The sequence below is a fragment of the Lemur catta genome, chromosome 12, assembly GCF_020740605.2.
Source record: "Lemur catta isolate mLemCat1 chromosome 12, mLemCat1.pri, whole genome shotgun sequence".
Taxonomy (NCBI): domain Eukaryota; kingdom Metazoa; phylum Chordata; class Mammalia; order Primates; family Lemuridae; genus Lemur; species Lemur catta.
The window spans coordinates 20,816,689-20,960,867 of record NC_059139.1 but is presented as its reverse complement, the minus strand read 5'-3'; the positions used below and the strand labels follow the sequence as shown (position 1 = coordinate 20,960,867).

Below are 144,179 nucleotides of genomic sequence, written 5' to 3'. Positions count from 1 at the left end.
CTCTTCTCCCTTCTTGGGAAGAGAGAGAAATACTCTCAAGCTCTCTCAAAGGGAAAACCACACAGAATGAGAAGGACTAGCGTACTGTTACCACTTGGCACTCAAAGCATTCTGCTAAAAATTTTATGGCTATGTGGATGTTACCATTTATCGGGCCTAAATAGCTGCTGGTATGACATACTTGATTTAATATTTTATTTTAAGTATTTATCTTCTTCCACTTCTAGGAACATGTAGTAAAACAAAAATTTAGGGGTTTTGTTTTGTTTTGTTTTTTGCCCCCTTCAATCATCTACTAGAGGGATAGCAACATTCAACCCTGGAATATATGAAATTAAGATCCACTCAAGTTTTAATTGGCACTGCCTTTGAGATCATTCTTTCTCCTTTTATGAGTGAGCAAACTGAACACTGAAATGTTGAAGATCACACAATAGAATGACAGAATTGGATTTATTGCCTTTCCACCACACCATAATTTTTCTACACCCAGAGTTATTTTATGCCCAAATCAAGAAAAACATCATAAAATTCCAATAATGCAAAAGCCTATGGTTGAGCTTTAGGGAGTCCATGAACCCCCAAGAATTATCTGTAAAATATAATAATATACATGTAAATTTGTCTGCAAAAATATTCTCAAAAGTGTACCCAAAAAGTCTAAAACATACTGCAAACAATGCTTATTGTGGGGGAAAGGGTCTAATATTTCCAGCTGATCATTTTTCTCCTCCCCCCTACCACTTCTTGTCATGTAAATTTTCACTTGAGCTCTTTTCCGTTCTAGGAGCCTGCAAGAACCAAGATGTGAACTGGGCTATATATTTGACCACATTTAGCATGCAAAATTCAGACAATTTTTAATGATTGTGGAAAAATATCTTCATGTTCACATAAAACATGGAGTATCATAGATCGCAGGGGGGAAATGGGGAACCGCATCACTCTCTTGACCCCATTTTATGGGGATTTTGTGTCAACAGTAATTCCCTCCTATGAGAAGCAGATACAATTCACCATCTTCACTATTGTCCAAGCTGGAACTGACCACTAAACAGCCAGAGGTTTGTCACTCATACTCAGGAGAAGAAATTTTTTAGCCATTCAGGGAGCAAGGGAAAAATCCCTAAACAGTATTCAAGAAGCCGTGTGCTCTTATACAAAGACCACTAGGATTGTGTCAGGAAACCTGGTCCCAGTCTCAGCTCTGCCACTTACTGGCTGTATAACTTTAGACTTGTTATTTAACGTTCCTGAGTTTCAAGATTCTCATCTGCAAAATAACCACAAAAAATACTATTTGACTTGCTAATACAGTGTTGATTAATATGTCTGTTATAGATGAATTGTGTCCCACGCCCAAAATTCATATGTTGAAGCTGTAACTCCCAGTACCCCAGAATGTGATTATATTTGGAGACAGGAGCTTGAACAAAGTCATTAAGTTAAAATGAGGCCATTAGGATGGGCCTTAATCCATTCCGACTGGTGTCCTAATGAGAAGTTTCTATTGTTTAAGCCACCTAGTCTCCATTATTTTCTTGTGGTAGCCTTAGCAAACTAACACAATATCAAATCCCACTGTAAAAATTATTAATTACTAAAGATGTGTAAGAAATTGCTTTTGATAGCAAGGCAGATTTTTACCTACACTTGGAAAATGGTTTCGAGTTATTTTCAGTGGTCCCCAACCTTTCTGACATCAGGGACCAGTTTTATGAAAGACAATTTTTCCACGGACCTGAGGCAGGGGGGCGGGCAGGGGAGATGGCAAGTGATGGGAAGTGGCTGTAAATACAGATGAAATTTCACTCGCTCACCCACTGCTCACCTCCTACTGCAAAGCCCAGTTCCTAACAGGCCACAACCTAGTACCGGTCCATGGCCTCTGGCGTTGGGGACTGCAGATTTAGATCACTCTTTTTTTCTTCTGATTGATTCCTTCCAATATCCAGAAAGTAATTTGTTCATACTCTTCTGAAACTTAAACCCAGAATATAATAATTTACCAGCTAAATATCAGAACTGGAAGGTGTTTTTTAATCATTCTACTCCAACTCTATGAATTGGAGAAATTGAATCTCCAATTCATACAATTAGCCATTTCTGTAAAATAGTGGGCTGGGGGATAACCAAGTGCCTTTGTCATGGGAGCATTGTGGAGAAAAACATGGGTAATGCTGGTAAAGCCCTTAGCACAATGCCTCGTAGGTAGCAAGTGCTCAGTATATAACAGCTTCCTAAGATAACATTGAGAGAGGGCAAAATGCCTTGGTCTGGGTCACACTTCTAATTATTGCTAAATCTAGCTTTCCAACAATGTTTGGGGTATTGAAACTGTCAGATTTCCCCCAAATCCAAGCCTAGTAGATTTTCCCAATAATAAACTCAATCTGATTTAGAATAAACTCACTGGGAAGCCGATGAGTTTTTAAATATTTGATTTAATTTGTCAACAGGAACCACAAAGAATGTGGGCAGCTGAAGGTTGCAGACCCTCTCACAAGCCTTTCACTTGGTCCTTGGACTCAGTCAAAGCCAGACTAAACTACTGAGCCTACGAGTCAACAGCCCGCTCCCCGGGCCCCTCCTCCTTTCCTTCTGGGAAGAGAGCAAAGGCACGAAGGGCGTCCAGGGAAGGTGGGCTGCCCACCACCTCACTCCGTGGGACCATCACCAGAGATAACCTGATTAGTAGCCAGGGGCCAGTGTGAATTAGTCCTCTTGGTTCACCACCCCCCAGCCGGAGCCATTCCTAATTCTTAAAAAAGAAGAAAAATAGGCCCTTGATTTCCCCTTGGCCCTTGACCCTGGCTGTCTACATGGATCCTCCCCAGCTGTGTTGAATCACTCCTTTCTACCTTTCTATCTCTGTCCTCCCAACACTGCCTTTGCTAAGTAACACAGGCGGACACTCAGACTCGACACCTTTCCCGACTTGCAGTCTGGATCTCAGAGGAAGACTCTTTCATGTGAGGATTTGGAATCTATGGTAAAGATTGCATTAGGGACAGTTACCTGCCAGCTATTAACCATCGCCTCTGGTCTGACCTGAATTCACAGAGGGCATGGTCACCCGACAACTTAATCAATGAGCCCCTTTGGCTTTAGGGTAGCAGGGGCCAAGAGCTCCATCAAAGAAGCTTATGTGCTTTCAGCAACTCAGAAGATTCCAGTTGTTTTCAGCAGGCCTGAGAGGTTAAAATAAACAAATAAGAAAATGCCAGGTTGCCCTCTCATTTCTTCTCATACCCCATGCCAGCCAGGGCCAGGGCTGGACAGGCTGCCCCCAAAAAGGCTGCAGTGGTGCCCACAGATGCCAAGCCACGCGACCAGAGCTTTCCCTGCACTAAGTGTCTGCCTTTCTCTCCCCCCTGCACTCTCCCTTTCTAAAAATGCACAAAATGCCCATTGCTGTGTAATTACCAAATGAATAAAAGGCCCTCCAACCCCTCTCTCCTGGCACAGAGTTCATCCAGGCTGAGGCCTCGGTTGGCAGCCTTTGGGGACATTAACACTTTCAGCGGTGTTTAAAAACAAAGCCTGGCACAGAAAAGCCAAGCAATCGCTTGCGTTTGCAACTGTCATTGGTTGTGATTTTCCTGTCCTATGGCAGTGAGGCCTGGGACGTGAGATCTCCATGATGGCATCACAGGGTAAACACACGTCCTCCCTTTTACCCTCAGCCTTTAGGCCCTTGCAGGGCTCTTTAAAAAGCTCATAAACATGTTTGGCTGCCAGACAGCTCACAGAAGAGAGGCTGCTCACTAAGCCATTGTCCGACCTGAGGGTCCTACTTCACGGCAGCTTTGGCCCTGTACTTTGTGCCCTTTCAGATGCATAGATCTTCTGAACTGGAATGGAACTGACATTCCAGTTATTGGTTAGTTTTGAATGCCAGCATTCAGTCTTTAGACTGAATACAAGAGGGTTGTATGTCCTTCTTGCCTAAGATGAGAAGAAAAATTGTATAAAGCACTTGTGAATGTCTGTTGACCTTGAGCATTGATGTTGAACTTGTTGCATGTGTGCATTGAATTTGTTACATGAATGTACGAATGATGATGAAAGGTGGTCAAAGCCAGGGGCAATATTCAACTCAGCCTCTGCTGATACTGCTCTCAAAAGTCACCAGTGAGTTCCTAATTGCCAAATCCAGTGGCCACTTCGCAGTCCTCAAGCTCCTCGATGTCCTGGTAGTTTCAAAGAACATTGATCATCTGCCCCTCTTTCTCAAAGCTCTTTTCTGCAAAAGCATGTAAGACCCTGCACCACTGTGATTGTTTCTGATCTGTCTGACCACTCTTTCCCTGGTCTTCATCTTCTTTGGGCCCTGAAACCTGCATTTCCCCATCAGTATGGTCATGTCCTCAGCTGTCTTCTCTTCTTTCTCCAAGTCTCTCTTGGGGCACTCTATGCTCTACCCAAAAGTCAAAGGCTGCCACTATGTGAATGACTCCTGAGTAGACATCCCCGGCCCTGCCTCTACTCTCAAATCTTATTTCTTTTTCAGCTCAACCTAGATATCATACTGGTACCTCAAACTCAGCACAGACTAGAGTCTCACATGTGCACACCCCTCCCCCTCAGCCCCAGCTTCCAGACCTGCTGCTGCCCTTGCATTCCCTGTTGTGTATGGATCACCAGCTGCCATCTAACCAGCCAGTCTCAAAACCCCAGAATTATCTTCGATTTCCTTCTTCCACTTGCCCTTCATATGGAACAGTTAATCTACCTGGTGCCCTAAATGTCTCAGGTAATTTTTTCCTTCTCCGTTCCCTCTGCCACCATACTGGTCAAACTTCTTTGTTTATTATTCTCACCAAGAGTATTACTGGAATCTCTAAGAATTTTGTGGCTCCCTTCCCCTGTCTTGCACTCCGTCCTATGCATTACACTCAGATTAATCACCTCACAACAGAGTTTTTATTATATTACTCCTCACCACAAAAATCAATGGCCCCACTGCCTGTAAAATAAAGTCCAAACTCTTTAGCCTAAAATTAAAATCACTTCAGGATCTGGCCATGGGCCATCCTGTGTTCAGCCAAATGTGACTTTCCTATTCCCTATAAGTATTTGCCATTAACATTTATGTCTTTATTCATGCTGTTGCTGCTGTCTGGAATCTCCACCCATCTTTTTGTCTTCAAATTTACAGACTGCTTTTTTTTTTTTTTTTTTTTTGAGATAGAGTGTCGCTTTGTTGCCCTGGCTAGAGTGAGTGCCGTGGCGTCAGCCTAGCTCACAGCAACCTCAGACTCCTGGGCTTAAGCGATCCTACTGCCTCAGCCTCCCAAGTAGCTGGGACTACAGGTATGCGCCACCATGCCCGGCTAATTTTTTCTATATATATATTTTAGTTGGCCAGATAATTTCTTTCTATTTTTAGTAGAGACAGGGTCTCGCTCTTGCTCAAGCTGGTCTCGAACTCCTGAGCTTAAGCGATCCACCCGCCTCAGCCTCCCAGAGTGCTAGGATTACAGGCATAAGCCACAGCACCCGGCCCAAATTTACAGACTTTTTGAGACGTGGCATAAAAGCCCCCTTCTCCTGAAAGATTTTTCAGACATCTTCTTCCCTTAGCCCAGCACATCCCCGGGCCCAGTAATCACAGAGATGACTTTCCTGGATTCTCAATGGCTTATCTCTAGCTGTGTATGGATGGCATGTTTTACCAAAGATTCAAACACACATGCAAATGTAGTGTAATCTTCCTATCTACACTAAACACTGCTTTAGAGCAGGGTTCATATCTTATTCATTGTTATGAACTAAATGTTTGTGTCCCACTCCCAAATCCATATGTCAAAACCCTAACCTCGAATGTGATAGTTTTTATAATTAGGGACTTTGGGAGGTAATTGGGGTTAGACAAGGTCATCAGGTTGAGGCCCTCAGAGATGGGATTAGTGCCCTATAAGAAGAGATACCAATGAGCTTCTCACTCATGCTCACACTCTCTGTCTCTGTCTCTGTCTCATTCTCTTCCCAGCACATGCAAAGAAGATGCCATGTGAGCACAGAGCCCTTTGCAAGCCAGGAAAAGAGCCCTCACCAGAACGAGACCATGCAGGCACCCATAGAAGTAAATTTCTGTTGTTAAGCCAGCCTAAGCTGCCTAAGACACTCATTGTATGTTCCCATTGCTTAACACAGTGCCTGACAACATCATAAAAACTTCTAAATATTTGTCAGATAAATGAATAAATATACATGTGGAATATGTGTCAAAAATTGTCTCTGATCAAATAAATCCAGTGGGCTCTCTGATGACCAGCAGAGCCTGCCACTCTCGTTCCTCTGTACTCGGACTTCTCACCACTGCTCCAGCCACACCCCTGCCCTGGCTTCACTTCAGCCCAACCACTTCAAGCTCATCCCTCCTTCTAAGCCAGAGGTGGCCAACTGGCAGCCCAGAGGCCAGATGTTGCCTACAATCACTTGTTTGCCCAACATTATAATGTTTTTCAAATTTTGAGTTAGTTGCCAGTATTTAAAAATTGGGAGATTTCATGTGAATATATGAATTGGGGCCATGGTGGACCCTCAATGACAATAAGCTACCATTCATAGATGGGGCCTATATTCTTCAAGCCACAGCCCCAACTAGTGACTTTTGTGGCCCTTGTATAAGTATTTGAGTACAAGAGCCATGTCATATGTCTTTTCCCACTCTTTCAGCTCTGTAGCTAAATTCTATATCTCTAATTTTGCCCTTCTCATATCAGGAAGAGTGCACCAAGTACCAAAGCCCGAAATTGACTCCTCTCCCCTCTTTGTGTTTCCATAGCTCAGCAGAGTTAGCATAAGTCTCCAGGAAATTAGGGTATACCAACATTGTACTCTCCCACTTTTCTCATTTCTTCAAGTAAAAGAGTTCAGAGTGACGCTCCAGAAAAGTGGTCTATGATACTAATTCTCACAAGTGAGAACAAGTGTTCAAACCCAGGTCTTATGACTTCAGGTTTTGTTCTTTATCTTAATGATGAGTTCTTCCTTTACTGGTTTGTGCTATTGTCTTCTACAATTCAATCCACTTAATTTAGCAAATATTTAAGTACTGAAAAATGTTATAGGAACTCACTCTATCCTGGATCAGTAAACATCTTCAATCTAATTATTGAAAATTGTCACTCTTTAACTGGATACCTTGCCTGTTGACAGAGAACAGCCACTAAAGATAAATTTTCTCCTTCACGTAATACTTAATGAGTATCTACTTTATTTAAGCACCATGCTAGATCCTAGGAATACAACGGTAAACAAAACCAATATCTCCTTGCCCTCATGGGGCTTAAAATATATTTGTCCTTAAATGTATATTCTTTTTTTCTAACAAATTAAAATTCCTATAGGGCAGGACCTGAGTCTTAACTCTCTTTGAATGATACAATGGAATGAATTCAATAGGTACTCAATTTTTGTTATTGGTAACAAATGTTCAGTTCCTTCCAGGTGGAAGCTGTGCTTGTCTCTGCCTTCTCTCCTGTGCTTCAAAGCTTCTCTCTGCCTCCTGACAGCTGGTTCTTATGGAACCATATTTCATAATCCTAAGAGCAAGAATACATCAAGGCAGTTCATAGGCATGTAACCTGGACAGTCACACAGGGCCCTGTACTTGATTTAATGCTCTGCTATTACCATCCTGAAATTCTTAATTATTTTTGAACAAGGAGCCCCACAACTTTTGTAGTTGTTCTGAGAACAGAGTTGGGCGTGGCAGCTGATATAACTTTAATGACAGCACTATGAGTTTATCATTAGGCTCATCTGTGGTAGGTCTTTAGTACTATTCAAATGCAGAAAAACAGTAGGGACATAGTTTGAAATCTGTCTCCGTATTTGAAGTTATCTGTATTCCATGGTGCCTCACAGAGTGCCCGGTTGTAAGACACAAAAGAAATAACGATGATGCTAAGATGACAATGTCCTGTTTATTAACCTAGACTCCTGGCATCTCGAGGTTCAGTTTGCAGTGGTTCTTAGAGTGACACCCCTGGGCCAGCAGCATCCACATCACCTGGGAACTTATTAGAAATGCAAATCCCTGGTCCCTACCCCAGACTTACTGAATTAGAAACTCCAAAGGTGGGGCCCAGTATCTGTGTTTTAACAAGCACTTCCAATGATTCTAGTATGTGCCAAACATTGGCCACTGCTGGGCTATGGCATTGTCAGCCCCTTAGAGCAGGGTCCATGTCTCCATGTCACTCTCAACCATCTAGTTTTTCTCAGCCAGGTGTGGATTCTTTAATACTGACCCATTGCAGGACAGCTGGGGCATACCAAGGCTTAAAGAACTTTTTTTGATGAGTTTGTATAAATAGAGGAGAAGAGAACAGAACTGGTTTTTTCTTGGGCAACATATTTGTTTATCTTGCTCCTTTGAACTCAGAGCCAATAATGTGGAAGGTTTTGGTGGCTAAAGCTTGACATCTAAGTGAAATAGAAAAACCTTCTTTTAATTGCTCCCTTGCACATACACATTTTGGGGATAATATCATACAGTCCTATTGCTGAGAGTGACCTTAAATAATAAGGCTCCAGCCCCACATTTTACAAATGAGAAAAAAAAGGCCAAGAGAGATGAGCTGACTTACCTGACATCGCCCAGTCTTCCCTCGGCAGAGTAAGGTCTGTTAAGGTGAAAGTCGGAATCACTTGCTGATAGCTTTTTGCCTTTTATGACTGGGCAGCCATGAATGAGATAAGGGGGAAGCAGTCACTCTATTTGAAGCTGTATCAATTGCTTTGCCATTGCGCAATTCATTCATTTACTCGCCATCTTCTCTTGGGTGGTTTGATTTCAGAACACATGTATTTTTAGAGACAGCCTTCATGTTCTCCTCCTCTTTCCAATGTTTTATTTTTCCTTTGCAGCTGGACATCTCGCCCCAGGAAGACAAGGTGGTGGCCAAGCTGTGTAGCTGATGGCCAACTCTCACTCCTTGGGAGGAAGATGAGTCCTGCTTCGAGGTGGCCGTGCTCAGCTCCAAGCTGCTTATCTCCACACCTGGTTCTCGTTTGTAACACCAAAAGCATTTCATGCTCATTAAGCATCATCTGTTCTCAATTTTTAAACCACAAGTTTGGCTTGGTTTGTTTTTAATAAGTGGTTACAACAGAGTCCACCTTTTCAGTGTGATGATGTCTCTTAAACCCAGCTATTGGCATCTTTTAGATTTGGATTAATATGGCTATTATAGGAGGTTAAAAACATGAAAAACATAAATCCTGCAATTTCTTACTTTCTCCTGCCTAAGATACAAAACAGATTTATTTCCAAAACATGTATTTCAAGAAAAGAATGATCATGTTTAAAGGAATTGTGTAACAGTCTTTATCTTTGCATAGCAGTCTGTGTCTCCATTTTTCTTCTCCAATTATTCAAACTTAGTTTGGGGGGATAAAGTCAATAGAGCCCTTCATCATCGCTCAAGTTCTATTTCTTGGTATTTTGCAACTGGTATCGCTTGGTTTTTTTGACAGCCAATAGTTCTTTCTGTGGTATTTTGTCACTGCACTTGGCCAGGAAAGTTAAGACATTCATCTTCTTTTAAGATGAGAGAGTCAGGAGTCTGTTAGTTCCAAGTTAAATATAATTGTAAAGTCACAAGTTTTAAAAAAGATATGTAACTGATAGTTAAATTTTAACAGGATTTTCCAGGTTCCTTTATAATGCATTTTTAAATGCCTATTGCCTGGTATTAAACACACATAACCATTCATGTATTGGGCAGGGATATTTTAATCCTGGTGCTGGGCAGGGATATTTTAATTTTAGCATGTTAAATTCTTTGATGTTGGGTTAGTGTCACAGGTTTGGGCCGGCATGGCATAAGTCTGCAGCCATCTCAACTCTCTTCCTTTAAATTAAAGGCCAACCTGAACTGGTGAAAATGTTTACTTTTTCTTCTAAAATAAGTGTAATGGATGTTTCCAAGTTCTACCTTCAGGAGAAACAGCCCTCCTATGAATGCCCAGTAACAGTCTAAACCTTCTTCCTGTGTGATTTCAAAAGCTAAGTCCTTCTCACAAGTATTTCTAAGGAGATGTCCTAGAACATGCTTGTATGTTTCACAGATATGCCCTATCATAGTCTTTAGTCTTTACTCCACCCTATTGTTCCGATTTAATTGTCTGTCCTCATTAGCTCTGAGCTACATGAGGTCAGAGCCCTTTCTACCTCTTCTCCAGATGTCCTCAATACCTAGAACTGTGCCTTGCATGTACTAGATGCTGAATTAATCTCTTGGGTGTGGACTGAATGAGTGAACAGAGGACTAAATAAATGAGTAAATACATTGGAAACATACCTATCATGATGATCCATCCTTAAAGTTCAAAACTTAGATTTTGTATAAGCATGAGAGAAAAGTAAGGAAATTACAAGAATACTAACTCAAGTCTCTATATTATTCCTAGGGACTGTCTCAAAATTAATATTTCTATTCAGTAATTATTAATCAAGCTTCTTTATTAGATTATACTCTCCAGTCATCATTGCTGTGATTCTTATGGATTAGGGATATTTTTATTTAATGTTTATGTGATATTTTCATCACAAATGATCTAATATAGATCAAAATAGAAATTGTGTTTCTCATTCCCAATACATGTGTGCAAATTAGTGAAAAGATATAAGAAATATACAAATGTTTAATAGCATGTTTACATTTTTGTTCCCTTTGGAAATCCGGGTTAATGGCTAACAGAAATCACAAAGAAATTATTTTTTTATATCTGTCCATTCTTTTACATTTCAAAATTCCAAATCAGCAAGTCAAAAAAACCAAAGAAAGATTATTAATATAAATAATCATACTTTGTGATAGACTGTTCTCTCAGTGCTGTCAATAAATTACCCTACAGTAAGAGTCAAACTCCTGAACATTTGAATAAAATGTTTCTAGCACTCTCTCCTTCTACCTTGGGTCATTGGCATTGAACACCAACGGTCTAGGATCATGGGAAACCTCCTTACATTCTCTCCACCACAGCCTTTATATGCTATCAAATTTTTAGAGTATGTTAAGGTTGTTCCCTATTTAGTAGTTAGATAATATTTTGTAAACATATTATGTGCATTTAAGATAATTTAAGATATGTAATTAAGTTAGCAATTCTATATGCAACTATCAGATCAAGTTGATGCAAATACTCTTTACCCTTACTCACCTTGTTTGTTCAGTCTGTGAGTTTGTGAGGTTTCATAGTGGTGTCTACTAATTGCAAATTTACGAAGTTCTTATTGTAGTCTTTTTTCTCTTGATAAATATTTTGAAGTTATGTGGTCAGGTACATAATTTAGGATGATTATATCTTCATGGTGGATTATTCCTTTTATCTGGAATCTTTCTCTTTTAATACTCTACTTATTCTCTAGTGCCTGGTGTTAATATTACTACACTAGATTTTTTTAAATTCCTGAGTATAATTCAATTTTAGTTGTTTTACATCAAAGATATATTTGCATTTAATTTAAAGAATCAAATATTTCCATAAGACTGATGGAAATTTGCAGTTCTTCCCCTAACTTTCCTGCTATGCCCATACAATTTTACAATTCCAAGAGGCAACCACTTTTATATACTTATTATTCAATGAATGGCATGTTCATAATGCTGTCCTTTTATTTTCCAATTTCAGTTTTAAATATGAAAATATTTCCGTTCTCACACACACACACACAAACACACCCCTCATCTCCATTAACTTGGATACACCCTTACTTCTTCTTTCAATATAGATAAATCATAATATTGGTTAAATCAATATTTAATGTTTACATTATTCTGACTACGTAAATGCCACTCAAATCTGAGATTATATATTATGCTGTAATGCCCTTTCCTTATTTGTATTGCTTTTGATTTTTCCTGGAGCTAATAATTATTTTGTGCTTTCATGGTTATTTTTCCATCTACTTGTTATTTATCACCAATGTCTTCTCGAATTTGGTCAATTTCCTCTGAATACATTTAGCCCTTTATTTGGTTTTTCTTCTTGAAAAACTATTTCCAGAGCCTCTGACATGCTCCAGTATGGATTTTTTGCACATTAAACCTATCGAAAGGCCATCCTCATAAAATGACTTCTTAGTGATACACCAGGATAATCCTTGAGATCACCTTTGCTTTTCTCTCGTGGAGGATTCCTATTTCCTGCATCACATTCTTCCTCTTTCTTAGTTACTCCCACATTATAGTGGAGCATGTCATCTTATATCGTCTTACAAAAGGTGCCTAAGTAGTAAATTTTTTGAATTCTTCAGAGCCTGAAAAAGTTGAAGGGCGCAGTATAAGGCAATGTGTTCGTGAGAATGCTGGACTCGAGAGAGAAGCCTGCTCTCTGGACTGCAGTCACCATCTCTGTGATCTTGGGAAAGCCACAGCACTCTCTGAGCCTCAGTTTCTCTTTCTGAAATGCATAATATTCCAAGCTGTGCCTGCTCAGAGGTATGGCTAGGGGTGTGTATGGAAAGAGGCTTTATATGGTGAAAGAATTGTCTAATGACCATGTGCTGCAGCCAATTCATACTGGTGTGCAAGAGCCAATTGTTAAACCATTGGTAGCTTGAAGTTGGCCAGAGTGAAAGTATTTACACCACAGAAATGGGCAAATGCTACCAGGACTCTTTTTTCTTTTTTGAGGAGAGCCAGTTTATGAGCATACCAATTACAAACGGAAGTGATTATTACAACTGTTGTTGTTGCTGTGCCCTCCTTGGTGTTCCCATGGCCTAATGTATGGCTCAGTTGTAGCACTGATCACGTGTGATACTATTATACAATAAGTCATGAATTTCGTGAGCTGTGAGACCATGTCTTATTCATAGCGATATATCTTCCCTGCACCCTACTTCCCCCAGAACCTAGTACATTAACTGGCACTTAATTGATACTTAATTCCAAATTTGTTGAATGAATAAAAAAATTGTTGTTTATTTGTTTTTATGAGTTGAGGACAGCCATAGAGAGAGGGGAGGTGAGGGAAGGGGTTAGAAAAGGTGTAACACATGGAACACCTTTTGAGAGGGGTGTCCTGTTAGGCATATTAGAAATTACCCCGGGGATGACACATTACTCGTGGTCAAGAGGCTGAGCTGTTGATTTAAAAGATTCTTAGAATATTCTGTTCAGTACCCCAGTAATAGTTTTCTATTATGCAGGCACCATTCTAGATGCTGTGCAGAAATTATCCCATATTATTCCCGTGACAACTTATGATGTAGGTGTTACTGTCCCCATTTCACAGATGAGAAAAAGATGTCAGAGTAAAGAAATGTGCCCTTCATCGCACAGGCTGAGGTTCCCATCTAATGAATGCCTTCGCTTAATCATATCCCTGCACTGAAAAGTAGCAAACCACAATATCTATGGGCATACAGGTAAAAATAATAATAATTGAGTGAGACAGGTCCACTTAAAGTAAGAAGGAGGAGTGAGGATTGTAGCAAACTCAAGCCCAGACCCTGTCTAAAGGGAAAGCTTTGTGACCTCAAGAAATGTGCTCTATTAAGGCTAGAACTTGGATTTTTTTCAAAAGAACCTGGGAATCTGGAATTTTATCTCCTGAATTTCATACATTGGTAACTAGTTCTAATTAAAAACAAAAAAAGACTCTTGAGAGTAAACATCTGTAAATGGGCTATCAGTTTGCAAACTTTGATATACTACGTTCCCCCAAAATAAATTTCGAGCAACTAGGGGGCAGCATAAGGGTGCGAAGTGCCCTTGGAGGAGGAGATGGACAAAACAAAAGACAGGTTTAGTCCAGTTCACGGTTTTTCCCAAGCGCAGATGCAGGGAGCCAGAGGTCCCGCTAACGCGTTGCAGAGCAAGGGCCAGCAGAGGCGGGAGGAGGACGAGATAAGCCTCCGCCGTTGGTGCACATTCCGTCTGCTCCAGGCATCCCCCGGGATGGCACATTCCTCGTGGTCAAGAGGCCGAGCTGTTGATTTAAAAGATTCTTAGAATATTCTGTTCAATACCCCAGTGGGTTTTTCTTGCTTTGGAAACAGTGTATTGAGGCCATGCCTGGGACTGTGGGACCTCCGTAAAAGTGAGTGGGGAAAATGTTATGACTCCAGGCCCCGCAGTAGAGTTTCTTGGGGCCTGGCAAGTCCCTTCAGGTCCCTTGTCCATTGATTTCTTCTTCCCTCCCCAGAGAACAGTGCTGGTCACCCTGCTAATCACAAGCTAATTGCTCATTCTTTCCCAGAAATTTTAGCTTCTGCAGAACACGGGAAGATTGATTCATGCTATTTAGTGAATCTGCAGTTCTTTTCCAATGAAGTTTTTAAATAGTTGCAAAGTTCTTTACAATTACCTCTTGAAGATATAAATAGCTAAACTATAAGCCCATTCTTCATGGAATGCAACTGACTCCCTGAGATTAATTAGGGAATTTAGATTTAGGACCTACCAGAGATGATGAGAACTCAAAGAGAAGGTTTCCACAAGTCCAGGTATAAGGTGAGGGGCACCTGATTCAGAGATGTGACCGTGAAGTGTGAAAAGGAACTTTCAGCCTGAATGTGACAGACAGTTTATCTCAATGGGGGACCAGTTACCGAAGCCCACCCGGACAGGCATGGGTGTTTTGAAAAAGCTTCTCTGCTATTTCTGATGGCCTTTCCCACCCCACCCCCCAAAAGCCCAATGAGAACCTCTGTGGTAAAAGAGAGATGAAAAAGCCACGCTGGAATAGCAGGCTGTGGATTGGCCAAGAGGGGCACAATGCAAATTCCTCCTACGAAAGATGTGAAAAGGTCCTTACTGTTCGCTGCAGCCTCGCTGTGACTCAGTTATGTTCTAATAGCCCCTGGGGAGTTGACAAATAGATGCAGTGCTTTCCAGAGCAAAGCTCCTATTGTTTCCCTACAGCACAAGGGTCTTCAGAGATGGTGCCCCGGGGCTCTAATCCTAATTTCTTTTTAACATTCACAACTCAATAGTGCTTGCAGATAAAGAACCCAGAGATATTGTGCTACTTTCTCAATAAAAGGAAGAATTGAGGCTCTGCTGAGTTCCGCTGCCGAACCCAGCACAGCATAATACATTCCATTATGCTTTTATTCCCTCCACTGCAGGCATCTGATATGGGAATAGTCTATCCATGCACACGCTCACCTCCCACCTCCCACCTTCCTGCTTTGGTGCATTCCAGACAGTAGCCAGCCGATCCCTGCCAGGTCCCTCCCCACTGGACACAGCAGCAGCGTCTCACTCATGCATTCCCCTGCTCTCTGCCTTGGCCACATGCTCTCGCTCAGTCCTCACACCAATCTGGAGGAGGCAAAGGCTGTCCTTATTCTACAGATAAGAAGATTAAGACTGAGAAGTTTCAGTAATTTGTCCAAGATTCCAGAGCCAGTTGCAAATTCAAGTCAAGTTGGACTTCAAAATAGCCCATTGGATATCCTAAAAGCCAGATTTGACTGCTACCCAGTGTATGCATGTAACAAAATTGCACTTGTACCCCATAAACTTGTACAAATTTATTAAGTCTGGCTGAAGTTTGTAATAAATGCTTTAAAATAGATTTTAAAAAAAACTTTCCCATCAACTTCCCCTAGGTGACCCACACAGCCAACCTTCCCTCCTTTTCTGCATCCCTAGTTCACTGCCAAGTGCACTCTCTTTTTAACACAAAGTCACTCTTTCTCTAACTCTCTTTGCTTCTTCTTGCTCAGTTACCTGATAAATACCACTTTCCTATTTATTCTCACGGACTAGGATTTATGAGAACTGGGTCCAATTCTGTTTCAGCACCATTTGTGTGACCTCAGGCAACAAAATAGTTCTATAATTCTATGAAAAAGATGCAGTTTCTTTCCTCACGAGGAACCTAGGACCATGGACTCGTATGTGTCTCAGCCTCTGCCCCCATAAAGCAGCTTACACCTTATTCAGGGTGACTAGGTGCACACACACAAAACAGAGCAAGTCAATGCAAACTATAATCAAATTCTAAAAATTGTCTGGTATCTAAAAATGCTGTAGAAATTCAGAAAACGTGTGTCCCTGTGGAGTAATGTAGTTGGCAATGACAATAAAGGAAGAGAGATGCAAGGTAAGTCTAAGAGCACAGGTAGGTGTCTTAGCAAACTCAGGCTGCTGTAACCAAATACCACAGACTATAATAGAAATTTATTTTCTCACAATTTTGGAGGCTGGAAGACTCAGGTCAAGGTGCAGGCCAAGTTAGTTCCTGGCAAGGACTCTCCTCCTGGCTCACAGAGGGCCACCTTCCTGCTCTGTGTTCTTGTGGCCTTTCCTTGGTGCCTACACATACAGAGAAAGAGAGAGAGAAAGTCTTCTGGTGTCTCTTCTTAAAAGGACACTAATACTGTGAGATCAGGGCCCCACTCTTAGGACTGCATTTAACCTTAATGACTTCCTTAGCAGCCCATCTCCAAATACAGTCACACTGGGGCTGCAGCCATGAATTTTTGGGGGACACAAACATTCAGCTCGTAACAGTTGCATGTGAATAAAGAATGTGAAAGAAAGTCTTTCAGACCAAAGACAGCATGAGAGAAAATGAGGAGGTAGGAAAAGGGCATATGTATATTTATGTGTGTGTGTAGTGCGCACACTCACACAGGCACACACGGGAAGGCATCAATTATACCTGAACAGATATTGATTGAGCACCTACTCTGAGCCAGTCACTGTTCCAGGCCCATGGACCCATCATTGAACAAAACAGACAGCCCACCCTGGTGGAGTTAACTTTCCAGCAGGCAGAGGCACACAAAAGCAGAATGGGTAATTGTGCAGTAAATGTCATCAGATGTGTAAAAGCGATGAGCACGGTGGAAATGACAAGAAAGTAGAGCAGGCTATGAGGGCCAGGGGTAGGAGTGATTCAGGGCACAGGCTGGGGGGTTTAATTAGGGTAGCCAACATGGGCCTCACGAGGAGAGAACGGAGCCAAGCCTTGAGGGAGTGGCTGAGGTGGGCAAGTTGGGGAAAGCATCCCAGGCACAGGGAAGGCATAGGACACAGGAAGACTCTTGACTTTCAAGAAAGAATAAAGAGGGCAATGTGGCCGGAGAGGAATGAGGGAGGACAGGAGCTGCAGGAAAGGTCAGAGTGTACATCCAAAGCCACTCTAATAAGGATGTGGCAGGTCCCCTACATGCATTGAGAGCTAGAGGGGACAGGGATTGAACAAAGGAGTGACCTGATCCAACCTCTGCAGGCTGGCTGGGGCTGACGTGTGCATGGTGAGGAGCCAGGAGGCCAGTACGTATTGAGACAGGATGGTGGTTCAGACCAAGGCGGTGGCGGGGGAAGCAGGGCAGGGGTGCGGGGTGCGATTCTAGATATATGTTGATAGTAGAGCCAAGAGAATTTACTGCAGACTAAGAAAGGGTAGGAGGAGTCAAGAATGGCCCTGAGCATCACCTGTGCACGTTACACTGACTAGGTCCTTTCACTGCAGTTAGGGCGTCTCTGTCTCCCTGCCCCACCCCTGCTGTTGCTTAGAGGTGAGGAACGCAGGAGTCTCTCACTGAGTGGCCCAAAGTCTCTGTCTCTATGTGGCTAAAGGATTCAGAACGGAAATTGTTTCTGTGTGTCATACGTAGTATAATGTCATTTTTAAGTTGGTTTAGTGCTATCTGTACTGTTAAATCTGGGCATTCCCTGATCACCTTTTGAAAAATTGCAACCCTACTGTCCCTATTTCCCTGTCTTGGTTTATTTTTTTCCCAAGAAATTCCAATATCTAATATGATATATATTGGATTTATATGTCTTGTTTATTGTATGTAGAATAATATAAGCAGCAGTTTTTCTCAGTTTGTTCACCACTGTATCTCTACTGCCTAGAAGAATGCAGTAGGTGTGCAGTAGGTATGTATTAGCTGAATGTGTGAAAGAATGGGAGGAGGAAAGGAGGGAAGGCGGGAGGAAGGGGGGAAGGGAAAGGGCTAGAGAAAAGAAAAGAGAGAAAGAGAAAGATAGATAGGAAGTTAAAACTCTCCAGCTTTTACTCCAGAAGACTTGAAATCTTGCCAATTTCCACTGAATGGGAGACAAAAGCTAAGGTAGGAGTTAGAGAAGCTATAATATAGGGGTTTTTTAATGAATATTGAGCGAATAAATCTAGTGACACCATTCTTTCAAATAATGTCGAACTGTATGTACCAGCAGTATTTAGAGGCTCGTAACACTGAAGCTCCTCACAGAAGAAAACGTGCTACATTTTTGTGTATAAACTGAAGGATTGAAATTTGGGGGCACAAGGTCAGGACTGAGCAAGCCGGCCTTTCCACCCCCTGGTCCCCATGAATCCAAAGGCCGTACAGTCAGCAGGCATGGAAGTGGTTCTTGTTAGTGAATCGCTAACACCACTCGCTGTAGCTCTTCCCAGAATTGGAAAGGGGTTGGATTGAATGAAGACTAATCCTCAGAAACAAGGAGTGAATATTTCCAGTGTCACCATATGTAATACACATATTTCAGTTTGCAGTTTGCAATGCGTGTTTCATGTGTTTAGCACCCAGGGAGCTAGGTAGAGCTCCTTTCCCTAGGTAAGAGGCAGATCACTTAAATTCGAGTTTTTCATGGTCCCTGAGCTAGGTGTCTTCCACTTGCCACTCCAGATCCTTTCTCCTCTCTTCTCCTTCTCCTTGTTCTTTATCCTCCTCTGTGCCTAAGAAGCTGATTCCACTGCAGCAAGGATTCCCTGGCCTTCTGGCTTTCCACTGGGCTCACCCATGGAAGACACAGTGGAGAGTCAACCTGGGCATTAATTTCCCCTGCTCCCTTCCTACCAGATCTCCAGGCCCCTGGGCAGGCCACAGCTCCTTTCTGGCAGCACTTCTTGGTTCCAGACATGGCTCCCTTCTCTTGGCCCCTTCAGGCCTGGAGATGACAACATGTCAATGATAGCCACAAATATTGCACTATTGGTTTCGCTGAACCCAGCCTTCACTTTGTACGTAGCCCCTTTATTAAACTTTCTTCAAGTCACCTGGCTTGAGTGTACCACCTATTTCCTGCCAGGATCCGACAATACTCACACTTATAAGTAAGGGGAAGAACAGGACTCAAACCCACATCTGTTAACTTCAAGTCCAGGTCTCTTCCCCTGTTTAACAGTCAAGGCTATCAGATGACAAAGCTATACACCTTCTAGAGGAAACCTGATTGTCCTCTTCATTTTTTTAACAATGCCAAACACCTCTCCCACTTTGAATGCCGTATTCAACCTCCCACCAACATTTATTGAGAGCATACTCTGTGCTAGGCACTTTACTGGGTGCTGAAAATACAAAGATGAATAAGTCACAGTCCCCATCTTCAAGTTGCTCAGATCAGATGAAGGCAGATATCCCACATGGGACCGGTGGAAGCTAATTCTAAGATGGACATCAGTATGCAGGAGATTTATTAGGGAGCTCTTGAAATCAGTACTGTGGAAAGGCAGAAAGGACGCAGGATTGGCCACAGGGAGAAGTTGAGCTGCAATGCAGTCTCAACGGACACCTCAGCCAACCTGCAGAGAACTCTGAAGCTCAGGTGACTTTCACACTTGAACCCACCTGGATTTATGGGCTAACACTTTACGTCTCTGTCTTGGTGAGTCATCAGATACTGACCATCCCAGAAAGGGGATGTGACTTTGCTCAGTCAGCCCTTTCAACAAAGGCAATCCCTTGAAGGGAGCTGACAGCAATAGCTCTCTCCAGTAGCACTTCCAGCATGTACAGGAATATGTTCTTCATTCCTGAGGAGGATCAGTGTCCCTTGCAGTAGGTGAAGGAGGAGAGGCAGATAATTATACAACAATGTCATTAGGTCAGCCATGGAGATAAGCACAGGGTGTTATGGGTGCCCGGAAAGGGAACCTAATCCAGTCTTGGAAGTCTTGAAGAAACTCCCTGGACAAGGTGATGCTTGACTTGAATCTTAAAGGCTAAAGAAGACATTAGCCAGACAGACAGGAGTGGCTTGCAAGGGCACTGCAGGCATTATGGACAAAAGCAGAGACTGAATACGGCATTGTGCATCCAAAAGAAGAAAGGGTGCTGGGGCATGAGGTTTGAGGCTGGAAAGTAAAGAAATTAAGCTGGAAAAGTAAGTAAGACCACAGCAGGGAGACTTTGACTGCTGTGCCAAAGAACAGGGGCTTTAGACTTTGGGCAAAAGGAAGCCACTAGGGAGAGAGAGAAAGCCCTCCCCCAGGACACAGCCCCCGCCAACCCCGTGCGGGGCCATGTGTATACCATGAGCACATGCAGCTTTTTCCCTTTTGCTTTGCTCCCTCTTCTCTGCCTTAGAAGAGATCCTCACTGAGAAGGTGTCTGCTCACTAAATCGTCCATCGCCAGAGGCAGATCTAGTTTCCACCCCCGGGCAGAGGCAGGATGAGGCCCATACGCAGACTTGAGGAAGCTCAGAGGAATTGATCATCCCCGAGGGGCCATCATTCCATTTTGTTCAGTTTCACAGGTATAAATCAGCACCCCCACCCAAGATGACTTCAGAAAGGATTCCTGATTCTCATTCTTTCTCTCCGCCACTACACTAGCCAAGCCCAACAAGTCCTACTCTTCTCTGTACCATGCACCGCAGTAAGACAGTTTAATCTGCCTCTGAGGAGTCAAGGGCTGTTAGGACTCTTTAGAAGCAACTGTCAAACCAAGCGCACTGGTGTAAAAGCCCAGTCCTGTGCTATGATGAAATTAATCACAGCAGTGAAGGAGACGTCCAAACATATTCACACCTGATGCGAATTTCATTCCTCGATGTATTCCTGCCGTGTCAGCTTGGCCGGGGAAGAGCATCACTCTGGACAACCACGTTTTCTCACAAGCGGAGAAATACTAAGATGTTTGGCTGTGACCTTTAGTTCTGGTTAACAGGCTTGATTACCGTTGAATTGTACAGAATTTGTTGTTCAAAACATGATTTTTTCCAAGGTAGACAAAGGCTCCAAGTCAGTTGGCTCAATTTAGATAATTAAAGTGTTAAATATATGACATTGAGAAAGAAGAGGCTGCCCAACTGGATCCTTCCACCTTCCCGAGATGTGTCTTTGGGCTCTCCTCACCGGCCGCAGAAAGGTAGAGATAAAATTCCATGCAGAACACTCTGCTCTCTTCCAGGCAGTAAAATGAGAACACCAAGGGAAAGGAAAGTGGCTTTGGCCAGGGAGGAGCCCTGCCAGGGTCAGAGTTGAAAAAAAAAAAAACTCAATTTGTCCAAGCTGTTGCTGTAGATTTAAAATATATAGCCATGCAGTACTTTTGGCTGATTTCCCAGGGGTATATATGCTCCAAATTCCTAGCTCATCTATCAAGAGCTGTAAGTTGTTTAATGTTGCTTAAGACACTTTGGGTGTTGCCAATATATCCTTTCCTTCAGGGAGCATTTTTCCCCTTGAATGTTTTCATCTTCGCTTGTTTGAGGCAGAGGCCTTAAAAACACATCAAGCGCTTTGCTCGGGGTATCACCACACCCCGACAGTCCCTCTTCATTCTGCACCTCAGGATATATTAAAATGGGTCCTTTCACTCATTCTTTCATCCACTAAGCCTTGAAGGATTATATCTGTTCCACACATCAAGCTTAGAGGGCTTAGGCAAATGAGAGCGATCAACAAGTCAACACAAAACCATAATCCAAGCTGATTATTGCTGAGAGATTTGGAAGAAAGCGCTTTTGGAATACTTTCCAGCAATCTTGTCCTCAACAAAATTATGGGCTCATTTCAGAGATTTTGCTTTCTTCGGGTCTTCACTATACCAAATAGAAATCTCTCCTTTAGTTCAGTTCTTTCCAGAAGAGCACTATTCTTTATTCTTCCTAACGGATGGGCCCAGAAAATCTGTTTTACATAATGCTACTAATTCTTTATTATAGTTGTATCACAGTCCCCATATCATAAATATCATGAGGTGATTTCTCGAAAGTACCAAGCCATTCCAAATAGTAGCTAAGAGGCACCTGGGCTTTTGTACGATGGATTCATTCGAGAGGAGGATGACTTCCTCTTGCAGAATTTTATGCAGAACATTGGAGATGTGAACTCAGTCTTCAGTCTCCTAAACAGAGAGTTCTTGAAAAACAGGAAGGAGTGGCAGCTTAATGTTCTTTCAGTTAAATCATCTAAAAGCATAAACACAGGAATTCCACTTCCTTACCAATTTATCTCTAACGCCTCTGATGGATAAAAGAGGTGATCTCACGTTGTTGATTTGGATGGGCAGCAAGGCATTATGTAGAATATGTTAGAGGAAAGAAAAGTAAGGCTAATTCTTTAGAACAATTATGGAGAAGCTGCCAACAGAGCTGGCATTTCTTTATAAACAGTTGGCTTGGCACAGCCCAGAGATTAATTGACTGAAAGGAGGAATAGCCTCATCGGCTTTCACCTTGACGTCATGGAACTACCATTGCATGCTCTTCCCTCCGTCAAACAAAGCCACTCAGAGCCCTCAGCAAGTCCATTTCCCTATTCCTGTCACCAAAACCCCTCACACATTTAAATGTCAGTGCCTCTGTAAAGAGACCCCGGCCCTGCAGACCAGGAAGAGGGAGAGCAAACAGAGGCTTATCTGCATGAGCAGAGGAACAAACTGCTCTGGTCTGAAGCTGAGCTGCAGCTGAGCAAGGCCCCACGAGGATACCGCCTGGCCAGAGGCCATGTGCGGCCCTCCGCGGAGGCCGGGCGCCCTGAAAGAGTTCATTCACTCCACATGGGTGAGCAATTTCCTCCCAAGTGGCTACTCACCAATGGCAGACCCAATTACAGACAAGATTGATGGGTCTGCCTGGCGTGCTGAACCTACCTTGGCTTTTTTTTTCCTTTGAATAAATAATACTCACACACAAGAAACTCTGGTACAAATAATAGGAGGATTTCTTTAAACAGAGTTTAAAAGGAAACAAAGAGGAAAGCCATGAGAAATATTGCAGAAAGTGACTCAGGAAGCACTGACTTCCATACCTCCCCCCCCCCCCCCCCCCCCGACACACACACACCCCAAAGGGCAATAATTCTCAGGGCCAAGAGTTGAAGACACTTTCTTACTAGTGTGGGAAAAGGCCATAGCTCTGCCCACAGGAACTCCATGGGCCTTGTGCACGTTCTCCCCCTTCCTGCCTGGATTCCTGTGGCCAAGAGGATGACTTTGCGTTTGTCCCATTTTATCTAGAGTAACTTATTGGTAAAGCTGTACTGGACCCCAAGGCCTCTGAATTTCACCTACTAGCATATTTCTTCCAGAGCCAACTACATATTTATGGGGCTCAGTACAAAATAAAAATGTGGGCCCCTTGTTCACAATAGCAGGCAAAAAGAATGTTTTTTCTTCCGTGGTCTCACTTTTGGCCTGTCAGGGTGGTTTTTTATTTTCCATTTAATGTTGCACTTTCTTGGATGCAACAGAGAACATCAGAGCAAATGGTGGAGATCCTCATGGCTGTCCAATGTCTCACCCTGCAATGTAGGAGCACATGCACTTGGCCTCAAACCTCCCCCCACCCATGCCCATGCCCCCAGCAGGGACAGAGGACAGCAGCAATAACTGGACCATCTCATAGGACAGAGACAGAGACACATCCAGTGGAGGCAGCAGAAGTGAATCTAGACTCCAAATGCCCCATGCACACTCCGTGGTCCCATCAGATGTCACCCACAAAGCACAAATTCAAACAGAAAACTATAAGAGAGTTTCAGGGAAGTAACCACAGAGCATTAAACCCCAAATAGGGTACCCCTTTCTGAGTATGGCACCCCATGCAATTGCACTGGGGGTTTACGCATGAAGCCAGCCCTGTTTTCTTCTGATATAGGAAATATTATGTAAGCATAAAAATTACAAGAGTTTCCCCCCAAACATACAGATTTAGATAAACAGATGGATACGGGCAAATACAAGCATTTACATTTGTACGTAACTGACTCTTCCCTTATTGTTTTCTTAGACTAGTTGCTCAGCTGCAGGATTACTGAGACAAAGATATGCACATCGTTGGGACTCTTGATGGATACTGACAGATTGTTGAAGGGTGCGGTGACTTGCAGTGCTGCCAACAAGTCCCAGCAGGACAGATTGACTATATCCCCTTAGGCACTAGATGGTACTATGTGCTGGCAAATAGTTTTGTTCATTTAATGTGAAAAAAAGTTAATATAACAAATTTTATTTTAATTTAGGTTAAAATATTATTTTATGTACTTTTTGTATGTTTGAAATATTTTGCAAAATTTTTTTTTAAATGTCACCTTTTGTGTTGATCTTAATGTAACAGTCTGCATCCAGCAGAAAAGGAGAGAAGAGGGAAGGAGAGAAGAAAAAAAGAAAAAGAAAGGAAAAATTAAATTTTGGTGGGAAAGTATCTTACCTTAAAGTTATTAATGTGGCAGTTGGATCTCACAATTGTCATTGTAACTGGACAGGCACATCTGGTCCCACAGCATGTTATCAGTATTTGTCATAGGCCTTTATGATTTGCTGCACTGAACCATGGTTACTTGTATGAATGTTTTATTCCCCATCTTTTCACCCCTACATAAATTGTAAGCTGCTTGGATTTTAGTCAGCTTTGCACATTCCACAATGTTTAGCATGGGATAGGAATAATCATCACCAGGCTTTCTGAAAGCATCAGGAAAATTCAAATGGCTTATTCATGTTGAGGTCCCTCATTCTGTCCTCTAACCCTCATGTGTAGCTATTACTAGATTGATGATTTCCAGGTAGAATTATATAGTAACCTTGGGTTAAAAGATAAATGAATCCAGAAGAGTTTGTATTACATATATGTAGGTATAAATATAGACAATAGATTGATACAGAATGACATTGGGTTAAACTGCAATATCTGCTCTATTCAGAGTACGCGGTAGTTGTGTTTTTACTTAAATTATTTCCCAATTAATACCTAAATTCAGGAAATTTAGGGTGAATGGAACAATACTTTCTAACTTTGCAGATATATATATTAAAAGTGTACAACACATTATACATTAGACATTTACAAATATTTTGAAATAACTAACACTGAAATTGAACATATATATTTTCAAATATTTTTAAACTGAATGCAATACAGTTCCCTTTTCCATGAACCACAGTGAAACCAATCATCATAAATATAGATGACTTAATACAAAACACTCTCCAAATGGAGAAACATATTTTGAAGACATTCACCAGATAATGCAGTTACTAGATACGAATGTGCTGGCTATTTAAATAACTCCTGACATATATTATATAGATAATAGACATAGATCATATATTTCCATAGATATAGATATATGGGGAGATATGCAGATACATAGATAATGGATAAGTCAAAGAATTGTCATCTCTGTATTATCTGCCATTATATAAAAAATACTAGCATAAAAATAGTTTATCAAGCATTTACCATATGATAAATATTCTGGATTATTTTATTTCATTCTCACAACAATCCTAAGGAAATAGAGGCTGCTGTTGTCCACGATTTTACAGAGGAAGGGACAGAGGCTCGGCCAGGTGCAGGAAGCTAGTAAGCAGTGCAACCCTGTGAACCCCAAGCAAGAGAGTGCAGTTTTAGCCCCTGCAGTGTTCTGCCTCCCACGGTGTTATTAGAGGACTCATTGTCCTAAAGCTTGAGCCCGGTCACCAGTTGCTTCTTGCCTAGGAAGCCGACTCGTAGGGCTGCCAGATTTAGCCAATAAAAATACAGGATGCCCAATTAAGACTGAATTTCAGATAAGCAGCAAGTCTTTTTTAGTATAAGTATGTCCCAATATTGAATGGGACATACTTATATTAAAAATTATTGTTCTATTCATCTTAAATTCAAATTTAACAGGGTGTCCTATATTTTATCTGGCAACTCTACCAGCTTACCATACCTCAGTCACTCTGAGTGACTGTCAGTTTCTGAAATGATAGCAATGTGGCTTTTTGAGAAAGATAGAGCAGTAATTCTAGGTTGAAGCTGGCGTCAGAAACAAGGACAGACCCTGTTTCCATAGACAAAATCTCCACTTAATAGCAGCCAAAGTGAACATCCCTCTTAAGCCTGCAGGTTGAACCAAACAGCCCCGTTAACACCACCCCCCACCCCACCCCCACCACTTTCCTAGGCTCTGTAAGCCTTAATCAATATTTGCAGAATGAGCACCCTCTGACCTTCAGCTTCTCACCTTCTAAATAATGATAATATTTCACTGAGTTGTTTTGAAGTTCAAGCGAGGTTATGTATGTCAACATTTACTGTAAATGCTGTTTTCCATCTTGTGTTTTTAGACATACGAAATTAAGAAGTTACGTCATTTTTTTCCCAAGAACCAAGAATAAATGTTGTTAATCCAGCCACTTTCAGTGAACATATAAATCAGGAAGTCTAATATTTAAACAGATTAACATGAAAACTAATATACTTGAAAGTGTATTTTTTTTAAAGAATGATTTAAATTTTGAAATCAGCTGTAAAACTCACTTAGCATCTTTTCAGGCAGTTATATACATATAAAAATAGCCCTTTATGCATGTTACATGCATTCTTTACTTTCATTATTATGTGATGTCAATGTTTTAAAAATGATACGGGTATATCAAAAGCAAGTAATATTATTAAAGATCATCCTTTTTTTTTAACTTAAAAGCTACCAACAACAATTACATAGGACAAAGATTATATAAAAACAGGTAGTAGCTAAGAGTAGTATGGAAAAAGTAAGTATGTTATAGGCATACAGAGTGATAATGAAACATTAATTTTTGAAAGTATTTTAATTTATCAACATTTTTCAGATATTTCCTCAAGTTTTTTGGAAAAAGGAAGTCTTATTTTTGTTGTTGTTTTTAGAAATATTCCCTGCCCCATAAATGGAAATTTCAGACTTTTCGCTGTTTAGAGGGAACCTTTCTCCTTTAAAAAAAAAGAAAGAAAGAAAGAAAAGAAAACACCTCTAAGGAAAAGTTAATTGAACAGAAATCTCAAATACTCAAGTTGAATTGATCAGCTAAAGAATTTTTTTCCCCAAAATTCCTTTATAGACTTGCAGCCCTCAGACTGACCAGGGCCAGAGTACTTGAAATATAACTCTATTGCTGAAAACTTCTGAAAGCATTTGAAGAAATTCCAAGGGGTCTGAAGAGAAATGATGGAGTATAGAACAGAGACAAATAGTTAAAGCTGATGGAACAGAGTGTAATCCTGTGGCTTCAGAAAGCACGCAGTCAAGGAGGTGGGGGTTGTAAGGAAAAGGACATAGACTTACAAGTCAGGAAAGTCTGAATTCTTGTCCTGGCTCTACTGCCAACTTGCTGTGTGATACTGATTAAATCACTCGACTCCTCTGAATCTCTGTTCCTTCACCTTCAGAATGGAGACAATACCTCACAGGGATATTGTGAGCAGTAAATGAGATAATGTGGTCAAAATACATTTACTTAAAGTTAATAAATGGTTGTTATAAACAATATTCTTACAATTTTATAAGGGACTAGAACTTAGGGGCTAGATGCTCAGGAAAGAGGGGAGTCAGACAGGAGATGCCATAGGCAGAACTCAAGAACTTTCTATAGTGGAGTTCATTTGGGTGCAGGGAGAAGAAACTGGGGAGGGAAAGGTTGGTTTGGAGTCCAAAAAAAGAACTGTAGTTTCAGAAAGTTCTGATGCTGACTGGGACATAGATCTGGAAATTACCATAAAGGCTTCCACTGTCTGTGGACTCATCGCAAACATCACTGTATATGTAGCTCATCTTACAAAGTCACTCCACACAGTAACAGCGCCCTCGTTTGTGTTGTGCCTGAGTTTGTTGTATGGAGATGATGCAAGTTGGGAGCAATGACTCAGGAGAGTGTAAAAGAATGGTCATGGGTTTAGAGGAGAAATCTATGACTGGATGTGACAGAGAATGGTTTCCCAAGTGTCAACCAAACCAGATAGATGTGTTCTGACTGGATGACTTCATGTTTTGCAATGGTTCCAAATTGGAAACTGTTGGCAAACAGTCAGAAGGGAAATCAAGTCAAATCAAATCAAATTATGAGTATCATCTCACCTCTTCCCTCTGCCGCTTTGCAGACGAGATCAGCCAGCTTGAGGAATGAATAAGGTACCAAGCATTGCACCGCCCAGGTTCCAGTGGATGCATATGAGGTCCTCTGGGAGATTTTCTTGAAGCCTGCTCCCCTACTTGGCTTAAGGTGAAAGATTAGTATTCCCTGTGCCCACCCCCAGGACAGGGGTTAGCCCTACCATGCTAAAAGTGTTCTTCAGAGATGTGTTCCCCCTGGTCTTGTCAACTTCTTCATGAATTCTTAGCATTTTCTAATATAACCTCTTTTATGAGCTAATAATATCAGACACAGTCCTGGATCACTAGCTGCAAATTCTTTGTAAATGGTCCCATAGCCTGTCTAGAAAGTAGCTGCTGGCACCTATTGTTTTGTTCTTGGCTTTATGGGACTCTAGAAAAACTGAGACATCAAGAAAAATCTCAATTAATATCCCATTTCATTAGCATATTGATAGAAAAATCTCAAGGAATATATACAAAAGTATAATATATACGGTCATTTTCAACAAAGTGTGGTGATCAAAAGGGACTTTGATTTTCTACGTGACAAAATTCTACTAAATTCAAATTTATATGTTTATTTCTTTTCATCTGGAAAAAAAAAAATCGTAAGTATGGATGTTCCCAGGATCCTAGGTCAAGGTATTTACAGGGAATGTTGACTTGAATATGAAGTCCAATGAGAGATGACTCTGGCTTCAAGGCATGGTGACTCCGTAGGTTCAAAAGATGGTGTCAGCTCCCTGCTCCTCTCTCCCTCCAACACTTGGCATTGCTTTTCTCTGAGTTGGCTTTATTCCTAGCCAGAATGATTCCACTATGGAAGCAAATGCACCTCCTGAAATTTCAAGTTCATTTGGTTTCTTGATGTTCACAAAGTCGATAATAGGGAGAGTCTCTGCTTGACAGTTCATATTGCTCTCCTCCACCCCTAAAGATCCTCAGTGGCCCGGCTAGGACCTTTGGAGCAATCACTGTGTCCAGGGAGCGGAACCCTGTGATTGGTCAGTCTAGTTAAGTGGCTACCAAGTGGCAGGTGAGATAAAATCCAGTTGAGGGTTCACACCATCTAAAACACATGTAAAGGAGAAGAGGTAGGTGATTTAAGGTAGACAGAGAAAAGAAGGGAAGGAAGCAGGGGAGGGGAAGGAAGGAAGGAAAGGAGGGATAAGGAAGAAAGGAAGGTGGGAAAAGGAAGGAAGGAAGGGAGGCAAGGAGTTGTCCCCTACATCAGACACTCAGCATTTATAGAAAACATTTACAGATTGTCTACTACATGCATGGTACTGAAGACCCTTGGAAATCTAGAATTTAACATTGAAAATTTTAGCTGCAAAGAACTTCATAGATCTGACATGATGGTGTATAATAAATTCTATGGTGATAATGTTTCCTACACCAGTGGTTCCCAAACTTTAGTGTGCATTGGAATCACTTGGAGAGCTTGTTAAGGCACAGTAAGTCTGGGGTGGGGCCAAAGGATGTACATTTCTAGTAAGTTCTCAAGTGTTGCTGATGCTGTGAGGACCAGAGTTCGAGAACCACTGCCCCACAACAAAAGGTTTCATGAAGACAAATTAGATAATATATGTAAAGCACCTACTACTAATTTGAGTCTCTGGTTTAGCAAGAGTGATAAACTTTTTGGATGAACAAATCAGTTTGACTTCTGTATCTCAGTGGTGTTCTTGAGTTTAGAAGCACCCTAAAGTCTACTGATGTATTCTTCACAATTATCAAGAGTTTGGTGTCCAAAGATGTTTAACCAATGGTCCACCCTGAAGAACAAGGAGACTCAATGTCAGATGAGTTCTCTGACCAAAGCTAAAGCCTGACACAAATGGCCCATCCCGACCTGTCCTCACAACTGCCCCATCCTGTGCAAAACAATGCAAGGCATGGCCAGGTCAAGGACACCAAGAGAAAGCAGCCAGAAAAACAGGCAGAAAAGACAGCAAGAGCTTTGAACTCAAAATGCTTTCATCTCCAAAACAACGTGTTCTTTCTCTCTGGTTCACTCGGTTTTTCTAACGGAAGTGAAATTCTTCTTTGGTGTCCAAGAAAGATTTATGACTAAAAAAGAACAGATTTTATCTGGCAGTGGGTGCGTGCAGGGTTTGTCCTTCCATACTAGCCCCAATTGCTCTTTACTTTGCAGACACTAATATTAGACCCCATTAATCATTGCATATTCCTTTTATTAGGTGAGGAGCTACATTCTTGAAACCACCCTCAAGAAAACAATCCTTCACTTCCAGACCACCCTGAGTTGTAGACTTGGGGTTTCGGCAGCGGTGGCACTGTCGGGCCATGTGGCAGACTTTTGGGCAGCCCGTAGACAGCTGCTCTTCAGCCTCAGCCCTTTGGAAGTGGTTCGGGAACTTCCTCTTTTCTTGTTCACTTGGCCCAAGGTTGCTCCTTCTACAAACATCATGAAGGTGTCAGTACCACCAGAATATTAAACTTTATTGCCTCTTCCCCTATGGGCAAAGCTGCCTGTGATGAGGGCAAGGCTGCCGGAATACGATGTATTCAACAGACTCCATTTCAAGGCCCTAATTCAGACAGGTTAGAGCCATCTGAGTTCTATGCAAAATCTGAAATACGAAGTTGTTAGACCATATCCAATGTTGTTAGTTCTAAGTGAATATGCCTTGACTCTAATAGTCTTGTCTAAGTTAATTATTGGCAAGTTAGTAGCCAATTTGCCATAGAAACATTGTGGTCAGATTCTAAGCCAATCCCCAGATGCTTCCTTAACTCATCTGATGCCTGAACAGACTACCTCACTACTGGCACCATGAAATCATGTCACCACCTACAACTGTGCTTTCAGAATACAAACATCCCAACTTTCAACTTGGGACTCGAGGATGTGGTCCACAGAACTCCCAGCAGTGAGGTGGGGACTCCAGAAAGCAGAAAGGAGCTCTCAGGGGGGAGATTTGGGGTGACGGCAGCAACAGAAGTGAACATGAGCAAGCAGTAACAGCTGTCCATGTTTGACGTGGTGGTCGCTGGTCCCAGTGCCTGCTGAGTGACAACAGTGAAGGAAACAGGGAGTGAGGAAGCAGGAGGAGGAAAAGGTGGCCCCTCACAAGAGTGATGCCAGCAGGGAGGTAAGCCTTTGTCTTGGCCTCCAGGTCACAAGAAGAAAATAGTTAAGAGTCCTGAATGCATAAGTGGGCCATTTGGTGACCACAGTGGAATAAAAAAATATGTTTCCAAGATCCCTAGGGATCCGCCTCGCCAAACAAATAAAATGATTTATAATTAGCACATCAATTTGAAACCTAAATGCTCCCAATATGCTTTAAAATTATTTATTTTTTTAAGTCTTTCAGCACCTACTTTTCTTCCACCCCCAGACCCCATTATCAGAGCTCAGCCAGCAACTATATACTGAGTGCACACTCTGTGCCAAGACCAGTCTCATGTATCTACTATTAGTTTACACAACCTGCAAAGCATGTGCTGTGTATACAGGAAATAAATGCACTTACTTGGTTCTTCCTCACATAATGCCTTCTGGGCCCCTCTTTCGCTCCTCATTTGCTCTTTCTGTTACCTTTCTAAGATCACCCTACCTGACCAGTCCTCCAAGGGGGCGCTCCAGGCACTGCTCATCCTAAAATCCCACTCCTGGTCATAACCCCAGGGCCCAGACAGGGCTAAGACCTCCCCTGCCCCTAGAACAAGGAAGCAGACACTCCTGCCCGTAGCCAGGCTAGGAAGCAGGACAAGTGAAATGGCCTCTACTCCTGTCTGGGCTCTAGTTGGAATTGTCTATTTTTCTTTCTTTCCTTCCTTCCTTCCTTTCTTTTCCTTCTTTCCATTTTTTCATTATATCCATTCCTATTCCTTCTCTTTAATTCTTCTTTCCTTCCCACATTTCTCTGCAGTGAGGAGCGTGGGGGAGACGTGACGTGTATCCATGCCCGGCACACACAGATGCACACGTTAGGCTGAAAATAATGAAAACTGAAATCTAAAATTACATTTCCAAAAGAATTCTACTTGGGAAGGACTCTTCACAGGCATTCATGGAAGGCTCCAGCCTCTTAAGCTTCGTTTACATTTTATAGCTTTTACTGAATTTTCTTCAACTGTCTCACCAAACATACTTCTCTGGTCCATAAACTGTTTCCAGTGAAACCTGGATCATACTTGTTGTGATTCCTGTAACTGCGAGAATCCAAGACAGGCCATTCATTTCTAGGCAAAGTGCTCTGTTGAAAGATCACGTTTGCCATTTCTCTGTCAGTGTCGCCAGCAGCACCGCACTCCCTCCTGATAATCACGGTGGTCTGGATCTTCCTGAAACAGCAGTGACTGGGACCCTGCTTGCTGCTTTTAATTTCGTTGCTTCTTTATAGACCCTTATTTATTTATTGAACTATGAACAAGTCAACTTGAACTGCCCGGGGCCCAACATGAGAGAAATGTTGATAACATTTGGTATTCCCAGCCTTCCCCACTGACTCCTTCATAAGTAAAAATCTTTCATACCAAAATTTACATAGCAGATAAGGCTTAGAAGTGACTTCTTCCAGTATATTGTATTTTAGCTGGGGCTAAAGTAATGTGGACTTTCAGGAAGGGAACATTGAGGGTTATGTTTTGAAGCTCTGGAAACATTATATTATTAAGGTAGCCACTGACTACCGTGGGTCTGAGGGCTCCGAGAAATTAAAGGCACTGGCCCACTGCCTCCTGGAGTTTCACTTCTAAAATGCTCAGGATGTAATCAGAAGGCAGTGGGGCCCAGACAGACCATCTAAGGCAGGAGCCTGACCAGTAGGAGAGGCACCAACCAGCTCTGCCTTCACCTCCCTGAACACGGAGCACACACAAAGGCCTCTTTAAGCCACCTGGGAGAACAGTCTTGCTTCTAGGCATCTAGCCAAGGCAAAGAACGTTTTGTTAATCATTACTCATTATCAATTTGGCCAAAGAATTGTTGTGAGTTTTGGCATGGTTTTGTTTTGTTTTATTTTTACATCTGGGTGGCACAGACTCAGGGCAAATTTCATCACATAAACAATCAGTTTACAATTCTGGGTGGCTTCCCTGGGGCAGAAACTCTCAAACCTGTCCTCAACTTCCAGTGGGATCTAGTTCATCTTCGTCCTCTTGGCTTGGTGAGATGGAATTCTCCATGCCTCTTTTTTCTGGCGTATGGTGTTTCTCTGGGACTACCAATTTCATATGCTTTTGCCAGAAAATGGAATAATCAGTAACAACACTCCTGAGCATTCTTCAGTTCCCATCACCTGGTGCCTGGACTCAAGGGCTCAGCTTGTCTTTGGGAACAGGATAATGCTTTGCAATACTGCTAGTGGCTCTTGTTTCTCTTCCTCAAAATAGTTCTTCAAACAGTGACCTTATTTTTTTTTAATTATTTTTTTTATTTCAGAATATTACAAGGGTACAAACCCAAAGGTGACCTTATTTAATTTAAACAAAGCACGTTGGTTATTCTGCCTTCAGCAATGGAAATGTCTAGCAGGAAATCCACAATTGCTATTGGGGATAGCAGATATGCATTATTAATTATTAATTACTCTAACCCTCAAAGGTGCTTAGAAACCCTAAGTCAAGTTTTTATCTCCCATAACAGTCCCTGGGAAAAATTGTTTGCTTAGGTAGGTAGGAAACAATTGTTAGTACTTCATTTTGTTTAATTTCCTGAGAGGACCTGAAAGAACACCCTTCTACTCTTTTATGTGGGACATAGAAGAAAATCAAAATATTCTCCTTAGAACCCACCACAGGGCAAGCTGGACTAGCCAAGACTCTCCAGATTCTAGGAAAAAGCCAACTCATTCAGGTCAAAATCAAATTATACTTTTTTCTAGAGAGCAAATTCAAGACAATTTTTCAAACTTTTTTTTTTTTTTGGACTACAACCCACAGCTAAAAACATACTTTACATCACGCCCCGGGGCACACTAGTCCACACATACACACACACACACACACACACACACACACACACACACGGACTTACCTGAAATATGTTTTAGGAAACATAACTTACCCTTACTATACGCTATAAACTCTAAAATTTTTGTCTGTTCTATTCCATCCTATTCAATTCTATTCCATTCTATAAAAAATGCCAGTTGTGACCCACAAAATTGATTTCTTAAACCATGACCCACCATGTAAAAAACACTCTTGGGGGTGTGGGCTAGAGAAGTCAATCTTTCTCACAAATTCTCCAAATTCTCCCTCTTCTACTGAAGACGGATGTCATTGCTTTGGTCAAAAATGCTCTTATTAAAATGGGAATGAACCCTGAATGGGTAACAGATTACACTTGGTCCATCACTTACACCTTTATGAAATTGAGTATATTTCATTGCATCTCACATCACGAACATCACATCACAGTAGAGAAAGGGGGCCAGTTGGATGAGAAAAGGGGTGGAAGTGAGAAGGCACGCGTCCAAGGCTCCTGTGGAAGAGGTTAGGGTGCCTCCGAGATCCTGTCCTTTGCCCCTCCCCATATACAGGTAGAGAGAACCCAGGCTGAAGGCCCCCTTAGCCCACCCAGGGTTCCCTGGCTGCCCCCTCCATTCCTGCACATATCTGGGCAGGAATAGGAATTTCAGTGTGGAGATGGAAGGGACAAAGCTATGGTACCATGAGGCCTGCAGGAGTGCAACCAGGAGAAGGAAGTGTCACCTCTTTCCTTTTGCTGCACTCTTTCTCCCTCTGAGAATGCTCTTCTCATTCCTTTTCACCTTGTTCACCTTTTCCAAGAAGTTCCCAGCTCTGCCAACCCTTCATGGAGTTCTGGCTGCACTTTCTGCCAATACCACCATCCTTTCAAAGCAACCTGCACCTACGTCCATCAGAGCACTGCACACAAAACACCATTGCTGGTTGATCAGCTGCCTCAGGTGTCAGATTGTCAGCTCCTTGAGAGTCTCCTGGTCATTTCCAGCACCGAGCAGTGACCACAGCCCCTCACTCACACATATATGCTTCATTCACGTAGCAAATATTAATATAGTGCTGGTCTGTATCAGGCACTGTGCCAGGTGTAGGGAGGACTGTGATGAACTGCTCTTATAGAGCTTGTCTGTTAATGTTGTCTATTTGTTAATGAATAAATATTTGCTGAATAATGAAGGGATTAAGGAGTGAGTAACTGAATCCTATGCTGCCATATCTGCTATGTCACTGCGTCATCATACAGGCCCACCAATCTCCAGACGGCTTTAATTGTGAGAGTCCTTATATTGAATCAGAGGCTGTTGCCCTGCAGCTTCTATGTATTAGTCCACAAAGAATACAAGCAGGGCTGACAGCTATTATGTCCCCAGGCCTCCTCTCCTGTCTAAATGTCCCTGGGTCTTTCGGGAGTTCCTCAAAGTAGCAGCATCAGCAATAACATAGAATGGTTCAAATTGCCCCGCCAGTCTAGATGCTTTCCTCGCAGCACCCTCCATTTGGTCTATAATCTCCTCTAAACATGACCCTAAAAATAAAAACACAGCCCCAAGTGCACTATCTTCTGCACCCCAAACCCTTAACATCCATGGATGCAGCCTCCCCCTATATCAGCATCTCTGGAAACATTCTGTCACTGGCTTAATATTAACATTGACCATGCACTTATACTTGGACTTTATGGAGTTATTTATCCAGAAACCCCTTTGATTTCTTGGAAACTTCAAATACCCCTCTTTCTTCCTCCCTCCCCATGAACACATTTAAATGGCTATTTTGAGAACTGCTGTGTTTGACTCTCCCTGGCTACAGGAAAAAAGCCCTTACCAGGTTTCCTATCAGAATTCATCCTCAGAATTATTTTTCTGGCTGCATCTAAAACAGCCAGCCCCTCTCAAGTCCAGTAGCAAAAGTTAGAAGAGGTGAGACTTACAAACATTGAAGGGCCATAATCCTGCTCTGTGCAGAAGGATGGTCTGCCGTGAAAGAGAATAAAACCCAGAAGAGAGAATGCCACCCAAAGAGAGGCCAGTCAAGACTGGAAATGGAGAGAGCCCCAGGGCTCTTGTGTCCCTTGCCAGTTTATCCCTAAAACCCAGCATCTTCCCTTCCCCGCCCTTCCCTCAGTTTGGTCGTTCTCAGATTCTGCGAGCCAATAAATTCCTTTTGCCCTTTTGCCTAATCCCAGTTGAGTTTCAGTAAGTTGCAACCAAAAAAATTCTGACTAATACAACCCCTAATTTTTTCTTCCTAAGTGCTGCTGTGCTGTTCCTAAACCAAATATTAGCATCCTGTACTTACATGTGTTTGAACTCAAAGGCAGGATCTTACTTTTACTGCTGTGGAATATCATCTTGTTTTATGTGATTCATAATTCTAGTGTGGCTGGTCACAAACTTGCACACACTACTGCCGGTTGTGCTAAGAAAATGTGGCTTTTGTCAATATTTGGTAACAGAGTTAGTCACCCTCATAAGTCCTTGCTGGATAACAAGAAAAAAACCAAGTGTTCCAGTAACAGCATCTCATTTAAAAAAAAAAAAAGACTTTAAAGCTGGAAGAAATGGACTCAGTTTCTTGGGAGTAAATTGTCAAGCTTTTGAAGCACTCCAGCCCCTGTCAATGGCTAAAAGAGGGAATCATGAGACCTCGTGACACTGGAAAGGGGGCTCTGAGTCCAGACAACATCCTCTGGCCACCATGGGTCTACACCACGGAGCAACTTGTCTGGTCTCATCCCTGAGGTGTAGCTGGCCCCATCTGAGCCTTGGGCCATTGTACTGGTGTCCTCAGCTAGAGTCAGTGGCCCTGGCCAGTTGCCTCTGGTCACAAACTCACCATTTGCTGTTGGCAAATAAAAGCAAATCTGGATTTAGTAAGGAGAGACTTTATTAAAGGATTATTGCAAAAGAGGGGAAAGGACTATTGCAGTGGGGAGGTGTACTACGGTCATAGGAAGATCACTGTGACCACATGCTCTGCAAGCATCTCAAGAGTCACACAAAAAAGGATTTTCCTTAGTAGAGAGGAGTAAACAAGGCTAACATGAGGAGGGAGTGGGGAAAGGGTGGTGTGATCGAATAGAAGAGCAGAGGATATTTTATCCTGGTGCCAGCCTGTTCTGAGAAAGGGCTGTCTGCTGCTTCAGGCTGCATGCCTGAAGTTCAGAGACTGGGAGAAGGAAACAATCCTAACCAGAGCGTGATTAAGAAGTACCTTGTTTTGATCGATCAGTGGGCACAGGCAGTTTGGCTAATCACTTATGAGGCAAAGGAGTAGGGATTTGGAGGGTCTGTGTGTGGTGTTGTCACAGGAAATAGGCAGCGTCAGTGAGTCTCATCTAAGTCACAGGGGAAGAATGGTTCTTTGCAGTGAGCCCTTTGCCAGAACACCTGACAGTGAGGGGATTTCTCAACCTTTGCTTGTTTTCCAGGATCACAGGGCTCAGGTAAGTTTCAACATTGTCATCATGTACCTTTGTTTTGATTCCAAGGTCTCTCAGAATGACCCTACTGCCTCCCTGGGTCATGTGAGAATTTCTGGGTTCCAAACAACACAAACAGATCATAGGCAGCTGGGAGTGGCACCTTAGGTCCATCTCACATCCCACCTCCCTGTCAGTGATACATCGTGGCAGAAACTATGGCTTCCCAGCCAATGATGAGGCCAATCCCAAAAGTTTGCAGTTTACCTCAGGCTACACCTAAGCAAACCAGACAATCATTCCCACTGTGACTGGGTTTCCATATATCTATCTAATAATTCTGCAGCCCTTGAACTTTTGACCAAAGAAGCTCCCCTAAGCAGCCGATCTTCATACCCTGCTCCGTCTCCTTTCCCCTCCCCACAGTCCAGTGGGATTTCAAGGGGTAAATTTTCCTTCACTCCTTAATGGCAGAGGCTTCTATGACATCATACCTAAACTCCCTCTTCCCTGTTACTTAGATTAAAACACAGTGATCAACAATGTTGAGAGCTGAAGAGGTTTAGAAAATCAATTCTTTCTCACTAAAGCCTGTCTTTCAAAATTTTGTTAGTCTGTAAACTCCAAACTTCCATTTTGAAATGTAAAAGCTGAGCATTGCCTTTGTCTTTGCATTTCTACTGCAATCATCCTAGCTCCTTCCAAGACAAAAGATGCCTCTGGCTGAATAGAAGAAGGTTACACATGGGGAAGTTCAAATACAAAAATCATTTCAATATATGTCAAAAATATTATCCCCATTACACTAGCCGGGAAATAAAACTGGAATCTAATTGTGTCATCTGAATTATTTGCTAACACTCTGATTCACCTATAAATTTAAACAACTTGCCTCTTATATCTTCATGGAGTCATTGATAAAAAGGATACAAGCCTCAGCACTTTGAGAGGCCAAGACAGGAGGATCATCTGAGGCCAGGAGTTCAAGACCAGCTGGGGCAACACAGTGAGATCCCATCTCTACAAAAAGCTTAGCTGAGTGTGGTGATGCAAGCCTGCGGTCTCAGCTACTCAGGAGGCTGAGACGGGAGAATTGCTTGAGCCCAAGAGTTCAAGACTGCAGTGAGCTATGAACATGCCACTGCACTCCAGCCTGGGTGACACAATGAGACCCTGCCTTAAAAAAAAAAAAAAGATAAAATTATTGAATGACATAGAGGATAGAGTTCTGAGAAACACCACTAGAAATATATTGGTAAATTAACAGTGACCAACAGTGAAAACATTGCTTGACCAGAACTTATTTCTATGTTAGCCCAAGTAAATCTCTTGTTTGGGTCGTGGTGGACAGACCCTAAGGTGACCACTGATGATTCTCATCTTCTGGTGTTTGTGCCTTCATATAATCTTCTCCCCTTGAGTTTGGGTGCTACTTGTGACTTGCTTCTAAGTGATAGAATGTGACAAAGGTGATGCAGTATCTCTCCCATGATTATGTTAAGGTATACGAGACTCCATCTTGCTAGAGACTTTCTCCTTTGCTGGCTTTGAAGGAGTAAGTGGAAACATTAGGAGGTACACATGACAAGGAGGTGAGGATGACTTCTAGGAGATGAAGACAGCCTCTAGTCAACATCCAGAAAGAAGCTGGGGACCTCAGTTTTATAGCCACAAGGAAAGAAATTCTGCCAACAACGTGAGGGAGCTTGGAAGTGAATACTTCTCCAGTTAGGCCTCCAGATGAGAACACGGTCTGGATGATACTTTGAATATTGCAGCCTGAATCCAGAGAATACAGCTAAGCCTTGATCAGAGTCCTGACTAATAGAAATTGAGATAGTAAATACAAGTTGTTTTAAGAGGCCATGTGTGTGACAGTTTGTTACACAGCATACAACGTTCATACAGAGTCATATAGGGAGGGAACAAACTGATCAGACAATGTGCCTTTGTTCTTATCCCTGCTTGAGATTATGTTGCCTCTTTTGGCAGGTGATGGAATCAATACTCAGAAGAGCTGGCAACTAAGGCAATTCCCTTCCCTTCTCTGTGCCTAAGTTTTCTCATCTGTAAAATGAGGACATTGTACTTGGGGGACTCTAAGGGATCTTTCAGCTAAAAGAGTTTATGTCCTATGATCCAAAAAGAGAAAGGGATCCTTGAAACTCATTTGAATTTAGGTGAAGCAAAAAGGAATGAAGTTTGGAAATAATGCAACAGAAATGAGTAAGTATTAAAGACTAAAAGAAAATTCGACTCTTATGTAGATATAGGGGGAGCCGGTATTCTGATAGCCCCTTAGAAGCTGATGAAATGAAATGACCCAGAACAGCCACAGACATGACGCTGACAAACCCAGCCAAGTGGGCAGTGAGTCCTTCGGCACCCGCCAGCTTGTTTTTATGAATGTTATTCGGAAGACATCTATTGTTTAAAAAAAAAAAAAGGCTCAAGTTTTTCTAATGCAAGAGAAAAAGAACTTATCCTCAGCCTAACTCTGAGAAACACAGCATGGAAATCCTCTTCATCCTCTCCACTCCTAATAACAGACACTGCTCAGTTATTAGACCACTGTCTTGACTTCTGGTTACTTGGGAGAGTGGAGCCAATGTTCTTAGAAGTAAACCATAGCAACAAACTCATGTGAAATAGTTTCGTGGGTCTCCATCTTCTAATGCTACATAAAGAAAGGCTTTGAATAGTGCTGGATTCTGGAAAGAACCATGTTGAGTGTTTTCTAAGATTTCAAAGTCAATGGAGGATATAACTGAGAACATAAATTCTAAAACCATCGTAAGCTGAATGTTGAAAAAAGAGAAGCAAGTGTTCTTTCCAGTGTGAAAAAAAAAAACCCTGCTCATTAGAGCCTTAGAATGAATCTACTCTTACAAGCCTAATCCATGAATAAACTAAGAAATAGAACTTTGCTGAAAAATTCCTCATGGATTTACAAGTTGCTATAACTCCCCAAGGAGTGGGGTTTGAGCTATAAAGTTGCCTGAGGTACACAGGTCTGTACAGTGTAGTGAAAATTTGGGAACTGACATCTTTCCACAACAAAGACTCTACTGATACTAAAAACTGACCAATCTGGCTTTCTGTCCCGTGTTAAATAGTACTTAGTGTGGGTTTAAGAGTAACTTAATGGTTGCTGGCTTAAGAAAGAGGGAATTTTCAGGGACTTTTGGATATGTGAAAATAGAAAAGCCAATCTAAATTTCTTAAAATCCTGGGACTTAAAATCATTTAATTTTTTTCCTAATCCTAAATTGATGATTATAAATAGTCTAATAATGTTCAAATTCTCAATTACTTAGGGACATACTGGTAAAACTAGAAAATATGTGCATATATATCTTTATCCCTCTTGTCAAAAGAAATAACAATATTAAATAGCCAAGCAAATAGAAGGTTCCAATAAATGTAGGTTTTATTTTACCTTTCATTCTATGCTTTAGTCAGTTGGTCCATAGGAATAGTGAAACAATTATTTGCCAACTCTTGGATTTTGTAATTAATTCAGCTGAATGTTAAATATGTTGTTTTGAATGAATATCAGTTAAAAAACAGTCACAAAACTAGACTATAGTAGGACCAAGGTGATAATATTGACTATCTTAAAGATTATACCATATACCAACTTCTTATGCTAAATTCATTTTTGAAGCCTTCATTGGCCAATCGCTACATTCCTTTCTTCTTCAGCTGAAGGATACAATTTGGTTGTACAGATGCTCCTCTAGTTATAATGGAATTATGTCCTGATAAACCCACCATAAATTGAAAATATTAAAAGTCAAAATGTACTTAATATACCTAACCTACTGTATATCATCATAGCCTAACTTAGCCCACCTTAAACATGCTCAGAACACTTACATTAGCCTACAATTGGGTAAAATCATCTAACATAAAGGCTATTGTATAATAAAGTGTTGACTACCTCGTGTAATTAATTCAATACTGTACTGAAAGTGAAAAACAGAATGGTTGTGGGCCCTCCAAGAACAATGTCTACTAGATCATATCACTTTTGAAAAATCATAAGTCAAACCACCAGGCGTGGTAGTTCACACCTGTAATCCAAGTGCTTCGGGAGGCCGAGGCAGGAGGATGGCTTAAAGCCAGGAAGTCAAGACTATCCTGGGCAACATAGTGAGACCTTATGTCTACCAAAAAGAATTTTTTAATTAGCTGGGCATAGTGGCGTGCATCTGTACTCCTAGCTACTCAGGAGGCAGAGCCTGGAGGACTGCTTGAGCCCAAGAGTTTGAGGTTGCAGTAAGCTATGATTGCACCACCGCACTCCAGTCCAAGCAACAAAGCAAGACCCTGTCGCCAAAAAAAAAAAAAAGAAAGAAAAATTGTAAGCCTGATCATTGTAAGTCAGGGACATCTATACTATAGGAGATAAGAAAATGATCAACTTTGGGGGCATAAAAACACCTGGTCAGATAAGGACTATTTTATCTTTTGTATGCTCTAATCATTAGATTGAATCAGAAATGTGTAAGTCTGGTAGGAAAATCTTATAACCTTAAACAGAGAGCTGGATATTCATCAGATAGAGGATTTCAGGGTCATGTTCTGTGACCCTTAGATCTCTTCAGAGTAGGCTTTTTACTTACTTTTGAGTTCAATCAGATTTTCTAGTTCACATTCAAGAATTAACAAAAGAAAATATTTATCAATTTCACTAAGTATTTTTAATTACTTACCACTCATTCACCAAAGAATGTATTGATTTCCAACTACATGCAAAAACACCTTGCCAATTAAGGACAGTAGTTTGGAAAGAGAGGAAGGGAAATAAACAAGACATAATTCCTAGCCTCTAAGAACACATAATCTAGCAGGAAAAATGAGATCCACCACCACAGTACAAGGTAGAATATGCCATAAGAGAAGTGTACATAATATGGGATGTGAGTTCAAAGGCAGAAGGGATTCTTTATGATTGATAACAGTCAAGAAAAGATTCAGTGGTATTTATCATCACTGTCTTAATATGGAGCAATCAGAATTAGCTTAGAATCAAATATCTCAGAATTAGGAGGCTTCTGAGAAATCATCAAGTCAATCCTTTACCCTGTGGGTTCTAAAGTGGAAATCCATGAACTTGCTTTAGGGCGTTCAGACCCTCTACATTGTTTCCCATCCTCTGTCTCATTTGGAGATTCATTTTGTTCTATCCTGCCATTAAATAGTGAAGTTCCTCAAGGATTAATCCCAGGCCCATCTATCCACATCCATGAATGACTTCAATAACTATCGATGACACATGATTTTCTCTCTCCAGCCTAGATCTCGCTTCTAATTCCAGACCCAGGTATTTCACTGACTACTTGGTATGTCCACTAAAAGAGACATAAAGGCAGCTTATACTCAACATGTCCAAAATCTACCTCATAATCTGCCTCCTCATCCTGGTCCTCTTTTATAGGCCCCTTGCATCTATCCTTAAATCCCTACCGGCAAATCTCCACATAGTGGAGCAACTTTCCTTAATCCACATCTGACCATGCTACACTTTTTCAAAAACACTTTAGCAGCTCTCCAGTGTTTGTCAGTTAAAGACTAAACTCTGCACATGGCTACATGGTTTCGGATGCTTTGGGCTGCAAATAACAGAGAACTCCTCACTCAACTAGCTTACATAATGATGACGTCACTTAACAAGAAGTCCTTAAAAATGGTGCCTCACCAGGATACACAGTTTTAAGAACTTCTATCCTGCTGACGTGACCAAAAACTGTCATGATCCCACACGAACTTATCTGTAAAACACCACAGCCAATGAGTTTCAAGGTCAGAAGCATTCAGTTGTATTGGACTGAAATGTTTAATTGTGTTTGGTCAAACATATGTTGGCACACTGATAGCCTTTGGGCTAGCTCCCAACAAAATAAACTATTCATCAATCATGAGTCATACATTCTCTTCTTGCTATGTACTTTGCTGTATTGAATGGGTGCAGGGCTATGACTCAAGAGATAATAACGAAATAAAAGGGAATGTAAGAAGTATGATTTTTGTATTTTAGAGCCATGCATTAGAGGAGAGACACACTGGGCAGTAAGGCAACATGAGATACCCAAAGGTGTATCTCTCTTTCCCTCCTTGAGAATGGCATGATACTGACAGCAACACATGGCTGCCAAGCTAAATACAGCAGGTTCTGATTCAGTATCAACTGCAAATAAAATCTGACGAATAAGAAAGTCGTTTAGGGTGAAAATGATATATTGCTTGTGGTCGTTCCTCAAAGGGAACCCAAGTGACCTTTGTGACCTCAAAGAGCAGCCAGCCACTTCAGCTTGAAGAAAGACCAAACTGAAATCAAGAGGGAGTAGACCCCTGTAGTTCTAGTGTAGTCCAAGCATATAAAAGGTGTGACACAATGACCACATGATGGGCTCACACGAAAAGAAGCAGAAGCCATCATGAAGTGGTCTTTCCATCACCAGGAGACTACACAGAAGGTTTGCAAGGAGAGCTCTATAAAGTTTTTGGAATGAAATCATGTGGAATTTGGTGGCAAATGTTTGCTGAGTGACAATTTTGGATGGAAACCAAACACGAATTTTCTGGATGTTTTCCACTCTTGGTCAGAAAACTCTTAATTTGTCAAAACTGCCTTGCATTTTGAAAATCACTTAAATCCCCATCTGCCTTTGAAAGCTGAACTGAGATACCCAAGGTTGACTGATCAAATATTTTCAAAACATCCATAATTCCAGGGATCTTATAGAGAAGTATAAGAAAGACACTGCCACCTCACACCCATTCAGATGGCTATGATCAAAATAATAACAATAGAAACTAACAAGTGTGAAGAAATTGGAACCCTTGTGCACTATTGGTGGGATTATAAAATGTTGCAACCACTACAGAAAACAGTATGAAAGTTCCTCAAAAAATTAAAATTGGAACTATCATGACCCAGCAATCTCACTTCTGGATATATATCCGAAAGAATTGAAAGCAGGGTCTCCAAGAGGTATTTACACACCCATGTTCATAGCAGCATCATTCACAGTAGTCAAGAAGTAAAAGCTACTCAAATGTCCATCAATAGATGAATGGATAAACAAATGTTGTGTATACATACAATGGAATATTATTCAGCCTTAAAAAGGAAGGAAATCCTGTCACATGCTACAAAATGGATAAATCTTGAGGACATTACGCTAAGTGAAATAAGCCAGGCACAAAAGTACAAATACCAAATGGTTCCACTCCTATGAGGTATCTAAAGTAGTCAAATTCATAGAAGCAGAAAGTAGAATGGTGGTTACCAGGGGCTTCAGGGTGAGAAAAAGGGAAGTTGTTTAACGGGTATAGAGTTTCAGATTTGCAAGATGAAAGAGTTCTGGAGATGTGTTTCACAACAATGTGAATATACTTAACACTGCTGAACTGTACACTTAAAAATGGTTAAAATGGTAAATTTTATGTTAGGTGTTTTTACCGTAATAAAAAAGAGATAGAGAAAAAAAAGAAAGACATTGCCAATGACTTTGCTGGCAATTAACTTCAGGAGATACTGGGTGGGAGACTTCCTCACAAGCAATAGAAAAGTAGGGGGGGGAAGGAATACAGAGTTTAAAGAAGTCTCTACTATCTGTTGCTCCAAGTAACTTGAGAACAATTGGGGCTGCAGAGTATAAACGAAGACAGAGCTAAACTAATAACCTCGGAATGTAAGAGGGATTGAGTAGGTTCATGCAATATCTCCTTTCTGCTAATTTCAGGTCTCCTCAATTCTGAATGTCTTGGTAGATCCACATTTTTGGATAGCAGAGACTCACTCTCTCCTCCTCAGAATATACACTATCTGAACCAGGGGTGGGGACCCTGTGGCCTCAGAGCCACATGTGGCCTTCTGGACCCTTGAGTGTGGCCTTTTTTAGCAAATCCAAATTTCACAGAACAAAGTCAGAGTTTTCATGTGATTTGTCCCAGTCTGTCTTGGAGAGAAGACTAAGAGAAAGTGCTACATCCCAGGAACTAAAGCATAAGAGTAGGTTGGGCCTGGGGGGCAACCTGGCCATCAGGTGGGCCGTTTAAAGATGGATGTGCATGGTTCTTCAGGCTGAAACAAGGCAATGGTTCAAAACAGTCAGGCTATGAGAAACCACATGATAACAAAGATCTGAAAACAAGGTGAGTCAGTGCGTCAGAGCCTAAGAAACAGAGACCAGCAGTGTGGAGCACAGGCCCAGGTGGGACATGTGACTGACAGAGGTTTCAGGTGGTCCTTATCAGTCAGGTGGTCTAGGCAGCAGACCCAGGACTCCTGCAGTAAAATGTTACCTGATGCCCCTGTCAAAAAGTTCCTCCCAAGAGTAATACAGACTACCCCATACAAAAACCCACCTCACTCACAGACCCTAATGTGGGACTGGGCCCATGCCTGACACTTCCTACTACCAGTAAGAAAGGGCATCCATTGTCAATCTCTTTCAGATTACACCAGATTGCAAAAGATTCATTTCTGGCAGGATGGCGGATATGATTACCTGGAAACTTCCCACTGCAGAACAGCTAGATATACTGAAAAAATGTAACAAACATTCTTTTAAATGTATAGTTAAACTCAACAAAAAATTAAGAGAAAGCACCAGGGATCCAAAATGCAGAAGGAACTGAATGAACACCAGAGTGGTAAGAGCAGGAACCAGAGGTTCATTTCTCAGGTGCTAGGGGGATGGGGAAGTTGCCAGTGTGCAGAAATAGGTACTTGGGTTTTAACAGCCTGGTGGGAACAGAGAATGAACATTTCAGAGAAAATCTGCCATAACTAGGTATCTTTCTTGGGTGACCCCAGGGGACATCTAGCCTCCTGCTCAGATCCAGCCCCACATCTTTCTTCCATTGTCTGATCCTGCAGAAGAACATGATGAACTTAGCTCAGTGCTTCTCCTGGATACATTTAGCTCTACAAGAAAGCAGAGAACTTTGAAGCCACTTAACCACAATAACAAATCTTGGAGAATCTCAGGGTCCTCCAGCTTTGGCAGCATTTATTCACCTACAAGTCTTCAGCTACTCATCTACTCACCCAGATTCATGAAGTTTAGAATCACATCTTCTGCTCTCTCTGCCTGCCCCATACCAAGTCTTCTCGATTCTAGAATCTATAGACCAGAAGATGTTGAGCCCAAAACCTAGCTTGCCTTAAAAGGAACAGTCAAGTTTAGAAATTTCTTTCAGAAAGGTTAAACGTTCTTCCTTTTGCAAGGAAGCAGTTTGCCTTTTTAAAAAAAGCCAAATATGATGTCTTTCCTTTGACAAGTCTCCACAGTGACAACTTTGGTCCTGGCCACCTCAAGTCTAGGCCAGCACCTGAGAGAAGAATCAGGGGTCTCAGAAACGGCACCAAACTATAAGGTCAAGGAACCAGTAGGCACCTGGAAGAAAAAAAGGAGCACATGGTGACAGTAAAAACAGAGCTCCTTATCGGTGGTGTTTGTTCTCCTCAAACAAGGAATTCCATGTTTTCCCGAGAGCTAAATCTGAGGAGGTCAGTTAGCCCCAAGATGACTCACTGAAACGCACCCAGAGTAGCTGTATGTTCACAGGGAGACCCCCATTGGCATCACAGGCTGTAAATTATGGTCATTCCTAAGAGGTAACAAGAGAGGTTCTGTCAGCTGTGCAATTACTTTGTTTTGGCAGGACACTTTGGAGTCAAGAAAACATTGGCTGGAGTTCAAGGCCAAGATTTTGGATCAGCTGTCACCATAATTTTTCAGAAATGTGATGACTATTCCTCAAGAAATAGTTTCCTAAGTAGGCTGTAGGAATGTCTCCTGTACATGTTCACAAGGGATTTAAAGAATGAAGCCCTTAGGGGACCTACCAGTACAGCTGAGTTACCCTGGGCTTTTCAAGCAAAGGGCAAGAAGTCCAGTCACATTAGGAACCCTCCTGACCAACTGCAGTGAAGGAATTAGGGTGGCTTTCAGTGAGAAAGGACATGCCTGAACTCTGTATCTGCTGCACGATATATGAGCACAATAATATAAAATCTGTCTAGGTTACCTAGATAGACCTGCTTTCTTCTGTATTGCCAGTTCCATGCTAAACTAAACAGTGTGAGCTTCCTACACTGCCCAGTATCCTGTTTGGATGCAATGACAGTGAAGAGGAGAATCATGTGAACATCTGAATGACTCCCTGGTCCTCTAGAAAGCCACAGAAGTCATGGATGTGATAAGGATCTCAGAACAGAATCCTCAAACTGGCATCCTGCCTGAAAGCCAAGTGCATTCTTGGCTTCACGCAGGAAAGGATTCAAGAGCAAGACAACAGAGTAAAGAAAAGCAAGTTTACTGAAGTAACAAAGAAACAAAAGGAACCCTTGCTCAATAGACAGGGCAGCAACTATCTCTCAGAGTAGCAGAGAGTAGCACTTCGTCATTTTCTGGGGTCTTATTTTATACCTTGTATCTAATTTTATGTTAAGCAGAGGGAGGATTATTCATAAGATTTCTGGGAAAGGGGTCGGAGTTCCCAGAACCAAGGGTCCCTCCCCCTTTTAAACCATACAGGGTAAATTCCGGGAGTTGCTATGGGATTTGTAAACTGTCATGGCACTGGTGGGAGTTTCTTTTAGCATGCTAATACGTTATAAAGAGCGTACTGAGCAGTGAGAATAACCTGAGGTCTTTTTTTGTGGCCATCTTTGTTCTAGCTGGTTTTGTCCGACTTCTCCACTGCCTCCTGTTTTATCAGAGACCTTGGTTTGGGTCTTATGACTCTTCATCAAACAGGGCCTGCTGGTTCCCTATCTCAGATGTACTCACTTTCTCCTTCTTGCCTATTCCTGGTCCTTTATTTATATATCAAAAAGCATCACCCATCCTTTAAAAGTTCAGGGGATCATTGCAGTTTGAGTATCCAAGTCTATGTCCTGGCTTGGAAAACATTCTCTGCTCTTTTTAATTTAGCATAATATTCCTTCTAGACATTCTATTATTAGCTGTATAATAATAACTATAATAATATAAGTAAAAACTGTATAATAACTGAATAATAACTGTAGCTGTCAAGTGAAACATTTACAATGTACCTGAGTTCCTAAGATAGAAGATGATGAAATTTGGGGGGTGGGAGGTTGGGTGTGAAACAGAGAGTGCACTGAGTCAGAAATGTCCTCGTGGAAGCACAGATAGGATGTCTGTGGAGACATTGAGCCCATTGGCCAGCAAGGGAGGAAGAGAAATGTTAGCACTTTGCGGGTAGCAGCAGAGCCATGCAGAAGACAGCCTGAAAAGATGAAACGAGCCATTCATTTATTATCAATTATAGTCATCTTAGTAATTTTACAGAAATAAAATTAAGTATATTAAAAACACTGCTCTATAAGAGATTTTAAAAAGATAGCAGCTGGTCTCTGAGGGCTTATATAGTTAAGACAATTTCTAAAATGGAGGCTGATGCTGAATCCTTCATTCTATTTAAGAAATTATATTCATTACTCTTGGGGAAGCCTGTAAAATTTTCTTTGCTTTGATATGAATGTGCTTAAATTGATTCTACATTATAAATGTAATATTTAAAATGTCACAAGAGGTACTATTCTGCAGATGGATATGGACTGAAGTCTTATTTGAAAGGCTTAGTGTGTCTCAGTTTTTAGAAGGCCTACTGTATTTCCATTGTTTTGAATTAAATTTTTATTTTCTATATATTTTTATTATGTTCCCAACTTTACCGTGGCTGAAGCTGCATGGGTATGTGGTGTGGGGATGGGAGCAGTAAATTTCGGAGGCGGTAAGAAGCCTGGAAGATTCAACAGCAAAGCTGCCAGTTTTCAAATTCCTAACTATTCTCTTCCTTTTGTGTCATCCTCCCCTTCCCATCTACCCACCAAATTGCAATGCACAACCTCACTAAAATACTGAGGGTTTCTGGTGAGACACTTTGGGACTATCCGCTGAGTCCATAAAAGCATTTTTGTATTTTACGGATTTCTGTCACAGGAGTCACAATCTCTGATCTCTTGGCAGACCTCCAGAACAGCACCTTCCCCAGGGCCATTATGAAGCTGGGAAGTGCATCCTAAAATTCAAGGTTCTTTTCAGGGTCAGAGGTGTCCTTCAGTCTCTAGCATAAAAAGAACACTGCATAGGTTTTGTTAAGCCCTGGGCTCTAATTTTGGGTTTATTTAAATAAAATCTAAGAATAGCTTTGAACCAAAGGTTACTTAAATGAGAAGATATATAATCTTGGATAGGTAGAAATGAAAACAAAATGCAACAAGTATCCTTACTGATATAAAGGGATTTAGAGTCAGGGGCTTTTCTTTTTCTCTCTCTTTTTTTTTTTTTCTTAAGTCAAAACGGCTAAGTTTAGAAAAGGCTTACAGTAAGAAAAAAATGTTCCACGTCATAGTTTGGAAGGATCCACTACGTAAAAGCCTCTAACGTGTTGTCACATTATTATCACGATCATTATTGTTATTATCATAATCTTATCAGTAGTGATCTGTTTCACTATAGAAACTGCTTGTAAGTGTAGCTGTAAATTCAACATTGGGGCCTGGTTTTATGAAACAGCTCTGAAAACTTTTCAAGGAAAGAGCAGTGGTCTGAGATGTTTGTTTTGCCAACGGTTTTGGTTTGAGGATGGCCTGTTAATCACTCAACTACAGTCAGAATGTGAGAGATCTTTCAAAGGAGGACAGAGATACACTATTAGGAACCTGAGCTGGGACACAGGTTTTGTGTGGCCCTTAAAAGAATCAGACAGCAGGGATTTAGTGAACAGATTTCTGTTAAGTCACTGGGATACAAAAAGAAGGGACAGGAGAGTCCTGGTTCCCAGAAGACAAGATATATTCTCATGTTACAATGAATAAACAAGCGGACATGATGTAATTCCATCAGGCAACAACAGACTAAAAGAATGTTTCTAGGTTCATGGATTTCATGAATTTCAACCATGTCAAAAAGAATGTTTTAAGTTTGCCAACTTTTTAAAAATTTTGTCAAGGAAAAATAGAAAAAAACCACTATTATCACTACCGTTTTTTAACAGAAAAGGCATTTTCACAACTTATACACAAAATCATAAAGTTATAATGTCAGAAAAAAGATTTAACTATTGCCTTAAATATTGATATTTCATATTTGATATTTAAATATTGAATCAGTTTATGTTTATGAACATTTCCCTATACCACCCTAATTTTTCTTATTGCAGCACAGACTGTTAAAACTCCCTGCATTGACACCAGTCTACAGATGGGTATTTGGGAAGCCCTGAATTGCAGTGCTAAATTCTGCTGCAAAGGTGCTCTTTTCCTTATCATCATGATTGATGTATGATAAGGCAGTGGGGACACAGAATTAAAGGTGGCAGGGCCTCCGAGGGTCCTCCAGGCACACGTAGGGCACAGTGACTGTGACGCTGCCTACATCAGAACAGAGGAGCACTTGGTGCTAGAGCCAGACTTCCTGCTATAGTGCCCTGGCTCTGTCGTTTCCGGACTGGGTGACAGGGCAAGTTGTTTAACCATTCTATGTCTCAGAGTTGACCACAGTGCCTGCCTCATGGAGCCGTGGTGAGGAGTGTGTGAGACATAGGGCTTAGACCAGCTCGTGGCAGAGTCCATGCCACACATGTGGGCTCTAATCATTGCTCTGTGCCAAGAGCCTCACACCCACAACCTGGCGTATGCCCCAGCATCCTCGTCTATGGAATGAGGTTAAGAATTAGAAAGGACTCACACCAGGGCCTCAGTTATGGCCCAGTCTTGACACCAGGAGCCCAAGAATTTGAGGCACTAAGGGTTACCTCGTGAAAATATTAACAGCCCCCACTGGTGCATGTCAGTCACCGCTTGAAACTCTACAAAGGAGTTCTTATCCTCTGATTGTACAAACGAGGAAACTAAGGCTCAGAATGATCCCATGGTTTGCAGAGACCACACAGCTAATAAATAGAAAAGCAGGGATTTAAGCTGTACAGTCCTTCTTGTGAGAGGCCATTTAAGAATAACACAGTTTTAAGAAAATCTGATTTCATAATGTTTCATAAAGCAGAAATATTATGAAGTGAGTATGAGCATTATAGAAACGCTATGGAGTTTCTTTGAATAATTCCTCTGGTGCAGGAAATATTTTGTTTTGGGATCACTTAGTACTTGATAAAGAAGCCAAACAGATAGAGACAGACAAATCTGTGGTGTCAGGGAATTCTTTGAAGACTAGCCACTTGGAAGTTATAATATTAAAAGGATAAATAATGTGGCAATAGGAGAGATAGTACAAAACTCACCAACTAGCTGTACACATAGAGTTTGCAAAGCCCTAAAATAAATTAGTGCAGAGAGATGGGTATAAGATCAGGAGTGTAAGGATTCTGGCAAATCAGAGAGCATTTGCCCCATCCAAAGGGATTCAAATTGCACTTTTTTTTTTTCTGCATACTAGCTGCCCAAACAAAACTCATCTGCAGACCACCCATTCATAACCCCTGAGACACAAAATAAGGGAGAGCTCATTTGAGGTTAGGGTGAACAGGGAAGCTTCCTGAGGAGACAGGATTTGAACTGCAGCTGAAGGATGGACTCGATTAGAAAGCAAAGGGTTTTTCAGGCAGGAGGAACAGTGGGAATAAAAAGTTCCAGGCAGGAAAATGCAGGGAATGTTTTGGGGGTAACAAATCAATGTACGTAAAATTCATCACAATTTAACTTAATCAAAGGAATAGTGAATAATAAAGCAATACAGCAAGACTGAGGGTTCGGGCTGTGGTCACCAGGTGTGGAGTATGGAATCTGACCTGGGAGGAAGGGCAGCCATTAAAGGTGTTTGAACAAGAGAGTAACATGGTCAAATCAATGTTTTAGTAAGGCTGAGAGGGCAATTGTGTGAAAAATGAGTGAAAGAGCTTAGAAATAAGAAGCATTAGGATGCTGCTCCTTGCTTATTTGGGGGTAACATGAAGACGACCTTGTTTAGTGGCAGAGAAAATGGAAAGCGGAGAGCGGTGGGAGTCTGACTGGGCGTGGAAGGTAATGGAAAGGAAGCGAAGTTTACTCACATAAGACTAAAAATGACGCTATGTGCCGGATTAAGCAGTTTGGCACAGCCACTTTCCACAGCCAGCAGCCTGACTTTAAACCCCGGCTCTTGTACCTGTGAAACTTTGGGCAAATGACTTAACCTCGGTGCCTCGGTTTACGCATTTCTAAGGTGAAGCAGATAACCACAGGCCTTCCTCATAAGGGCTCAGTGCGGGTTAAATCAGTGCACACATTTAAGGTGCTCAGCCCCACCCTGGCTTGTGGAAAGCTCTCAGTAAATGGCTAGCATCATCAAATGGACAATGACGTGCACTCCGCCCATTCTTATTTCCCTTCTAAATAAAATGCTGACAACAGTCATAAAGTAGTATATGGTTAAGATACCAGGTGGGGCTGGGGGCGGTGGCTCACACTTGTAATCCTAGCACTCTGGGAGGCCGAGGCGGGTGGATCGCTCGAGGTCAGGAGTTCGAGACCAACAAGAGCGAGATCCCGTCTCTACTAAAAATAGAAAGAAATTATCTGGCCAACTAAAAATCTATATAGAAAAAAATTAGCCGGGCATGGTGGCGCATGCCTGTAGTCCCAGCTACTCGGGAGGCTGAGGCAGTAGGATCGCTTAAGCCCAGGAGTTTGAGGTTGCTGTGAGCTAGGCTGATGACACGGCACTCACTCTAGCCCAGGCAACAACATGAGACTCTGTCTCAAAGAAAAAAAAAAATAAAAAAAGATACCAGGTGGCAAGTTCTATTGGGATTCAGTCTTTTGCTGGATGTTTGCTGAAAGCATAAAATACCTTTGACGTTTTTGCTAGGGGTCAGATTTCTTCATGCACAGGTGGTCCTTCTGAAGCATGCCACAGAGCCAGTTGTGAACAGACGTTCTCTGAAAACGAATCCGGAGAAAAGAGACTATTTCATTGAACAGAAATCAGGGAGAAACAGCCCTCAGCTTAAGACAAACGGACCACAGTTTGTTTCAGAGAACAAACCGAAGGCTTTGGTTTTACAGCATAAGTTCCCACCCAGGGTTCCCAATCAGGTCTGTTTATGCAAATGAAGGATTGAAATTTGCTTAGTTCTGATTGGCCGATAGAGCTAAGCTCTGATTGGTTGAGGTAGATGAGCTCTGATTGGTCGTCTTTGTCTATGCTGGGAAATCCCCCACCCGCCAACACCGTTAAGAAGTTGCTATTGTTGAGCCTGGGACAAAATGCCAGCATTCTCCGGGGAGCTCTGGGGCGTAGGGCAGCCGAAGAGGACACATGAGGGTCCTCTGTGTCCTGAGGGAGCGGGTACTGCTCTAACCAGTCACAGCAGCTAAGGGATGAATTCCAGGGGCAGTCCTTAGGGCCCTGTCAGCTGGGGGAGAAGGCAGGAGGCAGAAGGCAGGTATGGCAGGTTTGGCCGGCTGGTCTAGCGTTGGCACCTCCGCTCTGAGGAGGAAGCACAGATTTGAACGAAACTGCTCAGGCCCTCTGAAAGCTTCAGAGACAGTGTGGCCATCACTGTCCCCTTCTGAACCGTTTGGAGGCGGAGGGGAACAGTGTACAGAAAAAGGACCTTTTGTCTCTCATCTCATCCTCCACAAGGTCGAGGCCACTTGTCATCAAGACAAATTGAAAAGAAATTTGGTGTGCATGACTTTCAACAGTAAAGACGCCTCTTGTCTTGAAGTCCCCCAAAATTATGATTTTGTCTCCCTATCCAAGGAAACAGGAGAGTATAATAATAATTCCATTGAATGTTCCATTATGTGCCAGGCAGGATTCTCTCACAGCAGCCCAGTGAGGTTGGGACTAGTATTACCCCTATTTTCACAGAAGGATCAAAGCCAGGCTAGAAATCCCAGGGGTCTGGCTCCAGAGTGTCCTCTATGAAATGGGAATGACAGAAGTGGCACGAGGAGTGAATGGCATGACTAATACCAAGCAAATAGCAAATATCATGCCCTGCTCATCCAATTGCTCCTCTTCCTCCTCTCCACTCCTTAAGAGCTTTAGCAGCTAAAGATCGTCAGGGTTACACAAGGCCTACAAAAGGAATTTTCTTTCTTGGCTCTGGTTTGATGCTAATAGCTGGTTTATTAAATTAATTTTTTAAAAGACATGTGGCCACTGGTACCTCTCACAATAGTTGTTGCTATTTAAGGCAATACCCAAAGCCCATGATTTAAAATTAAGGAAGGGCCCTAAATCAATGGTGTTTGGAGTTACCCACAGTTCCTTTGGGGGACATAGCCCCAGTAGGCAGTCATGAGGCATCTGTGGCCTATCATGGGATGTTGGGTATGCATGAAGTGAAGTTCAGAGGGGATTGGGGAGGTAGAAATGGGTGGAAAGATTCAGTGAGGCCCCGGTCCCAAAGGGGATATGGGAAAGTCACGATGGGAATGTCTGTTTCCTGGTGGAGGTTTCTTGGCTCTACCCTTCATTCCTGCCACGCCCTTCCACAGCATCCTGCTGCAGAATCTCTTCAAACATGGGCACCCAGTGGAGTGGCATTTGTGGTGTTGTCCAGGGACCTCACTGGTGGTAGGAGCAGCAGCAGGACCAGGGGAACATTGCTCCAACCATGCGCTATGTGTTTCTTAGTCTTAAAATAAATCGTGAGTAACTTCTCAGATGGTGCAGAAGCTTTTTACAACCCAGAGGCAACTGGAGATGATGGAGGCTAATTAATCTGCTTAGTATGATGGAACCTGTGGAGACCTTTAGAGTGACAAAATTGACTTAGTATCTCTTTAAAGTGAGCAAGGGACATAATAGTATGACTCAAGGAGGCTGTCTGTAACCATGCAGTGCTCTTAAGCTGTAGAGACTCAAGATGACCGTTATGATTCATGAAGACTTCTTCCCTTACCTGCCATTTCAAGGTTTGCCTCTCATTTTAATAATATATTGTTTTCTTATTTCTGCAGGTCTTTCTTTGCTGGGCAGAAATTTATGAGTTCTTTCAGGGGTTTCATTCAAACATTACAATTCATCAGGTCCACTAATTGATCTTTTACTTAAACTCGTCACAACAGAACAGAAAGTCCTCAAAGAATATGGATATGCACAGTGTATATTAGTTTAATTATAAACAGAAAAAAGTTTCTGTGAGATGTATTTTTTTAATGAGAACACATTGTTATACTGCAAGTATGTGGCATTCTTGCTTAAAAGAAACATTTACAAGAACACATACACATTTATATCCAAACACCAAATGAAGTAGATATTTTAAATGAACAGTTTGCACCAGAAATAAAATATATTATACAAAACAGGAGTTATATCCACAGTTATTAATTCTCATTTTCTACACAAAACAGCAATAAATTAAATCACATTATATGCAGATAGTTCTACTTACATTAGAATAATAAACTGTGTGTAGCTTATGCAGCTCTTTTTATTTTTATACCAGACTCATGGCAGGTTTGTGTTGTTTGGTAGTCCTATATTTAAATTAACAATGAATAATATGGCCCAGAAGACACAGGCCGCAGAATTGATCCTCCAGTGTCTATCCCACATCCTCTTGGTGTCAATTATCCACCACACTTGGGGAACAGAGCTCAGATTCCTAGGACCCAACACAAAGGTGTGCAAATTCACAGCATCTCCAGGCTGTTGAGGGGCACTTCATTGCTGTCTTGTAAGTGAAAAATTAAAATTAAAGATTGTCAGATCTTGGCATTGAATAATAAATAGGACACCCTGTTTCAAAATCTGAATTTCTCTCTTTCTTAGCCTTCTCTGCCCAATCATTATGCACTATGACAGCTTTGTTCTCCTAGCAAATAAAAAATAATTTGGCAGCCTATGTTGTGCTTCACACTTGGTAAGTGGACCCTTTATTCCTTGTGCATAGAAATGTAGGTCTTTAAACATACTAATCAAAGCAATGCAGCATTGTTGCTAAGTCTTGATTCCACTTGTTTAAATCATTCCCCTAGGAATCATCTCACACCTAACACATCAAAGAGCTATATAACATACGGATTTTTACTTGTGAGACTCAGCTCCCACTGAAACCCTTTCATTGTGTTTGAAGTAGCTTAAAACATGAACATTAACAGCATCAGCTGATTTAGAATACTTTGCCTTTGGTATGAATTAACATTAGTGGTTAATGAGAAATTTGAACAAACTCCAATCCAGCACCTTTTGAACGTTATTTTAATCCTGCATTCTAGCTGTGGGGTGCATCTGCAAGAGCCATTTGTGAAATCTGCATTCAGAACACCAAAGCCAGGCTTGTTGGAGTATTTGCACATCGCAGGCTTGAACTGCCCCGAGAGCATGTGTGGTCAAGTTAGAGTAAAGGTTCTGATTAAAAGCCAGCTCCATTCTTAACAACCGGCACTATTTTGTCTTTCTTCCCTCTGAGGAAGTATGGAGGCCAACTCACAAGTTTCTACCTGCATGGGCAAGATGCTGATGCATCTCTGTGCATCTCTGCAGCCATGCTGGACATGCATGGTGGGGGTCAGGAGGAGGAAGGGGTAGTGAAAACAGTGGCAGCCTGCAAAGCTGCCCTCTTCTGTTTCTTTTGGAGGATCAAGCTTCTGATTCTTCTTGCTGGGCATGTCCTAAGCCTCTTGTTGAGTCTGGATGTTGAAGAGGGACTAAATTTTGGTTATTCTTCAGTTCTAAAGACCAACAAAAAGAAAACAGTCCCTCAAACACCACCATCTCATTCTCTCTGCTTCCACACTGCCCCTAGAACATATCCTGTATTTTTACAGAGTTACAGTTTTCTCCACTGAACAAGAAATTCAGCTCATTACCACCTTCCCCATGAAGCCCTGAACCACAGGGTGTAACTAAACAGAACCCATGAAACACGTAGCTGGAAGGGCCTAATTTTGCTTGGCGTTTGTCTTTATGTCTGCATCCACTCAGGATCTAAGTTCTTTGTGTCCCAAGAAACATAGGAATTCCATAAATAGCCAGTGTATACTCACATGCAAAAAGGTAGTGATGCCACTGGAACCTACTTTCTGAATCCCTATCACTGTCCGTATGAGGTCTATGCAATGGCCTTAATGTCACTGTTGACTGCATATCTTATGCCCCCCAAAATAAGCCACAACCAGAAGGAAAATGTTAAGTTTGGGGCAAAGAAGGCACATGTGCCTTGAGTAAATTAATGATTCTAGATGCCTATGAATAAGGAGAAGTGACTGCCTTCCAAAGCAACAGTCTTTGAATTTAAGGGAGAAGAAAAAAGTTGTTCTCTTTCCATACGTTTCTCCTCTCCCTCCATTAAACACAGCTTTGAAATGTAAAGAACTATCTTAAGTCTGTGGAACCATGTCTGTAGTTCCTGAACAGACAAGTTGATGGTTCTTCAGAGAAATGTGATGCTTATAGGGGCTTCCTTGTAGGACCTGTGGTCAGTCTGGGGGGGTGTATGGACTCCATACAGAAAGTTCTTTCCAGATAGACATTATCATCTGGGGAAAGCTTTCATTTTTGAGTTCCTCCTCCCCCACCATGCACTCTCCCCCCAAAAAAATCTAAGAAGACAATGATGACCATAAAAACTGATACTTATTTCTAACACCAAAAAATATATAATCATCTTGACCTGCATCAATGTCAGCTAATGTTTGACCAGATGAGAAAATACTGATAAAGTATCCTTTTTGAAATCTGAACACGCTGGATTTCAGGGTAAAAATTTATAAGATGATTTAAGAATTAAAGCCCTATTTATTTTACTATATGTTCTGTGGCTACTGGCAGGGTATGCATGAGTAATTGTCAAATATATTGCTTAGCAGTCAGGAACTTAAATCCCAAAATATAATCTTCAGAGGTCTTAACCCAGGGTAGCCCTAGGCCAAACACCTACACCTTTAGCCAAGCTTTCCCACCTTTTTGGAGTTCTCAAACTTAATAGAGTTTTGGTAACTCAAAGAAGATTTCAAGGAAAAAAGAATAGACAAAAGACGTGTAAATAAGCAGTCAATTTTAAGAACACTGGAGTTGATTTAAAATTGGTATGGCATCCACATACCAGAAACCTCATGATTTGTTCTGCCATTTTTAAAAGACTAAACTCTCACTTATAAGATCATATCTAGAGATATAATATCAAGTTTATAACTATTCCTCTACCTTAAGTAGAACTAGAAGATATTTGCTCTACAAATGTTAGCATTAATGAGCTGCTATGTAAATTCTAGAAAGATTAGAAATGTTTATACCCAAAGACTGCAACCAGGTAGAGTGTTTTTCCCCTGTAATAAGCACATAGGCTTAAAATGTAAATGTTTCTTACAAGCACAAGATAATAGAAAATGAATATCTCTAACATACATAGAAAACATCATTAAAAAATAAAAATGAGAGAGAAATAAGCTCTTCAATTCAAGTAACTAAGATAGACACAGTCCTTCCAATCTGTTTTCCTTTTGGGAGGCCCAAACTATCCAACATTTTGCTTTCCTAGATTTTACTTCTCAAACTCTCTTCCTAGATTAGAATTTCTGGAGTTTTCCTTTTTTGCCTTCTTTGTTCCATCCTTTTTGGAGTTCAGCACTTTTCCTTTGCATCCAGCATGGAGAAATACAACATAGTTGTTTCAGTTGATCACACTTAATTCTTTTGTCATGCCCTCCCAGCTGCCTGCATCCCATTTTTCAAACAGTCAAACAGTTGAGGGGAAATGAGCCGTGCACAGAAATAATCTGTTCACTTTGACTCAAGTGGGAGCAATAGAGGCAGACTCTTCCTGGGGAGCAAGCACGAGCCAGTGTCTAGGACATGCAGCTTGCACTCACCTGGTCTTTCTGTTACCTATGTGAACTATGACCTCCATCACTACCAAGAATTGCACAAACCCCCATGTTTTCCTCCCTATACATGGCCTTTTATAGATATTAGTATAATTTTTATTAATAAAATGGTTGTTCAAATGCTCAAAGCATTATTGAATAAAGACCCTAGTAACATCATTCCAAGATGGTACACTAATCTTCCCATTCCTCCTTCACTATCTTCTGTACAAATTTTAAATGAAAATGGCAACCTGAGTTGAAACCTATGTGGGGAATACTGGGTGCAAAGTACATACCCAGTAAATACTGAATCAATTTCCTTATATTCAAATTCCTTGTATCCACACCCACCCTACTGTTACATGGTTATTGGTGAGTGACTATAAAGTTCTGTGGAGTTGACAGAAAAGGAATATTTAGATTCCCTCTTTTAACCAAAATCATCACTGTTAATTTTGGTAAATGTCATGTATACAATTTTTTAACTTATCATGTCTGTGCTTAATATCAAGTTCTAACTTTCAATCAAGTTGTTTTTGAGGAAAAAGGGCTGCCTCCCTTTATAAAACTCTGCTTAGTTCTCATAACTTTTCACTCTTGATCTTGAAATTCATCATTTGGCCAGAATTGGAAAGGGTGTTTCCCTAAAAGAACTTGTATTTAAAGCAATTAATATTCCAAACAGTTAAAAACTCATGTATTCCTGAAGAGTTTGTAACCTGAACACATTTCCAGACCTCTGTAATTAAAGCAGCAATCAGTGTTTGGCTATGGCCAAGGGGAAGAGGGAAACAGACAGAAAAAGAGAAGCATATTTCATCATTATTGGTTTGTTGTACACTTTACCCATGCTTTTAAAATATAAGTGAAATTTAATCTTCAAAATGAAAAAATAGACACATTTCCTAATACCAAAATATAAGATTAAGATACTTAAAAATAAAATGTGAGTGCGAAGTAGGGCTTTTTTATACATCAAAAAAGAAACATTTTAGAATTGCTTTTCTTGTGTGCATCCTTCTATCTCACTAATATTTACAACTTTCCAGAGTGGCTTTTATGAGACAACTGAAAGACACAGGGAGGAAATTCTTTTTCGAGCTATGAAATTAGAACCTGAATGTAGACACTGGACAGAGCAACCCTCAACCACAAGTCTGTCCCCCAGCCCTAGAGAGAGTACTGCCGTCATTCCAACCTTGAGATTTTTCATTACATTTTCCTCTTATTGGGTGTTGAATGCTTTCCAAGAATATTCTACTTGTGAAAATGATTTTATTCTAGCTACAAAACATTTCATTGAAGAAAACCACATTTTATACCCTTGTGTGAAATGCCCCCAAAAGCCATCAAGACATGGAGACATTAGATTTTAAAAACATCAATCTAATCATATGCCCTTGAAACAGTGTGAACATTTAACAGAGCGACATTATATCCTTATATTTGTTTGTAATGAGATGAAAGGCCAGGAGGCAGATGATTAATTGTAGTTCCTGAGCTTCTAAAGAAATTTTAAAACGAAATGACTAACTGCTTAAAAGAATGAATTCTTCAAGAACGCCCCTTCTGTTTTCATTGATGTCTTTCATCCCGTCTATCTCCTTAAAGAATCTCAGGCAGGAAAAGGGCTTCCTTTAAGCCACCGAAAAATGAGATCTGATGGAATCTTCCCGTAACTCCCGATGTTTTCCAACGTTACTTTCTTCTTGCTGGTGTCGCCTCTCAATGGTTATTCTGTATTTCTTCCTGGGTAAAGGGAAAGTGAATGTAGTAATAAAACTTGGCTCAAAAACACTATGGTTCCTCTTACAAAGAATGCCCTAAAGGGACATCTGGGTTTGGGTTGATAAATGAGAAGTGACAGAATATGAAACCCTGGTCAGAGATTAAAGAAGTGTGCCCTGAGGCATTATGTCCCTATTCAAGGGGCAAAATTGGCATGCTTTCCAAAATGCCATAGAACAAGCCTTCCCCTTCTTCCCAGGGAGCCTTGGGGGTTCGGTCTTGTCTATTCTGCCACAAAAGTTTCCCTGGCTCCCAGGATATGCCCTAGATAAAGATCAGATTAAGTGTACTGTGACCAAGGGAACAGGAATACAATTGTTCCCACAGAGGGTCACATATTCCCAGAGTTACATTTCCACACAGAAAAAAGAAATCATGCTCTGATGACTTATGAATGAGCCACAAACTCAACCACCAAAGATTACAAAGGAATGGGCCGTCCTGGCGGGGTGGAACAATCACTCAGCACCTTGAACACACGTACATTATTACAGTTTTACAAGCCTTGGGGCTTAACCACGGTGGTAACTAAGCATACGGGTTCTCCAAATACTGGGCACAGATCAGCCTGAGAGCATGGGCTACTCGGAGCTCCCTCCTGCTCTTTAAAGTGAACCCAGGCACCTGTTTCGGAATTGGAAGAAACCTGAGAACAGGGAGATGAGCTTCTCCTTTGTCCTCTCTCCACGTATGCATTTGGTGAGTGATAGACATTCTTGTCAGAATATCTGTAATCAAAGGACAGCAGTGGCTCTCTGTCCCACAGGAGGATGCAAAAGAAACCCATGCCCCCAATACCCAGTATGCTAACTCACTGACCACCAAACCCGGGCTCACACCTAAAGGATGGCTTGGGTCCTTTAACCACCATGCTCCTTGGGCAGAAGAAAGCTGCGGACAGGTCATAAAGAGGAGCATGCAAAAACAAGTGGCAAAGGCAGTGAAGGAGATGGAATTTAACTTTATAAACATCCTCACCTGAAAAAGTAGAAGGCCATCAGCAAACCAGCTCCTAGCAAGGCCCCCACAACAATTCCTGTCACTGCTGATTCTTCTAGGCCACCTGCTTGAAAAAGAAACATAGATGATCAGGGTTCATTCTGAGAAACAGTTAGCAATGCCTCAAGTTTCATTTGTTGGAAGATTCTTGATTTCCCACTTGAGGCAAATTTTCTTTTCTTTTTAAGAAATATTTTTTAGGAAATCCTGCACTTTGGTTCCCCTCCCCCCCAGTGCAACAAAACTTAAGAAGCATTTGAGAAATGGTAGACAACCCCGGTTTCTGGTTACTGCTAAGAGAGTGAGCACCACAGGAATAAAAGCTGAGTGAAGAAGAATTTGAGGAAAACTAGAAACTGAAGATTTCATTTATAGCCACATCCTTTTGAGTCTATAGTCAGAGGAGACAACCAGATGGACCATGACACTGACCCAGCATTTCTTATTTTCACAGAGGGATGGTGACACTTCAAAGTGCTAGAAGATTTGGTGAAAAATTCATTGGGTCAACGTTCTGTTTTTAGGTGTTCTCTCACCAAAGCCAGAGTTTCACATCAAAATGTCCTATATAGCTTTGTGAAAATGGGAACAACAATTTGAAACCATCCAGTTCAGTAGTGTCCCAGTTATATAAAAATGACAAATAGGTAGCTTGTATATAAAGAGTTTAGAATATGGCCTTCAATGCGTAATCCTCAAAACGGCCCTAAGAATTGGGTATATTTCTTTAATTTTACAAGGGTGGGATTTCAAATCCATAACTCTAGAGACTGGGTTCTTAACACATTTCCTCCTTAATTCCTTCCCATAATGATTGCATAGACAGAAACAGCTCACGGTTTGGAAGACAGTGCCAACCATATATGTATTAGTCTAAAATGACCAGTGGCCTGAGAGATCGATCTTCACTTTATTCTCCCTCAGTAGCTTATAAAAGGGTCTCTCTAAAGCTATGATTTCTAACAGTTTTCCTATTTGTGAGCTACTTATAAGAACATCCATTTTCTTCTCTAGTTATGTATGAGGCTGTTCATAAAAACAAATCTCCACTTATTTGCCAATTTGTAAATTTTCAGGTGTTTAAGGGATGTTATCTGTTTGGTTCTGAGGAGCTGGAAGATGACTACAAACTTGGAAAATCAGAATGAGACTTGCTATGAGGGATGACCATATTAATGACATTTTGTAATTGATATTTCAATTTTTCCTAAAAGTGGAAACCTCAAACAACTAAGGGATTATAGTAAGAGATGTAAACATAGGGACAAGCCTTCTACCATTTGGGGAGAGAAGAGTGGAAGAGAAGAATAACCTAGAAGCCTCTAATACAGGCAGGATGCCAGTTTGTGAATTGTTCCATGTGTTTTACCACATCAGAAGAAGGAACGTGAACTTTGAGAACAGGGACTCCTGGAGAACACGTGTGTTTTAAACTTTCATTACACCAAGACTGGAGATGATGACGTAAGTAACAAATTAAGTCTCTAGACTTACATGATTTGCAAGGAGAGCTGTTGGTGTGCTCCACAATTCTGGTTTCATCTATTCTCAGTTTTAAAGGTCCCCAAGGATATTTCACATTCGGTCGCATTTCAAAACGACCTTCTTTTCCGAAGTAATCACCAATAACCTGTATAAAAGCAAAAAAAAAAAAAAACCAAATATATAAACTGAAAAGCCAAAGAAGGCACAAAGCTCACAGCCTTGTACAGCTACTGCCAAAAATGCACAGCCTCATCTCCAATGGGCTGCCTCTGGGCACTCGTCAAGCACGCGGCCTGGGGCGGCTCTCGTGCTGTGCGTGCTGCCTGCAGTGGGGTGTGCTCCGGACTTCGTAAGACAGGATTTGAAGTTGCTTTCAGTGCTCTCACTGTAGCCCCGCACCGCAGGGCAAGTGGTCACGCAGGACCAGAAGGATGTGGGAAGGGTGCACCTGGGGCCTCCCCCACGGAAGGCTCAGTCCTGCCAGCGTCAGCCCTGGGCAGTCTTCAGACACTACTACCTAGTGGAAAGCGAGGATTTTTCCCCTGTGAAAACAACAGTCTCAGAATTCAAGGCTTTTCCCTTGCTCATCATACAGGGCACTGGCCCAGGGCGGGCCACCGCTCAGCCATGTGTAAGGCCCAAGTTACTTTCAGAGACGTGTGAGGGACAGCCGGTGTCCACTGTATACCCAGGTAAAGCATATCACAGGTACCTGGCCTCACACCACCCAATCAGCTTGGTATATAATTATAGAATTAAAGAGTATCTTTTAGGAACTTCCTGTTTCACCCTCTTCCGATTGTCAGACTGTTCCTTCGAGGGTCACACTCTCCTCTCTGATTAATTCTCCATATTTGCACCCCCTCTCCAGGCTGAACTCTATTTCAACTGGCTCCTCGGGCTCCTGGAAAATCATTATTCCTTTAGGGTTCAGTTCCAGGGTCGCCCCTCAGCCTCTGGTTACACCAACTCTTTGATCAGCTCCCCCAGACCTGATGGAGAAGGACCTTCCCACCCAGGTTCTTGAGACTCTTTTTGCTTTCATCTGGGCACAAGCACAGGACTCCTGAGTGGCTCATGACATCTCCTCCCCTCTCTCCTGGCCGAGGCCCAGCAGGCTCTCACAGACCATGTCAGGTCACGGGAGAAAGAATTCCAGATCACCACCAAAATATAGCAATGGCTGGTGGGTCCTGAGCACTTACCAAGTGCTTAACCCACCTTGGCACACTCCCACGACCTCACAAACTATTACTACCCACCCCCACCTTTTCCAGAGGGGGAGCTTGGAATTACAGATGAGACCCAGACCACTCAATGAGCGAAAACTCATTCAGTAAACATGGCAGGGGGACTCCTGCTGCCTTGCCCACACACACACTAGGGCCAGGCATCTGGGTACAGGGAGGAAAACACATGCCAGGCCCCATGAAGGGCTGCCGGAGCAATGGCCCTGGGTGAGGGTGATCAAGGAAACGCTGAAGAAGTAGAATTCTTTGCTGAAACATTGGATATTTGTATAATTTATATATATATATATATTTATAATTTAAAATTTATATAGTACTTTTCTAGGTTTCATTTTATCTGGTCCTCATTAATCATCATGTGAGACTGGCAAGGAAGATATTACAATTTCCATGTTATAATGTTACAGCTGAGGAAACTGAGGCAGAGAGCTCACACTCCCGGTAAGCATAGGAGACTCATCTTTCTGTCCAGGGCACTCTTTTCTCTTCAGGATATTATCCTGAAACTACATCATCTTTTGAAATATTAACATGTGCTGAGTTTGTAACCACCCACAGAAGAAAAAAAGCTCAAATATTAAGGGAGGAAATAACAGTTTCATTTTACCTCTTTTATCTGATGACCCTCTTGCACAGGACTACAATATGATTCTTGGCCACATGAAAGGTAGGATTTTTCTACTTGGAAAAAACATGGAACGATTTCCTGAAGTCTTCTCTAATACCCCTAACAAACGTGAGCTCTCCCTACTTGGAGACACCCAGGCTTTCAACTCATTCTTATTTGGAGGATTTGAAGGCGGCTTTGGGGACAGCTCTTTGGCTACCGGGACAAATATATTCCTCAGAGTCCCACCTAGAAGAAGGAGCACCGGGTGCAGAAGTCTCGTGTGCTCACCTCCTGGGTGCCCGCTTCAGTGTCCGTCATGGCGATCACAGAGAAATCCCCGTAGCGGTCTCCGTTGGCATCTATGGACACCTGTCCGGCAATACCTACAGGGCGAGAGGTGAAGAACCCAACGTTGGTTACTTACAACACCTCTGTCAGCCAACAAAAATAAGAAAATGAATTGATAGGATTTTTTAAACAAACTCATGCCACGGGGAATCTCATCAGACTCTGAGCATTTTTGTTGGCATTTGGAAAGACATTGTAATTTCATCTGGAAATTATGTCTGCATTCCTAAATTCTTAACATTTCTCCATTTGAAAATGAAAAGAAAAAGAAATAAATGATCTTCTTTGGGGAATATGTTTGAAAAAAGATTAAGGCTAATCCTGAAAGCAGCATGCTTATCCCAGCCAGAGTTTCGTATTAATGTTTTTTTAAGTTGCAGAGTGAGAAGCGGGAGGTGCAGGACACTCATAGACTTGTCATGGGCTCGCATTATCATTGGATAAACACTATAAAAGAAAAATAATTCCATGTGCTTTACTGCAGGCTGCTTTACCACACAGGAGAGCAGAGGGCCCGTCTCATGGGTCACTGGAGCCGATAGCTGGAAAAGAGCTATTCTGTAACCCGGCTGGGTTCTTCATTCATTGTTTATCCACATGTTCTCTGGATGGTTATAAGGAGCTGAATTCGTGCTGCAGCTGAGGCAAAGATGAATCGGACACATTGTCTGCTCAAGAGAGGAGGGGCAGCCTAGATTGGGGATTGGGCTTGTTCACAGCACGATCCAACTGCTTGCATTTAAACCCCACTTTTTACATTGACATAGCTCTGTAACCTTGTACATAGCCCTCTGAGCCTCAGTCTCCACAACTATAAAATGGGCATAATAGTACCTCCCTAGCAAGAGGCAGTGGAAAAGATTAAATGAGATAAAACAAGCAGTGTACTTTCAATACATGTTAAAGAGAAGTTAGTTGTTTTTGTCCATTGTTAATACTACTATCACCATTACTATTTATTTTATAATTATTCTTATTACTACGATGCTTGAAATCTGAGAGGGAGCACCTGACCATGCCACAGCACCCAGAGGAGGAGCTAGCACATCAAGTTGTAGAATCAGGGAGGACTCAGAAAGAGCACTTTATAGGACTGTCGGAGGAAGTCTATGATTTAGACAAGAAGCAATCAAGAAGTGGGAGTACTCTAGGCAGAAAGGCTGGTTGTGTTTACCAAGGCATGGAGGCCCAAAGGAACCAGAGGAGTTGTGAGGTTACCTGGGGAGATGGCCCATGTGTATGGGGGGTAGGGGGAACAGTGACATGAAAGGCCAGAATGGGGTGGCCAGAGAGTAGAGGGCCTTGGCTGGCCACTTGCTTGGGCCAGCAATGGTAGCTTAGAGCAGCTAATCAATAAAAACAAACACACATCACTGGCTGATATTAAATATGTCTATATCATAATTTTCATTCACTAAATAAGAGAATGCATCCATCAGCCACATTCTAATTAACTAAAGCTATTTCTTTCCTTTTAAACCAGGAGAGTTCAGTGTAATTCTTAATTGGTGTTTCTATTGATTTGGTTCTCTCTGGAAGTACTGACTCCTCTAGTAAAATGAATGTCTGGGAAAAAGGATCCCAGGGGAAAGTTCCATCCTCTAGTGTGGTTTGGAGAGAGCAGGTATTTGGGTTTACTGTCCTTTGGGTTGTGGTTTGAAGGCCCACTGATTTTTCCAGACTTCGCTCTACTTTGCCGGAAACAGAGTGGAGCTACCACTCATTTTGATTTTTTTGTCTTCTTAATATAGACTGGTTACAAAGGATACACCTATCTTTAACTTTTGTATCCTTGACAGCCTATAAAACTTTTAAGTGATAGATATGATTTTTAAAAAATATATATATTTATCCAAATATACTGGCTATGCAAAGCCATTTGTCATTCCATCGAGAGGTGTTTGTGATGGTGTGTCCTGCTAAGTGTTTCGCAGAGTATTTTATAAGATGAAGTGGCCCTAGTAACTCAAGACCTCATTACACCTTTAAGCTATTACTATTCTGCCAAGAAATGGGGTGAGAATCCTCGGGGTGGCCAATTAGCAAAGTGAGATTTCACCCGAGAGTATCGTACATAAGGTGAGATTGTCAGGCTTACAGCAGAATTTTCCTGTACATAAGTAATGAGACCTTCCGCCCTCATTTCTATTTGCCTGTAGTGGAGCTCAAGGTTTAAGCCACAGTCCTATTTACCTTGTCACTCCGACCTCTCACACGGAGGAAATTCGGCTTCTTCCCAGGCCATTTATTGAAAGCCTTGAGAGTTGATCACAGGTTTCAAGGCAATAAAATCCAAATTTGTCAAATCACATCCAGGGTATTTTTCCCTTGACAATTTAATGGTCACTTACAGTGACCACTCAAATTAAAATTGTTTTTAATTTTAGGAAGGTTAGAGTTTTCCTTCATACAGATACCTTAGAGTTCTTTGCGGGCCTACCCTCAAATGGACCATTGTTTAGCAAATAAATTGGGCTCTCCAAACAACTCTGGCCCAAAACTTACCTTAGTTTAAGTTATCTTTACATTTGGACAAATGAGGTTTTAATTTTGGACTGAAATATACAGTTGATTGTTTTAGGGCTCGTTTCATATTGCCTGTGTAGACCTGGCCCTGGAATGGAAATAGCAAGACAGCCTATGGGGAAACTGAGCCCATGCCCTGGCTCTGCACAGAGCTACATACTGCCATCGTGGGCACCTGCCCTCCGCCTAATAGCCTCCTTCAGTGGTGCCCTCCCGCACCCCCCGACTCTGGCTTCTATCCTTCTGTCAGAAAACCAAGAACAAATGACCACACCATGTAGTGAGTAATAGCTAAGAATGGGCTGTGGCCAACCAAGGTTGTGTCCACACACGCCAGTTTCTCAGTGTATTGTGCAAAACTTCTGGGAAAGTTGACTCTGTCCTAATTTAACCCCCTGAATTATCCTGTTTGGTTCCAGCTCCTCAGCTGAAGCAGTCAGAGGTAAAGCAAGATAATCCCGGAGGCCTCCATGCCCATGTCCTGCAATCTGTCTGACGTTAAAGATGTCACTCTGATTTTGAGTAAGACATGGCATCCATGAAAACCCCCAGGGAGAAATGAAATCCACCAGTTGCCACCACAGTTACTGCCTAGACAACTCAAGCTAGAGCATGACCCCTCCCTACTATCCCACCCTTGCTAACAACTGGGGACAAGCTGAGGAGTGGAGTGGCCAGAAGTCCCAACTGAAAAAAACATGTGCCCAAAATCTAGAGTTGGCAGTACTTGTTCCCATCATTGAAAAATGTCACTAGTTGGGTTACAAATTAATATAGGCATACCCCAATGCATTCAAGGGCTCAAAGGAGGAGTTAGCACCATGCAGAACTGAAAGGGCCCTTGTCCTCCTTGCACAGGGGCAGAAGGGGAAGCTCGGAGGACGGGGTTACTAGTTCGTGGCTAGGATGCAGGTTTCCTCGCCCCCAGTCCAGCCATCTGTATCCTATGTTAGTGGTTCTCACATGATGCCTGTCAGCACATACAGTTTACTTTCCACATTGCAGCTGTAAGGACCCCTTTTAAAGACACAAGGCAAATTCACATCACTTGAAATCCTCAGGTGACTTTCTCACTCAGGTGGAGCCTAAAGTCCTCAGCAAGGCTTCTAGGTTGGCGTGATCTGGCCCCACCACCTCTTTGGCCTAGACTCCCATCTCACTGCCACCCACACCTTTCTTGCTCCCCTGGGAACACTGCACTCTCCCACCAAGTGCACTTGCAGTCTCTCGCTCTCTGTTTGCTGCTCCCCCTGGAATGCTCTCCCCAAAACCTCTACATACCTTCTCCTACTTCCCTCAGGTCTCTATTCAACTGCCTCTCTCCGAAAGACCTTTGCTGACCACCCTAAACTAGCAGTCCTACTCCTCCCCTCCCACCACCTCTATCCCCTACCTTGCTCTATTTTATAGCCCCTGAAATGGTATATTTATTTGTTTATAGCTGTTCCCTCAACTAGTATGTAAGCTCAATTGATTGCAGGAAACATCTTCTGTTCACTGTGGAATCCTCAGCACCTTGAACAGTACCTGGCACACAGTAGGTGCTCAATGAATATTTGTTGAATGAATGAAAGTTGTTATCTGCAGGGTTTCGGCAAATAGATCATTTCCATATTGAGTTTCATGTTAGTGTTCTTTGAGTGTTGGTGAAGTGAGAAGAAACCAACACTCTTATATACACTGTTGGCAAGAAGAGATTAGTAGACCTTTCCAGAAGCTATTTGGCAATAGCTAGTGCATTTTCAAAAACACCAACATACTTTTGGATCCAGAAATCCCACAATTCGGAATGTTCCCTGTTGGAAGTACTCACAAAAATTCATCACAATATGCAAGAAGCTTGCAACAGCATATTGCATAATAGCAAAAATTATAGACAACTGAAGCGTCCAGTAGGAGATTGGTTAAAGAAATCCTTGTACAGCCATACAGTGGAATAATATGTAGCCATCACTTTAAAATGCATTGGAACTATGAGTTCTCATATAGAAAATTCTTCTACTTGACATGCAAGTTAAAAATCCTAAGATGAAAAATGACATTCATAGTATGATAGCTTTTGTGTAAAATTTTTAGATAAGATATACAAATGCAGTATATGTGCATCAAATATATTTAGATAGAATCATAGAAAATTGTTAATAGTGATTTACATTGGGGAGAGGGGATAAGGGTTGGAAGGAAAGCTTTCACTTTTCATTTTGTATATTCTTGTACTGTTTAGATTTTCTAGCCAAGAATAGTCTCATTCTTGTACAATTTTTAAATGTCAACAGAAGCTGCTTGAGTGGTAAGATTATGAGCCATTTTTCTGTTGTTTTCTTATACTTCTCTGTTCTTAAGAAAGTGACAACTAATAGCCACTATTTTTAAAGTAAAATAAAAGCAGAGGGCTCAACTGAACCTGCTAATCATCTCGAACCACCAGGTTTAACTGTGACAGCTAATATTTTCTGAGTGTCACAAAAACCAATATGGTCTGAACAAATGAATGTACCTCTGAGATTAATACTTGTTTTAAAACTAATCACAGACCCCTTCACACACTAGTGGTTCTGTTGTGAATTAGGCTTGTGTTAAATGTAATTTCAAGACAGAGAGTTGTTACTTTAAAAATCAGAAAGAGATAAGGCATTTCCTATTTCAGTGGGACTTTTTCAAAGCACTTTCATATGCATTATCTCACTTAATTTTTACAACAAGCCTGTGAGGTGAGTTGATCTAGTTTTTTTGTTGTTTTTTTTTTTTATCTTTACAGCTGAGAAAAGCAAGACTTTGGAAAGGCCTCACAACTGCAACAGAGAAAAACAGACCCAGAGAAGCAGCAACTCAATCAGCTGCAGTGCTGTCACCATATAGACTGAATCCGCACCTTCAAAGGTTCTGTTCCAAGTCTGCTGGATAATCTTCCCTCCATCCTTCTTGCTGTAACCAGCTCTGAGTACTTCGTGTAGAGCCAGGACGTAGAGGAGGATGGCATCGTGGAATCCTTCAACAAACATGTTCACCTGTAAAGGAAACCCCAGCTGGGTAAGCCCAAATGCCACATGACTCACCTTCAGGAATAACACAAGCAATCGAAAGGGCTAACAAGTTAGACTTGAGGTCTGTGAGCAATGGCAGAGGTGGGCAGAAGGGTTGCTAACAAGAATCACGCCGTGGTTTTCCTGGCACCAGCCTAGTGGAGAAACCCCTTCCCCAGTTTGGGAATTTGGAGAGCAGATGAGATATTACAGAAGGCAAGAAAACTGTTGTCTGTTGACCACGTCTGATATTCCAGGTGCATCCACCTTTGTGGACAGACCCTTCTGCACAGGTGCCCTCCTTCTTCCCCGTGTCTGCCCTCTACCGCTAGCCTGCAGAGTCCAGCCTCCCTGTTGAGGTCTTCCCCACCCTCAACAGCCCCATGAGCTCTCCGTGCTCTGAATGTGGAGCATGACTAACACGTAGGGACCCTAACAGCAGGGATCTGCTCATCACAGTCAACGATGGTTGGATGCCTACAGGAGTGCCAGTGCCAAGGGTGCAAAGAGGAGGGGACACTGAGACTTGTGCCCGTCCAGCATTTGTTTCCTCTCTTCTACTAGCAATAACATCTCAGTCTCTCCTTATAGTTTCTGTTTTGAGTCGTTTGAGCACATCTGACCACTCCCTACCCGACTCCCTGCCAAGATCCAAGGACAGGAAGAGAAAACAGGCTTGGACTGGAGGTATGTCCCAGTTGAGTCGTGGCTGAAGCAAGATAGCCCTTCCCCTCAAGACACTTACAGTTTCATAAACATAAACAAACACTGGCCATGTGAACTCAGGGAAGTCGCTTCATCTCTTTGAGCTTTGTTGCTTTCATCTGTATATTGGCCATGAGACTAGTACCTGCTTTGAGAGGTAGCAAGAATTACATGACATAAGCAACATAAAGTGCTTGGTGTTATAATGCCCGGAGCATATCAAGTTGTCAGTAAATATAAGCCAATACTATCATGACAGCTTGATGGGCTCTAAAGTGTTAGAGTCCCTGTTGTGTCTGCGGTCTGTTCAGGATACAATATGAACCAAAAAAAGGGAGTGGCCAGGATTATGGTCTGGGGAGGGGCAGCGGGCAAGAGAGGCTTAACAGCAGTGGCAAAAGTTGAATTGAGTTTTGAAAATGAAGAGATGTTTCGCAGGGTGGGAGGTTGAGGGAAATACTTCAGGAAGAGAGGTGGGGGCAAAGGCAGGCACCGTCGTGGCATATCCTGACAGGCTGGTGTATTTTAGGAACTGCAAATGTTGTGTTAGGCTGGGGCGGGAGGGACACCACCATGCCGAGAGACAGGGACAGAGAGGTAAGGAGAGTCAGTGCATTGAGACCCTGGAGGCCATACTGAGGAACTCGGACTGTCCTCAGCAGGCATTTAATCACGTTAGTTTAGTTTGCCCCTTAGCTGGAGTATAAGCACTCTTTGGTAAGTTCTAATACCACATTTAAACCCATTATAACATTCATCGGACACAAAGTGAGCAAACACAATGTTGAAACACTGAGAGGCTTACAAACTCTGTAAAAAATGTACAAAATACCCAAGTCTTCTTATTTCAGGCAAAAGTGTCAATGATGGAATGCCAAGGAAGCAGAATGAATGGGGCAGTCTGCAGACGACCACCATGAGGCCTGCCCCATCTCTGAAAGGAAACCCCGTGGGAAGAGACCGTCTGCAGCACCCGGTTCAGATGCACAAACAGTCACGAAAGGCACACGAAAGGCATCCGCTCTACTTGGCCTGTCCTGCCCCTCAGAATGAGGAGTCCTACTGGCATCACGGAAGCAAATATTCAGGTTTGCCAAAGCTTCGTGCTGAGAAGCAGGTTAGAATAATGGTGAAAAAGCCTGGGCCCCCTTCCAGCTCTGCCACTTCCCAGCTGTGTTTCTGGTTTCCTCGTCCGGAAAATGCGGAGAATAATAGTACCCGTCTAACAGGGATGCTATTAGGTTAAATTAATAAATGTAGAAGACTTCATTCGAACAGTGTCTGACACAGCACTCACCATTAGCTTTGTTGTTGTGATTGTCTAGCACACTGGCCACCACACTAGACAGAAAAAATGTTTTTTCCTTGGGGCCAAGGAAAATAGAACAAAAACTTTGAAAACAAAATGATCCTTTCTAATTTAATAAAAACTTTGTTATTTTTATTGTTTTCTGGGTGTGAGTTATATGCAACATGCAAAATAATTCTCTCAGCTCCCAAGGTGAAGAGACGTTGAGTTACCTACAGCTTCATGAGGCCCTGGGCTCAAAACTAGCATGAGTTAAATACAACTCACATGGCACTTAACGTGTTAGAGATGGAAAACTATGGATCTAGGGATCCCAATTAGCTTTGAATTCCTAATAGCAGTGTTCAGAAAATAAGTGGTTTCCTCATAGATATCACCCATTTTATCCTTAGGGGGAGCAAAGGCTCCCATCGGGCTTTGGGACCCCTGGTGGTTCTCTTCCACAAAGCCATGCCCTTAGTTCTGCCCAAGTGTGGTAGGTGCAGCTGGAGTGGTCATCCTGCTGAGCCTCTGGGAGAGGTGGAGGGCGGCAAAGGATGTGTCCACAGGGGACTTATGAGTTAGCTGGCTGGACCCACCACCAGTCCCAGCCTTGCCATGTCACTTCATCTCGCTAACCCTCAATTTCCTCATCTGTTAAGTGGGGGTTTAGTACCAACTCAGCTCATAGAGCTCTTCTGGAGACTAAGTGAACTAGTGCTTGCAAAACACCTAGAACAGTTCCCGGGACCCTGGAGGCAACTGCTAGATGCTGGAGCTTGTTCTTAGCTGTCAAGCTTAAGTCCCAGCGTGATTATTTTCTTAGGCAAAGAAGAATGATGTAGAAACAACATCTACTAGTCAAAGATAATTTTCTGCTCATTTGGCCATGCCAGTTGGATTTTCCAAAGGAATATGAAATTTTCACTTAGGCCATGAAGTCATCATGGCTTGAGAAAGTATGCACGCTGATGAATTTTAATAAGTGGACTTCAGCTGTGTCATTTCATTCTCAGGTGACCTTTCTTCAAAAGGTCTATCTTCTCTTTGATAACCATAGAAGCCACCCTGCTACAGAGAGAAGTCACAGAAGCACAGAGTCGTGGACTAGAGGAGATGGCAGGTGCTGCAGGAAGGCTGTGATATGGTCCCCTCCTCACTTGGAGGACCCAAAGAGCATCACTCTCCTCCGTCTTCCCACATTCTCCACTTGAGTATTGCACCCTGTAAGCTCTTTGTTCCTGGGGTGCCTCGGACAGCCCCTTCTTAAGCTGTGAAGTACCAGCTGCTGGGCATCACCGATCCACCCCTGTCCTCCTCCTCTGTCCCCTTCTCACACTGACACTGGCCACGGGCCCCAGCACCACCCCTTGTCTGGCCCTTCACCTTTCTTCCTTCTAGATATGTCCTCTGAGCCAACCCCCTCTATAATCCAGGATGGAACAATGATTATCTGGTGGCGAACCATGAACTTGGATTACTTTTGTCCTAAAAGATCTGGTGGTAGAAGGGAATAGACAGGCTCTGAGCACACGCTCAGGTCTGAAAATGCATTTTATCTTGATCTGCAAGTGGATCGCAAAGTTTACCTTCTTTTCTCTGCAAGTGGCTGAGTGTCTCCCTCTCCTGCCAAAATCCGCAGGAGAGCTGCTGACCCCGCCTGCTGTGGGGGAGGTTTCATAACACCTACCTCATAGGACCTCGAGCCAGAAGCAAAACCCTAGAGACCGGCTTTTCTCGAGAACATTCTCACATCTACACATGTTTTTTAATGGGAGGAAAGCCCGTTAGCACATTGTAGACACTGAAAATTAGAAGTGCAAATTAAGAAAAAAAATGAGGGAGGAAAAAAACCCAGAGTATGAAGTTGCCTCAGGAACACTTTCTACTGAACCTGCAGGCTGAAAGGAACAAGGTCATCTGGTGTGTCCCCCTGCCTTCCAAGAGACCAACGCTCGAACTTCAAGGTCCTGACTGACACAGATCATGCTGTTGTGACCTACAACAGAAAATGGGATTCCCCCACTGAGCAACCTGTCCTAGTATCGAGCATCCTTTCTTGCCAGAAATACCTTTCTTACCATCATTAACCATTAAGTCTTAATTAAATTCCTAAATCCAGCCACTCCCCTGCTACATGCTCAACAAACTGAATCAAGAGAACATTACAGTTTATAATCTCCACCAAACAGCACTGTAGCCCTGTGCAAACCGTAGGCGGGCTCTAGGAACGCAAGCTGTGCAGTGGGCCACCACGAAGGCCAAGCTCCAGGGTAATCATTATTTGTGCGATCTATCAAATAAAGGGTCTGGCACTCAAATGAGATGAAAAGCATTCACCATCTTCCACTCACTCTGGGAAGTTTGCCAAAACAAGGTAGCATGATAAGAGAGCATTAACTCTTATCATTTCTTCTCAATTCTCTCTGCAGCTGGCCAGCAGCAGCTATGCCAAATGGAAGAACACCATTTTTGCCACTGGCCTTCCTCTCTGATAGCACTTGCCAGCTACATCTATTTCTTAGGGGCTTTTTCTAAGCCTCTTGCATGGAGACAGCAGAATAGAAATCTTGTTATTTTTTTTAACTGAGCATAAAGAGTTCCTGCTCATGGTGGGGCTCCTGTCTGTGACAGGGAGTCACCTCTCTCTGTCTCATTTCTCTCTGGGGAGGCAAAGTCGTATTTAGATGCATTCCTCAATGCTTGTGTTCCAAACAAGCAGGCAAAGAACACTGCAGGCCTCAGCTGTTCTGTAAAGTGAGAGTGATCTAGCTCGTGGCGGTGCCTGGATATCTGAGAAAGCCTGTGACGCTCGCAGACAGAGCCTGCTGGACGAGAGCGACTGAGGCTCGATGCAAGGCTGGGCTGTGCTGGGGTTGTGTTCATGTGTTCACGTGAACTCAAGTGTAGCGCACGGGTGTTCTATCTTCCTTACCACAAACCAGTGGTTCCCAGTGCAAATGAGGAAGCATTTCTCAAGAGTCCTCTGGAAAAGACATGCCTTTTAACCTCCCATTTGGTTGAAGGGACGGTGGGGAAAGGGGAATTGATGGAGGGGAAGGTAAGAGAAGAAATGGGCCCCTTCCCCCATCATAGCTAGCAATGCAGCATCACCTTCTCTGACTAGTAACAAATAAGACCCCAAAATGAACCTTGTCCACCTCGCCTGGACCCCTGGAAATGGAAAACAGCAGAGGGAGGTGGCCTGGGAATGCTGCTCACATAGCCCAAAGGTTAAACAATATTCTGCATTTGATGAACAGTGTACAAGGGACCTCTGTCCTTCAAAAATATAGTGTCTGTTTTTGTTCAATTTCCTTTTAAATTATAAAATTAAAAATGTGCAATCTAGGATAACAGCACCAACTGCCATAAGCCAAGTAACATCACAACCTCCTCAACACCACACGGGTTTGGGGGGTGTCTCATGCTTACTGATAGACACCCCGATGTCTGCTCTCCGTACTGGGCCTCTTCCATGGAGTTCACACTTGGTCACTTGCTGACTTATTTTAGCTTTGGGGAAAGTTAAACCGAAGCTCTGCACCCCTATCCTAGTTGAGCTCAGGAAACACAAAGGGCGAGAGGCTTCCTGACAGCCAGTGGCATAGCAGGGCGAGAGCCAGGGTCTACCCCCACAGCATCGCTGCACCCCCCGGCAGACTTCTTCCTCCCCAAACTGAAGTTATGACTTACGTGGGGCAGGGGTTTGCCCTAAATAATTGTCTTCATCTTGGGCTCAGTTCTTCCCCTACAGCAAGACCCTGGACTGGCAAATCAACTTGGACCTTACAGCCTGCAGCGTGGCCGCCAGCAGATAGAAGCAGAATTTTATCTCTCTTCCCCTAGAACAGAATAGATCACTAAACACAAGCAGCCTCAAGAAGGTCATTACGTAATGACCCTCCTTCACCTCCCCTAATGACTAGCAGTAGGGGCTGAGCACAGGGCTCACAGAGGCGGCACCTGGGATCCGTTGACGTGAGCAAACCTCCACAAGGAGAGCCACCGGGCCCTGCTCATGGGGAGCAACAAGGAGGTGTCCGCGGGCTTCGATTTTTTTTTTTTTTTTTTTGAGACAGAGTGTCACTCTGTTGCCCGGGCTAGAGTGAGTGCCGTGGCATCAGCCTAGCTCACAGCAACCTCAAACTCCTGGGCTTAAGCGATCCTATTGCCTCAGCCTCCCGAGTAGCTGGGACTATAGGCATGTGCCACCATGCCCGGCTAATTTTTTCTTCTATATATATATTTTTAGCTGTCCATATAGTTTCTTTCTATTTTTTAGTAGAGACAGGGTCTCGCTCTTGCTCAGGCTGGTCTCGAACTCCTGAGCTCACACAATCCGCCCGCCTCGGCCTCCCAAGTGCTAGGATTACAGGCTTGAGCCACCGCGCCCGGCCTCGATTTTGAAACTGGTGGGTATGAAGCACAAGTAAATGACTTTTGAAAATTCTCCCAAGGCTCACACAGGGAATTCAATCATCCAATAAATGTGCCCTTTGAATGTGTCACACACATGTCACATAAGATGCTTCCCATCAGCTGCCCCCTCGAAGGCCTAGTTGAGAAATGCACATACATAATGACATAATTGTCCCCGGCTGGCAGATGAACAAGTGAGTGGCGTCTGTCCTTGGCCTTGACGTGTCACCAGTGCCAACCAGACACATCTCTGGAGAGCCGGTGACCCAGCCCCACAAGATTACTCAGGACACGTGCCAGCCTCTCTTCCCAGGGGTCTGTGTTGCTGTCGAGGCACCATGTGCAGGTGGGCAAAGGCATAACCACAACCCAACAGGGTAAGGGCAGGAGCCGGCAGCAGGCACCCTGCGCACCCTGCGGCTCTGCAGGGTGGTGATGCAGAAAGACAGAAAGAGGGGGTGACCGGGCCCGAAGGAGACAGAGATGGGGGAAGGGAGGGGAGCCCATCTCTGACCTCATTCTGAAAGGCCAAAACCAGAAGGAGCATTAATTCTAACTTCTCAGACTCAATGGCAGCCTCTTAAACTAGTCCTGAGAACTTCCCACAGCTGCCCCTGAATTTCTAGAGTCACCTGGAGGTATGTATACAAAGAAGAAATGAACAGAAATCCAGGTTAGGGATAAGGATGACTTTTTTCCTTTTCTGTTTGGTATCCTAAAATGATATCTCCTCCCTGTTTTTATTCAAGCCAATTCAAGGTAAGGACTAAGTAAGATCCAGAACCCCAAATCCAACAGTTTAATTTTGTCTGATTCTTAATTCAGAGTTTCCCAAGCCATATTCCATAGAACGAAAGCATTCCCTGAAACGTTAGTGAACGGTTCTATGAATAGCAATACTACGGTTAAGCAAGTTTACAAAACGCTAGATCAAACAAAGTCAAGCAGTTGTTTGCACTACTGGGCAATAATTATAATAGCCAACTTTTATTGAACATCTACTATATGCTAGGAGTTATGTAAATGCAGCTTGAGTTCTATTGCATTTAGTCCTTACAAAACTTTCATAGATGGGTACTGCTATTATCCCTTGAGAGAGACTGTGGCTAACATCCTAACAGAAAGAAGAGATCTTGGTCAGAGAATGGTGTCAAAACTAAAGAACACATTGGGTATCCAAGTTCTTCAGCAGGGGTCCAAACCTGGTTTGTCTAGTTGTATAACATTTACCTTACTGATGACACATTGGTTCAGCCAGCAAATATGGGAAAAACAGCTTTGTGCCCTAGTATGTGTTTTCAGTTGGCCGATACTTGGGTGGCTTTATGACTTGAACATGTAGGCTGGATAGACAAATGGAAGAAAACTAAAGACTGACAGTGTTATTCATTGGCTGTGAAAGGGCTAACCTCCAACCCATCCTCAGGGTGAGGAGGGACAGAACCCACACATGGAGAGGGAATGAGAGGGCAGAAGATGGAAGAAGAAAGGAGGAGACAGAACATGAGGCAAGAAGACGGTCCCTCATCTCAACCACACCTTTAAACTGGCAGCTAGTACAGCATGATTCAGTCAGATCAAGAGAATCGGGATTTCTGGTAAGTCAGGGACCCAGCCAAAGCTGACCTTGCCCCCGCTATGAATGAAAAGGCCTATTTTGCCAAAGGAGCCCCTTAACAAACTGGACATGAAGGATAAGTGTCCTACCTAAGGGACCAGCCTGCTCCAAACACATCAGCAACCCAACCAGGTAGGAAAAAAAGTTTGATTCAATGTTTTCTAACTAGCACTCAGTATGAAATATAATGACTGGTTTGGGAGGGTCTTTATTCTATAGGCCCTTAAGTCTTGATAATAATAATAACCTTGATAAATAATAATATTAATAATAGCAAGGCTTCATTTATCCAGCCTTATCAGGGAAAAAAGGTGTTTCACATAAGCAAGTTTTCCAGGTTCCTAAATGTTATTTCTCTAAGTATCAAAACTCTTTAAATCATCTAAACACCTTTGATAGAAATGCCCCTAAAGTGAAGCACATGCACTCCTGCCATGGTAGCAGAAATACGCTGCATGAGGTATGGAAGGCCATGAGAACAATGGAGCCCAACAGCCTCATCATGATTGACATGTGCTCTGTGCTGTGCACACAACGCTGACGCCACACTTGTGTTTTCCAGGGTACTCTCTCCTCTTCCACAGAACACGAGCCGGGGACCCGCACCCCTCCCCGACACACCTCCCTCCCTCAGCTGCTGACTCCTGCTTCTCATCCAGCCCTTCCTGCTGGGGATTAGGGTTCTCACCGGCTCAGAATTAAGCCTAAATGCTTCCAGATGGCGAGGGTCACTCTCCATTGCTAGCCACCCCTAGAAGAACTCTGAGCGTCACTCCTTTCAAAACCACTTGGATTCTCTGAGAATGCCTTGAGGTACTTTACACATTAGCCCCTGGGCTCGGACTGCCCTTCCCATGGGCTTTGTGTCATCTAAAGCAAAGTCCTAATCAGCTGTACTGGATGTTCTCAGGTTACCCCTCCAACCCACCGCCCAGCCTTCTCCAGCTCTGGGCCCCTGGGAGGCCGACATATGTGCACAGCACCAACTGGGTCTCCTGTCCTCCAGATTCTGGAGGAGGATTCAGCAGGAGACGAGACGGCAGAGGAGAGAAAAGTGAGGATGTCAAGGGCTACTCTCCCCCACCAGATGCCACAGGTGGCTGTCCCCAGCTGCCACAGGGCTCGCAGGTCTGGTAACCTCTCCTTCCTCTTGCCCCCTCTGGTCTACAGGTGGTAACAGCTTCCCACTTTTGCAGGCCCTGAGATCTCAGCCATCCTTTGTAGGTTTTCCTTAACCCCACACATACCTTTGTAAATAGTACCTTTATTAGGTTCTCTTTCATTTCCTATAAATGTGTCTTCCATTTCCTCCCAAGACCTTCATGAATACATACATCAACCTTCTGTGAGCCACTCAAACCTGTTCTCGCTGAAACCTTCTCTGAACCATCGAATTCCTGATTTCCTTCACAAGTGCACTTAGTGCACATTTGTATTATTTCGCTCACCAGTCTATTTTTCACTTTTCATGTGTGTGTAACCTGATACTGCATAAGCTGCTTGATGCACACAAGCCATATCTGAGGTGTCTTTGTTTCCCTAGGACCTAGCCCGTGTCGGATACAGAGCTGCGCTCACTTGAACTGACTCCACTGTCACAGTGCCTGCCCTAGCATGCCCTCCTCCTCTCTCTCACTTGCTTCTACTAATGCTCTGTAAGCTGGGGGAAGAAATTGCAAGGCTTGTTATAGCTATATTTAAAATCAAGGTAAATAGGTTCGAAGTGAAGATTCCCCTATGACAAAATTAACAGATTATATGTCTTTTTTTTAGCTGCTCAAAGGCCCTTTTCATACACTTCTTTGCTCTTGACTGGGTCCTGCATAGTTGATATTACCATGAAATTGGCTCAGCAGCTGGTTTTAACACCAAGACAGGGATGCTCATACAAACACTAACAATATATTTCTCAGCCAGTGAACAAGTAAACTCATGTTTTTTAGGAATCTTTTCCATCAAGTTTTCTACCAAGAAAAATATAAAAATATAAAAACTAGCCAGGCATGGTGGCGTGCACCTGTAGTCCCAGCTACTAGGAGGCTGAGTCAGGAGAATTGCTTGAGCCCAGGAGTTTGAGTTTGCAGTGAGCTATGATGACACCACTGCACTCTAGCCCAGGTAACAAAGGGAGACTCTGTTTCAAAAAAAAAAAAAAAAACAAAGACGTGCAGAGGACCTCAATACAGAAAACTACAAACACTGCTGAGAGAAATTTAAAATAAATGGAGAAGTATCTTGTGTTCATGGATTAGAAGACTCAATATATTCAAGATGTCAATTTTCCCCTGATACAGACCAATACAATCCAAATCCAAAATCCAGGAAGTTGTTTTGTAGAAACTGTAGAAACTGACAAGTTGATTCAAAAATTTATGTAGAAAAAGGAAAGAGAACAAGCAAAACGTTTTTGCAAAGAAAAGGACAAATTAGAGGACTCATATTTCCAGATTTCAAGATTGACTATGAAGCTACGGTATTTAAGACAGTACGGAACTGGTGTAAGGATAGACAAATAGATCAATGGAACAGAATAAAGGGTCTAAAACCACACTGATACAGTCATTCGAGGTTTGACCAAGATATCTAAGCAAGTCAATGGGATGAACAAAGTCTTTTCAACCATGGTGGTAGAACAACAACAAAGAAAAAAGGTGGGAAAAAACTAAAACTTGATTCCTAACTCAAAACATACACTAAAACTCATTTGTGATAGGTCACAGACCTAAACATAACAGCCAAGAATTTAATGAAGCTCTAAAAGAAAACAGGAGAGTATCTTTGTGACTTTGGGGTTGGCAAACTTTTGTTAAAGAGGTTATAAAAAAGCACTGAACATTAAAAAAAAAAAAATCAACTTCAATTCCAGCCTGGGTGACTCTGCCTTTTTAGGAAAAAAAAATTTTTTACTTCATTGGAGTAAAAAAACTCGCTCATCAAGAAGCACCATTAAGGCCGGGCGCGGTGGCTCATGCCTGTGATCCTAGCACTCTGGGAGGCCAAGGCGAGTGGATTGCTCAAGGTCAGGAGTTCGAGACCAGCCTGAGCAAGAGCGAGACCCCGTCTCTACTAAAAATAGAAAGAAATTATATGGACAACTAAAAATATATATAGAAAAAATTAGCCGGGCATGGTGGCACATGCCTGTAGTCTCAGCTACTTGGGAGGCTGAGGCAGTAGGATCACTTAAGCCCAGGAGTTTGAGGTTGCTGTGAGCTAGGCTGACGCCACAGCACTCACTCTAGCCAGGGCAACAAAGCGAGACTCTGTCTCAAAAAAAAAAAAAAAAAGGAAGCACCATTAAAAATATTGAAAAGCACATGAAAGATTGGGAGAAAATATTCATTATACATATATCTGACTTATATACAGAATATCAGAAAAAGAACTCTTCAAATCAATAATCAAAAGACAAATAACCCAATTTTTAAATGGACAAATTACTTAGTAGACAGGTCACAAAAGTGAAATAGCCAACACGCACATATGAAAAGAGGCTCAAAACCACTAGTCATCAGAGAAATAAAATTTAAAGCAACAATGAGATACCATTTTACATTCATCAGAAGAGGTAAAATTAAAAAGCTGACAACACCAAATGTAGATGAGGCTGTGGAACTATTGAAACTCCCATACGTTGCTGGTGGGAATGTAAAATGATACCACTTTGGCAGTTCCTTATAAAGTTAAACGTGCATCTATGCTATGACCCAGCAATTCCATTCCTAATCACTCAATAGAAATGAAAACATATGTCCACAAAAAGATTTATACAAGAATGCTCATTGCAGCTTTGCTCATAATAGTTCCAAACTAGGGAAAAAAATACCCAAATGTCCATCAACAGGAGAATAAATAAATTGTGGTATATTTACACAACAGCATAGTACTCAGCAATTTTAAAAAAGAAGAGGAAAGAACTACTAATATATGCATCACCATGCAAAATCTCAAAAGCAGCATATGGGGTGAAAGAAGCCAGACACAAGTGTATATATCTCAGACAGTACACACTGTGTGAATCTAAGAACAGACAAAACTAATGGATGGCAATAGAAATAAGAATGGTTGCTTCTAGGGAGGAGAATTGGTAGGGAAGGGACATGAAGGGACTGCATGTGGTCATGCAAATGTCCCACATTTTGATTGGAGTGATGGTTACATGGACATATATATTTATCTAACTATACAATTAAGATTTTAGGCCAGGCATGGTGGCTCATGCCTATAATCCTAGCACTTTGGGAGGCCAAGGCAGGAGAATTGCTTGATGCCAGGAGTTTGAGACCAGCCTGGGCAACATAACAAGACTTCATCTCTAGAAAAATATATAAAAATTAGCCAGTCACGGTGGCACGTGCCTGTAGTCCCAGATACTCAGGAGGCTGAGACAGGAGGATTGCTTGAACCCAGGAGTTTGAGGTTGCAGTGAGTTATGATGACACCACTGCACTCTAGCCTGGGTGACAGAGCAAGACCAAGACCCTGTCTCAAAAAAAAACAAAAATCTATATAATTTTCATTTTAACAAAATAATAGAGAGCCTTATCTTTTAGACACACAATAAAATATTTACAGACAAAATGATGGCTTGGATTGTTTCACAATTATCAGAGTATGAGAGTAAGGAAAAGGTTATAAATAAAATTCAACCAAGTTGATAATCATGAGATCTGAGTAATGGGGACATAATTTCACTATACTTGGCTTTCTATTTTAAACGTTCCCATTTTAAAAAGGTTTTGTCTATTAATCAATTCCCTAAATGAACAGCTTAAGCCTGGAGAATTGTGGAAGTTTTTCCACAGTCAGTACATTTAGAGCATATGAAAATCCATAATAGTAAGGTCAACATTTATGTTTTGTCTAGTCTAGTGCTGTTCTCTTATCACTGAACCGAAATAATTCTTAAAAAAAAAAAACACATTTATAGACTGCAAATATCAGACTGAAAGAATAGGGCAACATACCAAACGACAACACTCCCTCAATCCCATTTGGGATCCATCGTAATGAACTGATCTCAATCATTCTGGAACCCACTTTCAAACAGTTTTTGGAAACTATGCAAAAAAAAGTTTCACATGCTTGCTAACTATCAGCAGAATAGTAATTCCTTGTAATTATCCTAAAAGTATCCCTTCAGGTCTACAATTTGAGAATTCAGTTAAGTCTTCAAATTTCAAGAAATGCCCCATGGTCTTCACAAGGTTTGATCATACTACATCTTATTGTATATTTTGAAGAAACTAATCTTTTTTGCCTATTTCATAAGTAAATTGTTTCACTCCCTTGGACAACTGAAAGGTCCTCTATTTCTTTTTTAAAACCTTTAGGGCCAACATTCTCTATTAAAGTGAAGAGACTTGTTTTTCTTAAGAAAGGTACCAAAACTGTGCAAATTATTCTGGATGCAGATGTATCCTGATTTAGAATCATGAAGATATTCCCAATATTTTGAAAGGTGGAATGACCTGAGCCCAATAAATACCTTGGCCACAATACAAGGCAGACTCCTGGATACATGTCTTAAGTAGATGCATTATCTCATTCTTAGTAGCCTAAAAGAATTACAGAATCACAAAATTTTACTACTTGAAAGGAATTTACTGGGGGATGGACACACTTGAAGCTCTGACTCGGTGGGGCAAAGGCAATATTTGTAACCTAAACATTTGTACCCACATAATATGCTGAAATAAAAAAAAGGAATTTAGAGCTCACATAGTCCAACCAGGATATTGTATAAATGAGAAACTGAAGCCTACAACAGTTGCCTGATTCACCCACTGTCATTCAAAGAGGACAGAGCTGCAATGAGAACTCAAGTCTCCTGACTCCAAACAAGCACCTTCATCATCAGTGTTCCTTTGTTAATCAAGCCAAGTACCTCCCTAACCACCTAACTCACACCTAGGGAAACAGCAACAAGTAGATAAGCCTCTTTCTTAGAAGACTTGATAAGACTTCTCTAGCATGTATAAAGAGTTCCAAGATGTAATCCACATATCAGAAGGGATTTAAAAAAAAAAAAAAGGAGGAGGAGGAAGTTTGCCCTAGCAAACACAATTTTTAATTAACCATAAGGAAAATAGGATCAAAGAGGGAAAAAGGTAATATTGGATACTAGATTATTAAAGTCAGCTTTAGGGCTGTTGAAAAAATTGTAAATTGACATAAAGCCAGAAAAAGTGCTTAATCTCTTTAAATCCACTGCTGATAAAGTCAATTCATCATTATTTAAGGGCCTGCTATAATTTTTTAAGAGCTGAGATGCAGAATTTAAAGGGGGAAAAAAATCCTAACCAGAGGCTGTTCTCAAAGAAATGAGACACCAAAAATCTTATATGTCAAATATAATGTTATCTGATGCAGGGGCCCTCCCTCATACTCAGGGCATAATGGATGCATTAAGGAGGTTGGCAGTGCTCACATTCTTCCTTTCTACCCACATTACTGCATTCATAGTGGGCCACTTCAATGTCCCTGTGCACTGTCCATTCATTCAATCCCATAACTTCTAGGTTCCTTGACCACCATTATGATGAATTTCATCACCACTCAATTTCATCAACTCACTCTCATGCACATACCCTCAACCAATGTTTATCAGAATTTAACATGCATGCAGTGCACCTGGAGATTTTATGCAAATGCAGACTCTGATTCAGCAGGCCTGAGAGATGAGGAACTTAGAGTCTTCATTTCTATAATCTCCTATGTGATGCTAATGTCATTAGCAAAACCCTAGACCTTATTATCAAAACTGCTCTGTTTTCAAAATCCTTGGAAATTCTGTTTTTTTACTTTGGTCCCCTAGCTGCCTTACACTCTTCTGAGTACAGAACAAGCTCTTTGAACTTAGGCTTCCATCCCCTTGATTCCCCCTCTGGGCTTAGGTGCAGAGCCCTGAATGGAGCCGTCCCCAATAAGGGGATGAGGTAGGTAGATATGGTGTTATTCAGGCAGAGGTGCCAGTGGGAAACTAGAAGTGGGGGCTGCTACTCAGGAGAGAAGTTGGAGTCAGAGATACAAATTCGAGTGTTACCCACATAGAGTCGAATATCCCACCCAGGCAAGTGGGTGTGCTGCCCAGAAAGAGTGTTTAGGGAAGACCCTTGGGAAACACCAATATTTGGGGAGCAAATAGAAATGAGTCATCATCAAAGAAGCAAAGAAGGACACAGCAATGTAGGTACAGAACTTGGAGATGGTTGTGTTTTGGCAGCCAAGGGAGAAGCAAATGTCAAGAGAGAGAGAGAGAGAGAGAGAGAGAGAGAGAGAGAGAGATAGGTCGAGATCCTTCCAAACTACTTCTCTAAGAAAACCCTCCTTTCAAGCTGGGTTATTTCACTATTCCCTAAATGTGTCCAATGCATCTCTACTTCTAAGCTTGGATTCCCTGCATTTGCCTCACTTAGGAGGCTCATCTGTACCCATCTCTCTTTACCCATCAGGGGCCACCTACTCAGGTGCTGAATTGTCCTCACAGCACCTAGCACAATACTCTACCTAAAGGAGGAACTCAGAAACTGCTGGATGGAGTGCCTACAGGTTGGCTCATCAACCCTCTTCAGGCTCAACTATATGCCTGGTGATAGATAGGGTCAAGTGGTCAGCAAAAAACTTGCACTGACAGGGCAAATGAGCCATCCGAAATCTGTTCTCTCCGAGGAATTCTTGGACATATGGCTACCATGAATATGTCACCACCGACTACCGAAAAGGGAAAGTGACCTAAGATTGAAATGAATGTAATTTATGTGACAACAGTGGGCAAATTGGTATGCCAATCTAACACAGAACTATTTACTAATAAAGAAATTAAACCTCTTTAAGATCATTAAGATAGAAACACAGATTTCCAACTTCAGTGATTTAGTAATTATCCCACATAGAGACAACTGAGTGAAAGAAATAATTAATAAAGGTCTCCAAATTTAGGCCAACAGCAAAATTATTTATTATACAAAAAAAAAAAAAAAAAAAAAAACAGCCTCTGCTCACCTCCTGCCTACCTCCAAATCTCAGCCGAAGGAGGCGGGCAAGACTTTTAGATCTTTATAAAAGAAGCAAGTTCACTCTAGGGGAAAAAGAAATCAGAAGACAAAGACTAATCCAAAATAATTTCCTACAGCTTGAGCCACTTTCAAATTTTATAACCAGCTAGAGGGTTGAATCCCCAGCAATATATTATTCTAGTTCCTCTCTTTTAACAATTGGCTGGACCCCAGAAGGGCTGTCACTTAAAACTGCTACCACACGCTGCTTGCAGGGCCATGGGGATGTTCTGCTCTCAGCTGCTGGGGCTGTTTTCTTTGGACACTATCACTCCAAGCGCTTAAGCTTAAAAAAAAAAACCCTTTACAATCATTTTTCATAACTTCCAAGAGCAACTCAGTGTGGTTTTCTCCATTTAACAGATTAAAGTCTCTGGCACACAAGGTGGCATGCCTTGGGGTCATCGATTGTTTTAATGCCCATCAACTAATATTTATTGAACCACTACCTTGGGTTCCTCCACCACATCTACCCACACGGGGAGCAGCATCAATGGCCAGGCCTCATGAACCAGAACTCTTTCCTAAGACTTTACAAACCTGTGGCTGCTGTCAGCATCAAACACCAGAGTCCTCAGTCAGTGCAGTGGCCAAGGAAGCTGGCAGAGGCCTGTCAGCCTCCCTTCTTCCAAGCTGGAAGGCTGAATACCTGGGCATGCCCTCTAGGTCCTGTCAAATTATTTGAAATGCAGAATTATTTTACTGCTGCTCTATTAGTGCAATGCAAAGCTTCATGTAGGGAAGTTTAAGTTCTGAGAGTACCATGATGATCTAGCCATTGGGTGCTCTCACTAAAAGACATGTTTCATGAACAGGACTCTCTTATGGGAGTAAATCCTGACATTTGAGGGCACTTTCGTCTCCTTACCTGACAGCAAAATAACACCTTTAGGTTTGTTTACTTTAAGCTTTCCTTTTCCAGGTTTCTCCTTTAAATGCAATATCGTGGTAACGTTAATCTACTGAATGTCTAACATTTTTGTGCAAACAAGTTCTTCACCAAGTGAAGAAAGGGATGCTGAGACCCTGAGGTGCTCAGAGGCACTGGAAAGGGTGAGAAAGGCCGAAAAAAGGCCATCTGAGCTTCTGTCCTCTGCAATTTCCCCCAGGCTCCTTCACTTACACTGGTGGGTATAATTGTTAGAGCTGATGCATGTTCTTTCTGCAAGCTGAATTAGTAATCTGTCTACAGTCCCTATTTTAAATGATCTGACTATTCTAAAAAGAATTTAAGTTGTGTTTCAACTGTGAAGAAGTTGGCCAAATGAGCTGCAATGCAGGAAAAAAAAAGAAAACAGCTTAGCTTTTCAATTGTGAAACATATTTCCACCCTGCATCGTTATTTTAGTCATGCATATCTGAGTATATTGTCACCATTGTTGCAAAATATCTTTCTAACTGAAATTAATTACATCAGCACACATAATAGAAAAAAACCACTGATTGTCTTTCAAAAGGACAAAATGAAGCTTATAGCTTGGAAAAGTCCCTTTGCATAGGTTCTGTGATTCTTCCTTGAACACTTTCAGTTGCACCAATTCAGTAGCATTTTTGACAACTGCCAATATGTGGCAACCACAAGCAAATGGATACTTATTTACATTCAAACAAAAAAACCACTTTAATCAGGAGATTTCCAAGTTCTTCAAGTACTCTAACACAACTAAAGCTACTTAGAAGTTGCAGGAATAAACAATTTAAAGCACTTTTCCCCTTTATTTCAAGAAAATGAAAGTGATGCATATTTTTTAGATTTCAATGCATCTTTATTTAAATGCATCCTGAAAGTCACCTGATGGTTCTTTAGCAAGAGAAAATGAATGGCTTTTAATCAGCCATTCTTCTTGCAGTGCCTCGGTCTGCCTGAGTACGTTTTTCTAATAAAACCAATCTTATTAATACGTTGGCATGTGAACTCATTATTTTTCTGTCATTATAAGCCAACTTTTGGTTTGCTTTTATTCTCTCAAATACAATTAGCAAAGCCCTCCAGTGCCTTGAGGGGGCCTTTCTATTCGGACAAATCGTTCCCTGGCTGACTTTAAAGAAAAGGAGTGTGGACAAAGGATGGAAGGGGGGAATTCTCCTTCTATTCTGATGCAGTTTGAACAGAAAGGCCAGGCTGTGCATAGTCTTGCTGGAAGCGGGGCAAATATGGCTTGCATCAGCGGCATTCTATTTCTCCCATTAGCTTGACTGAATAGCTAACTTCTAAAAATTTTAGTAGGAGTATACAATTCCAATTAAATGATATTATATAAGACAAGAGGGAGTGAAGTGTCTGGCCAAGAATTTATTGATGATCTGATGACTTTTCAGCTAATGTCACCTCCCACGTGGCTTCTGAGCAAAACTAGCGTCAAAATCCAGGTTGGTGTAAACAGCTTTACTGCTGGGACTTCCCCCTCATTTAGAAATTAGAGCATTGTTTTTCAACATTTTGTACTTCCCAAAATGTAATGTGTGGCTTAGTTAACAATTATTTATTAAACTCTGTTCAAATCCCTTGGCTAGATAAACCATGCATTCCCCAGGCTCCCATTTCATTTTTGAGTGTCAGAGGGAGACCCAGGAGGGAGGGAATGCCCAAATACACATCCCACCTCCCCAACAATGCTGCTGTGCATGGGACACTGCCTGGGTATTTGTTTAATTAGTTAAATTTTCAACTTTTAAATAAGGAGAAAAAACAAGCTACGGGTGGCCCGCCAACCTCAAACGAGCAAATATCCAAGGTTATAAAATCACCCCCTGCTCAGAATACCAGGTTAGAAATAAAAACAGCGTTTACCAAATTCTACCCCAAGACAAGAACAGAGGTCGCATTAAGAAGTATGAAACTGAATTTGAAAGCCAAAGGACTAAGGATGCAACATTATTTTATTAAAAATGTACTCTACACATTCTTTATAACTAAAATACCTTTCTTTAACAGAACAAAACCCCTCAAAGAAGCCACCTCTGAAATTAATTGGAGAAATTCGGATCCACTCTTAAAAACTAGGCTCTAATTTTATGTTTTCAAAACTACACTTACAGCTGTATCTTTGCAAACACAAATTGGACACAGAACATTGCAATTACTTAATTTGTGTATACAACGGTGGCTTTTGCATGTACAAACAGTTACATGCCATAGAACGGTGACCACTTTGGAGCTGAAGAAAAGCTGGTCCTTTGTATTTTAAAGCTCTGAAGTAATGAAAATTTCCAAAAGGACTTTCTGATGTAATGTTACAAGCAGTAAAATACTTTATTGTAACAAAATATTCTTAAAACTGGGGTAGGGAGGCGAGGTTGTGATGATCACGACACTGTGATTTTTCAATAAGGGATACGTAAATTCCATGCCCAGATAATAACAATGAAACTCAGCCTCTAAGACTAAAATTAGAAAAACACTTTTAGCACATATAATAATAACAGAACCCTGGGAATGGGAAGGTTCTATGAGGTGGTGGTTATATAACCAAGGAAGCCCTAAGAAGCTAAGGGACCTGCCCAAGGGCTTTCTCTGCCCAAGTCCACTGTGCCAGTCCATGCTCTGGACTCTGCCTTCCCTCCCTTGCCACTAGACTGATGCTGTCTGCAACACTGGATATTACTAGAGGGAAGATCCATCTCAGGGGAGATGGTCTCTGCTCTCCGAGGTTACATTGGAAGGTTACTGAGCCCATATTGGGGCCCTCTTGACAAGTTTATGTCCTCAAATGTCTTTCAACTTTTCACAATAAAAGAGTACTAACAGATTCTAGAAAGGGTGCAAAATTGCTACAATTGCATTGTGATAAATTACGTATAATCTGCCAGGACGTGAACATCTCTAATTATTTGTATGTATATATCCCATCTTTCAACTTTAAAATCAAGTCAGCATGTCTTTTAAAAAATCTACTTTAAAACCTAAAACTCTACTTACACTGGTAATAGGATTCCTAGATAACATTCCTAGATATGTACAAAAGAATTGTTTTTAAAATGAAGCCAGCAAAGAGCTATATTAGAGGGAACAGTTTAGCCCCATATATCTGTATGACAAACCTTTTTGTAAAGAACAATCTTTTTTTAGTATTCATTATTTTAATGTATATCGTTTGCGTACAATCGCTTTTAAAGAATCGCAGAAGTCAGGTATGTCTGTGAGGGTAAGAAAGAAAGCACCAAGCTAGTAAATCAAGAAAAAGCAGCCATTACATTTTGGGAGGCGAGGGTGGGAGGATTGATTGAGCTCAAGAGTTCGAGACCAGCCTGAGCAAGAGCAAGACCCTGTCTCTACTAAAAATAGAAAAAATTAGCCAGGCGTGGTGGTACCTGCCTGTAGTCCCAACTACTTGGGAGACTGAGGCAGGAGGATAGCGTGAGCCCAGGAGTTTGAGGTTGCTGTGAGCTAGGCTGATGCCACAGCACTCTAGCCTGAGCAACAGAGCAAGACTCTGTCAGAAAAGAAAAAACAAAAGAAAAGAAAAAGAAAAAGAAAAAGAAGCCACTCCCTCCTCACACACACATTCTCTCTCTCTTTCCCTTGCTTTATATATAACAAGATTATTCCCCTTCCCCCCCCAACAACAACAATGAAAAAAGATGGCACCATCATTTTTGAGCACTTGCATGACATTGAGATCCAACAATCCAGAAGAGACTTCGGGTAAATCACAGCCATTTAAACACACATTCCCTCCAAAATCCCCACTGAAATGACAATAAGTGAATTTTTTAAGGCATAAACCTACAAATCTGAAGAGTACAGGAAGGAAATAGTAGGTGAGAAACATCAACAAAATTTGGGAAGATGGAAAGGGAAAACTGACTCAATAGACCTGAGAAACTGACACCAAAGTGCGCACAGGAGGGTGGCAGGGAACTCTAACAAGAAGCAAAGCCACTCCAGTTCAGGGGCGCAAGAACTGGAGACACTAATTACCTCTGGAGGTGGAGATGCAATGTGGCTGAAAATAGTGAGATTAGTTGAAAGTCTGTATAACGAACATTTATCATTTTATGTAAATTTTCCATTTTTTTAACCTTAAAATTGAGTCAGATCTCCTCCCCAACCTTACACAGAGAGGAAACTGCCCCTTCTCATCCAGGGAGAAGACAGAAGTTTTGTTGTCTGTCTAAAGATGTTGAAGCAAAGACGATCTGAACAGGAGGGTACCAGACCCAGATGGAGACTGGGCAAAGCGTAAAACTGAAAATTAGGTTTAAGTAATAAGTCTGCAGTCCTGAAGGTAAGACTCCCTCTCTCTGGGAGAGGCAGCTTTGTTTGAGGTGCCCTTAGAAAGAAAAAATTCTACTTATTGAATTAAGACAGCTACCAATCATAAAATAAATCTCTACTTTAGATAAAATATGAAGTAAAGTGTACTCTATAACTGATGAACGGGTATACTCAGAAAGATAAAATATCACACTCAGGAAACAAGGTCAAGGTGCTATTTTTGAAAAGGGGGGCACCCAGAGAACAAGAGAGAGCTCTTGGAAATTGCAAGCAGAAATTAAAAATGATAGCAGAAATTAAAAATTCAGTAGACAAGTTGGAAGGTAAATCTGAGGCAATCTTCAGAAAGAAAAATAAAAAAGTAGAGTTGGAAAATAGGAGAGAAAATTAAAGGATCAACTGAGGAGGGCCAACATACAATTTTTAAAGTTCCAGAAAAAGCAAACAAAAAGTTCTCAGCACAAAGACATAAAAACACCCACACCGAGACACATCATTGTGAAATCTCAGAACACCAATGAGCCCAATTGTCTGCCTATTTCATTTTGAATTCATTCCCCTCATTTCAACTGCTTGGCTCTGCTCTACATCACAGGAGGATGACTCCTCCAGGTGCATTTCCCTGTCAGCTGACTTCTGGTTGGTTCAGCCAACAAGAAGCACTGGTGGGAGAGTAGAGTCAGAAGTAAGGTGAAAGCCAGGGTATTTCTCACTCTCTCTCTTTGTCCTGGCTAGCATCTCTAGAAGAAACTGCATTTACTCTATGCTTCTAGCTTTCATAGGCAGCCCTAACTTTTGAGTCCTGGGAAAGCTACCTCTTCCCTGGTCCTTCCAGCTGTAGGGGTGGTAATGGCTTCTTGCTGTTGTTAATCTCTGGCTTTCCTTACTCTTCCATTTTACCCTTTAAAGTTAATCCTTCTATTAAATTCCTGTTGAAGTACCTGGCATAGGCTCTATTTTCCTGACTAAATCCTGACATATACAATCAATAATACAGAGAAAAAGCATGAAAAAGGTGAAGAATCAGAATGGCAATAGCAAAAGCTACAAAACAATAGAGCGATGGCATCAAAATTTTAAGGGAAAATAATATTCAAACTAACATTTTATACCCAGCTAAATTGTCAATTAAATATAAGAATAAAACAACATGTTTTCTGATACTTAAAGTATCAAAATATTTTACACTCATGTCCTCTTCTTCAAAACTAAGGTGAAATTTAAGAAAGAAGGAGATCTGATATCAAATCAAAGGGATACAGTATAAGACAGAACTGAAGGACAGTTCCAGTTTGATACTGATGGAAGAAATTATTCTAGATTGGAGCTGGATGACAAAGGTTCAAAAAAATTAGCATCATTATCTAAAATGTTTGACTGAGGAAATTAAAATGAAATAGAACTACATGGAAGCAAATAAGAAACCATGGCAAGGCCAGGCACAGTAACCCAAACCTGTAATTGTAGCACTCAAAGAGGCCAAGTCAGGAGGATTGCTTGAGTCAGGAGTTCAAGACCAGCCTAAGCGAGAGCAAGACCCCACCTCTACAAAAAATGGAAAAAAATTAGCTGGGCATGGTGGTGCACGCCTGTAGTCCCAGCTACTCATGAGGCTGAGGCAGGAGGATCACTTAAGCCCAGGAGTTTAAGGTTGCAGTGAGCTATGATCATGCCACTGCACTCTAGTCTGGGTGACAGAGTAAGACCCTGTCTCAAAAAAAAAAAAAAAACACCAAGGCAATTATTAACACCAGAGAAAACAAAAAGCTATACAGGAAAGATATGTAATCATAGAATACCATATATGATTCTACTGTAAATAATTATATGGTCATAATAATAAAACCTCTGAATACATTTTTAGCTTTTCTTCAAATTTCATTTTGTGAATGTATTTTTAAACAGAAACTATGCTACAAAATATTGAGAGGGTGGGAGGAAAAGGAACTATTGCCAGAGGAAAAAAGAGCTAAATCTTTTTCCATTTTAGGAAATCAAGAGATCATATCAAAAATAGCAATATACATAATCTATTTTAGAAATATGGAGGGGAACAGCAGAAAAGCAGATAAAACATTAATGATGATTGCTTCTAAGGAATGGGAGTCAGGAGTAGAAAAGATCAGGAGATTCATGTCTGTCTATAATTCTTTAGTACTATGAATTTGTTTTTAACTCAGTGTGGGGTTTTTTTCACTCGTCGTTTTGGGCCCTTTCAATCTAAAAAGTCATGTATCTTTTTGATTTCAACAATAAAAATATCATGGAAAGAAGGTGAGCTTCACCCCAGGGCTGAACCAACTGTTAAAGGACATCCAGTGAATAGGTCTCAAAAGTGCCAAACACAACAGGGAAATGGGTCAAGGCCAAGTGTGGGATTCACAGGGCAGAGAAGCCAGAGAGGCTGCCAGAGGGGAAAAAGTGTCTCCAGGGTTGGCTCAGTCTAACATGAGAAACCGTAGCAAGGAAAAATTTAAGTCTACCTTTTAAAGGCATAATGCAAAGACACTGAGAAATGGAAACACTGAATTATCTCCCTAGTCCAGAATAAATGAATGAACAAATGAATAAATATCTCTTTCATCTCAGAAATAAAACTAATGGTTTTTGAATGTAAGATTAGGTAGTATTTGAGCACTTGGGCATTTCTTTATTTTCTTCCAAGGGAGTGATTTTTCAATGCAACCCTGCATGTACATGCTGTAGTATCCTATCCATGTGATAAACAGGGCTCAGGACAACTGAGCAAATGGTACACTGACCAGCCATGGTCTAGCTCAGTGACTCTTAGCTTTTTACTACACTGACCTCATTAAGAATCAGATGGTAATTACTGACCCCTCTCTCCAAAGTACACAAATATGTACTTACAAAATCTTGTACATAATTATAAAGAGTTAATGCGCTCTACGTCAAGAAACCCTCATCCACATAAAGAGATCAGGAAAACATGGATGAATTTGAAAGACGCCTCCTACTAAAGAAGAACTAAGTGAACCCACTTTGATCTCATTTCTCTAGAAAAAGATATTTTCACATATGTACCATATTTGATCCACTACAAGATGAACTGTCCACACTTCAGTGATCACCATTAGCATGTCAGAGTGCTTTACACAAAGGTGCATGGTGTTTCACGTGCATGCTCTAGTGAGCTCTAGTGAGCTCTCATGGGCCCCCAGATTTCACGGCCGTGGATATTTATATACCTGCTTAAGTATTTTGAGGGAGTGTGCATCGCATCCCAGCTGGGACCACTCACTGTCCAGGATCACGCTCACAGCCATGCTCCCTGAGACACTCACTAGGCTGCATCTGATGATCAGGGCCATGACAGTTTACACTTCAGAAAAAACACGAAAAACAGGTCACTGTGGTTGAAGAGGAGACCAAGTCCTAGCCAGACTTTGTCAGGTGTGTGAGAGAGTAAAGAGAATCTGATATCTTCAAAGTGTGTATTTGGGTAGGTGAGGTGCAGAGCAGGGAAGGAAATACTCCAGCCCGACCGAGCTGCCTGCCAGGCTCACTTGCAGCGCCTGAGACACGTAATCCTCGGGTCATGGGTCTGACCCTCATGGGGCACATTGCTGTTATTATACAAAGGTCAGACTGATGTAGTGGAAAAAGAAAGTCACTGACCCAGGAGTCAGAAGATGCAACTAATCTCGGCTTGGCTACTGCACAGCGCATTCTAAAACCAAATACCAGCGCTCTGCAATTGGAACCGCTCGCGTGGCAGAGGCCAAGCACCTCCATTAAGATGCCCTTGAGTGAGAACCACTGCACATGTGGGTGACCCAATAAAAACCACCAGGGAAGGCCAGACAGGCACTTGGCAGCAACTTGCCTGAGCCATGCCTGCAGCTCCACTGACACTTGAGGGCCTCTCCAGCGGGGCCTTACTTCTAACTTTAGATTTCTGATGATCTCCAGGTTGTCTTCAGTACCCTCACTGCAAAACCCCACTACTCTCCCCCAGTATCACCCCACCTCCCTGAGCCTCAGTTTCCACCACTGTACAGGGAGCTGGGTGGAGTCAGTGTCCTTTGGATTCAATAACAACAGAAATAATAAGCATAATAATAGGTATTTTTATGTGCCACAAACACAGAGAATGCAAGAGTGAGCAGAAACAAGCATGGTTCGTGCTCTTGCAGCATTCACAGTCTGGTGGAAGAGACCAAAGTTAATTAGGAAGTCCCACAGGTGCCTGTGCAATTACACTGAGAGGTGCGCTATGGTGGAAGGGAGCAGGGTGCTAGGAGGTAGTATGCGGTGCCAGGAAAGACCATCCTGAGGAGGTAGCACGTGAATTACATCTGAAGACGAGTGGGAGTACTAGAGGCATTAGGTACACAGGAGCATCACACACATCAGCCTGGAGGAGGAGAAACAAAAGAAAGAGAAATGATAGCTACCATCCACTCACTGCATACTAGGTGTCTGGCATGTGTCAAACTTCATTTATGTATAATTCCTGAGTTCTTTCAACAACTTTGTCAGTTAAAAATTATTATCCATATCTTATGGTCAGTAAACCAAGGCATCAACTTTCAAAATGTGCCCAAGATAAGAATGGTAGGATAAGACTAGTAAGAGGCAGAGCCAGGTCTGTGAAATCCTAAGCCTGCATATTTAACTCCCTGCTATGCTAGTGGTGGCCATCAAGCCCCACTAAAACATAATGTATCAGAAGGAGATAGGTTTCCACTGGGTTCACTAGTAAGAAAACAAACGTACTTTTATATAGTTTAGAGATAGCAATGATATTTTTTAGTAAAATTAATACTCCATATTTTTAATTTACCAAATTTTGATAAGTTAATGCAGTTTTGTTTCTTTCTTTTTTTGTTGTTTTTTTAGAGAGGCGGTCTCACTCTGTCACCCTGGCTGGAATGCAGAGGCACGATCATAGCTCACTGTAACTTTGTACTCCTGGGCTCAAGCCATGTTCCTGCCTCAGGCTCCCGAATAGCTGAAACTATAGGCATGTGCCACCACACCCAGCTAATTTTTTTTATTTTTTGTAGAGACCAGTTTTCACTATGTTGCCCAGGCTGGTCTCAAACTCCTAGCCTCAAGTGATCCTCCTGCCTCAGTCTCCCATTATCTGGGATCACAGATGTGAGCCACCATGCCCAGCCAAATGTACTTTTTTTTCTTTTTTTAAATTTCAAATTAAAAAGCTTCTGCACAGCCAAATGTACTTTTAAAAATATTTTTATACTACCCATGGGAAGGGTGGAGACACTGTCATAAGATACGTATACTAATAACTAGACAATTATAGTACATGCAATACCCACAGTCCTAATGATAGACCAGCCCTAAACAATCCTATTTTCTATCACACCACACATCTGTACCACCTAGCCACCCACCCGAGTGCAGTGAAACAGGAGTGGACACTTCACCCAGAGAAGCTAACTTACAGACTGCCGATAGCCTTTGAGACAACCTAGCCTACAAAGTTCCACCCAAAGTTCCTCCCTCACAGTGCTTGCTTTTGGTTTTTTCAGCTGGAGGCTGGACTTCCCACCTGCAGGTTGTAATCCCCTTCTTAAGAAATAAAGCTCTCCTTTCTAAATTTATAAATTGTGTGATTTTTAAGTTAACACAACTCACCACATTATAACTTTATAACAGGATAAAGAAAAATTATCTCATCACGACAGATATAGAAAAGATATTTCATAAAAGTCAAATACCCAAATCTACACAGGTGATAAAACTGCACAAAACTTAATACACATGTGAGTATGAGTAAAATTGGGGAAATCTGAGTATGTTCAGGATATTGTATTAATGTATTAATGTCAATATCAATTAGTAATTGAGATCTTATACATAATTTTCCAAAATGTTGCCACTGGAGAAAACTGGACAATGTACACATGGGATCTCTCTGTATTGCACCTTAAAAGTGCATGTATACCTGCAATTGTCTCAATTAAAAAGTCAATTAAAAAAGAGAGAGCCAGGTGTGATGGCGCACACCTGTAATCCCAACTACTCAGGAGGCTGAGGTGGAAAGATTGCTTGAGCCTAGGAGTTCGAGGCTGCTGTGAGCCACTGCATGCCACTGCACTCCAGCCTGAGCTTGAGCAAGACCCTCTCTCTAAAAAGAAAAAAAAAACAGACGACAAAAGATGGAGAGAGAGAAAGAAGAGACCAATTTTACAGTAACAAAATTGCATTAATCCATCAAAATTTGGTAAATTAAAAATTTTAATATTAATATTAATTTTACTAAAAAAGTCATTGCTACTCCATTTTCCCAATGCTTCAGTATAGCCAGCAAAAATTTTAAAGTTTTAAATTCTTGCATTTTGAGAAGATCATAACCTTTCCAAGGGTGCTGACAACATGATAATATGATGAATGTGATACTAACATATATGAAATAGAATCAGTGATAGCGTACAATGTAAAATGCCTAGAGTAAAAACCTATCTCTAAAGCCTATCTTTAAGCTACATCATACAAACCTTGATGCTTGTTGTGCTATGTTTGTTTCAATTATTCTAACAGAAGGTGTGATTTTGCCAGAATAAATAAATAAAAGTTCACTAACAAGGAATTAAAGAGAATTTCCACAACCTAATGAAGACCCTCCCAAAATCCCCACAGCAAACATCATGCTTAAGTAGTGATATGAACAGATATGAAATGTTATATGCTCTTCATTTTAAAGTTAAGATGCCCACTGTCACTGCTTATATTTAATGCTATATTGGGATCCTAGTCAGAGCCATTAAAGTTGTAATTTAATGAATTATACTTAATCTTAATTCAATATACTTAATACTTAAATTTAATTAAGTATGTATATGTAAGTACACTTTTTAAAACTATTTTATTTATATATTTATTTATTTATGTAGAGATGGGGTCTCACTATGTGGCCCAGGCTGGATCTGAACTCCTGGGCTAAAGCAATCCTCCTGTCTCAGCCCTGAGTAGCGGGGACTACAGGCACGCACCACCACACCCAGCTCCTTAAGTACACTTTAATTAAGCATACTTAAAAGTAGAATTAAAAAGAAGCAAAATTGTCACTATTCCCAGGTCGTGTGGTTGTTTAGAAAATGCACAGTAAATTTTAGAATCAATAAGAGGGTCCACCAAGATTGCTGGATTCAAGGTGAATAGCAGAGGTTGATGAGCATCATGAACAAAGTTCTAAGCAATCAGAGAAGACAACTCATTAGCACAAGTAAGAGAAGCAAAAAGAGAAGAGCTGAGCCCAGAGTGAAGACTGCAGGCTCTTTTGAAGCATCTCCTGCCACACTAGATCAAGATCTAGTACCCCAAGGTCCAGCCACACCAGGCTCCTGCTCTTTGGGGCTCCCACAGGTCTCTCCCACAATACTCACCATGAACACCTACCTGTCTAAACTGACCTCCTAACATCTGCAACTGGCACTCAAAAGAGCCCAGCTAAAACTCACATACATATGAAAGACAGACACAGCTCCAGAACTGGAATAAGTTACTATAATGAGTTCTAATTGACACTTAAAATTATAATTTGTATTTATTTATATTTATTTATAAAGTCAGTTTTAACAGTCCCATCATCAGAGAAGCAGTATTGTAATCTACAGCCACAAATAATCTCTAAAGTGCTACTATTTGGTTTAGAATGTGTTATGAATCTTTGTAGTAGGTATATCATCCCAATGAGATTTTCCTTAGACTACTATTAAACTAAGATTTAATATTCTGAACACAGAGGAACAGACGACCAAGAAGAATTACCCAGTAGTGTGTTGGGATGCTGACTTTTGCCCAATGAGCATCATTACGTTGGACAATATATGCTGAAATAGTTAAACTTCAACAACCTCAGGGAGAAAGTCAGACAAAACAGCACCATTATTGAGTTTTTAAACCACACAATTAATGTAAGCCTAATAAAGTAAAATAATATACAGTGGCATATGTAAAAAAGCTCAATGTTTTCAATATTGGCACAGGCCACCTTTGACATCACTACTGAATGAAGTTCAATACCTTTTGTATTCTTTTATATTCCTGAGGCAAAGGATTCGGATAATGCAAGACTATCATACATTTCCTTAAACTTGGGCTCTGTTGCAGAAACCCTACTTCTTTCATAATTCAGAGCACACGGTCCAATATGGTAGCCACTAGTCACACATGGCTACTAAGTACCTGAACAAAGGCTCAAATGCTGTAAGTATAAAATTACACTGGATTTCAAAGACTTTGTACAATAAAAAGAATATAAAAATCTCATAAATAATTTTTACATTGGTTAAATGTTGAAATGATAATATTTTTGATATTTGAGTTAAATAGAATATATTGTCAAAATTAATCTCACCTGGGTTTTCTTTTTCTTTCTTAAATGTGTCTAATAGGAAATTTTAAATTACATATTTGGCTCACATTTGTGACTCACATTATATATCTACTGGACAGCACTGATTTAGAAAGTCAAAAGGAATTTTAAATGATGTGTGTATAATATATACATAACATTTAAAACATTAATAAGTATAAGACCATTTGTATGTTATTTGATAGGAAATTCCTATAAAGACAGGTATAATCTTGTAACAATAGAACAAAAGAGGTACTATTTGAACTTTTTGACAAGGATAGTGCTAAATGCTTCAGGTAAATTATCTGTAATCCTCCCAATAGGAAGGAGCACTTTGGATCAGGGAGATTGAGCTTGTGTTCAAGATCACACAGCTAGATCCAGGCTCTGAATGCAGGTCTGTCTGAGGCCAATGCCAGGACTTAGTGGTACTTCAAGTGAAGAAACCGGAAGATCTGTTTGGAAGTGACTGTCTCTTATGAAGCTGATCATTATCCAACTCAGGCAGGGACCCTCCAGCCATATGGCTGTCATTAAGAAAGTGCTCCTTATCTGTTTTGGACACTGCAGAGTGAACAGTTTTGAAAACCAAACACCTACCCCACTGGCACCAGAGGCCCACAGTTCACTCTGATCTGAGAAATGACTTGCAGGAGTGACACAATAGCCACACAGCAAAGCGTGCCAGAGGCAGCCGAAATGATGGCACCAAATGAAGTGTGGTCAGAAGCCACCTCTTAGATGTGTCCTTCCGCTTAATCCTTAGCCTAGTCTAAGCTTTCGACTCCAGTCCACTCTTAGAAAATGCACTAGCCACAACAGCACTAAGGGAGTGGGAACCCCTGGAACACTTGAGTAGAAGCAGCTTACAGCACAAGAGGGCAACAACCTCATCCACAAGAGAGAAGCAGACTGGCCAGAAAGCTAAGACAGATTGCCAAAAGAAAGAGCCTCCTAAAACCCCAAATATCTTCTACCACCAAGCTTTGGAAAAATTAGGCATGCAAAACTTTGGCACTACTTCATTCACCTTCTACCCCAAAACCCTCCTAGCCAAATACATGATGGAAGTCTACAGACATTCTGCTCAGCATTACCACAAGTGCCCACAAAAAGCGATTTTCCTTCCTGTAGCAGTTGAGAAAGTGTAAGCGAAGGGTGGGGGTGATGGGGGTATGGCTGGGGAGGGAGGGAGGAAAACTGACCAGAGAAAAAACACACAGAAGGCAGCAGTGACATTCAGACCTGAATCTAGGAATTTTTGAATGGCTCAGAATGGGACACTCTGTCACCTCTGATTTAATTAGAAGACTGTTTGCAGGATCCTGAAGGTCTAGGCTCATAATCAAGGACTTACGTAATCCTCCTCATTGAGTCCTTGTTTCTCAACAGAACTTTTCACTTCCATGGAAAACTTCTCAAACTCAGGTTTCACTGTCCTCAGTAGGGTGACTGTTTGAAGGGACGAGTACGCCTGCTTAGCTTCAAAGTCGTGTTTGTCTCCTCTCTTCCATGAGCCATCTCCTACAGAAGAAATAAAAATATTTATGATTCCAAGCCAGTCACCATAAAGAGGCCATTCTCCCTTTACAACCTCGATGTGTCCCTACGTGTTACAGTTGGCAGCCGGGGCAAGAGGTATTGTCATAGTTTTGCACTTGGGTATAATGTGACAATGTCAAGACCGTTAAAGGAGAAGAAGGCCCTTTGGACATGTGTTCCATTGAAATGTGAGAGAGAAAGAAAAGTACAGTTGAGGTAATTGCCTTAGAATAACCATGGAACTGCAATTTTCAGCTCCCAGATACGTGGCGCTGCGGAAATAAGAAGTAAGTTTTTATTCCTTCCCTTTCACACTTATTTTTTAACACCTACAATCAACTGTGGAGGCAAAATAAATAATATTATACCAGTGTGGCATAATAAACCTGATGTTATGTGGGTGTGGGACAGCAGGTCACAGCAAAGCATGAGCCGGACATGCACAAGCATGACAGAGTCAGCACTGGTAAAAGAAAAAAGTTTGACATTGTTGATATTTCTTGAATCTCTTCAGATTGAAAAGTAGCTTAGGTGAACCTGAGGGTTTATAGCTCTCTAGTGCCAGCAACATCATAAAAATTATTTATAGGAAAATGTCCATCAGAGCACTCATGGTAATAGAATAAAATTGCTATCATTTATTAAGCACATATTAATAATAATAAAAGCTCTATTTGTTAAGCACTTGATATGTATAAATACATTTAATACTCACAAGACCCCATAATGTGGGTACTATCATCCTCTCTATTTTACAGATGAGGAAACTGAGGCAAAAAGAAGACAGGTAGCCTCCTGCTTCACTGACCTGCCTGCACAAAAGCAAAGGCAAATTATATGCATAAGAATCATTATTCTTCTCTTTATTATTTCATTTTTGAGAAAATATGTGGCCTGCAGGGCTCCCAAAGGCAAGGTGGACCTCTAACTTTTGACAATAAGCTGTTTTTTCTATGAATTATGATTATGATTCCTGCAGAGCTCTGAAAATACAACAAGGAATTCAAACTGCTGGAGTCCAGCACCAAAGTCATTTGTTTGTCCCCAGCTCCCCATCGACCGCAGAGGCCTCGAGCTCAATAGCTAAGCAGTGAGGATCTCCCTGGGGTGTGTGGCCAGGGCTCTGCAACACGCGCTCACTCTTCCAAAAGTTTGACAAGGACTTGGTGGCTTTGGAATTTCTATCACAGTTTGAATCAGACAAACATGTATGAACTATGTATTCTACACAAGGTTCTGAGATAGCCATGTTGGGCATTATAAACGTCTGGGCAGTTTCTACCACATTCCAGAGAGAGATTGAGAGTTAGACATGTAAACAACTGAGGTTATTCCAGGGTAGAACTGACAGCTTATGATGGGGGGAGGAGGACAAAGAAACAACGCAGAATATAGAGGAAGAAGCAATGCGCTCCAGCCTGGGGAAGGTTTCGGGTGAGGAGGAGGCATTAGCCTGGTCCTCCGTGTGTGCATAGGATTTTACTAGGAGGACAGGAGGATGGAAAGGCGTGTCTGGCAGAGCACGCAGCACGGGCAAGGGTGTGAATGTGCACCACATCTAGTAGGCAGCTGGCAGCCTCAGCCTGGAACCCGAGAAAAGACAGAGACAAAGAATGTTGTTTGTGGAGGCATCTGGACGATCATAATCCTAAGAATAGCAAGCATTTATTAATTGCTTACTATCTGCCAGGGAGCTGGTAAAAGATAAATAAGACACAGCTGAGGACAGAATTCATTAGAGACTAGATCCGAGCTTAGTGAGCACAAGATTAAATTTCAGATCACCAAACAAAACTTAACAAAGTCCTCCTCCTCTCCCATGAAACCTCCCAGACACAGAGGAGGCCACAGCACAAGCAGAGCCAGAGAGCCAGGCGTCACTGCCACCAGGCAGGTGAACCCAGCTGGGTGCTCGGTTACCAAGACACAGACGACATGGCCTTAGTTAAGGGACAACTCCACTTCCAGGAGGACCCCAGATTCTGAGAATGCCCAGGACCTCTTCATCACATAGAGGAATCCATTGCTTATAGGCAGGCAATCGATATTTATTGATTCATTTTTAATTGCTTGAGGTATCAAGACTCAGCAGTGGTGATATCTCTTAGGCAAAGAGGGTCAGAGTTTTCTCAGCTCTGGGAAAGAGATCTCTCCAGGAGCGTAAGACGGGAAATACTTAACCCTCTAGGCTTTTATGCTGTGCAATTAGAAAACACACATAGAACTAGAAACAACAACTATCTCAGTCGCTGAAATGAGCAAAACATTTTTTTTAATTTGGAAAGAAGTAAAATTCAGTACAGTAAGTCTGACTACCACAGTTTAAAAGGTAGTAACTTTGGAGTTTTGTTTTCTAGAGAAAAAGAATGGGGCCAGGCGCGGTGGCTCACGCCTGTAATCCTAGCACTCTGAGAGTCCGAGGCAGGAGGATTATTTGAGGCCAGGAGTTCGAGACCAGCCTAAGCAAGAGTGAGACCCCGTCTCTACTAAAAAAATAGGAAAAAAAAGAATTAAAACAATAATTCTTAATAAATGCAAGCCAAGCTAAATAAATATCTATTCACAACCATAACTGATAGTATGACTTCCTGCTTTTGTGGGCATTTCTTATTGTGATGTGTCAGTAATATCTCCCATATCAGGGCTGTTGAACACTAGGAAGGCAGAGATCAGCTTGGCGTGACGTCCCATCAGTGGGGACAAATTTAATTCAGTAGACAACTGGGTGCCTCTGGAGATTTATGAGCGGAATAGAAGAGTGACATGATGAGAATCTGGCCTTGGGAAACAGCAGTGGATTAGGGTGGGGAGACGCTGAGTGTTCACAGCCGCGGTAATCCAGGCAAGAGGTTACAAGAGGTTATATGTGGGAAGTCACACACCAAAAAAATTAACAAGGGTTCTCTGGGTGGTTAGAATTACGAGAAAGTTCTCTCTCTCTCTCCCCCCCATCTTTTTTTGCATTTTTCTGAACATAGTAAATTTTCAATAAAAAGTATTTACTACTTTTAGAATTGTTCACAGAGGATTATGCAGGAAGGATCTCAAGACTGTACAACAACAGGTAGGGAGTGAGGGACAACGGAGAGGGGGCATGTCACAGAGGACACAAAGGGGAAAGGGAAAATGTTATCATGGGAGGAAATCTCAGAGCCAGATGGAGGAGGAGGGATTTAGGTGAACATAGGAGTAATTTTAGTTAGGGATGGTCAATCCAAGGCAACTGCAGAAGGCCCAAGTGACAATACCAAGCTGGAGCTGGAAATAGTGTCTGAAGCCAAAAAGAGGTGTGAGGGCTAGAGACAGCTTGCGGTCAGAACCCAGGGGCTCCCTGGCTGGATAGGGAAGAGAGTACAGAATGAGCAAGGAGAAGGTAGAGCACAGACACTTTGGGGATGCTATTTTTAGTGGGCAGGAGGAGTAAGAGGAGACACAGCAGAGCTAACAGAGAACCAGAAGAATGCTGTGTCACCAAAGCTAAGAGCATAGGATTACCAGAAAGAGATGGATGAAAACATGATTGAGTGATCTAGAGCTGTGCTGTCTCATAGAGCCACTGGCCACGTGTGTGACTATTTAAGTTTGCATTAATTAAAATTTAAAATTCAGTTCTTCAGTCACACTTGCCACATTTCAAGTGCTCAACAGCCACATGTGGCTAGTGGCTACCCTACTGGGCAGCACAGAATAGAACACAACCATCATCACAGAGAATTCCACTGGGCAGCACTGCTTTGAAGGCATAGAGGCATGGTCCCAGGTAAGGCTAATGGTTTGGAAATGAGAAGGTCACCGGTAACTTCGAGGAAAGAACTTTCAGAGGAGTGGTGGGTACTAATGTCATATTAAACACCCAGGCTTGCGTTGAGTGTCAGGAGGATACAGAATACCTGTGAAAGAGGAAGAAGTCCACTCAGCACCACGCCCTGTGCTCAACATTCCTGGCTGGGGAGCTGGTGCAGTGAGGGGTGCCCACGTTGGGGTAACTGCCATTCCGTGGCTCCCAATGCTTACCAAGGACCTAGCACATAATAGCCTTCAGTGTATGTGATCTGAATGAGTAATGGAGACATCACAGAATCTGCGCAAGGAATGAACACCTGGCCTTCACGTGGGCTGGCCCCATGGCACAATGGCTCTTCAGCTCTGGTGGCCATTTAAGTGAGAGAAAATCATTGCCCTCCTGGGCTCACCTGCCCTCTCCAAATGACTGGTGTTACATGTTTGCATGGTGAGATTGGTCCGGTGACACCCATCATTAATAACAGCACACTTTACTGGGTGACACCATTGCAAACAGCTCTGCAGAGCTGCTTTGCTTGCATCACTTCATTCTTTAATTCTCATAAGAACTCTGAAAGAGATTAAGTGCACTCCCTATCGTACAGATGAGGAAACTAGGGCTCAAGGAGATCAACATGCCCAAAGGCAGTTAGCTAACAAGCAATAGGATTCAAGTGCAAGCCAGACCCCAGATGCTGGTGCCTTACACAACCTGTGTTCACCTCCTCAGAGTTCAAGGTGTTCCAAGATTTAAAATTGCATATGCACCTAATGGGTGCAAAGAGCACTATTCAGGTGAAGGGCACATTTATAGCCCTGACTCAAGCCATGTAACAAAAACATTTGTACCCCCTTAGTATTTTGAAATGAAAAAAAAAAAACTGCATATGCAGTGGATGACAAAAATGTCAAAAACCAAAGTAGCAGAGGGAAAAATATGGGAAGGAGAAGTGCCAAAATGCTGTTTAGCAACTGTCACAATTGAAGGATTATGTGAGAATTCTTTTTCTTTCCTCTACGTTCCAAATTGACTTTAATGTGCATATGTCACTTTTATAACAAAATATAATATAATATAATCCAACCCCTCCACAGTTTTTCTGTTATTTTTCCATTTTTAGCCAATCAAATAATTTAATTTGTGCACATCAACCAATCTCTACTATACTTCTATCCTTGCCTTAATTAGTGCGCTTTAAGTTCTCAGGAAGACAGGAAGGCTCTACAATAATCTTAACAGTCCCAGACAGGATCGGCCAAATATTCATAACTTACTACCTAACCTACATTCTAAGAAGGTAACACCAATGGACAAAAATGCCAATAGGTGCTATTAAAAACTCTACAAGGCAATATATATTATCTCTCTAGATGTTTTTAAATGTATCTTTTAAATGTTATTTTCAATCAGTTGATTCCCTTCATAATACACTGCCAACTGAACTCTTGTAACCATATAATTTAGGCAAACCTGAGAATTTTTGTGAGTGCTCACCAAGACCAAACAATCTAGTAATCAGTAAAAGTGGACACACCATCCAGTACATCAGGTAAATAGTGATTAAAATAGAGGCCTCTTTCTAGAACAGGTATAGTGTTTGACATGAGGAGGCCCAGTGAGAGGCGGATGTTGAAGAACTTTTCGTTAATATATATCTGATTTTTAGGGCATAAAATTTACTTGCATAGGCCTTGTTTGATGTATACCAGAACCCTGGTCTGGTCACTCTGCTCACCAGACGATTCAGTTTACTGCTTCTATTCCAAAGAGGAAGGTGCTTTAGGGTCTGTGAAAGACAAGGACAGTTGCCCCTCTACATCCATTCTCCCTTCTTCCCTTAGTAACAGATTCCTGAATTGATTTAGGGTAGCAGTGAGTCCAGTTAAAAACACACATTTCCCAACCTCCCTTGCAACTAGGGATAGCCAATGATATGTAAGCAGAAGTTAATGAGTCTAGCTTCCAGGAGATCATTTCCAAATGAACCCTGTCAACTGGGAAGGTCTCTTTTTGCCTGTTGTCTTTTCTCTTTGTCTTGTCTAGAATTAAGACATGATCCCTGGAGCTCTAGCCATCATCTTTGATGGACTCCATGCAGTAAAACCGAGAGAACAGGAAAAGAGAAGAAGCTCGATTCCCTGATGACACTATGGAACCACCATCCCTGCCCTGGACTCCTCTCAGGTAGGAGAATAAACCTCTACATTTGTTTAAATCACTATAATTGGGTATCTTATTTATGTACATGAAGATGCAATTCCTAATGCATACAGGTCCTTAGGATGTATTAAATTAACATTGGTTAATTTGGTAACTGAATGCATGACCCTAAATCTATGTATAAAACTACCACTACAGAAAAATGTACAAACTTAACTTATAACTTTTTAAGTACTATGGGCAATGGTCAAAGTAAACCAAGACTAAGAATAAATGTAGCTAATACTTATTAAATAGTTATTACATTCCAAGAAGTTTGCTAGAGATTTTATATATATCTCATTTCTTCCTCAGCCTGATGCCATCGGGTAAGTACGGTTATTATCATTAGAAGAAACTAAAGGAGAAGAGGGAAGGTTAAGTCACTTTGCTAGTACATGGCCCAGCCTCTCAGGCAGGCCAACACCAGACCCCAAAATCTGAGCAAACATGCTATAAAAGGTAAAATAAAGGGAATCTAATCAAAATATCAAGTATACTTTATAAGAGCACTCTGTATAACTATGTGCAATTAAATTGTCAAGTAGCAGAAAAACTGAACTCATGGGGAAGTAAGTTTTTAAAAGTTGTCCAAACATCACCAGAAATAAGTCACATAGATATGACCTCTTTTTTTATTTTTATTTATTTATTTATTTGTTAGACAGGGTCTCACTCTGTTGCCCTGGCTAGAGTGCAGTGACCTCATTATAGCTCACTGCAACCTCAAACTCCTGAGCTCGAGTGATCCTCCTGCCTCAGCCTCCCGAATAGCTGGACTACAGGTATGTGCCACCATGCCCAGCTAATTTGTTATTTTTTGTAGAGATGCGGTCACGCTTAGGCTGGTCTCAAACTCTTGACCTCAAGCAAACTCCTGACTCAGTCTCCAAAGTGCTAGGATTACAGGCGTGAGTCACTGCACCTGGCCACATAGATATTACTTCTTATGCACTAGTATTATGTTCTGAGAAGGACACAACATCACGTTTTCAGTATTCTTGCCAAAATATATAAACTCAATGTTATCGTGGGAAAATACTAAATAAATCCAAATTGAAAAACATTCTACAAAATAATAGATTCATCAAAAGTGTCAAAGTCATGAAAGACATGGAAAGGTTAAAGAGTTACCATGGATTGGAGTAGATTAAGGAGACACAATGAATAAATGCAGTGTGGGATCCTGGATTGGATCTTGGAACAGAAAAAGAACACTGGGAGGAAAAGTGCTAAATTTCAAACAAGGCCTGTAGTTTAGTTAGTAGTAATGTACCAACTTAATTTTCCTGTTTTGATTATTTTAGTATGATTATGTAAGTTGTTAACATTAGAGGAAGCTTGGTAAAACACATACAGTCAGTCATGCACCGCATAACGATCTTTCAGTCAACAATGAACCACACATATGGTAATGGTCTCATAAGATTATAATACTGTATTTTCACTTTACCTTTTATATGTTTGGATATGTTTAGATACTCAAATACGTGACATTGTGTTACAATTGCCTACAGTGTTCAGTACACTAACATGCTGTGCAGGTTTGTAGCCTAGGAGCAACAGGCTGTATCATATGGCCTAGGTATGTAGTAGGCTATACCATCTAGGTTTGTGTGAGTACACTCTATGGTGTTTGCAGAATGATAAAATCTTCTAATGACTCATTTCTCAAAATGTATCCCCATCGTTAAGTGATGAATGACTATACATGAAGTCTCTATACAGGCTGAGCATCCCTAATCCAAAAATCAGAAATCTAAGATATTCCAAAATCTGAAATTTTTTGAGTGCCAACATGATACCACAGTGAAAAATCACACACCTCATCTCATGTGATGGGTCAAAATGCAAGTGTACAACACACGGATTATTCAGCATCACCAAGGGAAAAATAAAATTACCTCCAGTCTATATGTATAAGGTGTATATGAAACATAAATGAATTTCTTGTTTCAACTTTGGTCCCATTCCCAAGGTATCTCATTATATATATGTAAATATTCCAAAATCCAAAAAAGATCTGAAATTCAAGACACTTCAGCCCCAAGAATTTTAGATAAGGGATACTTAACCTGTATTATTTTTGTAAGTTTTCTGAAGTCTAAAATTATTTCAAAATAAAAAGACTTTTTAAGTTGTCCAAAAATTACCTCTAAAAAGAAATTAGTTGCAAATATAAAATTGAATTGTTTCCATATTTCAAAGAATGTTTCTATGGTATATAAACTGTTACAGAACATAAAAAAACAACAAAAAGTATCCCAGTTAAATCTATAAAGCTCATGTGAACCTGACATTAAAATCTGGCAATAACATCTCAAGGCAAGAAAACCATTCTCAAATCTCACTCATGAATATAGATTCAAAATCCTAAATAAAACAATAAAAACCTAAATTTAGCAATATGTCTTTAAAAAACATCATAACAAAATATGCTCAATTCTGAGAATGCTATGATGGCCCAATATTAGGAAATTTATTAAAAGAATAGGTCAAATGCAATTGATAAAATTCTGTTATCTATTTCTGATTTCTAAAATCACACTTGATAAACTAGGAATAAAAGGACTTTAACATCTACTTCAAGACAAGAAGTCAAAAATTAAAATATCACCAGAATAATATTATTCTGGAAGCTCTTGCCAATGCAATAAGAAAAGAATAAGAAATATTAATAAGATATGCATCTATCAAAATGGATGAAAAATTGTCATTCTTATTTGAAAATAATAGAAAAACTATTAGAGCACAGGATTTAATATGTGGAATTCTTACAGAATAAATAAACAAAAACTCTTAGCTTTTCTGTATAACTACTGTTCTGTTACAAAATGTAACAGGAAAATTTCATGATCATAATAACAACAAAAAACATGACCTCGTGGCGCAACGGTAGCACGTCTGACTCCAAAAAACATAGAATACCTAAGAATAAACTCAACAAGAATGGTACAGAATGTAAATGAAGAAAACTGCAAAACTTTGCTTATGAACATAAAAAGAAATTCAAACAAACAAAATAATGTACAAGCTAGATTATGCAGGGTTGACAAGGATAGAGGAAGACACAATGTCATACATTGCTGCAAAAGTGAAAATTGATAAACCTTTCTACAGGGCAAATTGACAGTATCTATCAAGACTTAAATGCACATAACCTTTGAGCCAACAATTCTACTTCTAGAAATTTATTTTACAGGTAATATATATGTATAAATATGTAAAGCTACTCAACATAGCATTGTTCTTAATAGCAAAAAGCTGGGGACAACCTAATATTGAAAAATAAGAGGTTGATTAAAGACAACATCATCAACATTATAAAATACTACATGACCATACTGTAAATAGTATCATTTTTTTGAAAAGTATTTTTGTAAAATATATATATTCATATAAAATAGGATGTACATACTTCTAAAAATTATCAATATACTTTTATCTGAGTGGCATAATTATGGTAACTTATTTCTCTCCTGTGCTTTTCTATGTTTTCCAAATTGTCTACAGTACTCATGTATTATAATTAATACGGAAAAATAATACAAGCTTTACCTGTAGATGAAACTAATTCTAGTAGCTAACATTTGTATGAAGTACTAGATGCACAATGTGCATTCACATGCATTGTCTCTAAGTTCTATGTTTGCAATTGGCAACTTGCAAAACTCAGAATACATCTTTTTCATTTTTACCAGTTTCTACCAATATCTCAATGAACTCATGCTGCAGCCAATAATATTTAATATAATTCCATTCTGATCTTGGGTTGAGAAGTGAAAATTCCACTCTACCATGTAAAGGAGAGAGAAAAAAAATATGCCCACAAGGAGAGTAAAATAGTGTGTTTGTCTTGCAAGTCTCAAATCTCTGATTTTATCCACTGCAGGAAGCAGTGGCTACTTTTGTCTCATCAACTTTTCTTTATCCCCATGAGAAGTGTGTTTTATTATCTGTACATACACAATGATCTACTGCTTAAGTAAGCCAGGATATCAGGGCAGGAAACCGGGGAGTATGTTTTAAGGTTTAGATCCTGTCCAACTATATCCCGTCAGCAAGAACTGGGAAGTGGAGCTCAGTATATAAACATGCCATTTGTAACATGCGCACTTACGCTTCCCCATAACTGCTCAGATTCGAGCAGCCAGCGAGCAGCTCTTGAGAAAATGTTCCGTAGCCCTACAGTGTCTACTTCAGAAAGAGCCCTAATCACATTTGGGGGGAAATGTTTTCTACCTGTGATTGTGATGCCCTCCTTAAAATCCTCCACCACGGGAACCCTGGGAACTTCCCCAGGTCTATTATAAGGAATTAAAGGCTTTCAGTCTGCCAGTAGGTGGTTCCTGAACTTGTATATAGAAGTTTAAGGTGCAGTAATCTGGAAGGAAGGAGAGGGCTGGGAGCAATGGCTTCCAAATGTCTTTATCTCAATGTACAATAATAGTTTTTGATTTCACACTGTGACCCATTACAAACATACGTGTAACACACATACGTATATACACACAAACATACAATTATATTACTAAATAAAAGTTTTATAAAACAATACACATGCTAAGTGTGACACACCTTGTCCTATTCTATTCCATCGCGTTATGTTCTACTCTATTCCATGCTACTAAAAATTCTGTCCAAATCTCACTAAAATTATTCCAACAGTCCGTCATGATGACAGCAACCTGCAGTTGGAAAAGCACTGGGCAAGGGTGCTTTGGGGCCTGGATTATGATCATTTGGAGTGTGGGAGTGGGCTACACTCACCCCTAGACAAGCGCCTTGGTATCACAGGTACATGGCATCCATTTGCTCTAACTGACTTGTCGGAGAAGAAAAGCTGGAGAAATTATGAGACGTTGTGGGAGTATTCAAAATCACAATTTCCAAAATCATATTTACAGAAATCACATCTACAGACTTAATTCAAATATTTTGAATCTTCCTCACAACCTCTCTTAGACACCTCAGCAGAGGAGGGGAAACCGGAAGCAGAGTTACCGTAGGAAGAACTGTTGAAGAGCTCGATGTTGAAGAAGGCGTAGTCTCCGCTGGTCATGCCGTGCCTGTGCGCTGCCAACATGATGCTCCGGATGGTGTCGCTGCTCGCACACATGATCACCACTGGGGGAGGAACAGACAGCACGCATGAGACACCCCTTCACAAGGACATCGAGCGTGCCTGCACCAGTGGGGGACATCCAACTAGGAACGGGGCACTTATATGGTCCTGAAGTATCTCCTGGCAAAGTACTTGCTAATTACAAAGGGGAAAATAGTAACCTTACGGTGCAGAAACGTAGGGGACACTGCCATAACCAAGAGATGGAAGCCAGCATCACCAACCATGGGAACACAGAGTTATGAGCCTCCTGAGGTAACACTGCAAGGACCAGAAACATGCAAATAGGCAATCTGCACCTAATCAGAAGGAAGCAGCCCCAAACCCAGCTTGGGAGACAGTCTGTAGAATAAAATGGTCAATTTCATGAAAAGCAAAGACAGGCTTGGGAAATGTTCTAGACTGAAGGAAACTTAGAACAAAAAAGTAAATGCCATGTGTGATGCTGGACTGCATTCTGGACCTTAAAAAAATAAATAAATAAAAGTCTTGTTATAAAGGACCTTACAGAGACAACTGGTGAAATGTGAATAAAGTCTGTACCTTAGATAATAGAATTGTGTTTGGATTAATGGTTTTGCTTTTCATAATCATACTGTGGTGATGTAAGTGAAGGTCCTTATTCTTAGGAAACACACGCTCAAATGCTTAGGGGTAAAGAAGCATGATTCTGCACTTACTCTCAAATGGTTCATAAAAAGATAGTATTGTCTGCGTGTATGTGTATGTGTAGATAGGTGGATAAATGGATGGCTGGATAGATAGGTAGGAAAGAAGAGAAGGAAAGGGAGAGATTTGAAATCATAAAGTAAACGTGGCAAAATATTAACAATTGGTGAAAATCTGAGTGAAGGCTATACAGAGAGGTTATTTAATACTTTCTTACATCTTTTTTAAAAGTGTAAAATTATTTCAAAATAAAGTTCTTCTTAAAAAAAAAGCAAATACACCAAATAAATCACCAGATTTGCCCACTATAAGACAGGGAAGAGTGTCAAATGCTTTTTAGATTTAATAGCATGGTAAATACATTTTCCTGAAAAAGCAAACTCACTGGTTTTAGAGAGAAGATTCTTTTGACAAATCATTGGATGCACTGAGTGCTCTGGGCTTTCTGCTGTCTGAATTTTAAAGCATTATTCTCAGGTTGCCCCAATATACATAGGAAATAGTTAACAAGATTCCAGGTCCCTCCCCTGCGTTCTCTCAGTGTATAACCACATGGTCGAGTGTGAGAGGTTTTAAGCAACTCCAAACTATTGTTGCCTACCACATAAGAGCCACACAGGCTGGAGTGAAGTGGAGACTTTACCACTACCCAGTCAGTTTGATCCCTGTCGATGGCCCCTCTGCTCTGAGACTGGGACAACTATGTTTTGCTGTATACACACTGTGCAGAGGAGAGACCTGGAGAGACCTGGGTGCTGTAAACCGCATTATCATGATGCATGCCAGCCCTCCAAGATGTGTATGTTCTTTGTAAAAGCATGGGTGCTGAAAGACATAAAACAAACTTCAGGCTATGCCAAAGCAGCCTTGGCAACCTGCATGGAGAGTTAAGCTCTTGTTGATATTTAGTTTACTGTACACGTTAATTCAGAGTGTTAGATCATAACTCTGACATTTCATACTACAAAAGGGCTTAGTGTACAGGATAAAAGCTCTAGAGATCCAATTTCTAAAAGAAGACTCCTAAAGATCCATAACTATGGGAGTAGGTGTTGTTTGTGCCTGGAGTATAGTTATATATTTAGAATAAATAATCGAATTCCAAGATGCCTCAGTAAGGAAGCTTTCAAAGAAACTCCTAATTATTTATTATGACTTAGACACTTGTTTTAGCTCTGATTTGATTCTATCCCCATAAATAAACAAAGAGCCAAGGTGTCCCACAAAACAGCCAACAACAGCCTGAGGCTGGACAAGTTTGAAGAGTGTGGATTCCAAGGGCAAGTGTCTCCAGGAAGCTCTGGCTGACTGGCCACCAAGCAGCCCTCATCATTTCTCGATCAGCTGATCAAAGTCCAGGCTCTGGCTCTCAACCCCCTGATGCAGAACCTGATTCTGTCAGCACATAGAGCGTAGTGTCGTTGTTTAGGGGCATATTTCCAATAACCCAACTCTCATATTTACAGATTATCTGAAATGCAGATTACTTAAATTCAATGAGGACCAGAATGGTTATGAATACATTTGTATCAGCATGCCCTGTACCTGGGCATGCTAACTGGAGAGACAAATTATAAGCATTAGGATGCTAGTGAGGATGAAATCAAGATCAGGGAGGTCAGTTGGAGGATTCAGGTGTCAAAAGCACCAGGCCTTGATAACCCTAAGCAACCATCTAAGAGATATACCTGGTCTAGGACCAAACAGGCTGTGTCCTAGGGCCAGACCACAAGCTTCTCTAAGCATTGCCCAACACTGGCTTCTGTGACACCTTTTTTTCTATTTTTACATTCCTGGCCCATCTCCTTCTCTTTCTCCCTGCTATGGTTTGATCATGCCCCCCAACATTTCATGTGTTGGAAACTTAATCCTCAAATCTATATGTTCATGGCATTTCGAGGTGGGGACTTTAAGAGATAATTAGGATTAGATAAGGCCATCAGGGTAGGGCCCACATGATGGAATTGGTGGCTTTATAAGAAGAAGAAGAGACCTGAGCCGGCACACACTTGCCCTCTCACTATGTGATGCCCTCAACCATGTTATGATACAGCAAGACCTTCACTAGATGCTGGCACGATGCTCTTCGACTTCCCAGCATCTAGAACCACGAGCTAAACAAATTTCTTTTCTTTATAAATTACCTTTCTTTATAAATCCAATCTGTGGTATTCTGTTAGAGCAACAGAAAATAAATAAAACACTTCCCATCACCACCACCATCAAACCCTTCCAAGGGACATATTCTTCCTTTAAATGTAATACCCACTTAGATTGAGCAAGAGTGATGCCGAGTGGCATTGTGCCTATCTAAGCAGAGTTTGATTATTTTAGATCTTATCCATTTTGTGTTGACCATGCAGTTTAACTCTCAAAAGGAAACCCTACTTCCCAAGTTCATGGGTGGAGCATTGTCCTTCTTGAATAAACCAAACATATAATGCACATTATCATCTAGTTTTAGTTCAAGTTGTAGCAAGCGCTTGATGACACTGGCAAAGCAGTCAGCGCAGAATCCTAGATTTTTATCATATTCCCCAATCAATTAGGGATGTCTCATTCGTGCCTAATTGAATATCAAGTAATTTTTTAGGATCTTGCCTTTATACACTCTATCAAATTGTTTAAAATATTTTTCATTAAAGTAGCTTTCTCTTCCTACTCATGTTTCATCAGTTTACATAATAACTAATTTAATTACATACTTATGATAATAAGCACAATTGGCATAAACAGATTTGGGGACAACTCTTGGGAAGTATATGGAGAAGTATGAGACGTGTGTGGCATACTCAGGAGAACTATACTAGCTGCCAGCACCTATCAACACATGATAAAATTTACACAGGAACGAAGAGCATCAGCTAATCCTGCAACCTGCATAAATGGAGTCAGTTACGGCAATTTCTGTTGCATCTAAGCATATTTAAATATATAAATATTAATTTTTTTGGTCAAATTGTTAAACTTCTAAAAAAGGGCATGATGATGTGGCTCTAACTTTCTGGGTAGACTTTTCTTCATCCTGCTCTATTTTCTCCTCCTTGCCAAAGAACCTGCAATGTTCCATGCCATCCTCCACCATCTGGTTCCTGCAATAACTTCTGTAAATGGCTTCTCACTAATGCAGCACATTCTTGCAATCACTCTAAGAACAACAGAGAGAAATGCAAAGAGGTAGCTATAGAAGTCAATTCAGAGAACCAAAAACATTCCAGATAGTATATCTAAGTTGGGGAGGATATCCTTTCCCCAGTTTTCCATATGGAGCAACCTCTAATGGGTTAATATTCCTCATCTCTCAATGTGAGTTTGTTCACCCTCTCCACACCCTCAATAAGGGGAAAAGAAGTGAACTGTCTGATTGTTGAGCCTAAAACTGGGCATTCTAGGCCTAGTCCTTTCTTTCTCTTTGGGATGTGTCTGCTTTCACACCCTTTATGGGCTACTTTTGTCATGGGGTAAAGGGTTCGATCCTAGAGGGGGATCTACTGCATGTCCCTGCTAATTCTAAGAGGAAGTAATAGCAAGCAGGCTATTTTGGCAACAGATCTAAATCCATGTTCTCCAATTGGTTTTATCAATAATAAAAAGGATTTTTTCATATTCTCCATCTGACCCCTAACCCATCTTCCATGTAATCCTAAACTTAGAAGGGAAAGATAAATGTTACTGCATGGAAGAAAAGTTAGGTGTACCATGTCCTACAAACTGAAAATATGATAACAGAATTGGAAAACTCAATAGGAATGTTAGAAGTGGTCAAACAAATACCCAAGCAAGAGGAATTTTTTTTTTAAAACAAGGCAGGTGGTAAATAGGAGAAACATAAGAAAAATAGAGAATCAATCCGGGAGATCTAACATCCAAATAAGAAAAAAATCTAAAAACAGAAAACCGAAAAAAAGGAGATAACATTATCAAAGAAATATTTTAAGAAATTTTCCCAGAATTTAAAAAAACATGAGGTTCTGGATAGACAGGTCCTATTAAGCATGCAAGGCAAAATACTGGCATCAAAGTATATTATAATGAAATGTTAAAACACTAGGAGCAAAGAGAAGATTCTAAAAATTTCCAGGAAAAACAAAATAATAAACAATAAGTCCAGAATCTGAATCAATTCAAGCTTCCTAATAACAACACTCGAACTTAGAAGACAATGGAGCAATACTGTCAAATTTTGAGAGAAAATCATTTGCACAGAATTCTGTAATTATGTATAAGGGTAGGATGGAAAATTTTTCAGTCACAAAAGGTCTCAAAATTTAGGTCTCACCCATCTTTCCTCAGAAAGCTTCTGGAGGATGTGCTCCACCAAAACAAGAGTATAATCAAGAAAGAGGAACATACAGGGATCAGCTCAACAGAGAGGTGATGGGAGTCCCAGGAACGTATAAAAGAAAGAACCCAAAGTGGCCACTGCACAGCGTGCCTGGGAAATAAACTGAAACAGCTCAGAAAGCTTAACATAGAGAATTAGAAGATGATTTAGTTACAAATCCATAGGAAACTAAGAAATAAACAAAAACAGCAGTTTTTTTAATCCCGAGGAAAACAAGTAGGGCAAGAAAGGAAATGCCAGAATAGTCATCCATACAGCTCAACCGCAAATGTCATCTAGAAGGTAATAATAATATCAATACCAAATACTGAGCTAACTAAAAAAAAATTTAAGGAATGGGGTCCCACCATGTTGTCCAGACTGGAGTGCAGTGGCTATTCACAGGTGCAACCCACAACCTCAAACTCCCGAATTCAAGTGATCCTCCTGCCTCATCCTCCCCAGAAAAGTCTTAACACAACCATATTGGAAGAATGACTGGGAGGAAAACTTGCATGTGTGATTAACGGACAGTAGAAAAGAACTAATTGTCATCTTCCACTGGGATACCAAGAAATAAGACCTAAAACTAAAAAAAAAAAAAAATCAAAATTATTATAGTAAGTTATTCAGAGATATAAAGGCAATACCTACAGGAACACCTACAAGAGTTGAAAGTGGTTGCCTCTGGAAAGTAAGAAATAGGCAGTAGGAAACAGGAAACTTTTTTTCCTACTAAGATGTGTAATTTTCTGATTTTAAACTATGTTATTGTATAACTGACTTTGGTAAAAATAAAATCTAATTTTTTTCTAAAAAGGTTTCTCTCTGGTTGTTTCTACAGTACACAGCAATGGATATCATTTGCAAAATAGAAACTGCACCTTGATTTTTGTTGTTCACAAAGTTCTATCTACTCCAAAGGCCTTCGGAATTTCTACACTGCAGCCTACAAGCCTTCTTTTCCCCCTGCTGTGTGGTAGTTATTTCACACTTATCATGTACTCTTTGCTTAAAAATTCTTTTTGAATACTCAGTCATCTACCCCAGACTAATTCTAAAAATAAATGACTCTTGTGTTGATTAGATGCTGTTGTCTTTACAGTCATGATGCAGGCCCGGATTAATGACATATATAACTAAAAGGATAAAACTACAGTTCTTACAAAAACATTTGTGTGTGGAATACTTCTAGGTCTGCATCCTATAGGGTGTATAGAGAAAATAGCTACTGGCTTTCATTGCTTGAAAAAAATATTTCCTGCTAATCCTGTCTTTTTAAAAATGAATTTACTGTGAAATGTGGAATATTAAGGGCAGTAGTAGGCTGTATAAGTGAATCCATTTTAAACAAAGATTGTTATTTTAAAAAAATAATATACATTCAGGTGTGTGCATTTCAGGGATATTAGCTAAAGATATGACAGAAAAAAATGTTTTTAAATTATTGACTTAGATGGGAAATCCCTAAAATGAAAGAACAGTTAATGTCTCTTAGTTTTTCTTTCTGCGGTACAGCACATAGCCAAATGAAATTTTAGTCATATTAGTATTTGAGATGCTGGGATTGCCAGTTTTTACCTGTTAAGAAATTCAAACGTTTGCAATCTGGTTTTAAAGAGAAATTTAACCTGAAAAGAAGTGCTAAAAATATTCTCACCAAAAGAATGGGGGCTCTTTCTACTTTAGTACATGATGGTTACTATGGAATTTTCGAAGGCAAAAATACTGTCAGTTGCATTTTTACACTTGGGTGAGTGCAAATCAGGACCACCAAATATCAGTTTGGAGAGGCCCGATCCCCACTTTACTCATTTCCCAGAGAAGAAAACATAGATACCGAGTGGAGATGCCAAATCCAGAAGCATCTGCCTCTCAGCCCAGGGTTCTTCCCCATGGCATGGCCTCACCTTCTGGGTAAAGGTGATTATCATCACATATATAAAATAATTATAAGAACTGCAATAAAGCAGCACCTTTATTGAGCACTTAGTATACACCCAGCACTGTTTCAGTGCATTCCTGGGTTAGCTCTTTTAACCCTCCCAGCTTCCCAAAGATGTGGGTGCTCCACTAGCCCACTTTACCTGAGAAGCCCAAAGTGTGGAGATTTAATAGCGGTCCAAGAGCCCCCAGCCAGTGAGTGGCTGAGCCACAAATTCCACTGAAACCATATGCTAACCCCCTATTTACACTAACTGCTTATAGCGAAGTAGCAGCACTCAATGTGTTTGTAAAAGATCCCCTCAGAAAGCTTTGTTATCAAGCAAATCTCTCTCCTGAGAGTAAGGAATTTCAGAGGGGAGAGGGGGAGGGACAGCTTAGAGGAGAAACTATTTTGTTTCATATTTCTGAATATCTGCCAAGTCGCTGTTGGAAATACGTTTTAGAGTAAGCATCATAAAATAGTAAACTTATCATCTGTAAAATATACAGGTCAGCCGAGCAAACTTTCACCACTAAATTCAAACTTGGAAATAAAAAAAAAAAAAGCACAAAGAGAAGTGGGAACATCTACGAGGGTTTTGGAATCAAAGTAATAACCAGCAGCAGCAGACTGCAGCCCACGCCATCTGAAGCCACAGGAGCAGCTTCCCCAAGTCCCTCGAGAGCGCTGCCGCCCTTCCTGCCCCCAGGCCTCAGCCACCCGTGTGAGGCTCAGGGCCCGGATCCCCCACCCCGGGCCCCAGCCCTCATCTGAGCTGACAGATGCCCTGGGCCTGGTGTCCCAGGCCACGTGCACTGTGGCCACCGCCAACACTGGGGACCTACAGGGCTGTGGCAGCACAGAAGTGTTCGCAAATTGCGGATCTCGCCCGTAGGGGGACACACCCCCACACCCCAGCCGGCCCTGGGAAGTCTCCGACTTCTAGCTCCCAGCCCTCAAAAGCGGAGAGCTGAAGAAAAATGTCTCCGGGGCAAGAGCAGCCCGAGGTCTGCAGGAGGCTGCGCTAAGCATGGGAACCGGGAGTGGGGAGAAAAGTAGGTGTGGGTTCCTCGACTAGGCAGGTCAGCAGCCGTTGGACACAAAATGCCCTTTTTCATAATCAGCAAAGCCGGCGCCCCGCCTGCTTGGCTGGCAGGGATTCGGTGCAGACAGCCCGGAGTTGGAGCGCTCAAAACTTGGTCATGCATCCCCACTGTCAACAGCTCCTGCCTCTTCGCTCTAAAGGGTGCGTTCACTCGAGTCCGAAGTGGCCAGGCTGGGAAAGGGGATGGCTGCAGCGCCACCCTCGATGGCTCCTCTGCCCACTCTCACCTGTTCCTGAGGCCCCTGGCCTCAGTTTGCGCTGCCCCTCACGGCCGGCGCCCGGGTGCCCGGCCGTGCCAAGCTGTGACGAGCCCCGCTCCCCTTCGGCCTCACCCGCGAGGCCCTGGGGTTGCGTTCCAGGTGCGCGCGCTCCGGGGGGGCGCAGAGGCGGGAGTCCGCGAGCGCTGTGCCCCTCAAGAGCTACGCGAGGGAGACGGGATCCGCGCTGGGCCGGAAACTCAACCCGCCACGCCGCAGTTTCCCCTGCCGCACTGGGGGGTTTTGCGACTACGTATCCGCGACCACCCGCTCCCGTAGCCATAGCAACCACCCTCAGCCTTGCGCTCTTTGTCCGGTTTGGGTATCATTTCAAACTCCCAGAGACCCGTGGAGAAAACGTGGGGATGGGCAGGGGCGGGGGGGCTGGAGGAGACAGGTGGAGAGGAGATTCATCGCCCACGTCTCCAGAACGCGCTCCCGCAAAGCCTAGCTCTGGGCGCTTTAGAGACTGCGACGCCCAGAGCGACAAGGAAGTGACTGTCGCCTGTGTCCACATACAGAGAGGTATATCGGATGGGAACCACAGAAGCTCGTTTATAAGGGGCTGGAGGGACCATGGAAGAAATGAGAAGAGTGGTACAATGAGCCTTTAAAAGAAACCTGGGGTCTGCGGAAAGAGCAGTCAGGGGAACCCGGAGACCTGGTGAGCCAAGTGGCGGCGCACTGCTGCAGAGCATCCGCGGACGCTACCGCACTAAGACGGGGACGCAGACCCGCAAAGGACTCCGTAACAAGTTCTTTGGGCCTCGACATGCTTCAGACCCTGGCTGGAACAGGGCCCTGGGAGTGCGCCCCCTAATAACCGTCAGGTGCCCGCTAAGTGGGAAGGAGGAAGAAAAATCCCAGGTGGTTTTACAGCACCTGTAGGAGCTGGGCACGCAGGAACGGCGAACTCAGATTCCCCCCAGACCCCTCCACCTCTCCGGGACCCTCTACGTGCAGCCCTCGACCGAGATGGGCGATCATCAAAGGTCGTCGCAGCTAGACAATGCACAGGTGAACGCGCGCGCCTTGCCGGGTCCTCAGCGCCCCAGCAGGCAGTGGGGTCCGCAGAGGCGTGGATGGGTGTGTAGGGGGAGCCGCGGAGAGCGGTCGGGTTAGGGCCTGGGGCCCGGGACGCGCTCCTGCTCACCTCGTTCACTGGCCTGGATATAGCGCACGATGTCGTCCAGGTCCAAGTCTTTGGTCTCGTCGAAATTGTAGGCGGACGTGTGTAAACCCTCCTCCTGGAAGACCTCGTGGACCCCCTCGAGGGTGAAGTAGCAGTTCCGCTCCAGCTTGTCGTCGCTGTAGACCAGCGCGGCACGGCTCCAGTGGTGGTGGCGGAACAGGGCGAGCATCATCTCGCCCATCTTGGCGTAGGCGGGCGCCACGCGCGTGAGATGCGAGTACTCGGTGTCCTTCTGCTGGAAGCCGGCGGCCAGTGCCCCGGCCGACAGCATGGGCAGGTCCCAGTGCGACGCAAGTCGGGCCACAGGCGCTGCTGCATACTCGCACACCGGTCCCAGGATGAGGTCCGGCTTGGCGCCCCGCGCCGCAGCCACGCGGTCCACCAAGTTGAAGAGCGCACGGTTGCCGCAGTCCGAGTCCTCGTAGGCCACCTGGAAGTGAGTGCCCGGTGGCAGAAGCCGCCTCCCTGTCCCGTTGCCCTCCACGCTGCGTAGAGCGTACTCGATGGCCGGCCGCACCCGGGCCAGAGAGAACAAGTACGAGTCATCCCGGGGCAACAGCACCAGCACCTCGATCTTCTGCGGCGGCAGCGCCTCTCTTTCCCAGCGCCCGCCGCCTGGGCCCGCGCCCCCGCCGCCACCGCCACCGCCACCGCCACCGCCACCCGTGCTGCCGGCCAGCAACGCCCAGCCGAGCAGGACGCACGCGGAGAAAGTGAGCACCAGCAGGGACTGCATCGCGCCTCAGGAAAGCTCTTTTCCTCGCCGCCGACTCTCCCTCTGCCCCCCACCCACCCTTCCTCTTTCCTCCCCACTCTTCTCTCCGAGGTCCCTGCGCCCCCTTGGGCGCTTTAAGAAAATAGAATACCCCCTTCACTAACGCGCCAAAAGATAGGAAGAGTCCTTCTCTGCAATGTCACTAGTTTAAAAAAAAAAAGAAAGAAAGAAAAAGTTCACTGGGTGTAAACCTGTGCGTCTGTAATATGCATATATATATACCTATTATAAATATATATACTTGCCCTCCCTTTATAGATATACTATTTTGCTTAAAGGTGGCTTCTCATTTGGGCGTTGCTAAGGTTGCTTTTGAAAGCGTATTTGTAAAAGAAAAAAAAAAGTTAGACTTGTCCAAGTGCTTGTAATTGACGGTGCATCTCCCTCGCGTTTGATCTCATTGATTCGCTCCGGTTCCTGGATCCATAGCCCGCGTTTAAATAGCGTGGCAGCGGCGGAGCGGGTTACCACACAAGGCGCGCCGAGGCTGGGCTTGTATTTCCAGCGGGTGGGGTGGGTGGGGGTGGGGAGAGGTGGGGGCTGGGCTGGGGGAGCCTCCCATTAACATTCTTATATCAGGGCTCCTCCCCGCACCCCTTATATGCCCACCTCTCCCCTGTCCCTAATCCCCACTGCCCGCGGGCCCTCTGCCTTTTCCTTAAAGCCGCAACCGCCCTTGTCTGCTCCGGCGGGAGCCCCCACCGAGCCGCGCGCTTCTGCGATCCCCGCCTGTCCCTGGCCACAATCTCTCCAGCTCTGGGCTTTAAAAAAAGGAAATGTATTTGAAAGTAAAGAAATGTGTGTGTGTGCGCGCGCACACACACATGCACGCACACACCATGCAAAAAACAACAGGACTGGGAAAAGGGGTTGGTTCTAGAAATTGTCGTTTCGATGCAAAAATCCGTAGGTCCCGCTCGCTCTCACCTCTTTCTCGTTCTTGGCCACATTCCCTTCCGACGCGCCGACTCGCGACCAGCACCTGACCTTTCCGGTCCCCCGGCTCAAGGTCGGGTAACAGGGACCAAAGTCCCAATGCAGATGGCTCGTTTCATCGCGGACCTGGTATGCCCAGCTGGCGGGGGCGTTCCGCACACCCCTCCTTCCTCCGCCCCGCGCTGGCTCCCTCCCTCCGGGACACGCGGGTTCGCGCTGGAGTAGCAGTGGTGCCGGGGTCACCCTGTCCCCGCGCACACGCCCTCCGCTCGCGCACTGAGAGCAGGAAAGCGAAACTTGTTGCTCCCAAGGGCGAGTGAACGGTTCAGCTTCTGGAGGTGTCACAAAGCTTGGGAAGCATCCCTAAGGTGTCCTCGGGGCTTTGTTTGCTAAACCAGGTAACTAAATAAATGGACTATCTCCCCAAAACGTTCCCAGGAGGGTCTGCGGTGTACGGACGTGCGCGCCTCCAGCCCGAGCGCTCGCGTCTCCTCGGCAGCGCTTGAGGCACTGTGCTCGGAGTTCTGGCACGCGGGAAAGGTCCTGCCTCGGAGACCCGGTCCAGCCACGGGTCACAGGCACAACAGCGATGGAGACAGATGGAAACGGCCGTGAAGAGGTCCCTGGCCACAGCAGTATCACCGGAGTCCGCCGCGCGCGCGGCGGGGTTAGGTCAGCGTGGAACTGGACCCTCTGTGTGTAGTATCACACCGCAACCATTTATAATGTGAACGTACTGCGTTGGACAGGAGAATTCTGACACTTAAGTCCCGCAAATTTAAATAAATTGAAAATGTTTTAAAATGGTCTTTCATTTGACAGGGCGTCCGTGTCCACAAATTTCTATCAATCTTAGACCAACGCCCTCTTTCGGCAGAAACTTGCACCGGACCCTGAACCCGGGCGCCGCTGCCCCAGGCGCTGCATTGTTCACTCCGAGGCCCTACAGCGCTCCGGCTCTCATCTGTGACAGTGAAAAGGCAAACTGAGGTTTGGATGTGGCAACTTCAGGCACCTTACCGCTCTTTCTGGCACAGCACAGCAGATGTAATTATAGGGGACGTTTCGTGCTGTTTCATGCCTGCTTGGGGTCATCTAGATTTCAAATTATGTACAGTGATCCCTAAATCTTCACTGTAAGTAAGAGGTCCTAACTCCTGCGAGAACTTTCATTTATTTAATTAGAGCTACTAACCAGTAGCAAAAGAGGCATCCATATAAAATTTAATTCCACAAACAGGATAATCCACTCACACTGGAAATTGAGATTTAGCGCTTCAGGGCAATTAAATCCTTCCCGAACTCCCTGGAGGTGGGTAGGCATTTATGGGATCATAGATTTAAAAATAATAATAACAGCAACAAAACAACCAAAACAACAGCTAAATCCCAAATTCCATGGTCTTATTGGATTTCAAAACTGGCTGCCAGGAGACATGAAGGAACCCAGGTTTCCTATTACTCCGTGGTGTGCTCTGCGTCTGGGAACACCGGCCAGTGGCGATGTGATTCTGCAGTGTGTGGCGTGGGCTTATTCGGAAAGCCTGGGGTTTCGGTGGCCTCGGGGCGTGAACGCCTCTCCCTTCCCAGCACTGCTCAGCCTGGCCCGGGACCGGCGTGGGGGGTGGGGGTGGGGTCAGCAGCTCGGCAGCGCCTTCACGCTAGAGTGAGCACGGATTGGTAGCCTCTCCACTGCCTTTGGGTAGGAGCTTTCAACTTCCAGCTTGTCACTAAACAGCAGTGACAAGAGGAAGCTCCAGAAGGGAAGAGTGCCAACCTATAGACAGCAGAAGGAGAAAAGCCAGTTTTAATGCTCTTGATGCTGCTCAAAACACCCTTGAAAATGCCAAGGAGCAAAAATTAGGATTTTAAAGAAAGTTTTTCAAATGAAAACAGGCACAAGATTATAAGAAAATCCATCAAGTAATATAAGTATATGGATTTTAATATTACTTTAAGTCTACTTTTTTAAAACCAGCTGAAAGTTGGTCTAAATATCATGGAATTCTATATCTTAGGGCCAGAAAAGACTTAAGTAGTCAACCATCCTGACACCCCTAACTCTGTAAATGAATTAAGGCCTCCAAACTGTAAATGACATACTTAAATACCTTTTCATTCCCTGAGAATATTTTTAAATGGGATTGGATTAGAAATAAACCATGTACTACCTATGACACCATCTTCTTTGAAGATGTTCTGAGACAAAGCAACAATTAGAAAGACTTCTGAAAAATGTACAGCTGGTCTGTGATTTTATCTGGGTACTGACTCGCATGAGATTTGCAAGCTAACTCCCACTTAAAGTAATAACATTCTTTATATCAAAATTTTATTTTATATATAGCTAAGTTTTGAGGCTATTACAGCACAGTAAATCTGAAAGTAACATCAGATATATTTTATAATAGAACTTTGGTAGCACTTTAATCATAAAAATGAACCAAAAGAAAAAGAAGTCAGAAAGTAAAAACAACTCATCTCTTTGACTCAATTTTTAAATATTAGTCCTTTCAATTCTGTAAAACACTGAAATGGAGAAAAAAGGAAGCACTTTTTTAACATTCAAAACAATGCTAAACTTTTTCCTGAGCGCATCCTTTCTGGCTCCAATTGTTGAATTAAAACTAAGGAAAGTTATGGGGAAATGCTGCAAAATAATATAAAATTAGCCAATTGAAGGAAAGACAAAGTTTTCTCTAAACGTGTTATTACTGAAACTAATAGGCTTTTTATAGGATTAATGTTTTCACCAATATCCACAAACCATGTGTTTTTTTTAACATTAAGGTACTAAAATAAGATGGCAAGTTTTCTATAAAGTATTCAACTATTTGTTTTCTAGCTCTATGAAGTGAAACTAGTGTCCACACGTTATTTCTCTACTACCAGGAAAGACAGCGCTACATAGGGAACCCAACATGTGCTTCCTTGAAATGCTATCAGAAGGAAGTTTTCTCCAACGATTTTAACAGTCCCTATAACCCTTCTCCCTCAGAATTTTGGCTGCAACCTCTAAAGTAAGAGGAGCCCATCCAGATTTTCAAAGGGCCTCTTCTGACTTGTAGAGCCAGCCCTGAAGTCACATTAAAGAATATTCCTGTGAAGCCTGTGGCCCACAATAAAATAACTTCTGAGGATAGAATTGTTGAACACACACTCCCCCCTAGAGGCAGAAAAGATGAAAACATTACACATAATTCAGGAACACTTCTGTAATTTCACGAGTGTTGGAATTTCATTTTTAACATATAGTTGATGTTTAGAGGAAACCAAGATGTGAAAGAAAAATCAATGGATGTCAAAAAATTAAATTAAAGCTTTACTTCTAGATTTTAATTTTCCTTAGCAAGGACTCTATTCATTGACATCTTTTCTTCTGCTATACACAAATCTACAGTTTTATTTTTGCCAGCAATATAAATAATAGTAACTACATGTTTTTTTCTGTTTAAATTTATGGTTCTATTTCATCAGAAACTGCAGCTAAATGTGGCCTTAAGGGATTCTTTTGAAAACATAGCTGTTTCTGTAGTACTGTCCTCTCAGGTTTCCATATCAACTACAATCTTTTTTCATTTCTTTGAAGATGTCCCAAGACAAAGCAATATTAGAAAGACTTCTGAAAAATGTATAGCTGGACTGTTATTTAATCTGGGTACTGGCATGAGATTTGCAAGCTACCTGAAGAATTCTCATATCGTTAATTTGCAGACAAGTTACATAATGTAGATTATGACATTCATAAAAACAAGTGTATGTGCTTCAACTTCATGAATATCAATATTGACTATATCTAATTGGTTTCTTTAGTTGTATACCCTGTTCTTCTAAAAAGGATTTCAGAAGGCACATAAATCCATAAAATGGAATTTTAGAAAACATTCTTTAGGGCAACATACACAACCATTGAGTCTTACTCTCTTATGCTCTATCTTCTTCCTTAAGACTTTAGTTATAGCCCAAGCCTCAGAAACATTCTCCTCTCCCATCTGAATTTCCATAACATTTTTTGGGTTCCTAATGACACTAAATTTTATTTCCATTTACAGGGAAGTATGTCTATATTGGGACCTAGTCTCTCCAGGGTGGTAGACTGTGGAAGCCTCACAAACATGTCCGTAGGTTATCACCTAATCTATTCGACCTTCAGCTTCCTCAATTTTTTCACTTCTAAAATGGAGATATCCAAAAAATAAATAAAAATAAATAAATAAAATGGAGATATCATCCTGGTGTTATATAAGTAAGGTTGAAAAAAAGTAGATGTGAAGTGTTTAGTATACAGTAGGAAATTAATAAATGGCAGCTCTCATTATCACATTCCCTTCAATGCCTGGTAAAGTGTTCAATAAATGCTTATGGAATGGATGAAATGAATGCATTCAAAACCCTAAGCAATATGGTTTCTGTGTAACTGGTTTGGAACTATCTACTGCCTAATCACAGCAGACCTTATTGTGTAATGTTTGTTAGTAGTGGCTTCCCTGGGGGAACCCTTTTGGCAGTCACCCTGATATTGGCCCCGGAGTTTTAACCTCAGATATTTCCGTAAGCTTGAGACAAGAGCTTGTTCAATATTCTTTCTCCTACTAATACATAATGGGGCAAAGAGAGCAGGGAGCTTATGTTTGCCACCCTAGACCTGCACTTAACGGCTATGAGGCTCCTCCAGAAACTCGGGCTGCCTCCAGATAGAGAGAACTGAAGGAAACAAGCGAAGACAGAGAGCAGTCAGGAGTAGTATAAGAGGGGGAAAACAGAAGTGACTCTGCAAGGGGCAGGACTTTGAGGATGAGGGAGAGCAGGACACAGACTGTAGGAAAGCACAAAGAGCACTGTATTGGGAGGAATGTACTTAATTTATAGATCATGGATGTTATAAATAATGAAAGAAGAGAAGGTATCAATGTCATCAATATCCACGTAATAAAAATATCAGGCCCAGGGCTTAATGTACTTGTTCAATTCAACAAACCTTTTAAAACATGTACAGTTTAAAGGACTATGTCAAGTGTCAATGACTATGATGCTCTATAGCTAGAACCTATTGTGGCAGATATTTATTTCTTAAGGGATAGCATGTGGCCCAAGCTATATTTAAATCTGTGTGATAGCCAATTATGTTACAATAGTCCAATACGACATATTCAAGAGCAACATTTTCAGGACAAAAATATACCAAATTTCAAAAACATCTTATAAAAATCATTTCTCTGGTCTTATTACATCATAATGTTGAACATTTTATAATCTAATCAACATTAAACCCTTAAAATGTAAATTCCATGAAGGCTGGGATTTTTTTCTTTAATCCTTCATGCCTTTCTTCACAAACAATATGTGATCCTGATTTGATCATTACACATTGTATGCAGGTATTAAAATATCACATGTATGGCCAAAATTTGTACAACTAATATATGTATCAATAAAAAAATTTAAAGAACAATATGTGGGCCCTTAAAATTTTACTGTAGCAATGATAAATTCAAAGAATGCAAAAATTACTATGAAACACAATTCAGAAGAGAAATAACGAAGCAATAAAAGGAAAAAAGAGATAATTTAAAGAGGAATTAGTTCATATGTGTAAATTTATATGTATATACTTCTAAAATCCTAATTTCAGAACATTCAGATGTGACCATGTTGGATTTCTGATCATGCAAACAATATAAAAGGCCAAAGATTCTAAATACCAACTTTAAGAGGTCTTAGCATATTGATTTACCAGCACCTCATCATTCATACTTCATTCTTGATTATTTCCTTGCTAATGAGAAAAATTCAGTATCCTAAAAATAAATCAGTGCATTATCTTTTATCATACTATGAACAGAAATTAAAAGTGATGAGGAAGATTTCTGTTACCTCCATATGCAAGGTTGTGAGATACAGTTTTGCATTTCTTTCCAGCAAGTACATTCCACTTGGTATTACATCTTGGATAGCTGATGCATGAGACTGAAATAGAATAGAATGCCATGAGGAAAACATCAAGAAAATTCTTGACATTTGCCCTCTCATATTTTTGGTAATCGTGTTGTGACATCAAATTTTGCTCTCACATTAATGGAGAAGATTGTTTCATTAAGCTGCTATTGTTCCTATTCAATTGTTGGTAGCTCCTTTGACATTAAATGTTCTTCTTTGCTTTTCAACTATCCTACAAAAATATTCTCTTTTCAGCCTTTTTGAACTTTTTCCCTTTACCTCCTGCCTGGAGAAATAGTGAGGATTATTTTAACCTGTATCCTGTTGTTTTGCAGGCTCTTGGTTTGTTTTGAGATATGACATGGAAATGACTTTCTACTTAAGCATTTTCTCATGTTCAAGTGTATCTCAATTGCAAAGCATTCATTTTCTAGCAAATCACTTTGGGTTCTTTTTTAACCGCAGGTACAAATACTTTAACTAACCATACCCTCAATTCTTGATACATTCTCATTATCAGTCTACAATGTTCTTATCTGATTTTAATTTCTCCCTTCATTGCTCTGTTCACATTCTTCTCACTCCATAGGATCCTTTTTAATGTGTTTAATATGTGCTGCAGACAGATCCATATTTCTGAAAAAGAATGTTTCTTGTGCATGCATGTTTTATTCCAGTATGGAAATTGTACTGTATTATTTCTTATTTTTGAAGAGAGTAACATGGACAGATCTTAACAATATTAAGTGTAAAAATCTACATCATGACTTTTGCATGCCACATAATATTCTAGCATTTTTACTTATTCATTCTCCCAGCTTTTGACATCTGTGTTAATTTCCTACTACCAGAAACCACTCTGAGAAGATCCTCACCTGTGTCCCCTTAGGACTTATGTGAGCATTTCCCTGGGGTATATGTGTTTATATATTTTTTTATTTTCTTTACTTTTTTATACATTATTGTAGCAATTTATCTGTGCATGTTTGTGTTCATAGAACTTGAACGAGAATTTCATTTTTTTATGTCAATTAGGGGTTACAAGTGGTTTTTTGATGTATGGATGAATTATATAGTGGTGAAGTCAGGGCCTTTAGTGTACCTGTCACCTAAATAGAATACATTATACCTGATGGGTAATTTTTGACCTTCTAGCCCACTCCCACCCTCCCCCTCTCCGAATCTCCATGTGTACCCATAGTTTAGCTCCCACTTAGAAGTGAGACATGTCGTATTTGTTCATTTCTGAGACACTTCACTTAGGATAATGGCTTTCAGTTCCATCCAAGTTGCTGCAATAGACATTACTTCATCCTTTTTATGGCTAGGTAATATTCCATGGTGTCTATACCAACATATATATTAATATACACCATATTTTTCCTCACAAGTTGATGTGGATAGCTTGCCACTGCAGGGTTCATCTTCAATGTCATCTTGTCCCTTCTAAAAATGATTTATCCATTTGTAAACTGCTAATTTCTTTGGGGAATTGTCCCCACAAGTTTTCTATAAAGCATCAATGATTTCACCATTCTTCCACCCAAGCTTCACCATAAATTTGATACTTGTTCTTGCTTCAATTTTAGCAAGAATTCATGTTGCTCTTATAGGGGCTCTTTTCAAACTGATGTCTTATCCTTCTTAGTGTCTCAGACTAGATCATTCAGACATGTCATAACAAGTTAGTATGAGTTTATTTTGGTGCAAAAAAATTTTGAAATCCATGCAAATTTTTTTCACAGTACTCATTTTCCACAAACTCTTTGAAGACCCCTAGTACATCAGGAGGTTGCAATTAGTTTGGAATATGATTCATATAAATTGGCTATCTAAATGAACAAAATTTATTTTTTAATAAAATTTCCTTATTTTAGAGTAGTTATAGATTTGAAACAAGGTTACAAGAATATTACACAGAGTTCTTGAGGAGCCCACACCCCATCTCCTCTATTATTAACATCTTACATTGGTATTAGACATTTGTTATAATTAATGAACCAATATTAATACATTATTATTAACCAAAGCCGATACTTTATTCAGATTTCCTTAGCTTTTGCCTAATGTCCTTTTCTTGTTCCAAGAACCCATCCAGGTTGCCGTATCATACATAGTCCTCATGTCTCCTCAGTCTCCTCCTAGCTGTGACAGTTTCTCAGACATTCCTTGCTTTTGCTGATCTGCCAGTTTTGAGAAGTACTAATCAGGTATTTTGCAGAATGTCCTTCAACTTAGGGCTTTTTGATGCTTTTGTCTTAACTAGACTGGGGCTATGGGTTTGGGGGAGAAAGGCCTCAGAAGTGCAGTGCCCGTCTTATCACATCCTACTAAGGGTACATCACTGATAATGTTATCCTTGACCATCTGGCTAAGACAGTGTTTGTCAGATTCCTTCATAGTAAACTTGTTATATTTTCTGTGCTCTGAAAGAATATGACAGATGTGATTAAAGTCCCTAATCAGCTGACTTTTCGTTTATCAGAAAGTAGGTTATCCTGAGTGGGTCTGATGAACAACCAGAGGTAGAATTATCTATGTGACTCATGAAATCACTGTCTGTGCTGCCGGAGAGGAGACACCTGCTTTGATGAAGGTTGTATTGGATGACTTTTGAATTTCCGTCCAAGTCAGAAAAGCCACAGTCCTAAAATTTCCTGAAAAACACACATGAGAAGTCAAGAGAGCTTCACTGAAATCAACCACTGTCTAAGGGATATTAGAAACACATGACTGAGGAGACCTTAGGAGTTTCTGATCTAGATAAGGTTTGAGGTGATAAAGTTCCATTGCTAAAAAAGTCTCTTGTCTCATGAGACTGCCTAAAAACAAAAACTCTCTAACTTCTCCTTTGAAAATAAAACTCTCCCTGGTAGAGTAACATATTCATTCTTTGTTAACCCCTCATTGCAAATTAGCTCATGAGTTGGCTTTCTTCCATGACACAAGCAGCTAAGAAAATCTTGCTGAGGAAATGGAAATTTTCCCGAGTGTTTAAAAGATAGATTTGGAGTTGGGTCAACATCTCTGGTGGGGATAAGTCTAACATTTGGAGGGTTGGGGGTTCCTTGAACAGTCAGAGAAGCCTGGCTTTTTTCAGTATAAAGTCTGGAGGAGACAGGCTTTCCTCTTTGCAGAGCCAATCTTTGCAGCAGAATATCTGCTGAATCCAATAGAATTGGCTTTGGTTATTTACCCAGTGCCTCAAGCCAGACAATTCTTTTCTCAGGGTTGCATGTGCTGGACCTAAAGAGCTGGTCTAGAATGACAGAGAGAGCCCACTCTGCTCAAAAGATATGTTGAGATGTCACAAAGCATACCTACAGCAACTCCTCTGGCTGCAATCTCTGTTTATGAGAAGATTTGGGAGATTTGAAAAGGGAGAATGATGGCTAAATGCCAGTCGTTACTCCTTTAGATGAAGGTGTCTGCAAGTAAGAGCCTTCTGTCTTCTCCTCTTTTCCATTTGATAGCAGAAAAAGCCCAGCAGGAGGGATCCATGGCTAAATCCCAGTCCTCAAAAAATATGAAATAGTAATAAAACTAGCATCTCTCTTAGCAAGCTCTCTAAGTATTTTTTCCATCCCATCCAAGTAATATTTAGAAATAAGATCATTTTCATTTTTAAACAATGCTTTGAAAATCTCTCTCAGCTCTTTTTTTGAGATGCTGGTCCGTGGATACTGAGACCAAACTTTTAAAGAAATGTTAAACTCCTTTACACTCTCATTAGACCGCATACTAGCCTAAAACTCAATTTTGTATCAGTAGATGCTTGCCCAGACAGCACTGTTTTTCTTACTGCCAATGTCAGAATATCTTGATAATTCTGACGTAAGCTACACCTCTCTCTTTGTAGGCTGAAAGATTTGGTTATTTTGTACATAAAGTACAAGGAACCCCCACAAGTGAAATAGACACCTACAAAGGCAAGGAGGCAAAGAGATGATCCTGGCAAGAATGACAAGCTTGGAAAAAATTTGGCAAGAACCTTAGAGCAGGAAGATTTGTAAACTTTCTTGGAAGTGGTATCTTAGGGATTAAATGAGACCAAAAGCTTAGCAATGGTTAGTCCTGCAATAATGCATGGGGTTCTCCCAATTTGGGGTCTGAGAAGATTGTTTTTCTGTAATGAACATTGACTCTGCCCCCCACCAAAAAATTGGCTCCCCGTGGGCGCTGAGTAAAATGAGGTGAACATCTCTTGACAAATGCATTTCCTATGATGATGTAAAGGTGGTTATCAGGGCACATTAACTTTCTGTTTATAGCAACATGCTTTGGCTACACAGATTCTAAATACAGTAAATGTTAACCAAAATGATCATTTCTTCATTAAAAATTTGCTGGTTCTTCATTTGTTCAAAAATATTTGACCACCCAGGATCTTTGGGGCACTTTTTCTATGTTTTGAGAATTTCACCTTTTAAGTCAGCACATCCCAAAATGGAAGCCAGGAACTAACTCTCTCAACCTCCCTGAAGCTAGGTTATAAGCATGTGACCAAAGCTCCACCAACAGGTCACATGGATGTGAGACTTTCTTTTTGGAAGCAAATGTTGTGCAGAACCTGCTCTGGTGAGGGTGGCCACGGGGACATCCAGCTTCTAGAAGGACTGATGGCAGCAGTTCTGACTTCTAGCGCCCAGTGTCAGCAGGACAAGCTGCAGTAGCACTACCCCGCAGCCGTGGGTTTTAAAATGTAGTATATTAATTAAAAAATCGAGGTACAGGAAGGCCAACAGATCAAGAGACAATTGGCATGAGAAAGATAGTTTGTGACTCACAGCTCCTGGGAGGAGGAGATGTGTCATTCCATGGGGGGGGGGCGGTGACACCAGGGGGAGTGGGATGGGCCAGGAGACAAAGAGAAAGGGGGCAACCTCTGGACAAGAACCACCACTGAGGCCGGGCGTGGTGGCTCACGCCTGTAATCCTAGCACTTGGGAGGCCGAGGCGGGAGGATTGTTTGAGCTCAGGAGTTCGAGACCAGCCTGAGCAAGAGCGAGACCCCCGTCTCTACTAAAAATACGAAGAAATTATATGGACAGCTAAAAATCTATATAGAAAAAATGAGCCGGGCATGGTAGCGCATGCCTGTAGTCCCAGCTACTCGGGAGGCTGAGGCAGGAAGATCGCTTGAGCCCAGGAGTTTGAGGTTGCTGTGAGCTAGGCTGACGCCACGGCACTCACTGTAGCCGGGGCAACAGAGCAAGACTCTGTCTCAAAAAAAAAAAAAAGAGAGAACCGCTACTGTGATTTCCACAGGAAGGAACAGGCCAGGCAGGGTAAATGGGCTTGGGATTGGCTAGTTGGAATAATTTCAGTGGGCTCTGGGGCAGAGCAGCTGTCTCCGGTTGTCTGGTACCTTGCGTGATTAGGGCAGGTAGAGAGCGGCCAGGGTACGAGAGCTAGGTAAAGAAGACATTTGCGGGTGTAGACTCTGAATTGGTTGGTTTGTATTTGAAAAGCATTCCCCTGGGGGAGCTGATTACTATCTTGAGGCATTGACTTACCCAAAGAGGGGCAGTTCCCCCAGGATCAGCAAGGCCCAGATATCAAAGCATCAGAATATAGAAAATAAAAGACCTGATTAATATACCATGACAGTAGGGCTTGCCTAGGAGTAGTTTTCCCCTGTCATTCGGGCATTGCTCTTAGCTGCATTGCTTCCAAACCTAATTCACTCCCTTTCTGGAGATTCTATGAACTAACTGGTAGCCTTAACAAATTCCATTTCTGCTTAATATAAGAAAAGTGATTTTGATTTTTGTAATCAAGAACCTTGACTTATGAAATATGAAGAATCTTCCACACGGGAAATGTTAAAGAGTAAGTATACAATAAATATCAGTTATTATTATTATCGTAAGCTCTTTGCATCCTGGTACAGAAAAGGACAGTAATGTCCTCCAGGACTCATTCCATACACTAGGAAACTGAGGACCAGAGAAGGAAGTGACTTTTCCAGGTGACACACGGTGAATAGCAGAACAGGGACTGCAGTCCTGATCCAGGTTGTTCAGTGCTCTTTCTACTACACTGCAGGTTGCCAGACTTTTGGTTTCAAGGGCCAGTAAAACTTGGAAGGGAGGGAAAGAAGGATAAAGAAATAGACAGAAAAAGATTGACAACCACTCACCTGCTTTCTACTCACTGCTACTAAAAAAAAAGGCATTAAAAGAACCCCAATTCTTATTTTCTATCACTATCATTTTTCTAAAAGAAAGGACAATACCGCAAAGTAGGAAGGGTCATGTCATGTCGCAGAAAAATCCTTTGATATTAAACTCTACTCTGCTCTTCAAAATGGTCTGAATTGTTTCCTACCGTTCAGGCGGCAGCAATAGTTTTCCGGTGTAAATAGAGCTGATACCAAGAGAACAGAGTCATGTTCTTGACTTTTAAGCATCTAAATAAGTATCTGTAGACTGGCAGCAGATTTTTTTATACAACCCTTATTTTTCTTAAAGTTCACTTTTATACATTCTTTTGGTATAAAACTTCTGCTTATTACTTCTACCTGTATTTATTTGTTCCATGCTCATGTATTGAGCCCCTGTTTTGCATCAGACATTGTGCCAAGAGCTGGAATGTATTTCCACTCCAGAAAATTCTAACAGAAGGGAAGGGATGCCAAGTTTCCAGGGTTGGTATTGTACCACTTCTAGAGAACACACTTAATTTTAGTTATATTAATATTTCCTAGTCTGCTTTTTTAGGTTTCTTATCTGAAAGTTGAAGCACTGATCAGCCAAGAGTGGCACTCTGAGAGTAGGAATGGGGATATATGAGCATAGCAGAGCCCTGGGAGCCCCCAAACTCTCCGCCCCACTGAGCCTTCCCTGCTCCCAGGCCCTTTCTTCCCATATTTAGAGCCAGATCCTGATTTCCCAAAAGGCTCAATTAAAAATCCAAATTTTAAACAACCCAAGTGCCCATCAATACATGAGTGGATTAATAAAATGTGGTCTATGTATACCATGGAGCCATAAAAAAAAAAAATGTTGAAGTACCTCTTACATAATATCATCCTAGATGGAGCTGGAGCCCATTCTTCCAAGTGAAGTATCACAAGAATGGAAATACAAATACCACATGTACTCGCCATTAAATTGGTACTAATGGATCAACACTAATGTGTACATATGGGAAGTAACATTCACTGGGTGTTGGGCAGGTGGGAGGGGGGAAGAGGGGATGGGTAAATTCACACCTAACAGATGCCGTGCATGCTGTCTGGGGGATGGGCATGCTTGTAGCTCTGACCCAGGTGGTGCAAAGGTAATTTATGTAGCCAAAGTGTTTGTACTCCCACAATACTCTGAAATTTAAAAAAAAACACAAAAAGTAAATTAAAAAATAAAAATCCAAATTTTGAAGAGGATGACGTAAACACAAAAGAATTATAGTACTCTACTCATTTACATTAGCAAAAATCTAGAGAATGTTATTGAGAATACATTCTAAGGATTTTCAATCAAGTAAGAAAAACATTTAGATTTCATTTATAAGTGGGACTGAATTTGATGGTGTGGGCTCTGTGATGGTCAGTTGTAGGTGTCTGCTCGGCTGGCCCGTAGTCCCCAGTTATACAACCAAATACTAATCTAAGTATGACCATGAAGGTATTTTGTGATGTGATTAAAGTCCATAATCAGTTGATGTTAAGTAAGGGAGATTATCCTAGATACTCTAGATAAGCTAGATAATCTGAATAGGCTTTATGAAGGCAGTTGAAAGGCCTTAAAAGCAGAACAGAGACTTACCTGAGGAAGAAGAAATTCCGCCTGTGGATAGCAATGTAGGCTCTTACCCAAGATTTCCAGGCTGCCATTCCTGATGATTGGCCCTACCAGCCTCCACAATTGTGTAAGCTAATGCCATGCAGTAAATCTCTTAACATATATCCTCTACCGATTCTGCTTCCCTGGCTGACCCCTAACATATATAGGTAACTTCACCCAAGAGTCTGGATTCAATGTACCAGCTCCAGCAGCTCTGAGTAGCTCCAATAATTCATTCCACTGTTAAACTAGGGTGACCAACATTAGACAAAGTTCAGGTGCCAGAAGCCCATTGGCATAATACAGAGGAGTGCATTCTGAGTGGATTCATCTTGTCCCTCTCTTTCAGATCATACCCACAGGTGTGTGAGGCAAGGTCCCTATAACCAGCTAATGGAGGCATGCAAGGCTGAAAATAAGCCGTGCTATTGCCTATTTGGGGATGGCCCTGAAACACAACAGTTTTCACTTTAGGTAAAGCAGCACTTTGGACCATTCACCCGGTCATCCACTTCGTGTGGAAAGAGAAGTGGCTCAAGGTAAGAATATACACCTGTTATCCATCTCCAGTAAATAGGAGCTGCTTCTGATCCCCCTTTCTGACAGGAGCAGGAAAGACACATTCATCAGGTCAATGGCTACGATCCATATACTTCAGGCCTTGCTCATTTGCACTAGCAAAGATCCCGCATCTCTGGCACAGCAACTGCATTAGGAGATACTACTTGGGTGAGTTTTGGTAATCTGCAATCCTCCAGGTGATTGTGTTTTTGTGGTGGCCAAATCAGGAAATTAAATGGGGATGTTATGGGGACCATTACCCCTGTATCCTGTAGGATGCCAATCTGTGCTATTTCCCATGAGGATGTGATATTTTTTAGGCTGAGACAGTGGGCAAGGGACAAGGAGTTTCAGGGACTTCTCCACTATATCATTCTCATCCCTCAGGCTAAGGAGCCAATGTGGAGGTTCTGCCATATGCCAATTTAGGGGCCAGGGAAATGATCACTGGTGGTTCTATAGACCCAGCAGACCCACTGTGAAATGGACCTGGGTCAGGACTCCATTTATTACCTCCCATTTGCCCCCACTATAACCATGATCCACAAAAATGCTTTGGGTCCCCTGATACCAATGTCAACTTGTACCCTATGTGCAATAGTCCCTAATGTTTGAGTATTCCCTTTTCCCTAGTGATTGGTTATCTGAGTAAATGGCCACAGGGCTCTCTGTGGAAGGGCTGGGGGAATCATTACGATAAATACTTGCCATGGGATTGCAAGGTTCTGCTTGATTTGAATAAGAAAACACCAAGTCCTAAGAATAGCCTAAGACTAGCAACACACTTTGCCCAATTTCCAGTCCTGAATTCACTCACAGACTCAGTGAAGTTTTGGTGAAGAAAATCTGGGCTCCACTGAGGAGAGAATGAACCTGAAGTACCACCACAAGTGGGTACTGTGACTGTCCTTCCCATTTTCTCCAAAGGGGCCTATGGCCATTCATCAGTATAACCAGGCACTAGGGAAAAATGGAAGTACCCAAACATTGGAAAACTATTGTACACTGACTCTAAGGGAATTCTCACTCCCAGAGCTCCCAGATTATCACTGCCATCTACCAATTGCAGTAGAGATAATGAAGCATAAATAATACTGACTTTTTTTTTTAATATTTACCTTACCCAAGGACCAATGGGACCACCTCAATATCCCATGGTTGCTAAAAATATAAATATCCTCAGCAACACAAGAATACTTGCATCAGCTTCCTGTCCCATGGACTAAGGACTGTTTCAGCAAACAGGAGCAAGAACCTCTGTGGTTTCTCCTCCCTTTCAAAATAATAACCCAAAAGCAATTCTGCATTTCTAAGACATTATAGAGAGTAGAGTCATCATGAAGTATTTTATAATATATAGTTGGGGAAGGAGGATGATTCCAATCACACATCCACTTACATGTCCAGTTGGCTAGAATGACAAGAGATTTGTATTAGGAAAGCAATGATGAATTATTTGATGTTTATTCAGGTGCAGACAGTCAGTATTTGTAGTTGTCTAAACAGATCTGGGCAAACCAAACAGGCCCTGAAACTTGTTAGGCAACTATTTATCTAAGAAGTTATTTTTCCAACTCAGGGGTTGGCAAACTTGCTGTAAAGGGCTGGATGGTAAATATTTTGGACTCTGCAGGCCATATGGTATCTGTCTCAACCATGCAGCACCGCCATTGTAGCATGAAAACAGCCATAGACAATACACAAAGGAATGGATGTGGCTGTGTTCCAATAAAACTTTATTTACAAAAATAGCACACTACAGTTTGCTGACCTCAGCTCTAACTCAATAAATCAAAAGCCCCAGATCAAGTGTGTTTAGCCTACTAGGGAAAGCCATACATTTTTGTGATAACACTTCAGGTATATGTCAACTCATTAGCCTGAAACATAGGTCATCATACTGATCAAGTACTTTATGAAGCCCTGGAAATCCTTAAGAATACCAAATACCATTTAAACCATTTAAGATATGTGCTTAGGTAAGAAGGGAAATAGATCTCATGAAAAATTAGTTCCATATATGTGTGTGCGTGTGTGTATATATAAAATCTCTACTCTAAAATAAAAGACAAATGTATGCATCTTGTTCTCCATACACCTAAGAAAGAGACATTTTCACTTGTTGGGCCTCTTTGAAATGTGGAGGCACCATATATACATTTGGGTGAACCAGACCCAGGTGAGCTGAAAGACTGCAAGCTTTAAGTGGGGCCAAAGGTAAAAGCAAGCTCTCCAGCAGGTCTAGGCTAAAGTGTAAGCAGTCTGCTATTTGCCATTATGATCCAGGAAACCCTTAAAGTATCTGGTGGAAGATGATGATGCTATTTCGAGCCTCTGACAAGCTTCATTAGAAGAATTACAATAGATGGTCCTGGAGTTTTGGAGCAAGTAAATACTCCCCTTGTAAGGAATAGTTGTTGGCTCACTGCTAGACCCTGATGGAGACTGAATGTTGACCGGGAACCACTGAGTGTGCATGTAACCTTAATATCCATCATGAACTGAATTTTATCCAACCCCTTAAAATAAAGTCAAACATGCCCAGCGGTAGCCCCCATCAAGTGGAAGAGGTACATATAAGGACAGGCCCAACAGGTCCTGAAGGCATGAGTAAGTTTCATGCAGAAGTTTTCCACACTCCCTAGGTAAATACTAAATACTCCTTCCATACTGATGCTCCTTCCTTAATTTACACCTCTGGCGTCATAGGGAGTGTATTCTGGCCAGTTTGCTGAGTGAAGGCGGCAAAAGAAGCCTGGTTAAAGATGGTGCTAAAAGTGTATTAGCATCAGCTAGCAGTAGACTCTGAAGTTACGGCTCCCGCCTCACCTCCACCCCCAACCCTGAGTGGCCTTGAAGGGCAATGGAAAAGAATGTGTCTAACTGGCCTTGAAGGAGATGTGACCTAAAGTAAGAATATTGTTTTCATATATAGCAAAGACTGCTAATTGCCTTCCAAGATCCATTGTCTCCTTCATTCTTACTGACTTTTTTTTTAAGAGTTATGGTCTCACTCTGTTGCCCAGGCTGGAGTGCAGTGGCACAATCATAGCTTGCTGTAACCTTGAACACCTGGGCTCAAGTGATCCTCTGCTTCAGCCTCCCACAACGCTGAGATTACAGGCATGAGCCACGGCACCCAGCCCATTCTTGGTGACTTTAACTGGTCACATTGCTTGATGTAGACCAATGTGAATAATGATGAGATATAAGCAGCAATGTTGTGTGTAGATTCCAGAAAAGTTATTAAAGAAATCAAAGTTTGTTATTTTCCTCTTTCCTCCTTTCTGCCACTTAGAAGGTAAAGATGATGATTAGAGCTGTAGAAGCTATTTTGGACCAAGGAAGCAGTGACAGCCCTGAACAGCCTAGCGCAAGACTTCTTTTATGTGAGAAAGTAATAAGCTTCTTTTTCACTCATCCCCCTACTTGGAGTTTCCGTTATATGCAGCTGAACTGAATCTCAATTGGCATGATGGGAAAATACTACTGATGTAACTCAATGGTCAGAGTTCTGGGAAGAAAGATTTGAAGATTGAAGTGAAAAAAAAATGAGAAAGAAATGCATTAACAGGCATTTTGAATGGGCTCAGAGGGTGAGAATGTTTGTGTTCCATGTGAATGCTCACCAGAAAGTTCCTGCCACGGAAGAGGCTCTTAATTATTCAGACAGGAAAGATGACCTGCTCTATCCACTTCTTTCCCCAGCTACTCCATTGCTCTGCAAAGTTTTCATAAACAGAGCGCCCATGGAGGCAGGAGTGAAGCTTATGCCTGAGTTCAACAAAATGGACTTTCCTCTGGCAACGCTGACTCAGCCACCACTGTTGTGAGTGCCCAACTTGCCAGCAGCAGAGACCAGCCCTGAGCTCCCCATTCCTTGCGTGGATCATCCATCTCTCTGAAGGGAAGCTAAGTACACTGAGCCCCTTCCTTCGGGTAGCAGTGTATTGTCACGGAGATGTGTACTTATTCTGTACCTGGATTGTTTTCCTTCTCCACAATGCCTCTGCCAGCTCCATTATCCATGCAGGTACTTTCATGGTATCACACACATCATTAGTTATGACCAAAGAATTAACTTTACAGTGAAAAAAGATAGGTATTGATCTCATTCCCATGAGATTTGCAGCTTTTATCATGTACTCACCATCAGTCCGAAGCAGCTGGTTTTAAAGAATGTAGGAATGGCCTATTAAAGGATGAACAATAATGTTGCTGGTCCTCCCACAGCCAGAATACGTGGATCTGGGAATCAAGGGATTGTCATCTTTAATTATTACTCCTAGTGACCCACTCTCAAAATGTATGTTCCCACCTCTTGACTCTGGGTTCTGCTGGCTTTGAACCCAGGAAGGAAAGATTTCACAATCAGACATGGCCACACTGAGTGGGAAGCTGAGACTGACTCAGGATCTTCATGCCAGTAGGAAGACAACAACAAATGGGTGGGTCCTAAATTGGCTAGAAGGTTGATCCTGACTGTCAAGGGAAATGAGGCGTGTTGAAACGCAGCAGGATCAGGAAGAAATTATGAATGGAATCATCATTTCCAACAGGGGGTCCCATGAGGTGCTCTCTGCACCTAACAATACCAGTGATAAGAAGACAGTGTAGACAACCTGAACTCCTGGAACACAGGCAGCGTCTCCAAGGGCTCAGGTCCCTGCATATTAAAGCTTCTGTCTCAAATCAATGGGCAAAGACTAACAAACTGAGACACTGGATAGAGACAAAGAGACCATGGCATAGTGAAGTCCCCCAAACCCAATTATAGCTTTCTGACTTGGTATATACAAGGGTTCTAATCTCTACTCATGTTTCCATCCTCACTCTGCCCAATACATATTTATATAGTGAACCTAATTTCCGTTTTTCTCTCCATTTACTCCACTATTATATTTAGTGTAGGGGTAGGTTGGGTGGATGACTTTACAATGGATGTAGCCCATCGGCTGTGGAATATTCAGATAGGATCATCACGGAATTAGAGAAATAATGGATCCTATCAAGAAATCCTGATCCAGAAGCTGGTTATCATATCCAATGTGATTTTGGAGGTTTTCCTTAGGGAAAAGGGTGAGTGCATTTTTAGCTACATGAGATCAGATA

General features: G+C 41.7%; 1 protein-coding gene across 2 annotated transcripts; it reads right to left on the bottom strand.

The window, feature by feature from the left end:
* Nucleotides 1-60,554: 60,554 nt before the first annotated feature.
* Nucleotides 60,555-124,249, bottom strand: NPR3 (natriuretic peptide receptor 3). 2 transcript variants are annotated; one of them, XM_045565801.1, is made up of 8 exons: nt 123,033-124,249; nt 113,477-113,599; nt 102,305-102,471; nt 71,139-71,274; nt 65,681-65,775; nt 63,542-63,677; nt 62,027-62,114; nt 60,555-61,009 (listed from the first exon to the last, which is right to left on the bottom strand). In XM_045565801.1, the coding sequence occupies exons 1-8, from the start codon at nt 123,805-123,807 to the stop codon at nt 60,898-60,900; spliced, it is 1,632 nt and encodes a 543-aa protein (XP_045421757.1). In that variant the 5' UTR covers nt 123,808-124,249; the 3' UTR covers nt 60,555-60,897. The 2 variants fall into 2 exon arrangements, with proteins under 2 accessions (XP_045421757.1, XP_045421758.1); XM_045565802.1 differs by having other exon boundaries at nt 62,027-62,111.
* Between the last annotated feature and the right edge of the window lie 19,930 nt (nt 124,250-144,179).

What these genes read in the sequence shown, in the direction of transcription:
- NPR3 (XM_045565801.1), bottom strand. Translation starts at nt 123,807, where the DNA reads ATGCAGTCCCTGCTGGTGCTCACTTTCTCCGCGTGCGTCCTGCTCGGC. An exon ending in CTTCAACAGTTCTTCCTACG is followed by an intron (nt 102,472 to 113,476) that starts GTAACTCTGCTT and finishes TTTCTTCTGTAG; the next exon opens with GAGATGGCTCATGGAAGAGA. An exon ending in TTGGAACAGAACCTTTGAAG is followed by an intron (nt 65,776 to 71,138) that starts GTGCGGATTCAG and finishes CTCGCCCTGTAG; the next exon opens with GTATTGCCGGACAGGTGTCC.